At 43.7% G+C, this 144,179-nt stretch overlaps 1 protein-coding gene and 1 non-coding gene across 2 annotated transcripts; one reads left to right on the top strand and one right to left on the bottom strand.

Annotated features, from left to right (window-relative positions):
- Positions 1 to 32,318: 32,318 nt before the first annotated feature.
- On the bottom strand, positions 32,319 to 119,364 carry LOC126284768 (uncharacterized). The gene is made up of 3 exons (XM_049983929.1): positions 119,142 to 119,364; positions 49,553 to 49,792; positions 32,319 to 34,390 (listed from the first exon to the last, which is right to left on the bottom strand). The coding sequence occupies exons 1-3, from the start codon at positions 119,301 to 119,303 to the stop codon at positions 33,698 to 33,700; spliced, it is 1,095 nt and encodes a 364-aa protein (XP_049839886.1). The 5' UTR covers positions 119,304 to 119,364; the 3' UTR covers positions 32,319 to 33,697.
- Trnas-cga (transfer RNA serine (anticodon CGA)) lies at positions 88,239 to 88,313 on the top strand. Its single transcript has one exon. It is a non-coding gene; the product is annotated as a tRNA-Ser (tRNA).
- Positions 119,365 to 144,179: the final 24,815 nt, after the last annotated feature.

Raw genomic sequence — 144,179 nt, forward strand, 5'->3', positions numbered from 1 at the left:
GAACTCCATCACCGACTGTTGTCGCAACCTGACATCCACTTCACGGTCTATTATGGCCCACCTGTAAATAAAAGAAAATACTTTTATGTACCAACATATAGCTAAATGTTCCAAGAATGTTCAAAAAAAATTCGTTCTCCTCCTGCAGAAAATGAAACAATTAGAGAGGACTGTGCAAAACTTTTCGAACGCACTTTGTAGTTGTATGGTAACAAACATGTGGGATTTAAGAAATGTCAGTGTTACTAATATTGTGTTAAACAATCGAACAGACATGTGTGGCAGTAGTGCACATGGAATCGTGTAGAGAAGAAGTTAATTGGCTAATCAGAAAAACAGAGAGAAATAGAAGAGATGAGATGGAAGAGAGTAATCAAAAGCAGAAAAGGACGAAAATAGCAAGGACAGTTTATAGTGTGACACAGATCATGGTTCCTCTTGGGCAGAAGGCAAGAAGTGAATGGAAGCTACGCAGGGTTACTATCTGGAGAAACATAAGGACAAAAATAATAGTATTTTTAGTTAAAAATCACATTGATTTCTTGTCAGGCCTGGGAGTTTTAATCCTGCCCTTGCAGGTTTTACGTCAGCAGAAAAAGTAACTCGGTCATGGGCTAGTTGAAACGAGAGGAAGGAGGAGTCCTACCCTTTGTTCGAAGTTTGCTAAAAAATGTATGGCGAGAAGTTTCTGGCAGATTCTACCGGAAGGCGACGCCGGGAGGGAGAGCTAGAAAGAAGCACTGATCCACCAGTAGTGGAGCTCAAAGCGAAAGAGACTGCAACGTCTTCTCTCTCTCTCTCTCTCTCTCTCTCTCTCTCTACACACACACACACACACACACACACACACGTAGAATAGACAGATAGAGAAAGAGAGAGTGGAGAGAGAAGTATCGTCCTCTACCACTAAGAGAGGGTAGGAAAGACAAAGAAAAAAACCCGGAGAAGAGTGCCGGATTCGAGAAGGCAGTGATTCGAGCCGCGACGGGCGTTTGTTTGTTTATTTACTAGCAATAATGGCAGCCTGCGCTGTGAGAAGTGCGAGACAAGGGGTTCTTTTTTCAACGTGTCCCAAGTTTCCGACTGTGTGAATCTTTGCAGTCTTATAGGACGGCCAGTATGTGACAAGAATTAAATGAAATTATTCTCAGCTACATGAGATCGTGATTGAACGCAGCTTAATTTCGACCGAACGGTGTCCGGCACTTCCAGGGACTTTTTTCGAACTTACTGAACAAGCGGGTGCCAGGGTTTTAAAACTGCAACGTAACTATAATTTGCTTCTGTGATGACGCAGTGCAACTTTTTGCACGTTGCAGCTGGCAGTAGTTGAAAACATGACGTCGTAGTCACGAAGACTATCGACTCCTGCCTATATATACCCAGCATAAGTAGGGAGCAAAGTGACACTGCTATGTGGACAGACGGTAGCACCAGTCTTTACATTAAATCTTGTAGTTTAATTGTTGTGATTGTAAGAAATTTTATTTTAAGAACCTGAATGAAGAATAGCATTTTCTAAAAAATAATTTCCCACTGTAATTTTTACCACAGGCTTTCAAAAATCGGCAAGGGCTGGGGAAGGAGGGTTGTTTGGTTGAAGAGGTGCGTTCCGGAACCTAAAATCAGAAATTAAACATTGCAATTGCGTAAATCCTGTGAAGATTAACACAATGTTGCACCAGTTATATGGAATTCATATATATTCAATACCAGTTTCGACCACCTACCTTCATTGTCAATTGGATGAAAGGCCTAGAAAGTTTTCATGAGAAAGCGATATGGACAGTTTCAGATAAGTAGTATGCATGAAGTTCACCATCAGCAAAACAAATTGTACACTCAACGAAGAAAAATTAGCTCGAATTTCTGTAAAGTAAAAATGCGAAAATGTGTAAGAAAGTTTTATCCTGCACATGTTAGCAGCTGGAATTATAAGTGAAATAATGACTACCTTGTAACACTGCAATAGCACGCACGACAGTCATCTTCAGCGAACACAGTATGACAGTACTGCGTGTTTAGTGCAGTGGGGAGATGTTTTGTTATCATATGTGAAGTGCAGTGCTCTGTTCTGGTTTGTTATTATTTGCTTATTTCGTTATAACCAGCAACACTGTAGATTACATAATCGTAAAACCATATGTATCCAATTACAGTAATTTCATCGTGACCATAAGAATGATTAACCAAATAAGTTGGAAACATTCGTAAAGAATAATTGACAGTTTAAGTAAAATAATAGTATTTTTCATAAGAAAGAAATAACTATAAAATTAATTTTTTGGTTGGGTGGGAGTGGGGGGGGGGGGGGGGGTGGAGGAGGCCACAGTTAATATTTTGTTTGTAGCTCGTCATACACGAGCAGATTTCAGCGACAGGCCACGGATATTTCCGAAAGGTTCTGAAAAACCGACAGGCCCCGCCTGTACGTTACTGGAGACCATTACTTGCAGTTCTCGGAAGCGACGATGCGCTACACTCGGCCGGCCGATATGACCGAGCGGTTGTAGGCGCTACAGTCTGGAACCGCGCGACCGCTACGGTCGCAGGTTCGAATCCTGCCTCGGGCATGGCCGTGTGTGATGTCCTTAAGTTAGTTAGGTTTAAGTAGTTCTAAGTTCTAGGGGACTGGTGACCGCAGAAGTTAAGTCCCATAGTGTTCAGAGCCATTTGAAGCATATTGAACCGGTACACCCGAGCGGACACATCTAGGAAGACAATGAGTTTTTCCATGGTTTTCACATACCAGAAAGCTTTAGTTGTAATTATAGCAAATGAGTGGGTCCATCACCACATCTAAAAAGTTACGAGGGCTATTCGCAAAGTAAGGTCAGATCGGTCACAACATGGAAACGACACTGAAAATCTGATGAAGCTTTGCACAGACATGTTGGGCAGTACCTCCAATATGCCTATCGATTGCGTCACGTTGCTCCTCTCAGTTCTGAGCACATAGTGAGCATATAAAGATACCTAGAACAATAGAGTCTCCCACCAAATATGGGTGCGTGCTGCAAAGTTGCACCTGATTTGATGCAGTCCCACATATCGTTCATGCCATGCATTTCCTTCCACATGACAATTCGCCGCCGAAAACTGCGGAGGCAATCAGGACGCCCCTGCAGCACTTTTTATGGGAAGTATTTCATCGCCTACCATACAACCCGGACTTCACTCCCTCTGATGTTCACATTTGTTCGTATGAACTACTGACTTTGTGTCTATGAGGACAACATTTTCGCACAGACAACGATCATCAGACCAGAGTAGAGAAGTGGTGGAAAAAATGGTTCAAATGGCCCTGAGCACTATGGGACTTAACATCTGAGGTCATCAATCCCCAGAACTACTTAAACCTAACTAACCTAAGGACATCACACACATCCATGCCCAAGGCATGATTCGAACCTGCGACTGTAGCAGTCACGCGGTTCCGGACTGAAGCGCCTTGAACCGCTCTGCCACCGCGGCCGGCTTTTTCTTGGCTTCCGAAGGACAAATACCGGTAGACATCCATCGGAGAATGATGTGTATGGGCGCAGTGATTAAGGCAAAGCGTCCGGAAGAACTGGGCCAAAGGGTGCCGTTGCTTCATGATAACGAACGTTCCTATACAGCAAATATCGTAACGCAGGAGTTACGCTGAGCTGGGAGACACTCGAGCCTCCGTCCAATAGTCCTGATCTCTCCCCAAGTGATTGTCATGCCTTCGGTCCCATAAAAAAAAGCTTTTAGGAGTCGACGATTGGTGTCGGAGGACGACGTGCAGCAGGCAGTTGCGGACTTCTTCACGCTACAGGGCGCGTTGTTTCATCTTCCACCTGGTGCATCGGTGGGCTGGTTGCCTCGATGCTCACGGTAATTTTGCCTGATTGACAGCACGATTCTGGACTGTCCGCCCTTCGATCAGGAACTTTTTGATCGCCCCTTATATAAAACAATACTATAGTGATGGCAATAAAAAGCATTATTGGGTTTTTTTTCTTTCGAGAAGCACACGACTTCATAGCGTACAAAATCCCGGTGACTACCAAACATTTTCTTCCTACAATCGCCCATACGTGTTTCCTCTCGACGATATGAAGGAGTTTCAAAATCCAAAAATGTACTACAATAAAATAACGCCAATAAACAGTCGCGACTAACTGAAATCTTGTCGCCTATAGCCAGTGAGCCTTAGAGCATGTGACGCAGTCCTGGGTCGTAGTAGTACAGCAGGACGGGTTCTAGATTCAAAAGGATGCTATTTAAAGCGACTCGATTTAAAGGGACTGAAACGGTGAAAAATGCAAGGGTCCGCCGTTGGTAAACGAGTGAGTCCAGGCTCAGTAGAAAAACGGACAAATTTACAAAAGGCACACACACTGGTAACCTGGACATGTTTAACCTTTAAGTCAGACACTCATACTACAATTATATAAGATCACAAAACACTCATTAAAAGCACCAGCCAAAATAAGCGAAAGACTATGCACGTCCAAGAAATTGCCTTAAGCCGCTGTAGGAGGTCGTATCAAAAGGCATTTAAAAGCGCCGTCCCAAGTAAGCGAAAAACAATGAACTTCCAAAAATAAAGACGCTAACGAATCCGTTAAAACACACTGAACTTCAAAACAGAAACGGGCCTATAATTAAATTACAAAACACTTCAAAGGCCCCACTGAGCATTAAAGCATGATTTTTTTTTCTTCTGGTGCCAACAATTACTCAGATTAATGTAACATTAAAAATCCATTCAAAAGCCTCAAAGGCCAACTTAATTCCATGAGGCTTCACTGATAATGCTTATACCAAAATCCTCAGACAGTAACTGACGAAACCAAAGCCTCTTACCCGAGAAGCTAGTCTTTCTTTTTAACAGTTAAATTTTAGAGCTCTAAAACAGAAAAACATTAATGTCACAACACGCAGCATTTTAAGATAGTTACTTATCATTTAAGGCAAAGAATAAGTTATGTATCTTTAGCATCACTTAACAGGATGAATAAATTTAGCAGTGAATAATGAGTTAATTGCATGGCTCCTTTGGCCGAAGAGCGCACATTTCAGAGAAAGACAAAGGCCATTTATGGCAAAATACCTCCCAAGCAGTGCAAGAGCTACGGGCACAGTCAAATCCGTCAGAATACACATGAGTTAATGCTTGTTATCCGTTAGTAATTTGAAAAAAGGGAAGACATAAATGATGGAGCAGCCGAACACGCGCTTTAGCATTACTCAGCTATTACGCAATACAACAGAAAGGAGCTCGCCGCTAACTTCCATTATACACTGTAGCGCCAAAGAAACTGGTATAGGCATGAGCATTCAAACACGGAGACATGGAAACACGTAGACAACAAGTGTCTGAAGTAGTTGTCAGATCGTTTACTGTTACTACAATGGCAGATTATCAAGATTTAAGTAAGTTTGAACGTGATGCTACAGCCGGCGCACGAGCGATGGGACACAGTATCTCCGAGGTAGCTATGAAGTTGGGATTTTCCCGTACGACCATTTCACGCGTGCACTGGGAATATCAAGAATCCGGTAAAACATCGAATCTCCGACATCGCTGTAGCCGGAAAAAGATCCTGCAAGAACGGGACCAACGACGACTGAGGAGAATCGTTCAACGTGACAGACGTGCAAACCATCCGCTAACTGCTGCAGATTTCAACGCTGGGTCATCAACAAGTGTCAGCGTGCAAACCAGTCAACAAAACATCATCGATAGGGGTATTTTTAGCCAAAGCCCCACTCGTGTACTCTTGATGGCTGTATGACACGAAGCTTTAGGCCTCGCCTGGGCACGTCAACACCGACGCTTGGCTGTTCATGACTGGAAACACGTTGCCTGCTCGGACGAGTCTCGTTTCAAATTGTATCGACTGGATGAACATGTACGGGTATGGAGACAATCCTGCATCGCACCAGGGGACTGTTCAAGCTGGTGGAGAGCCTGTAATTGTGTGGGGCGTGTGCATTTGGAGTGATAAGCGACCAGTGATACGTCTAGATACGACCCGCATAGGTGACACGTACGTAAGCATCCTGTCTGATCACCTGCAACCATTCATGTCCGTTGTGCATTCCGACAGACTTGGGCAATTCCAGCAAGACAATGCGACACCTCACACGCACAGAATTGCTACAGAGTGCCTCCAGGTACACTCTTCTGAGTTTAAACGCTTACGTTTGCTACCAAACTCCCCAGACATGAACATTATTGAGCATATAAGGGATGCCTTGCAACGCGCTGTTCAGAAGAGATGTCCACGCCCTCGTGCTGTTACTCATTTATGAACAGCCTATCAGGATAAATGGCATCAATTCCAAGGGTTGGCAGGAAAATGAAGATACCCATCCACTGTACCAGTATGAGCGCAGGTAACGATCTAAGACGAGATCCAATCGGAACCGTGCTCCCTTCCCCATCACCTGCCTCTTTAGCATCCACCAGATGATTTTTCAGGTTTATTTAATCTGCTCTGCCACAGCAGGAGTAGCCGTAGAAACTATCACAAGCCACTGAGCCTAACTGACTGAATTACTAAACAATAATGGAGATTTGACATTTACCCTTAACACTCGCACTTCCTTTTGGTAGATGCTATAATTTTACCGATTTTCCCGAAATACTCAAGTCTCCATTCTAAGATCATCACTGTCATATCCAGTTTTGGTTTCGGCATCCTTGCATGTTCCAATTTTAAGTAAAATGCAGCTGGTCTTTCCATCTCTTCTTAGGGCACTAAATATTTCTTTTCCCTATTTGTATATTAATTTAGATAGTCATTCTTCTGACGTCTTTTTAATGTGTCCATGCCATTTCTTACTTTACCCCTCTAGTTTCTGAAGAATTCTTTTACTCCTAGTTCATTCCTTATTTCACTATTTCTTATCCGGCCTATGAATCTGCAACCAGCTAAAAATCTTACCAGTCTCATCTCTGCTGCCTCAGTCCTCCTTCTTTGACTGGTGGTTAGAGACCAAATCTCTGACCTATACATTAGAACTGATACTACCAACAAATCATAAAATTAAAATGCTGTTTCTTTTGTAATTTTTTTAAGAAGGGTGCAATTTGTAGTACGTACCAACACTTGGAATTTTTGCAGTTTTTGTTCTCGATCACTGTGTATAATGTATCCCAAGTAATTAAAGCGGTTTATCATCAATTATTCTTTTTCTTCTCGAATGCTCGTTATCATGGAATGCCATTATCTTAGCTTTGTCTTTAGGTATTGACACATTATAATCATTCACTGCCTTGTACAGTGCTCTATAGTTTATCTTCTGAGTCCTCTAAGATTATTTGATAATAAGCAAACAGGAGTGTATTTATAACTTTATGATTAAGCTTATAATGTTGCACTACCTTGTTCTGCCACATCTTTACATCGTCGTCTCCGTATATATTAAATAATGTGGGCGATGAAGGACACCCTAGCCTCACTCCTTGAGAGATGTTTCTTGCAAATGGACTTTCTTTTTGTACTTTGATTTTGTTGTGTAGGACTTTGAATTACTGTTATGAGGTGCTGAGGTATACCATTCATTTTTAAACTTTCCCATAATATAGCTCTGTTAAGTTTATCAAAAGCTTTCTCGTAGTCAATAAAGGCTATGCATGTGGATGATTGCATTCTCTGTGTTTTTCAATAATTTGGGAGATTGGAAAAACACCATTTCACCCTGTTTTCCTCACTTTGGTCATCATCAAAAGATCATTCCACTTTTCTGTTTAACTGTAAGATATACTTTGAATAAAGATTATATGTTAAAAAAATTATACTGCAGTGCGTTATTTTAGATTAGATTAGATTAGATTAATACTTGTTCCATAGATCATGAATACGACACTTCGTAATGATGTGGAATGTGTCAGGTTAACAAAAGATGTCTTTACAAGATATTACATTACACAAAATATTACATGACACAATGTTTAAGTTTTTTCCCCTTAATTTATATCTAAAAATTCAGCCAATGAGTAGAAGGAGTTGTCATCTAGAAATTCTTTTAATTTATTTTTAAATGTTAGTTGGCTATCTGTCAGGCTTTTGATGCTGTTTGGTAGGTGACCAAAGACTTTAGTGGCAGCATAGTTTACCCCTTTCTGTGCCAAAGTCAGATTTAACCCTGCATAGTGAAGATCATCCTCTCTCCTGATGTTATAGCTATGCACACTGCTATTACTTTTCATCTGGGTTGGATTATTAACAACAAATTTCATAAGTGAATATATACACTGTGAGGTTAATGTGAGGATCCCTAGATCCTTAAATAGATGTCTGCAGGATGACCGTGGGTGGGCTCCAACAATTATTCTGATTACACGTTTTTGAGCAATGAATACTTTTCTACTCAACGCTGAATTACCCCAGAATATGATGCCATACGAAAGCAGTGAATGAAAGTAGGCATAGTAAGCTAATTTACTGAGATTCTTATCACCAAAATTTGCAATAACCCTAATAGCATATGTAGCTGAACTCAGACGTTTCAGCAGACCATCAATGTGTTGCTTCCAGTTTAACCTCTCTTCAATGGACACACCTAAAAATTTTGAAAATTCTACCTTAGCTACAGACTTATGTTCAAAGTCTATATTTATTACTGGAGATGTGCCATTTACTGTATGGAACTGTATATACTGTGTTTTATCAAAATACACCAATAAACTAGTAGCACAGTACGATATTTTAACAAATACGCCAACATCCTGAGTACAACAACTCCACAATGTAACAAAATATGTACCTTGCATTATCATCTTATGACGCTACTATAAGATTGTTCCCAGTAGACTCGTAAATATCCACACACACACACACACACACACACACACACACACACACACACCATTGCAGGTACACTGTTAGTAATTATCGCCACCATAGCAAAGGAATGGTAGAGGAAATGCCACAAGGAGCCGACTGCCAAATTGCCCAACACACCAACAGCCCCTGCTAACCGTTCACAGGCCGCAACTTAACTGGTGAGCTCCACCCTGTCGTGTAGCAGGGCCTCATGCCATGCTGCAGCAGTCAGCCTACCACTGTGGAGCACCCAAGCAATAAGTCGCATTCTTTCCACTATAGTATACAGTAGGAATGGTAGAGGGAACACACTTTATCATGGGAAAAAATGAGTGCGTAGAAGTTCCAGGGTACACACAAGGCCGACTGTGAAGCCAGCTGCAAAGAGACTGGCTCTGAACACCTCCTCCCCCCACCCCATCCCCACATCAGACACAGCCAACCATCCACATGCGAGAAGTGAAGTAGGCGCTAAGGGAGGCAGGATGCTACCTGTTGAAGCATCCAACTTGATGCAAGCTGTATGAAACACTATTTCTCTAGGATAATTCCAGAAAATGGAACTTTATTGACACTCTACCACTACCAACATAGGTCTCCAACACAGTAAATTACCTGAATATCAAAATCATTTATTGAAATGTAATATTCAGATGAAAAACAATTCAGTTATTTATCTGCTGATACTAATTCTAGGGACTTATTACCAGTTGAGTAATGGGATTGGCACACATACTTTTATGTACCCCTATGTTAGAGCAGTAAGGAGCCTAATGTACAGAAGAGGATAGTAGTAGGGCAAAGCCAGTACCAGCACATTTTATTTGTGTGGGTTGCATACATTCAGGGGAAAACTTGATTGATTTGTAACCCCCTCCCCTTAACCTATTATACTGTTAACTCATTGATGACCCCCTGGGAATAATCCTTCGTTCTGGGAAATCAGTACATCCTTTTGTTCTCACACTTCCTCTCTTATGAAAACCTCTACTGGATGGAAAAATACATCGGAGATGAAGTAGGTAGCATCTGTCATGTGCCACACTAACCCCACCTTGTCCTGAACAAAGTACTGGATACCTGATAAACCTCCCCCCTCCCCCTGTTGGGGATGTCTTGGTAACATTTCCTCACTGTATCAGATTGCTTGACTGAGTAATTAATTCGATACCCCTTGTGTGCAGGCAGTTTTCCTTGCATCCTATTGGTGGATAGTAGGACCCATATAGTTGGGGGGATTTGATGCCACAACTGCCTGGTTTTGAACCCCTGCTCTTCCCCCTTATGGAAATTTTCCCCTTGCCTCCTATTGCTGGATACTGACATAGTAAGGTCATTTGGTAGGAAGTCCACTGAATTAGAGGTAGCTGAAAATTTCGGATTTCATCTCAATCGCATTTTATGTACTTAACAATTTGCAGGAGAGGCTGGACAGATGTGTACTCACAGTACCACTATCGGAAATAATAAACTTATCAGTTGGGAATTTGATGTTGTGATTGGGTTTTTAAAGCACTATAGAATTCCTAAATTGCTTCTCTCCACTACGTTTTGAGGGAGCTCCAATGTTAGGCGCTTAATGGGGCCCCTTAGGGATATGGCGGCTAAGGAGGGGAATAAATCCAGTGTGCACTCCGTGTGCATTCCGGGAGGAGTCATTCCTGATGTGGAAAGGGTCCTTCCGGATACCATGAAGAGCACAGGGTGCAGCCAGCTGCAGGTGGTGGCACATGTCGGCACTAATGACGTGTGTCGCTTTGGATCTGAGGAAATTCTCTCTGGATTCCAGCGGCTATCTGATTTGGTGAAGGCTGCCGGTCTTGCTTACGAGATGAAGGCAGAGCTCACCATCTGCAGCATCGTTGACAGAACCGACTGCGGACCTTTGGTGCAGAGCCGGGTGGAGGGTCTGAATCAGAGGCTCAGACGGTTTTGCGACCGTATTGGCTGCAGATTCTTTGACTTGCGCCATAGGGTGGTGGGGTTTCGGGTTCCGCTGAATAGGTCAGGAGTTCACTACACTCAGCTGGCGGCTACACGGGTAGCGGAGGCTGTGTGGCGTGGACTGGGCGGTTTTTTAGGTTAGAAGGCCTCGGGAAAGTGCGGGATGGGCTGCAATGTCAAAGGGTGCTTGGCAATTACAGGACGTGCTTGGATCAAGGAACAGTCGGAATTATGGTTGTAAACTGTTGTAGTTGCGCTGTAAAAGTCCCTGAGCTTCAAGCGCTAATAGAAAGCACAGAAGCTGATATCGTTATAGGTACAGAAAGCTGGCTAAAGCCTGAAATAAGTTCTGCAGAAATTTTTACGAAGTCTCAGACGGTGTTCAGGAAAGATAGATTAGGCAGAATTGGTGGTGGAGTGTTGGTGTCTGACAGTAGTGGTTTATCTTGTAGTGAAGTCGAAGTAGATACTCTGTGCGAATTGGTGTGGGTGGAGGTTATACTTAACAGCCGAATTAAGTTAATAATTGGCTCCTTCTACCGACCCCCAGACTCCGATGATACAGTTGCGGAACAGTTCAGAGAAAGTTTGAGTCTCGTAACAAATAAATACCCCACTCATACGGTTATAGTTGGTGGGGACTTCAACCTACCCTCGGTATGTTGGCAAAAATACTTGTTCAAAACCGGTGGTAGGCACAAAACGTCTTCCGAGATTGTCCTAAATGCATTCTCCGAAAATTATTTACAGCAGTTAGTCCACGAACCCACGCGAATTGTAAATGGTTGCGAAAACACACTTGACCTCTTGGCCACAAACAATCCAGAGCTGATAGAGAGCATCATGACTGATACAGGGATTAGTGATCACAAGGTCATTGTAGCTAGGCTCAATACCATTTCTTCCAAATCCATCAGAAACAAACGCAAAATAATTTTATTTAAAAAAGCGGATAAAGTGCCACTAGAAGCCTTCCTAAAAGACAATTTCCATTCCTTCCGAACTGACTATGCGAATGTAGACGAGATGTGGCTCAAATTCAAAGATATAGTAGCAACAGCAATTGAGATATTCATACCTCATAAATTGGTAAGAGATGGAACGGATCCCCCGTGGTACACAAAAAAGGTCCGAACGCTGTTGCAGAGGCAACGGAAAAAGCATGCGAAGTTCAGAAGTACGCGAAATCCCGAAGATGGGCTAAAATTTACAGACGCGCGAAATTTGGCACGTACTTCGATGCGAGATGCCTTTAATAGGTTCCACAACGAAACATTGTCTCGAAATTTGGTAGAAAATCCGAAGAAATTCTGGTCGTATGTAAAGTACACAAGCGGCAAGACGCAGTAAATACCTTCGCTGCGCAGTGCCGATGGTACTGTTATCGACGACTGCGCCGCTAAAGCGGAGTTATTGAACGCAGTTTTCCGAAATTCCTTCACCAGGGAAGACGAATGGAATATTCCAGAATTTGAAACACGAACATCTGCTAGCATGAGTTTCTTAGAAGTAGATACCTTAGGGGTTGCGAAGCAACTCAAATCGCTTGATACGGGCAAGTCTTCAGGTCCAGATTGTATACCGATTAGGTTCCTTTCAGATTACGCTGATACTATAGCTCCCTACTTAGCACTCATATACAACCGCTCGCTCACCGATAGATCTGTACCTACAGATTGGAAAATTGCGTAGGTCGCACCAGTGTTCAAGAAGGGTAGTAGGAGTAATCCATTTAACTACAGACCTATATCATTGACGTCGGTTTGCAGTAGGGTTTTGGAGCATATACTGTATTCAAACATTATGAATCACCTCGAAGGGAACGATCTATTGACACGTAATCAGCATGGCTTCAGAAAACATCGCTCTTGTGCAACGCAGCTAGCTCTTTATTCGCGCGAAGTAATGGCCGCTATCGACAGGGGATCTCAAGTTGATTCCGTATTTCTAGATTTCAGGAAAGCTTTTGACACCGTTCCTCACAAGCGACTTCTAATCAAGCTGCGGAGCTATGGGGTATCGTCTCAGTTGTGCGACTGGATTCGTGATTTCCTGTCAGGAAGGTCGCAGTTCGTAGTAATAGACGGCAAATCATCGAGTAAAACTGAAGTGATATCAGGTGTTCCCCAGGGAAGCGTCCTGGGACCTCTACTGTTCCTGATCTATATAAATGACCTGGGTGACAATCTGAGCAGTTCTCTTAGGTTGTTCGCAGATGATGCTGTAATTTACCGTCTAGTAAGGTCATACGAAGACCAGTATCAGCTGCAAAGCGATTTAGAAAAGATTGCTGTATGGTGTGTCAGGTGGCAGTTGACGCTAAATAACGAAAAGTGTGAGATGATCCACATGAGTTCCAAAAGAAATCCGTTGGAATTCGATTACTCGATAAATAGTACGAGGGTCAGTCAAAAAGTAATGCCTCCTATTTTTTTTCTACATTTAATTGTCAGGAAATTTAAATGCAATTACATAGGTTGAAAACGACAACATTGAGGATCATTTTGTCATTTTTCAATGTAATCTCCGCCCATCTCTACAGTTTTGGTCCATCTTTGAACAAGGGCATGTATCCCAGCACGGTAAAAATCACAGCTCTGCTTCCTAAGCCATTCACACACGGATGTTTTGACGGCCTCCTCATCTTCAAAATGAATCCCACGATGAGCTTCTTTTAGTGGCCCGAACAGATGGAAGTCTGATGGTGCCAGGTCAGGGCTGTATGGGGGATGAGGCAAAACTTCCCATCCAATTTTGACAATCTCGTCAGAGGTGTGACGACTGGTGTGTGGTCTTGCATTGTCATGCAGAAGAAGAACATTGATTTTGTTGGGCGAACTCGCTGAAGACGTGCTTTAAGTTTTTTGAGGGTTGTGACGTATTGAACAGAATTTATTGTGCATCCCTGCTCCAAAAAATCAACCAGAATCACACCCTCTGTATCCCAGAAAACTGTTGCCATAACTTTCCCTTCCGATCGCACAGTTTTGAATTTTTTCTTCCTCGGCGAGCTTGTGTGACGCCACTCCATTGACTGCCTCTTTGATTCGGGTTCAAAAAAATGCACCCATGTTTCGTCCCCGGTCACAATTTTTTTCAGAAACTCATCTCCCTCCAAACGGAAGCGCTGCAAGTGTTGGGAGGCTATTGTTTTCCTTGCCTCTTTATTCTGATCGGTTAACATTCTTGGAACCCACCGTGCACAAACTTTTGAGTACCCCAATTGTTTAATAATCGTGATCACACTGCCTTTACTAAGAGAAATAATGCGACACACTTCATCTGCAGTCATCCGACGGTCACCACGAATGATGTCATCAACTTGCTGAATGTTGTGTGGAGTCCACTGCACTCACCGGCCTGCCGCTCCGCTTTTCGTCAGTCAACGGTGTTTGCCCTTCAGCTTCCTTACAACGACGAACCCATCGTCTAACAGTGCTGACATCCACTGTCACAACACCATACACCTTCTTCAGTCTTTCATGAATGCGTATGGGCGTTTCACCTTCTGCATTCAAGAATTCAATCACACAACGCTGTCTCAAACGAACATCGATGTCGGCCATCTTACAAACTTCTGCTGTGCTGCCACCTGTTGACACAGAAAGTTACTACTGCAGTGGATTGCAGAAGGTTTGAGGAATGGCGCCAAATTCAAATTTTTCACTTAACTTAATTTTTTAAGTAGAAAAAAAATGGGAGGCGTTACTTTTTGACCGACCCTCGTACAATTCTCAAGGCTGTCAATTCAACTAAGTACCTGGGTGTTAAAATTACAAACAACTTCAGTTGGAAGGACCACATAGATAATATTGTCGGGAAGGCGAGCCAAAGGTTGCGTTTCATTGGCAGGACACTTAGAAGATGCAACAAGTCCACTAAAGAGACAGCTTACACTACACTCGTTCGTCCTCTGTTAGAATATTGCTGCGCGGTGTGGTATCCTTACCAGGTGGGATTGACGGAGGACATCGAAAGGGTGCAAAAAAGGGCAGCTCGTTTTGTATTATCACGTAATAGGGGAGAGAGTGTGGCAGATATCATACGCGAATTGGGATGGAAGTCATTACAGCAAATACGTTTTTCGTCGCGGAGAGATCTTTTTACGAAATTTCAGTCACCAACTTTCTCTTCCGAATGCGAAAATATTTTGTTGAGCCCAACCTACATAGGTATGAATGATCATCAAAATAAAATAAGAGAAATCAGAGCTGGAACAGAAAGGTTTAGGTGTTCGTTTTTCCCGCTCGCTGTTCGGGAGTGGAATAGTAGAGATATAGTATGATTGTGGTTCGATGAACCCTCTGCCAAGCACTTAAATGTGAATTGCAGAGTAGTCATGTAGATGTAGATGAGGGAGGAGGAAGGGCCCACTGTGTGATAGGACACAGACAACAAGAAATACCTTTGCAAGACAGAGTCACGGGGTGTATTCAGAAGCACTAAACATGACACACTTAAACCATGATCCAATCCATATTAGTGGTAGTTGTCATGGTTAGATGTCAGAGAGCACTGAAACACTCTCACATCCCATGATCTTATGTCCCAATGACCACACCCAGTGCCTCAACCAGATGATGTTGCACAACCCTAGCTGCCACTATGGGACGCCAGACTTGCACCAGAGAGGACTGTCCAGTCATGGAGGGTGTTCAGGATGACTCGAGTGGTTGAAATTCAGATGTTACCAGTACACCCAGCGTCAACACTCACCATACTGAATTGTTTCAAATGTCCACATAAAAATCGGAGGATACTCACAAGACATTTGATCGCAAAGACAGCTCAATGCACGCATATTGAATGTTAGGGCACTTTTCAGCCATCCAGACAGCATCACAAGGATTGCTGCTGAAACTTTTCCCCACTGCTGTGGGCGACAACCAGCTAGGCAGCCAGCTGGAACATTTCTTTGTACCTATCCTATACAGCCTTCAGCTGGAACTGTTATTCACTCTGGTCACTGGCTATCTCCACCACACACCAGAACAGCTGACAGAACCATCCTAGAAAACCAGCTACATCTTTATCACTGTGATTACAATTGTATATTATGATTGCAGCCACAATCCGGCGACATTTGACAGTGAGTGAAATATCTGAAATACGTCTACCTGATGGCTGTGGTTCTGGGACGAATGTCATATTGAAATATCAATATCTATATATCCTTCTTATGACTGGACAGAATACACCACATTAAATCTTTCTTCCCCCTTAAGGCTATTGATGCACTAAAATCGTAGTTTTGCACATCAAATCCAGACCTCCCTTACGACAGGACGTAGTCATTTTCTTTGCACAGGTCCTAACACAGACCACAGAAACTTTACATCCTAACACATACTTTATAAGCCTGCTGATCACAGCGAATCTATCACACATGTCCTACTAAGTATAATACTGGGCCAACAACTGAATGCTGGTGACACCAAACAATATTGAGCGAAAATCCGTGATCGATGGATGTGCTCCACTTCCTTTTCTTGCGATTGTTACCATTGTGCCTTACCAAGAGAGAGGTAATTGTCTTATAAGCGAGCAGCTATTAAAAACGACAATGTTTCTGTCACCCTGCACAAAAACCAGTCTCAGTTCCATAGGCACACACAAGTATCGCTAATGATATCCATGATAAACATTATACATGATTTTTAATCAAGTTACGTTATTGCTTCCAAATGAAGTGGTCTTCTACACAAATACTGTGACATTGAATATTGACAGTGATCATGGAGTGCATATTAACAGACCGAAAGTGCAGGTGCCCATCGCCGCTGATGTAAGCTAGTAATAAAATCACCCTTCTCACCAAATTTAGAAAGCGATTTGGATAAGGAAGGTGGTATTAAGCCGATATTTGCAACTCTCTCATGCCACTACTATGTACACAGTGTGACAGAGGTCCTATGACATATCCACAGGGTTATAGCGAGGTAGGATTATGGTCAATTGAGAATGATCACGTACAGTGGATGGTGTACTATGTTAGGAGTCACTTAAAAATGCAACACTAGACTGAAATCACAAAAAATACACAAAATCCTATGACCAAGACACTGACTTTTCAGATCTATGGTGTTACACTTTCTGGTAGAAATGGTGTCTGCCATTTGGAATCACATCTCTTCATTCAACCACATGCTTGGAGATGTCTTTTAATGATTACAGCCACTGATGAATCATATTTGTGACGCTCTCATATCTCGAAATGAGTCACGTTTTTGAAACCTCTCTGCTAAGGACCCCATTCAGCCAAACTCTGGCATGGTTTTAGACAATATCTCTGCATCTTGTAACTGTTGACCAGTCTCTGCATCACCATCCCTGCAGCTTTGTACATGTGACCATTCCAGTTTGAGTCAGAACTGAGTGGAAGTCATATGTACCATCGTCTGCATCCTGTGGGGAAACAGGGTCAGCTGAGTTAGTTGAACAGGACCACGTTTCGACCACTCAGTGGAAAAGGGAACATCTTGTTGTCGCTCTGCCAACCATGTACAATGGGTAAGGCTAGCGTCAAACGAAGCTTTCTCCTGTAACATGAGATAGAAGAAAAGACAGTACAAGCAATTATGGGGCTGTGTCTTATTGCAAAAATTGGGAAGACACCACATCATACAGTAACTGGAAGAAGGACAAGGATTTTGCTACTTCACTTCAGTGCCATTCCAAACTATACATAGGCCACAGTCTAAAAAAGATCCGCATCCCTCAGGATGCTTTCATGTCTGTCATCTGGACATTCTCTCTATCCTCCTTATTTTGTACCATCCAAGAGAGATAAACTACAAACTATAAAAACTTCACTAATGTCACTCAGTAGAGGACTCGATAAGACATTACCAAGTCTCTCTGTTCCGGTATATAGAAAACAAATACCATCTGTGTGCTGACATTGTGCGTATGTGGCGATCCTGTTAAGCATATGAAACATATGGGTATTGGGGCCGCTGGCTTATGTGGTCAGTGATTGCAGTTGCTCGCACAGACTAGCGTAAGGTTTCGTCACCTGTACTGTAGGAGGACCATATCTCACAGCCTATCAATCATAAGAAAGGGTCCCTATGTAGTTGTTTCATATGCAGTTTGATATGTTGTTTTTATGCTGTAACACTTTGAAGCAGCGTATGAGTACAACTATATACACCTCCATACATTTTGTTTTTCCACCATGACCTTGAAGTCTGTCAGGTGATAAACTGACATTAACATGTTTCGATCCAGTGGCTCTCACAGAAAGCTGGACATTGCATGGTGTAAACTATGCTGCTCCCATAACACACAGGATGATTGGAATAGGAGGCAGTGTTTCTTATTGACAAGAAAGTGGAAGACATCGCAATATATGGAAACTGGAAGAGTTTGTGGACTTGTGTAGCGTCTCCAGATAGTAGTCAAAAGGTTATGACCTATACATTTAATCTCATTACTCACAGACGCAGGATAGCAGATGTGTAGGTGTACCATTTCGAAGAGACCAAGAGCATTGATTCCTCATACTGTAGCCGAGTATGGGATCACTATTCAGTCCTGGCCATCCCTAGAATGTGTTGCTCCCATCAAGAGTCTCTCCATCTCATACAAGTGGTGTCAGTCAATCATAATGTGGTAATCAACAGCATACCAGTGGACAGATGGGATGGAAAAGACGCCGTCAATATGAGATGACGTACTGTAATAAGCACCACAGTTGATAGTGCTATAAATTTTAGCAATTTTGCCAGTTTTTCCGTAATTACACCACCGGCCAATGACACAGCAGCATGATTCCTGATTTCTGTAATATCGCTAAACCACTCCTCCACTACATTGTGTGTACCATATATCAGATCGCGAATGTAGGTAGATGACTGTGAACTATGTCCATTCATGGTTAATTCTCGAACATACTCGTACATACGAAAGTATACCAGACAGTGTCTCATTACAGCCAAATCTAGACGACTGGGGAGCGAGGAAAATAGCCTGATGCATGTGTATATTTGTAATCTCACAACCCCGCTGCATGGTATTATTTACTGATTGATTTGGGTGTTCCTACTTTTTAATACATTCTCGTAACCTACAGTATTTCTGTGCAACCAGAATAATTAATATTTTACCCAAAACACTCCAAGAGTGTGAAAAATGACTTTTTTTCTAAATTTATCTCTAAATTAACGTAACAGTACGTAGAACTTTGGCATATGGTGCAGACAGAGCACAATACATCGGAAAAAGTACTTGAAACTGGAAATCATTTCCCGAAACGTATCATTCTGGTGAAAAATAATTCCAGTTTAGGAATTTTACAGCTGCTACCACTTATTCGTATCATCCAAACTGACATTCTACTACTGAGATGGCTGAATGGGCACAGCCTAATAGAAAATAAATTAGAAAAGGAAGATAGAAACACACATGTTTGTATCTGTATGTCGTTAGAGCAGTAAGGCTCTAACATACTGAAAAGGCAGTACGAATCAACCAATCACGAAACTCGATTGTTTCAGTAGACCATATCTACATGACTACTCTCCAATTCATAGCTAAGTGCTAGGTAGATGAGAATAACCGAACCACCAGCAGTTCATATTTCTACATTTCCCGAACAACGCGGAGAAAAATCGAACACTTAAATCTTTCTATTATTGAGTTACAATGATGACTTCTCTCTACGTATGTGGACATCAGCGTACAAGCAGTGAGCTTTTTGACGAGTATTTGGCGGATAATATTTAGGGAATGTGTGTGACATTAATATTGGGAGTGTCATCCAGTCGAAATGGTACGTACGTTTGAGGTAGTACCATTCTGAGTGAGCTGCTGTATTTCATGGTTAACATACCACTAATCATACACGAAATCGCAGCTGCAAATCGGACTCATTTCCTGAAACGTGTCAAGCACGCGACATAATTCTAGTTTAGATCGGCATTCGTAGGTAATCTACGGTGGTTTATTGCCAATAGCAGAGTGGAAACTCCGACACGTACTGTGTGTTAGAGCAAAAATGATTATGATATACTGGTGAAAGCAGAACGTAACATGCGTTACGAAACAAGCAAACGAGTAACGCGATTTCACGAGTAGTCAGCTAGATATGATACTGGTAGGTTCGACCGCTATGTTAGTGATACAGAACAGCTCCCTGAACTCAAACGAGAATGCCTGGAGGAAAGATGACAATCTTTTCGTGAAATACTACTGAGATAAATAAGAGAACCTATATTTGAAGCTGCTTGCGGAATGATTCCACTGGCGCCGACATTTATTTCATGTAACCACCACAAACACAAGATAAAAAATTTGTCTACTACAGAGCGTATAGACAGTCGTTTCCTTTCCCCTCACTCTATTTCCGAGTGGAACAGGAAAGAGAGTCAATAGTAATAGCGGTACACGGTCCTCTCCACCTTACACCATACAATAGTAATAGCGGTACACGGTCCTCTCCACCTTACACCATACAATAGTAATAGCGGTACACGGTCCTCTCCACCTTACACCATACAATAGTAATAGCGGTACACGGTCCTCTCCACCCTACACCATACAATAGTTCGCGGAGTAGCCGTTTAAATGTACAAGCAAATTTAGGAGGAAGGAAGACACCAAAATCATCAGAGACGTAGCATAAACTCGTGTTCTTTCAAGGACGGGGAAAGAAATCATCCACGTCCTTTCAGAGGAATCATACCGGCATTTGTCTGGAGCAATTTAGGGAAACCACGAAAAACCTGAATCTTGATTGCCGCACGCGGATTTCATCGTCTTCGCGAATGTGAGTCCAATGCATTGACCACCGCTCCACCAGTGTATGTGTAGAAATAGTTCTATAGTTTTGAGTCATAGCCACAGCTGACATCATTCTCATACTTAAGCAATTCCCGGTACCTTGATGGTCGTTCTCCATGCAGCCTCTGAAAATGTACGTCTACCCCTTCTTAGCAAAACATGTTCATACCGACCTGCAGACAGGATGAAATCCTGTTGTTATGATTTTCAGTCTGAGGACTGGTTTGGCGTAGCTCTCCATGCTACTCTATCCTGTGCGATCCTCTTCATCTCCGAATAACTACTGCAACCTACATCCTTCTGAATCTGTTTGCTGTATTGATCTCATAGTCTCCCTCTACGATTTTTACCCCCCCCCCCATTCCACATTTCCCTACAATAGTAAACTGGTGCTCACTTGATGTCTCAGAATGTCTTGTATCAGCTGATCCCTTCTTTTAGACAAGTTGTGCCACAAATATCTTGTCTCCCCAGATCCATTCAGTACCTCGTCATTAGTTACGTGACCTACCCATCTAATCTTCAATGTCCTTTCGTAGGGCCGTGTTTCAAAAGCCTCTATTTTCTTTTTGTCTAAACTGTTCATTGTCTATGTTGCACTTACAGGGTGTTTCAAAAATGACCGGTATATTTGAAACGGCAATACAAACTAAACGAGCAGCGATAGAAATATACCGTTTGTTGCAATATGCTTCGGACAACAGTACATTTTCAGGCAGACAAACTTTCGAAATTACAGTAGTTGCAATTGTCAACAACAGATGGCGCTGCGGTCTGGGAAACTCTATAGTACGATATTTTCCACATATCCACCATGCGTAGCAATAATATGGCGTAGTCTCTGAATGAAATTACCCGAAACCTTTGACAACGTGTCTGGCGGAATGGCTTCACATGCAGATGAGATGTACTGCTTCACCTGTTCAATTGTTTCTGGATTCTGGCGGTACACCTGCTCTTTCAAGTGTCCCCACAGAAAGAAGTCACAGGGGTTCATGTCTGGCGAATAGGGAGGCCATATACGCCGCCTCCTGTATGTTTCGGATAGCCCAAAGCAATCACACGTTCATCGAAATATTCATTCAGGAAATTAAAGACGTCGGCCGTGCGATGTGGCCGGGCACCATCTTGCATAAACCACGAGGTGTTCGCAGTGTCGTCTAAGGCAGTTAGTACCGCTACAAATTCACGCAGAATGTCCAGATAGTGTGATGCAGTAATCGTTTCGGGTCTGAAAAATGGGCCAATGATTCCTTTGGAAGAAATGGCGGCCCAGACCAGTACTTTTTGAGGATGCAGGGCTGATGGGACTGCAACACGGGGCTTTTCGGTTCCCCATATGCGCCAGTTCTGTTTATTGACGAAGCCGTCCAGGTAAAAATAAGCTTCGTCAGTAAACCAAATGCTGCCGACATGCATACCGCCGTCATCAATCCTGTGCACTATATCGTTAGCGAATGTCTCTCGTGCAGCAATGGTAGCGGCGCTGAGGGGTTGCCGCGTTTGAATTTTGTATGGATGGAGGTGTAAACTCTGGCGCATATGACGATACGTGGACGTTGGCGTCATTTGGACCGCAGCTGCAACACGGCGAACGGAAACCCGAGGCCGCTGTTGGATCACCTGCTGCACTAGCTGCGCGTTGCCCTCTGTGGTTGCGGTACATGGTTGCCCTACCTTTCCAGCACGTTCATCCGTCACGTTCCCAGTCCGTTGAAATTTTTCAAACAGATACTTTATTGTATTGCTTTTCGGTCCTTTGGTTATATTAAACCTCCGTTGAAAACTTCGTCTTGTTGCAACAACACTGTGTTCTAGGCGGTGGAATTCCAACACCAGAAAAATCCTCTGTCCTAAGGAATAAACTATGCTGTCTACAGCACACTTGCATGTTGTGAACAGCACACGCTTACAGCAGAAAGACGACGTACAGAATGGCGCACCCACAGACTGCGTTGTCTTCTATATCTTTCATGTCACTTGCAGCGCCATCAGTTGTTGAAAATTGTAACTACTGTAATTTCGAAAGTTTGTCCGCCTGAAAATGTACTGTTGTCCCAAGCATATTGCAACAAACGGTGTATTTCTATCGCTGATCGTTTAGTTTTTATTGCCTTTTCAAATATACCGGTCATTTTTGAAACACCCTGTACGTACTTGGTAACACTCCAAACAAATTTGTTCAGAGAAGATTTCCTATTGCTTTAATTTATATTCAGTGTTAACAGATTTATCTTCTTTAGAAATGAATTTCTTCCCATTGGCAGTCTACATTTTATATCCTCTCTATTTTGGACATCCTCTATTATTGGGCTTCCCAGATAGCAAAACTCATCTACTACTTTTAGTGTCTCTTTTGCTTATCTAATTCCCACTATGTCAGCAGATTTAATTCGATTACATTCCATTATTTTTGTTTTGATTATGTTGATGATCATCTTATTTCCTCGTTTCAAGACGCTGTGCATTCCGTTCAATTGTTCTCCCAAGCCTTCTGTTGTCTCTGACAGAATTAGATTGTCATCAGCAAACCTCAAAGTTCTTATTTATTCTCCTTGAACTTTAATTCTTTCTCCAAATTTTTCTCTGGTTTTCCTTACAGGTTTCTTAACATACAGATTGAATGACGTCTGGGATAGGCTACAACATTGTCTCACTCCCTTCTCAATCAATGCTTCCCTTTCATGCCCCCGACTTTTATAACAGTGGTACAGGTTCTGTACAGATTGTAAATAGTCTTTGGTAAATAGTCTTCGGCTTCCTCTGTTTTACCCATGTTACCTTCAGAATTTCAAAGAGAGTATTCCCTTCAACGTTGTCAAAAGTTTTCGCTAAGTCTGAAAATGATCTAAAACGTATTGTTGCCTTTCTTTAACCAATCTTCTAAGAGAAGTCGTAAGGTCGGTATTGCCTCATGTGCTCCCACATTTCTCTGGAATTCAAACTGATCTTCTCCGAGGTCGGCTTCTACCTGTTTTTCCACTCTTCTGTAAGGATTTCGCGTTAGTTTCTTTGCACCTAATAGTTATTAAACCTGTAGTTCGCTAATTTTCACTCCTTTCAGCATCTGATTTCTTCGTAACTGTAATTATTACATTTTTCTGAAAGTCTGAGGATATTTTTCCTGTCTCATACACCTTGCGCACTATATGCAATAGTTTTGTCATTGATGACTCTCCCAAGGCTATCAATAGTTCTGACGGAATGTCGTCAGCTCCAGGGGCCTTGTTTCGACTTAAGTCTTTCAGTGCTCTGTCAAAATCTTCTCGCACCATCATATTTCCCATCCCACTTTTCTACAATAACGCCTTCAAGTTCGCCTCCCTTCTTACCTATATATCCCTGTTCATATCTTGTGTGTGTGTGTGTTTGTGTGTGTGTGTGTGTGTGCGTCTGTGTGTAAGGCGTTAAGTACTCCATTTCTCATATAGCTGGTGGTCGTAAACCTTGAATGTGGTGAATTTCTCTCCTAGTTTGCTTTTCTGCTTTTCTGCAACTTTAAACGATTAAAAAAAAATTACTTGCCCGATCTACCACTCCGTTATCTACTTTCACATGCAGTTCGCGAGTTATAAGCTAGTAATATTGAAGTTCTTTCTCCTGTTGTCATTTAGCCTAAAGGTTATATAATTTATGGACACCAAGTTTCACACCAATCAACAGCGTCCCGAAAGAAATGTCTCAGGGTGACCGAGGACTCGTGATGAGTACCCATACTATTTGGTCCATGTTATAATTTAGTACTCAGTACTCTCCGACACTTAATTCGAACGAGTTAGAACTTCCTTTACTTTAATGATTACAGCGTGGTGGCTGGAGGTGATATGGTTGACGCCATAACCTTGCACATCAATTCCCGTTGTGGTAATAGAGTCTATCAAGCCTTGATGCCGCTACTGCCGAAATATATGCGGAACGCAAAATCAATCAACCACATATTTCAAGCTCACACCTCCTGCCAGCTTTTGCAGTGGACCACAGATGGGAGATGGATTCTGAATCTGTCGTCTCTAAAAGGCAATGTAGGTATTATACGTCTCGATACAGAAATTTGATATCTGTCATATCACCTTAACAGGATCCTGGATTAAGGGAAATAACGTTTCTCTAGATAAAATATAGCACATATATATAATAACCACTCGTCTGTGTCAGCAACCTCCTCGCAGTTTCCAGGTATATGATTAAAACTATTGACAGACAGAGAACTGCACCAGTAGACATTGCAAATGCGTTACATATATTTCCACCAAGAGATCGTCTACAGCTCACCTGGAAGCCCCTTTACTTATTAGAGTATTGCTGCTTTTTTTTTTTCAACCACTCGCCATTGCCGAATGTCCATTAAAGCTACGTTTAAAAGGACTTGACAGCGAACATACAGAGTGATTGTCGGTAACCGTATATATTATCTACAATTTCCCGGATTTTCGCGAGGCGTTTGTGGGAGAAAGTAATATGTTTAAAGTGTGCAGACGATTTACTTCTGGCTACAGTCCATACTCGACCTGCCCATCATGGCTAGACGTCTACATTACACCTGCCAGTCGTCTTATTTTCAGCAGAATATCCTACAAGTTGCGTCATAGGGAATGGTTTAAGTCTGCTCAACACACGAATTCCGTTACGATATACAGCATTGATGCCATTATATCACCTTAAATGTGGAATGAGAAAAAAATATGTTTCCCAAAGGGAATTGGTTGGTCGACTAATGTTCTTAACGTCTATTACATTGAACGATCTAGCCCTGAACCGGTAATGTCTATATTTTTCGGTGTCGTGATGAACAACGTCCTAGATTAAAAAGAAAACGTATTTCTCCAGCTTAAATATGACATTTACGTGTAACACACATGCCTTCTTTGTTGGAGTCTACATTATAATTTACACCGTGAGATGGGGAGGGTGGGGAGGGAGTGTGATGGATGCAGAGTACAGGGAACATGACTTTACAAATAAAAATACTGTTTTTTAGCATTTAATATATTTACACACGCTTCCAAAAGGCCACACACACAGTCCATTCCATAGTCAAAAACTATAGCTTATAGTGTGGTAATACCACAATCATTAGCCAAGGAAGGTGTAACAGTAGTATCATATTTCTGTTTGTTAAAATAGTCAACAATCAGTTCCGCAGAAAAAAATTTATCCCTTTACCGGTTTCAGACGCCTTGTGCCCATCTTTTACAAGGTTATAATATCTCATTATTTGAGAGCACACGACCACAGTATGCTGCGTACATCTACTTACGTTTTACAAACACGAATAATGCGATAGTTGCCACTTTCTGAAGAAGAGCACTAGGAGCCTGAAACCGGCAATGGAACAACTGGTTGCTGATTATTTCAACAAAAAATATTATCACTGCTCACATTGCTGTTTCCCTGGAAGCCTTTCTCTTGCAAACAGAAGTCGTGCTTTGATGTTAGGCAGCCACATAACACAGTTTTTTAAAAAGTGATTAACTAAATCTTGCGTTATATCCCACATCCATGCTCCAGTTGTCGTCTACACAAATCTATTCCAATAGTCCATTTCAACGTCGACCAGCTCCACGTTATATGACATAGCTACAGGTTCTTTTATATTTCCATCAGTTCCTTGCCAGTTTTTCCGAATAAATTCATCTTGATGAAACAGTATTGCCCATGAGTAGGAGAAAATGGCAGTTTCGTCTTGACACCGTGTCTCTAGAATATCGTGTCTTTCCACTGTTAGAGCCCACACATGCGACGTACTCCCACTTCTATATCTAGTGCTTAAATTAAAGTTCTGTTGCTTCTGCTACAAATTCCACTTACTCTCCCTGCATTATGTGATTTCTAAGCACATCTGTAAATCGGTGTATGCAGGAAATTATAATTGGTATTTTATGTAAATTACAAAATAATGAAATATGTAATCACATATGACTCGTAAATGTGCTCGGAATTCTACAATATCCAAGTCAGAGGAAAGATCGCGCTAGATAGAATCCTAAAAGCCTTCAAAGTCCAGTGTCAGGTGAATGCGAGAGCAATGCCAGCTTCGAAAAGGATATGAAAAAACAACATAAAATGATTACGATTACTACTTGAAGGAAACTACTCACTGAGCTCATACGATCTGTAGAATCTGGTATTTCAGGAGCATATTACACTTCCATACTACCTTCGACAGAATCCTTTGTAAGCGACTTTCATATCATAAGGTATGTGTGAAGTGGATACAACTTTCTTCCAGATCTCAGCAGGATAGGAAAAAAACTTTCACTTGATAATATTGATCCAAAGGCAGAGATTTTCAGGTCATCAAACAGTAATGTACAACTGCTATTAAGGGACATTTATGGAGTTTACAGAACTGGCATAAGTTTTTTGCATCACACTTTGCAATAATCAAAGAAAGAACTCACAATTCATAATTTATGTTTTATGTTCAATAAGGAATCAGCAGCAAATAATTTTCCCGCTGTTTGTTGCGCTTTTGCATAAGTTTTGCTCGTTCTAGTCACATCCAGTTATTCTTTAAAATCGTTTCTTATGTTTGGAGGGGATGTATTTCAGGGCATAAATAATTATTGTGAAGTTATGTGCATGTACACAGGGTAGAAGGCAACTTGCAATTCGCGACGCTGCTAGGATTTTATTTTTGGAATCTGCTCATGGGTAATTAACACAGTTACCAAATTCAGTGGAAACGGGAACTTCAATCATTTTACATAAAATTCTATCACGTTTAACGTATGAATAATTTCCATGACACCAGATTTTTTTCTGAATGTCTTCTTATCAATTCTGTGTAAACTATAGAATGGTACAGTGTTGCTTGTTAGTGCAACCTTCGAATTGTGAAGATGCGTTTTATAACAAATCATTATGTCTCTATATGAAAAAGCTGAACTTTACTGTAAAAAAAGTATATGGCCCTTGTACATTTTCAGCTGTCTTTGGAATTTTTGTTCTTCTACTGTTTAAAAACTGGAAAAGCCATGTACAACTGCACAACTCACCATTTTACTTCCTGTTAGAGCTTCCATACATTACGGTTTTGTATTGATTATTGTTATTATAATTATTAATGAAATAATAAGTAAATGCTTAAAATAAGGATTATATTATATTTAAAGTACTGCAGTTACCAACAAGTTCCACTAATCCAGAAAGATTTTATGTATTTTCAGACTGTTAAGCAGTTGGAGGTAAGTGCTTTGGTGATCCAATGATCAAGAGTGTCATCAATGCACTATTTTTTATGCATTTTTATTCCTACAAGTCGAGCCTGCAACCTAATGTTCATTACGAAGTCCAGTTATTACTGTTATTATCACACAAATCGTTTTATTGCATTGAAATTAAACATTAACATAGCCTTATGTCACAATTTTTTTCCATTTTTGTGTAATGACTTCTGTGCCAGATGGTGTCTGAGCACAGCCAATATGGCTGAACTATATCCTTGATTTTATTTTTCAGTTACAGCTTCAGGCAGATTTCCTTACTGAAGACCATAGAATAATTGTATTTCCCCTCTTCATCAATCATCAGCTTGCTGCGTGTTATGGCGTCCATGTTAGAATTGTGAAATAAACTGCTCAGCGAGCTGATATGACGTATAGAATCTGGATAGATTGCACTAGCAAGCTCTCTCGGAACTTATCTTTCGTAAGTACGTTTCAAATCGTACGGTACGTATGATGCGGTTGCAGTTTCTTCATGATCTTTCAGCTTTCACTTGTCAATAGCGACCAAAAGACAGAGCTTTCTAGGTCATCAAATAGTAATGAACAACTGCTATTAAGGGTGTTTGAGAGTATATAGGAATTGCCTCACGTGTTTTACATCATGCTTGTAGTAATGAAATCAGAATCTCACAACCCATGTTTGATATTCAATAAGGCGTCACTATTAATTGATTTTCACCCTGTTTGTTGAGTTTTTCAGTAAGTTGCTCTCCCTGTCTCTATTCTTATCAGAATCTGTTATCTTTTAAAATTGTTTCTTTTATTTGATAGTGCATATCAGGGCATAAATAACTTTTCTAAACCAGTTCACAAGCTATGGGGCAGGTTACAACTGTATTAAAGGAATAGTGTACGTATTCTATGAGCGATATGTAAAATCATATCTCTCTTGACAATATGTAAATACATTTCTCTCTTTGTTACTGTGTGGTTCTGCTTCTGAAGTGTACAGTGGGTTGTCAGCTGTGTAAGTGATATACTGTAAGTTTCTGCACAAGAGAGCAGTGGGAAGTTCATAAATAAAGATTATTGCAAATTATCTATAGAGAAAAATGCAAGAATCAATCCAGAAGCTCCATTGCAGCACATATGCAACCCAGGGTGACTCTGATGCGGGTATATAAGCACCGGCAGGTAGGCAAGGGGTGAGTGCGGCTTTCGAATGGAAACTATAAGACTTGAAAAATGCATGTTGATAACGTGGCATGGAGAAAATAAAGAAAAGTCTTGAACAGTACGAGTAAATGCTATTTTATAATAATCAAAACCGTGAATTAAAGTATGACTACAAAATGCAGATTTCATTAGTTTCGTATGGTGATACTGATGAACCGCTAAAAGACTGTTGATGGTAGGTCGTGATATTCTGTTGGGTATCTTGTCATAGGAGCAGCTGCCATTCCACTGTATGTGGTGTGACTGGGCTAAAATGTACAAATGGCATAGGACTGGTAATGTGGGAAACGCGACATAGTTGAGGACTGACAAGAGTGTTTAAAATGTGCAAATGGCGTAAGCGTGGTAGTATGGCAAGCTAAGTGAAGATGGGACACAGGTGAGCACCTCACGAGATCATATTGTATGGAAAAGATATTATCAGGAGAGCATTACAGGGGTTGTGGCAAAGGAGAAGGGTCTGGGTGTCCTTGTGGTGAGAACTTGACGCAGTACAGTAGGTAGCTCAGAAGAATGCCTGCGAGAGATAAGGTGGACAGCAGGGACAAAGCCCTTCCACTAGCTCATTTCTGCCCGTGGCTGAATATGGTCAGTGGTATTGGCCACCCCAAAGATATTGTCCTACCACTACACTCCATTGTTAGCCTTGTTGTGATGAGATTTATTGAATGACACTAATGATATTATTCAAATGACGTGATTTGTTCATCTGTAGATCCCGTAACAACCTGCAGCTGCATTCCTGCCACTCGCTCTCTTTTCTGCTGTGGAAACTAAGAATATACATTCTGTGTGAAATAAGCTTAATAGGGTATCAAGATAGAAGATTGTGGATTTGGAAGTATTTGGTTGTGGTATTTAAGTGGAATGTGGAACAGGCAAATGATGTGATTCGTTGGAGTCATGGAGTTGCACAAAGAGATGGATATTCAAGTGAGCAGTGATTACAAAACTGATTACATCTTCGTTGATTTGTGTGTGGCTAATGGTACACTGATATGTTGGACTGGGGAGAGACTTGGCGGTCATCAGATCCTGATTGTGATTCAAAGCATCTCGTCAGAGTGGACATCTCTTCATAAGATAAGTCAGTCAATCTCCGAGATTTGCTGCCTCTTTCTTATCACCTTATCCCCCATATCAGATAACATGACGAAACTACAAACGCCAAACTAAACATAAAAAATAATAAACATCAACAATCAACAAAAAGAACTTCGGAGTCTCGGCGTGAGACAGTGTTTAAACGTTTGCACCATGCGAGTGTTTAGTACTGAAAACAAAAGACGACTTCCATCAATGATCAGAAACAGAGGAGGAAATGAACCTCACTTCAGTACCTTGATAAATGCTCTGATTTCCAGCCTCCAGTAGAAACAATTTGTAAGATGTGTGCAGTTTTCAGAAATCTGACTATGTTTCAACACACTGAGACGAAACGCATTAATGACGAAAAAATGGATTTAGTAACTGCATAGAATGTATCGTCAACAATATACTTTTTATACAATATTTATGGATATCATGGCTGCATAAACGAAGAATGTACTATAAAGAAAATAACATCATGGACATCATTATGTTAAATTAATTGATGTTGGAATTAAATATTGTGTTTTACACTTGTTTTTCTTATTTAGGAGGCTCAAACATTTGGCCACGTTTTTATTAGGTCTGCCGATGTGGGAAGCATGGTACACAGTACCTTAACTTAATGTTACACCATTCTTATGTCATTTGGGTTTATAAAATATATCTCTCGAAGCTATGAATGAAACAAAAGAGATTATAATTTTTCGTTACTTCATTGGTTCTTCTACATATTTCATTACAAATCATAACTATAAAACAAAAAACAGTACAAAAACAAACATGAAATAACAAAGAAAATACATCCTCAGCACCTTAATATACAAGCACCTTTCTATTAACAAATAAATAATCCCAATTCACACTAAATGAAAATGCAACAAGTTTCCTTTTAGTATGCCGTGAGCACCATTTACCTATAAAATGTAGGGAACATTTTTTTCACGTAATAGAGGGAGTGGAAGTTTTCTGTGATATATTTTATGAGAAATGTTCATTTTGCAAATTTTGAACTTTAAACTACAAGTTAATTAAAATTTTACTTTAAGAATTCCAAGGCTTTCATAACAGAATGTAATAGATTTCATTTTCGTTGAAAATATGTCCAATCCTATTACCTGCCGTTCACCTTATGAAAATGTGTCTCGAGTAACTAACGCACAGCCATCACTACATAAACAGTCATTGGCTAGTCACTTCAGTATAAAGCGACCATGTTCTGCTCACTGTAAGATCGTAATAACATGCTATACTTGTTTCTAATAGAATCTGTGAATGACTTACTGTTATACATGCAGTCATTCGTGTCATATCTGCTCTTTACTGGTAGGTTTATGCATAGGTTTATGCACAATTTTTAAACAATGTATTTAGAATGATACTGCTGTCGTTGTACTGATCGTTACATTGAACTTTACAATATGTCTCATATTCGTAGACGTGTAGCCACATATTACAATGGAACCCATTTTGTACATACTTGAGGTCATAGAAGTGAAATGAAATGAATCTCAGGCCATGTAATTACAGTTACATTTAGATGCGCGTCAAAGGCGTTCAGTACATTTCACGTATTCATTTTGGCTAAACAAATAAGTGGAGTGTACTGAAATGTCTTTGATGCCTATTTAAATGTAAGTAAAGTTTTAATTACATTGATTAAGATTTGAAGTGATCTATCTTACCACCTAATTTTTTAATGAATAATCTTTTGTTGGCGGCTAATTTAGTTAGAAATACCATTTTCTAGTCGACATAAGAATACATTGTAATAAAAACATAGGATAGGGAAGATCAGACGCGAAACGTCATATCCTAGGTAACACTTGTCTTGGTCAAGAAAATTTAGACCAAAATCTTCTGACTGTTATCATATATTCTCCACACCACATATGAACACAGGTCCGCGGCAGCTAAATGACCTTCGGTAATGCTGTACATTGCACATCCTCACAGGTCTGTAACAACAGTGCGACGTACCTCTCAACAACTCTAACAATAAGGAATACTGGAGGATTTATGGCACTAGCACAGAAGGTGTTGATGTAAATGTTGATGTAAAGGAATACTGGAGGAGTTATGGCACTAGCACAGAAGGTGTTGATGTAAATTTTCTTGATAAGTACAACTGTTAACTTTAAGATGAAGTTTTAAGTGTTAACCTCTTCTACCAAGACGTTTCCTTCTTTCTTCTTCTTGAATAGCCCAACTAAGGACCACTCATCTGTTTCAATTCCTTATTTATTATTATACTGTTCTTTTATTTCAGTACTCCTTCATTTGTTCACTATTTCTTTTCTTCGTGTCTTATGCCCACTTCACACCTGCTTGTTTTGCATTCTTTTGCCTTGGAATCCTTCCGCATTCAGTATTTTTTCCCTAAACACTTCTCTGCCAGTTGTTTCTTCAGCTTTTATGTTATTTTTTCTACATACTTCTTAATCCATGGCTCCAGCTTGCGTTTGTAATTTATGTAAAAAAAATTCTGAAAGAAACCATAAGCTAATTCTACTGGCTATTTCTTCTAAGAGATTAATTTGTGTGACAGCGGATGTCACATTTTCAGAAACTTACCTACAAAATACAAGACAGTTTATTCCAATATTTTGGTTTTCTCTTCCCAACCTTATTCTAGAATTCTTATACTCACTCAGTTCCTTTTTCCAAATTCCCCCTGTTTTTTTTTTCTAGAATACAGTTAAAAAGAATTGGGGATAGCCCATCACTATGTCATACACCTGTGTTTGTTTCGAAGGACTATGATATTTCTGCCATGAATTTTCTCTTTAAATATTATGTCTGTGAGTGTTTTATGAATCAGATTTGCTAATTCAGACTTTACACCTAATTCTTGGACTATTTTAGTTATAGTTTGTGAACGAAATAGAAGGCCTTTCTAAGATCGACAAATATTACTACAATATCTTTTGAGTTCGGTAATCTGTGGTGCGTGACTGACTTCAAATTAAATACTTGTTCGGGATATGATCTTCCCTTCCTACAACCAAATTGATATTCACCTAAATGACTGTCCCAAGTGACTGTCCAGTGTTTTTTGTGCTCTTTTTAGTAAAGTTGTTTTTATTTTAAAATATTTTTACTTTTTCTTTGAAATAGATCTTCCAACCGAAGCCAGACTTCAATAAAGTAGTAGCTCCTAAAAGCTGCTTACGCCGGTAACATGAATTTCTTCAAATATATATTAATGTTTTACCTCACGATTTGTTTCCTCTTACGTATCGAAAATTCTTATGGTTATAACATTTTAACGTACATGACAGTCTGCATCTCAATACAGTCGAGGTCTGCTTCTCATATTTCAGATATCGATCGACAATGGCGCAACAGCCGAAAGATGTCAATAATATATTACAAACCTCTGACGACAGCCCTGGCAGAAAAATGGTTTCAACCTCAGCCAAATTCTTAACGGTAGTGAAACCCATCGTAAGGAAGAATGACGGTTCTGGCCCACGTTTTGAATTGTATTATACAGAAAACAATTATTGGAAGGTACACCTTTTACTTCATGGTAAAGTCGTGTTGGTCTCAACAAATTTATTAAGGTCAAATCATCGTTACTTGTTGCACTGTCCTTCACGGTTAAAGCGAGACACTGCGTGTCTGTTAGTCTAGTTGGCCGTCCGGGCGTTCATTGAGCACAGGCAGCTAGACGGTGAACCAGGTGGTCGCCAGCAGAGCGATGGCTGCTGCGACGCCGACCACGGAGGATGGAGCGTGCTGACAGGCCGCCCCAGAGGGTTTGTTGCCCACCGCGAGCACGGCGCACTGCTCTGCAGACAGCGGGCTGCGTGCAGCGCAGCCGCGCGCCTTGGCCAGCGCCTCCGTCACGCCGGTCCTCTTCCGGTAGCGACACACGTCCTCGGCGTCGCACACTCGCAGGTCGCCGGAGACGGCCAGCTCCCTGCAGCGCTCGTACTCTCCAGCAAGGCACAGCAGCACGTTGTCGGAGATCGACGTCGAGCTCTCGCTGGCTCTCAGTCCGGAGAGCGCGCCAGCCTCCAGCGCCTGGATGGTATTCCTCTGAAACGACAGCTTCGACTTTCCTCCCTGGGACCAGTGGTGCCACCGTATGCTGCCGCTGGCCAGGGCCGCGAAGGTGTTATCCGACACGGTAGCGTCCTCTGACTGCACCGTCAGGGCGCGTGCGCTCAGGCCGCCGAATTTGTTGCTCTTCACCACCGCCTGCTGGCTCTCAATATACAACGAATCGCTGCTGAGGTTCGGAAACCGGCATCCTGCTATTTCCGTATAATTCAGTGTTATCCCATTAAGAAAATGAGATTCCAGCTCTTTAAATGCGACGTCTCGTGTGATTAACGTCTCCATTTTCTCAATTTCCTGCAAAAGAGAAAGTAATTATTACATTGAAGAAACATACAATTTTTTTTAAGGGAGCCTGAACATAAACAAGAAGCTTTATCACCATAAAATTTAAGAACCCACTACTCCTATTCTGTAAATCTTAGAACGTTACATTTACACTAGTGGCCATTAAAATTGCTACACCATGAAGACGACGCGCTACAGAGACGAAATTGAACCGACAGGAAGAAGATACTGTGATATGCAATTGATTAGCTTTTCAGACCATCCACACAAGGGTGGCGCCGGTGGCGACACCTACAACGTGCTGACATGACGAAAGTTTCCAACCGATTTCTCATACACAAACAGCAATTGACGGCCGTTGCCTGATGAAACATGGTTGTGATGCCTCGTGTAAGGAGGAGAAATGCGTACCATCACGTTTCCGACTTTGATAAAGGTCGGATTGTAGCCTATCGCGATTGCGGTTTATCGTATCGCGACATTGCTACTCGCGTTGGTCGTGGTCCAATGACTGTTAGCAGAATATGAATCGGTGGGTTCAGGTGGGTAATACGGAACTCCATGCTGGATACCAACGGCCTTGTATCACTAGCAGTCGAGATGGGTAGCATCTTATCCGCATGTCTGTAACGGATCGTGCAGCCACGTCCCAATCCCTGAGTCAACAGATGGGGACGTTTGCTAAACAACAACCATCTGCACGAACAGTTCGACGACGTTTGCAGCAGCATTGACTACCAGCGGATACCCTTGACGCTGCATCACAGACAGGAGCGCCTGCGATCGTGTACTCAACGACGGACCTGTGTGCACGAATGGCAAAACGTCATTTTTCCGGATGAATCCAGGTTCTGTTTACAGCATCATGATGGTCGCATCCGTGTTTGGCGACATCTCGGTGAACGCACATTGGAAGCGTGTATTTGTCATCGCCATACTGGCGTATCACCCGGCTTGATGGTATGGGGTGCCATTGGTTACACCTCTCGGTCACCTCTTGTTCGCATTGACGGCACTTTGAACAGTCGACGCTACATTTCAGATGTGTTACAACCCGTGGCTCTACCCTTCATTCGATCCTTGCGAAACCCTACATTTCAGCAGGATAAGGCACGATCGCATGTCGGAGGTCCTGTACGGGCCTTTCTGGATACAGAAAATGTTCGACTGCGGCCCTGGCCAGCACATTCTCCAGATCTCTGACCAACTGAAAACTTCTGGTCAATGGTGGCCGAGCAACTGGCTCGTCACAATAAGCCAGTTACTACTCTAAATGAACAGTGGTATCGTGTTGAAGATGCATGGGCAGCTGTACCTGTACACGCCATCCAAGCTCTGTTTGACTCAATGCCCAGATGTATCAAGGCCGTTATTACAGCCAGAGGTGGTTATTCTGAGTACTGATCTCTTAAGATGTATGCACCCAAATTGCATGAAAATGTTATCACATGTCAGTTCTAGTATAATATATTCGTCCAATGAATACCCGTTTATCATCTGAATTTTTTCTTGGTGTAGCAATTTTAACGGCCAGTAGTGTATACAGAGTGTTTCACAGTACATCTTACAAACTTCTAGAAGTTGTATATGGGACTTAGTAGATCAAGTTTTACGTAGTAACTCTTGTCCGAAACGTCATCCAACGACGCTACAGAGCGTCAAAGCTATAGTCCCCGGCGCCTGTAAATGTATGTACAAAGAGGGTTCAGGACGTTTTGCACAGTCATCACTATTTTTTTCTATATTTTGCAGCATGAGAATGAAACTTTTTGTGAATATACTTGGAACATTTAACCATAAGTTGACATCTAAAAGTATTTTCTTTATTTACAGGTGAGCCATAATGGACCGTGAAGTAGATGTCAGCTTGCGACAACGGTCGATGATGGAGTTCCTCTTCAAGACTGGCGATGATTCTGCCCATCGATTCATAGGAAGTTGCTCCCTGTTTATGGGGAGGACACAGTGAATTGCAGCAGTATCCAGCGGTGGGTTCAAAAGTTTAAGGAAGGTGAATACTCTCTCCAGACAATCCACGATGCGGTAGACCATCGACAGCAGGGAGTGATGTGAATAAAGAGACCATTGATCAAATCATGCAAAATGACAGATGCGTGACGACAAGACATCTTGCTGAAATTACTCTTTCGTCATCGGGTAGTGTCGTATCACTGGTACAGTTACTAGGGTACAGAACAAAACTGTGCACGTTGGGAACGTAGATTACTGACAAGAGAAATGAAAACGATGAGGAAGAATGTGTGCGAGTGTTTGATGAAGGCCTTTACTGAAGAGTGGAAACAGTGTTGTGGCGGAGTCATTACCCAGGATGAAACAAGGTTGTCCTTGTCCGAACCTGAGAGCAAAACCCAATCCATGGAGTGGCGCCATTTGGGTTTCCAACCGAAGAAGGAACCAAGACTTTTACGAACAGCAGGCTGAAAGGTGATGGCCTCCTTCTTCTGGAATCAGTGTGGTGTCATTTTCATTGACTTTTTGGAACCTGGCTCCACACTTAACCGGCACCTTTACTGTTTGACATTGGACAAGCTGTGACGTGCCATCAAGATTCACAGACCACAGCTTCAGGGTCAGCTCATCAGACTACACCGTGACAATGCCAAACCCCATACAGCCCTTATGGCGCAGGAGAAAAGCAGGAAAATGGGGTGGGAAATTTTTCCTCGTCCTCCCTATAGTTAGGACTTGGCTCCGCCTGATTTTTACCTCTTTGGTCGTCTGAAGGCGCACCTGCGTGGCAAAACATTTGATGATGAGAAAGACATTATTTCCTGTGTTAAACGACGGTGTAACAGTCACTCCCCAGAATTTTACCAAAGTGGATTTACATCAGGGAAAGAAAGTTGAGCCAGATGCGTCACAGCTGATGGAGGTTACATTGAGTAGGCTCAATGTATAGCTAAATGTTCCAAGTATGTTCACAAAAAATTTCATTCTCTTACTGTAAAAAAACGAGGATAATGGAATGTAGTCTAATTAAATCAGGTGATGCTGAGGGAATTAGATTAGGAAATGAGACACTTAAAGTAGTAAAGGAGTTTTGCTATTTGGGGAGCAAAATAACTGATGACGGTCGAAGTAGAGAGGATATAAAATGTAGTCTGGCAATGGCAAGAAAAGCGTTTCTGAAAAAGAGAAATTTGTTAACATCGAATATAGATTTACGTATCAGGAAGTCGTTTCTGAAAGTATTTGTATGGAGTGTAGCCATGTATGGAAGTGAAACATGGACGATAACTACTTTGGACAAGAAGAGAATAGAAGCTTTCGAAATGTGGTGCTACAGAAGAATGCTGAAGATTAGATGGGTAGATCACATAACTAACGAGGAGGTATTGAATAGGATTGGGGAGAAGAGAAGTTTGTGGCACAACTTGACTAGAACAAGAGATCGGTTGGTGGGACATGTTCAGAGGCACCAAGGGATCACAAATTTAGCATTGGAGGGCAGTGTGGAGGGTAAAAATCGTAGAGGGAGACCAAGAGATGAATACACTAAGCAGATTCAGAAGGATGTAGGTTGCAGTAGGTACTGGGAGATGAAGAGGCTTGCACAGGATAGAGTGGCATGGAGAGCTCCATCAAACCAGTCTCAGGACTGAAGACAACAACAACAACAACAACAACAACCGTAAAAAATAAAAAAATTAGAGACGACTGTGCAAAACTTTTTAAACGCCCTTTGTATGTATATACAAAGCGTGACTCCACGATGATGTTACAGACTTTCTAGCACGATGTAGGAGGATAAGTGTATCACTTTTAGGTCAGGGTCCCTCTATCGAAAACGAATGAGTCGAAAGTTACAAGCGAAAACCGTTATGATATCTCTGACAGTGGAAGACATCTACTGAAACTGTTGTTGCTACGATTGTACGTAAGCAACTTTCAGAGGTGGTAGTATGGACCGGATCAATAAAAAATGTCTAGTAAATATGAGCTCTAAAATGCATACGCTAAGAGCTTTGAGCACTTGTTCAATAGGGGGGTGTTTTTCACACTAGGGAAGGCGAATAAGTGCTCACAGCTCTTAAAGTATGCATTTTAGTACCAATGTTTGCTAGATATTTTTCTTGTCTTGGTCCATAGTACCACCTCTGAAAGCTTCATACACTACATTCTTGGCAACAACAGTACCGGTACAAGTATAACGCTGTCATAGGTATCAGCATGATTTATAACTTTCGATTCTTTCGTTTCCAGAGAGCGACCCTTACCTCCGATTAACACACCTATCCGTCTCCACATCCTTCCAAGTTTGTAACTTCATTACGGAACTACCGATCAGCCAGAACATTATGACCACCGACCTACTATCGATATGGGGAGGAATGACTGTAGTCAGACACACACGCGATATATGTAGTATCAATGACCGTTCTGTCCGTGTGTAGAATGGGGAAGGCACACGATCTATCTGAGTTTGACCGAGGGCAGATTGTGATGACCCAGAGGCTCGGCACGAGCATTTCGCAAACTGCACGACCCGTCGAGTGTTCGAGGAGTGCTGTGGTGAGTGTCTTCAACACGTGGCGAAACCAAGGTGAATCCACGTCCATACGTCGTGAGGTTGGGCGGCCGCCCCTCATTACATTGGTAGGGCAACGTAGGCTTGGCAGACTGGTAAAACGGGTAAGGCGGGGCACTGTGGCGGGACTAACATCAGACTTTCATGCTGGGCAGGGTACAAGTGTGTATGAACACTCAGTCCCCCGGACACTTCTAACGATGGGCCTCCGCAGCCGACGGGCCATGCATGTACCAACGTTAACACCGCAACATCGGCAACTACGACTGAAATGGGCACATGGCCATCGGCACTGGACGTTGGTGCAGTGGCAGAATGTTGCATGGTCGGGTGAATCCCGATACCTTCTTCATCACGTCGATGGGAGGGCGTAAATCCGTCGTCTTGCAGAAGACCAACTCGTTGACACATGCACTGCGGGGCGGAGACAAGGTGGTCGTGGCTCCATTTCACTCTGGGGAATATTCAGGTGGGCATCCATGGGCCATTGGAGCTCGTCCAAGCCACCATAACGACCAAAGAGTATCGTACACTGGTTGCAGACCACGTACTACGCTTCATGACCATCATGTTTTTCGACGGCAGTGACATTTTTCAACAAGATAATGCGACACGTCATCAGACGAGGAGTGTGATGGAGGGTTTAGGAACACAGTGACGAGTTCCAATTAATGTACTAATTCCCCCACCCTCGCACGATCTAACACATCCGGGAAGTGATTGAAAGTAGGATCAGAGCTCATCGCCCCCTTCCCCAGTATTTACGGAAATTATGTGACTTGTGCATGCATATGTGGTGCCAACTGTTCGCAGATGATGCTGTAATTTACCGTCTAGTAAGGTCATCCGAAGACCAGTATCAGTTGCAAAGCGATTTAGAAAAGATTGCTATATGGTGTGTCAGGTGGCAATTGACGCTAAATAACGAAAAGTGTGAGATGATCCACATGAGTTCCTAAAGAAATCCGTTGGAATTCGATTACTCGATAAATAGTACAATTCTCAAGGCTGTCAATTCAACTAAGTACCTGGGTGTTAAAATTACGAACAACTTCAGTTGGAAGGACCACATAGATAATATTGTCGGGAAGGCGAGCCAAAGGTTGCGTTTCATTGGCAGGACACTTAGAAGATGCAACAAGTCCACTAAAGAGACAGCTTACACTACACTCGTTCGTCCTCTGTTAGAATATTGCTGCGCGGTGTGGGATCCTTACCAGGTGGGATTGACGGAGGACATCGAAAGGGTGCAAAAAAGGGCAGCTCGTTTTGTATTATCACGTTATAGGGGAGAGAGTGTGGCAGATATGATACACGAGTTGGGATGGAAGTCATTACAGCATAGACGTTTTTCGTCGCGGCGAGACCTTTTTACGAAATTTCAGTCACCAACTTTCTCTTCCGAATGCGAAAATATTTTGTTGAGCCCAACCTACATAGGTAGGAATGATCATCAGAATAAAATAAGAGAAATCAGAGCTCGAACAGAAAGGTTTAGGTGTTCGTTTTTCCCGCTCGCTGTTCGCGAGTGGAATAGTAGAGAGATAGTATGATTGTGGTTCGATGAACCCTCTGTCAAGCACTTAAATGTGAATTGCAGAGTAGTCATGTAGATGTAGATGTAAACTCCCTGCAGCTAACTTCCTAGACCTCATTGCTTCCATGCCACGACGTGTCCCCGCCGTTATCAGCGACAAAGGTGGACATACTGGCTATTAGGCAGGTGGTTATAATGTTATGGCTGATCAGGTTACACAAATTTATAGGAGCCGGCGCCCTTAACTTGGATGATCTGTAACGTCGTTGGATGACGTTCCTGGACATGTGTTTCTACGTAAAACTGTCCCCGCTACAACCTACAGAAGTGTGAACCATCCTATATATCAGTACTGCCTAACATTGAATAAAGCAGTACTTGATGTTACATTTATTTAGCTATTATAGTTTAATTATCACAACAATTGCTCTATGAGAAAACTTTCGAAAGGACCATTAGTTTTCGATACCGGTTTGTGGGGCATCATGCATGTGGTATCACTCAAACCGTGGCAGAATTCCTTCACTGTCCACAAAAATATCTTATGCCTCACAGCTCCTACATGTACCTGTCGTTTCCTCGGTTACACTCCAAACTAGGAGTTGTGAGGCTTAAGACATTTCTATACATGTGGAGAGGTCTGTCACTGAGTGTTATCACCCAGTTGGTGCCTTAGATAATGGCACCATGGCTGTGATTCCACACAAAGTACGGCAGGTTTCTCTCGACATCCACAGAAATATCGTATGCCTCGCAGCTTCTAGTTTGAAGTACAACTGAGGAAACTACATCATACTGTATTATGTTACCTAATGTAAAAGTAATTTCCTCTGTGATATGTTTGCAATAAAATTGTTTTCCTTTTGTTGTTATTTCAATACTGCTACACTATTTGTTAACTATGAAGGAGAAATAAAATTATTCGCTTGCAATTAATTGATTGCCAGCCGGAGTGGCCGTGCGGTTCTAGGCGCTACAGTCTGGAGCCGAGCGACCGCTACGGTCGCAGGTTCGAATCCTGCCTCGGGCATGGAGGTGTGTGATGTCCTTAGGTTAGTTAGGTTTAATTAGTTCTAAGTTCTAGGCGACTGATGACCTCAGAAGTTAAGTCACGTAGTGCTCAGAGCCATTTGAACCATTTTGAACGAATTAATTGATTGCACAAACTGAAGGACAAAGATGATTAGCGAGCAAATTCAGTTAAAAATTGTATCCTGCTCGTTATACTACTTCAAAAGCCTAAATGTGAGATGCTCTACTGAATATTACTCTAGCAGAATTGGAGTTAATACCAGATATAGAGCAAAAGCTCTTATTGATCAAGTATTCAAATAGAATTAATAATAAAAAAGATACCATGTGCTTACGACCAAATATATGACAGAACGTCTCTTTCTTCGTTCTCATATATTCGTGAAACACCTTTTTTGTTCCAATAACTGACAAGTGTGTGTTTGTGAGGGGGGGCCTTCTTATCGAGGCAAACTTCGCTCATTCACGTGCAGTCGGAGTCGTTTTAATAGTAACGCAGGATTCGTCTTCAACCATGGAAGCGTGACGATATTCATCCCACCAAAAACCGACGGATGAGATCGGACGCACTGCGGGCCATCAGTCGGGCGATATAATGAAATAATAAGCAACCAGTTGGATAAAAGAAATTTAATATCTTGACTGCTTTCGGGTACTTAGTGCCCTTCTTCAGAACGTTATTATGCCTATCGCATTATTTGCGAGTGCCAATATTAAAGTGCGTACACTTTTGAAGAAGGGCACTAGGTGCCCGGAACCGGTCAAGATACTAAATTTCTTTTATGCAACTCTTTTCTTATTAATTCACTATATACTACTATAGTCGTTTATGACATACAAAATACTAAAGAGTCGGGAGATGTTATTGGGCGGCCTCTGTCGATGGCGTCCGGCGACCGTCGTCGGTGGCACTCTGACCTCACCCTAACATGTGATACCATAATTGGTTCTATCTGGCCTGGAGAGTGCAGATGTAGACGCAGATGTAAATGTGGTTGTAGATATAGATGCAGATGTAGATGGTGGTGATGCGTTGTGGACTACTTTCGTTATGAGGTTGATGTAATGGGGGCTTCTTGAAACCGTGAGTATGGACTGCAGTATGGGACAAATTGCAGCGGATGTTATATGGAAAGGAGTGTTTGCAGTCTACGTGGGAAAGGGCTGTTAGATAGGATGTAGACGTTAGAAGATGCGTGGAAAGACAACAGGGCAGGAAAAGGTTGGTTGCAGCCTTCATTCAGGATGAGCAGGGTAGGCTACGGGTGGAAGGAAGCGTACATTTCAGGGTTCAGTCGATGGTCATGAATGGTAGGTATGTTGGTAGAGGCATCGTAGCAGAACAAGATTCTCAAGGATGGAAAGTACTATAGAGTCATGGGAAGTGGAAGTGTTCTAGGAGTTAGAAGTGGTGTTGGAATTGTATAACAGGTAAAGAACAGGATCGGGAGAAGACACACGGCCCAGTCACATCAATGGGACTACCACCTACGTTCGACGTCAACGTGCAATAACCACCCACAGGTGGCAGGTGACATCACTAGCAGTGGAGGTTAAATAAACAGAGTCGGGGACAAGAGAAAAAAACAATGCAGTCATTGACTTAATACAGAAACATAGTTATTATCAGCCGTTCAAGACGGCATGATTAATGACTTTCGGTCCAAGGGTGGAAATATTCCCGAAATGGCTAGTTTTGTGAACTGTTCGCCTGCCGCTTCGGTTAAAGTACGCTACTGGCCAATAAAATTGCTACACCACGAAGATGACGTGCTACAGACGCGAAAGGTTGACGCCGGTGGCGACACCTACAACGTGCCGACATGAGGAAAGTTTCCAATCGACTTCTCATGCACAAACAGCAGTTGATCGGCGTTGCCTGGTGAAACGTTGTTGTGATGCCTCATTCAAGGAGGAGAAATGCGTAACATCACGATTACGACCTTGATAAAGGTCGGATTGTAGCCTATCGCGATTGCGGTTTATCGTATCGCGACATTGATGCTCGCGTTGGTCGAGATCCAATGACTGCTAGCAGAATATGGAATCGGTGGGTTCAGGAGAGTAATACGGAACGCCATGCTGGAACCCAACGGCCTCGTATCACTAGCAGTCGAGATGACAGGCATCTTATCCGCATGGCTGTAACATGTCTCGATCCCTGAGTCAACATATGGGGACGTTTGCAAGACAACAATCATCTGCACGAACATTTCGACGAAGTTTGCAGCAGCATGGACTATCAGCTCAGAGACCATGGCTGCTGTTACCCTTGACGCCGCATCACAGACAGGAGCGCCTGTGATGGTGTACTCAATGACGAACCTGGGTGCACGAATACCAAAACGTCATTTTTTCGGATTAATCCAGGTTCTGTTTACAGCATCATGATGGTCACATCCGTGTTTGGCGACATCGCGGTGAACGCACATTGGATGCGTGTATTCGTCATCGTTATACTGGCGTATCACCTGGCGTGATGGTCTGGTGTGCCATTGGTTACACTTCTCGGTCACCTCTTGTTCGCATTGACGGCACTTTGAACAGTCGACGTTACATTTCAGATGTGTTACGACCCGTGGCTCTACCCTTCATTCGATCCCTGCGAAACCCTACATTTCAGTAGGATAATGCACGACCGCATGTTGCAGGTCCTTTCTGGATACAGAAAATGTTCGACTGTTGCCCTGGCCAGCACTTTCTGCAGATCTCTCACCAATTGAAAACGTCTGGTCAATGGTGGCCGAGCAACTGGCTCGTCACAATACGCCAGTCACTACTCTTGATGAACTGTGGTATCATGTTGAAGCTGCATGGGGAGCTGTACCTGTACACGCCATCCAAGCTCTGTTTGAGTAAATGCCCAGGCGTATCAAGGACTTTATTACGGCCAGAGGTGGTTGTTCTGGGTACTGATTTCTCAGGATCTATGCACCCAAATTGCGTGAAAATGTAACCACATGTCAGTTCTAGTATAATATATTTGTCCAATGAATACCCGTTTATCATTTGCGTTTCTTCTTGGTGTAGCAGTTTTAATGGTCAGTTAGTGTATATTGTAGATGGCAAAATGGCACTATCCAAACCCGTAACCGAGACAACTGCGGTGCCGTATGGACCACAGATGACAGGAGGCAACGACGGGTTTGGAGACGTGTACGGTTGAATAGACGTGCAACTGTTGAAAACTGACCGCCCAGATGAAACAAGCGTTACCAACAATGTTTCCTCAATGACTGTTTAGCGAACGTTGCTGCGTGTGGGCCTCTTCAGCAGGCACCTAGTCCATGCACTCTTGCTGACTGCTGTTCATTGGTGACAAAGGCTGGAATTTGCACGCCAGGACCGCAACTGGGAGCTCACTGAATGGCGACAGGTGGCCTTTTAAGATGAATCGCGTTGTATGCTCCATCGGCCTTGCAGCAACTGTCGGAAGGGTCCACGTCGGAGGAGGGAGCGTTGTGGTCCGGGTAATATTTTCGTGACAGTCCCTGGGTGATCTCGTCATTCTGGAAGGCACAATGGATCAACAAAAGTATTCATCTATCCTTGGAGCCAATGTTCGTCCCTACATGCAGTTTGTTTTCCCTCGGCATCTACCGAGCGAGGTGGAGCAGCGGTTAGCTCACTGGACTCGCATTCGAGAGGACGACGGTTCAATCGCGCGTCCGGCCATCCTGATTTAGGTTTTCCGTGATTTCCCTAAATCACTTCAGTTAAATGCTACGATGGTTCCTTTGACAGGGCGCGGCCGACTTCCTTCCCCATCCTTCCCTAATCCGATGAGAATGATGACCTCGCTGTTTGGTCTCTTTCTCCAAATCAACCCAACTCCTCGGCACGATAGAATCTATTACTAAGACAGTGGCATGTGCCAACCACCTTGCAGTACCAGTGTGCGGATTGAAGAGCACCAGAAGGAGTTGACTCTACTCCCATGTGCACCAAACTCTCAGGACTTAAACCCAGTCGAGAATCTCTGGAACCACCTCGATCGGACTTTTTGTGGCACGAACTGCAACCGAGAATCCTAGCGAAGCTCGCAACTGCACTGGAGTTGGCACGGATCCACAACTCTGTCGGTTCGTTCCAGAACCTCATCGACTCTCTTCCTGTAGGTCTCCCTGCGTAATGGGTTATTCAGGCTTTGACAGGTGGCCACATACATAAGTTGGACAGTGTAGTTGTATGCGGAAATTGAGTTTGAGTGGATACAGTTTCATGATTACACTACCCCCATCGAACTGGATACAGAGCATCAAGAAATATGTATTTATACTTATTGTTTAGTGTATTTATACTTGTTGTTATGGATTGAGCAGGCCTAACACTCCACCAATCCGGCGGTTTGGAGACAGACTCGAAGCGTGTACAACTAGGTGCCAGATATATCAGAACCTGTAGACATACACTCCTGGAAATAGAAAAAAGAACACATTGACACCGGTGTGTCAGACCCACCATACTTGCTCCGGACACTGCGAGAGGGCTTTACAAGCAATGATCACACGCACGGCACAGCGGACACACCAGGAACCGCGGTGTTGGCCGTCGAATGGCGCTAGCTGCGCAGAATTTGTGCACCGCCGCCGTCAGTGTCAGCCAGTTTGCCGTGGCATACGGAGCTCCATCGCAGTCTTTAACACTGGTAGCATGCCGCGACAGCGTGGACGTGAACCGTATGTGCAGTTGACGGACTTTGAGCGAGGGCGTATAGTGGGCATGCGGGAGGCCGGGTGGACGTACCGCCGAATTGCTCAACACGTGGGACGTGAGGTCTCCACAGTGCATCGATGTTGTCGCCAGTGGTCGGCGGAAGGTGCACGTGCCCGTCGACCTGGGACCGGAGCGCAGCGACGCACGGATGCACGCCAAGACCGTAGGATCCTACGCAGTGCCGTAGGGGACCGCACCGCCACTTCCCAGCAAATTAGGGACACTGTTGCTCCTGGGGTATCGGCGAGGACCATTCGCAATCGTCTCCATGAAGCTGGGCTACGGTCCCGCACACCGTTAGGCCGTCTTCCGCTCACGCCCCAACATCGTGCAGCCCGCCTCTAGTGGTGTCGTGACAGGCGTGATTGGAGGGACGAATGGAGACGTGTCGTCTTCAGCGATGAGAGTCGCTTCTGCCTTGGTGCCAATGATGGTCGTATGCGTGTTTGGCGCCGTGCAGGTGAGCGCCACAATCAGGACTGCATACGACCGAGGCACACAGGGCCAACACCCGGCATCATGGTGTGGGGAGCGATCTCCTACACTGGCCGTACACCTCTGGTGATCGTCGAGGGGACACTGAATAGTGCACGGTACATCCAAACCGTCATCGAACCCATCGTTCTACCATTCCTAGACCGACAAGGAAACTTGCTGTTCCAACAGGACAATGCACGTACGCATGTATCCCGTGCCACCCAACGTGCTCTAGAAGGTGTAAGTCAACTACCCTGGCCAGCAAGATCTCCGGATCTGTCCCCCATTGAGCATGTTTGGCACTGGATGAAGCGTCGTCTCACGCGGTCTGCACGTCCAGCACGAACGCTGGTCCAACTGAGGCGCCAGGTGGAAATGGCATGGCAAGCCGTTCCACAGGACTACATCCAGCATCTCTACGATCGGCTCCATGGGAGAATAGCAGCCTGCATTGCTGCGAAAGGTGGATATACACTGCACTATTGCCGACATTGTGCATGCCATGTTGCCTGTGTGTATGTGCCTGTGGTTCTGTCAGTGTGATCATGTGATGTATCTGACCCCAGGAATTTGTCAATAAAGTTTCCCCTTCCTGGGACAATGAATTCACGGTGTTCTTATTTCAATTTCCAGGAGTGTATTATCCGGTCTGTAATGACACATCAAATTAGTTCGTGCTTGCAGGTATGTAACTCAATGAACAGATTTACAAAGCGGACAGTGGCATGCATATTATCCTCATATTGACGTTTGCACTGTCAGAAACAGTGCTCATATTGAGCAAGTATAATGTGAGTTCAAAACTTGGAAAGATGCTATATAGATGATGTTTCAAAGACTTTGCATCAAACATCCATGGGTGATAGATTACGTCATGGGCAAAAATTTATGTTAGAGACAAAGTGTTATCTGACGCTTTCCGGAGTCACTAGGCGTCTCTTTATTCAGAATATGACTGTAGGGCTTAAAAGACACAATAAAATAATTTTTTTTAAAAGTGTATAATATGGTAGTGGACCATAGAATATTAAATGTGTACGAAACAGCTGACGCCAAATGCACATTAGAAGAAAGGGTACGAAACATTTTACGTACATAATTAACTATGAGAAATCTTTATTTAACATTTGTTGAGTGCCAACGATAGGCAAATGAGGAAACGAGTATCCCAGCAACAATTTAAAAACGAATTCAGTTCCTTGTGGAAAGGTCACGGGACCACCACTTTAAACCAAAACCGAAACAACAATAAAATAATGGAGCTCAAACAAAAACTGGGAAGTTCATTTCTTCAGTGAGAAAGATTGTGAGCAGTGTTTCCGGGGGTGAAAATGGGAGTCTTCTTGTTGATCTATCCACATATCAGAGGACATTAATACGTTGTGTGTCCATCCTTCAGCGTTATGGTAGCTTTCAGCCATCTGGGGACTGTTTCACTGAGGTTTCTGAATGTCTGTGGAGGAGTGGTAGCCCATTCTTCCTCAAGAGTCGAAACCAGAGACACTGGTGTCTGGAACAAAGTCGACGTTCTAGCTCATTCCAGTAGTTGTTCCGCTGGATTGCGGTCGCGACTGTGACCAGGCCAGTCATTTCAAAGGTGCTGTTGCCCATAAACCACAGTTGTTGCTTTATGACAGGGTGCATCGTCATGCTGATACAAGCAGTCATCGTCTCCGAACTGTTTCTCTATTTAAACATAATCGATAATCTGTGGGACCACCGCTATCCAACTGTTTGCAGCATGAAACTTCAACCGAAAATCCTAGCAGAGCTTACCACAGCACTGGAACAGCATGGCTCCACAACTCTGTCGGTACCTTCCAGACCCTCATTGATTCTCTTCCTGCGCGTCTCCCTGCAAGAGGGGCTATTCAGGGCTTTTGACAGGTGGTCACATTAATAAGACTGGACAGTGTAGTTGGATGCGGGAAATGAGGTGTAGTTTTCCTTTCAATTGTTGCTCTAAGAGGGTTAGGTAGACTGCTAGCTTGTTGATGTGCAGAATATCTAATAATAAATCAACACTTAAATATAAAGTTCTCAAACCGTCTGTATATTTACAATGTGCAGCGAATCTTTTTATATGTCGGTACGTCGATAATTTTGTGGCGGTACCACATCCGATAGGATGAGAGCCTATAATGAAATCTTTTAAACATCGATATATCGGATTTCGATATTTTTTAAAAACATTAACAGTCCTGCTTTACACCATGTCACGTGTTTCTTAGGAATGGCTTATCAGGAGCTGCTCGACCACTGTATCCGATTATTTTTAACTCCACACGCACAGGTATTGTGGTAGTTTTGCTGCTGGTGGCGCTTTCAAACTCACTGGTGATTTCTTCCACTCATTTCATGCTATTTTGTCAACCGCCGTCCGCAATGCTCAACTGTCGTTGTCCGTCAGTACATGAGGTCAGGCTGGTCCTGATTTATCGGTGACCGTCCCTTTGCGTTTCCACTCCACAATCACGTCACCAACAGTCTACTTTAGAATCTTTAGAAGGGCTGAAATGTTCGCGATGAATTAGTTTACTCGTGTGACAATCGAGTTCTCCTGATAGATGCATTATGCACTGGCTGCACTGTACTCCCCTCCTCCTCTTCTACTGGCGAGTCCGGTTCTCACCATCTGTAGTGGCCAATTCCACATTACATATCGTACGTTCGACTGTACAGTTTCACGTGAAAGAGGGCCAAGTTGATAACGTTGTGTATTTCTTTTACTTTCTATCTTTCACTGGCGGACCAAGAAATTTATACGTAACCTTAGTCGGACACGCCCCAGCGGAAAAACAAACTGGAGCTGACAGAGATCGGCCACATGCAGTAATAGGGTCAACGTCATTGGAGTTACCTGGAATATGGCCACTGGGATGGAGGCGAGCTCGCCGATGCCTGACAGGACGAGCTCCCTGAGCGATTTGGGTAGTATCGACTCCAGCTCCAGGTGTGACACATTCAGCACCCTGAGCTTCTGGAGTCCAGCTGCCTTCTCCAGTGTGTGCGCCCCAAGTTTCACCACGGAACAGTTCTCGATCGTGATCATATATGCACCCGACAGGAAACCCGTGTCGTTAGACACCACATCGATCTCCTGAAAAAGCAAATATACGATGATTTCAGTCCAGAATGTATGTGGTAACATATGGTGGTAACGTGTTACTGAGTACAAGAGGCATTAAAAGCACATAAACGTATTTAATGGAAGCTACATTGTGTTTTAGAAGACTACAGCCGATTTCACAACAGTACGGTGAAGCGGGGAAATAGTGTGCACTTAAGCAAAAGTTATTATTTTGACACATTCATAATAAGTAACGCAAAACAACCAGCATTTCATATTTCTGTAGCTTATATTTACTGTACTAAAACAATTTAAATGTAAAACATAGTACAATGAAGTTCAATTGCAAGTATCACAAAAATGTGATTGTGCATGATCCTTCACATCATAGGATAATTATCTGCAGTGCTTGAGAAGGGAAGTTTACATGATGTTAAATGAATAGTTTACTTTTTTACTTTGTTGATATTATTTTTACAGGCGTTTTCTTATTACAGCCGTTATTATTATTACTATTATTATTATTATTATTATTATTATTATTATTATTACAGACCTACTGGTCTAAACTAGCCAACAACGTAATTTGGAAATTTGTGCTAAGGTCTTATGGGACCAAACTGCTGAGGTCATTGGTCCCTAAGCTTACACACTATTTAATCTAACTTAAACTGACTTACGCTGAGGGCGACATACGCACCCATGCCCGAGGAAGGACTCGAACCTCTGACGGGGAGAGCCGCGCGGACCGTAACAAGACGCCTTAGACCTCGCGGCAATAACGTAATACATAATTAAATAAAGGTAATGTTGTATAAAGTATTTGATATCCTAGGTTGATATTTAAAATGGTTTTTTCAGTCAGGAATGCAGGCATGAAGAAACTAACTAAAGTAATAAAATAAAATAAAAGCCTTCATTCTGAAGCATCCCACCTAAACGGAAATTGACGAATTGATAATGCCCTTATTATTGCGTTTATCATGAACAGACCAGAATAATATTTGTTTATTTATTTACGATGAGATGAAAGTCAATTTCTGATGCAAGGTACCGTGGTGTGCGTGCACTGAGGAGCAGATGGCATAGACACAATAACGGAACTTCTCTGAACAGAACCGATCTAATGTGTGCACGAAGCAGTGATATCTTGCAGATGTAACGCATACAAGCATCCATGGTTAGTTATAACCACCTGGTGTTCTCACTAGTCGACTCGTGTTCCATTACACAGCAATAGTGAAGACTCCGCTGTTATTACAAACGTTTAAGTTTTACTTGCTGAGGAAGTACGTTCCTAAACTTCTTGTTACCATAATTGAGGGGCTGAGAACCATAGGAGTCTAAAGCAAATCATCATCGATTTCGAGATTGTAGAACATATGCAAGCTCCCGACGTCTGTTGATTTTATGGTGAACCAGCTTTATCGGTATCTGTAGCCACACACTGGTATATGGACTTTCGCGAAAAGTTGTCTCGCCGCTTTTTTCGGATATTCATGTCCATAAGGGCCCAAAGCACAAAGCATAAAGCATAATTTTATTTCTGTGCATTACTCAATTGTTGTCTAGAGTTGACGAAATAATTTGCCGGCAACTGTGGCCGACCGGTTCTAGGCGCTTCAGTCCGGAACCGCGGGACCGCTACGGTCGCAGGTTCGAATCCTGCCTCGGGCATGGACGTGTCTGATGTCCTTAGGTTAGTTAGGTTTAAGTAGTTCTAAGTTCTAGGGGACTGATGACCTCAGATGTTAAGTCCCATAGTGCTCAGAGCCATTTGAACCACTTAATTTTGTACTTTGTAGTAATACTTCATAATCAGGGGTGTATCGTAAATTTTACCTGAACCTCAAGCCACAGAATGTGCTTAATGGTAATGATGATAACAGTATGTGTGGTGCATTTAGTATCTATTTATTAGTAATTTTTGAGAATATTTCACGTGTCGAATGTTCTGATTCTAATGTCACAGTAATTATGAACTTTGTAACAGGTAAAAGAGACTATTGTCACTAATATGGAAATTTTATGAATTAACATTAACGATAAATATAATCTAAATTATTCATTAATACTTCATAACAAAGTGGTTAAATTATTTTTCGTATTAAGTATAGGATGTTGAGACTTGGTTAAAAAACAGTTTCGACCTATGAGACTGGTCGTTTTGTCTATAAATCTGATTTTCACAAACGTCTGTTTTTCTCAAAACATTGTTTCTGTTTTGTGGGCCTGCATGGTTCTCAGTGCCTCAATTTAATAATCGAGTACGCTAAAGGATATAATAAACTAATAGTGACATTCCAGTCAATGGTGCTTAATGAATCCCACTTAACAGATCATCATACTATCGCAATTAAGAAACATCTAAAAATCGACAAGGACGAGCCTAATCATGAACAAAGTGCTCAAACTGCGACCAGAACATTAAGAGGCCGTCAAGCTACTTAAATGAGTGTCCTAGGAGCGCGGAAAAACGTCGTGTTGTAGACAGGGTATCCAGAGGACACAACGAATCAGAAGTACTGGTAACTTAGGTATAACCTTGAGAAGCAAACGAACGTTCTCTATTGCTTACGCAGCGACAAATGACTGTACACGTTCCACGGTGTGTGAGTATGGCGGAGGCCCTGGTGCTAGACGGCAGCCGTTGATGTAACATGACAGAAAGCGTTCTTCCTGTGATCCGGCAACTTGTTTCCACTTTTCCGTGATGCAATCGCGATTGCCCACAGCAGACGTAGCAACTGAGGATGTCGTTGCGTCAACAATCACACGCGCAAAGCTCGTCTTCTGCGAAACTCCATTTGCGAAACGTAAAATGCACCACAGATAACAAAAAAATGGCTCTGAGCACTATAGGACTTAACTTCTAAGGTCATCAGTCCCCTAGAACTTAGAACTACTTAAACCTAACTAACCTAAGGACATCACACACATCCATGCCCGAGGCAGGATTCGAACCTGCGACCGTAGCGGTCGCGCGGTTCCCGACTGTAGTGCCTAGAACCGCTTGGCCACCCCGGCCGGCCACAGATAACAACCTATTGCGCTTTATGGAGGGGGAAGACGTTACTTTCTCACAGTTTTGGAAAGTGGTGGACACACAACGCCTTGTCGCCAATTAGTAGCTGCATTGTGGTTAGTCCAATTTCAATATATGCCAATGGCGATAGCACGTTAATAGTAGAAGAACTATTCTATTTTCCTGTCATTCATAGCCAGTCACGGTACTTTCGAAATCAATCCTTTGTCAGATATTTTCCAATCACAAAGTTCCCATCTGAAGTGACAATTGCCTGGGGTCGAACAATTATACCGAACGAGTTGGCGCAGTGGTTAGCACTATGTACTCACATAGTTCAAACCCGCGTCCAGGCATCCTCATTTTGGGTCTCCGTCATTTCCTTAATTCGTTCGTGACAAATACCGGGATGGTTCCTTTGAAACGGCACGGCCGATTTCCTTCTCCATCCCTGAAACAATCCGAGCTCTAACGACCTCGGCCGGCCGGCCACAGATAACAACCTATTGCGCTTTATGGAGGGGGAAGACGTTACTTTCTCACAGTTTTGGAAAGTGGTGGACACACAACGCCTTGTCGCCAATTAGTAGCTGCATTGTGGTTAGTCCAATTTCAATATATGCCAATGGCGATAGCACGTTAATAGTAGAAGAACTATTCTATTTTCCTGTCATTCATAGCCAGTCACGGTACTTTCGAAATCAATCCTTTGTCAGATATTTTCCAATCACAAAGTTCCCATCTGAAGTGACAATTGCCTGGGGTCGAACAATTATACCGAACGAGTTGGCGCAGTGGTTAGCACTATGTACTCACATAGTTCAAACCCGCGTCCAGGCATCCTCATTTTGGGTCTCCGTCATTTCCTTAATTCGTTCGTGACAAATACCGGGATGGTTCCTTTGAAACGGCACGGCCGATTTCCTTCTCCATCCCTGAAACAATCCGAGCTCTAACGACCTCGGTGTAGACGGGACGATAACCCAAATCTTCCTTTTTTTTCTTTCGAACAATTATCTCTTGGTTTTCACGAGTAGCAACCCTACTCACACGCTATTCAAGCAGGCCTCGTGGCCCGAAACAAGTTTTGAGATCGCGATATTCCCCCTATATACTGAACACTTAAACGTTGAGGTTCTCCCATTAGGGTCAGGGTAACAGCATCGCTACAAAGGAACAGAAGTTTTGTCTAATTAACTCTATCATATGATGTTTTTTTTACCGATGGGTTATTTTTAAAAAAGTATGCTGAGTTTTACATCGTGTAGTACTACTGAAAAGTTGAAAAAATGACGTAGAAACATTTGTACGGGTTCAAATTCTTGTTGAGATACGAGCCACTCTACTGCGTCGAGAACGATTACTACCTCTGTTAACGTCTGTTGTCCATTTACTTTTTGGTTTTATTTGCCTCTGTACTTAGTCCTTTCGACATGACGCTGTTTTCAGAAACGCACTTACAATTGTCGCTATAATCAGCTATTTCACAAGTATCGATATCAGTTTGTGCTGACATGAGAAGGAAATTACTGATTCTGAGTAGCATTAACAACTATGACATTAATTCCTGTTATTCAGTGCAGGAAATGGCAGAAACGGAATTCTGCTGTGGTTTAGTGCAAGCTGTCAAAAAAAATGGCTCTAAGCACTCTAAAAATAGTTCAGATGGCTCTGAGCACTATGGGACTTAACATCCGATGCCATCAGTCCCCTAGACTTAGAACTACTTAAACCTCACTAACCTAAGGACATCACACACATCCGTGCCCGAGGCAGGATTCGAACCTGCCACCGTAGCAGCAGCGCGGTTCCGGACTGAAGCGCCTACAACAGCTCGGCCACAGCGACCGGCGCAAGTTGTCAATCGACTGGCAAGTGACATCATCAACGACTCGCTCTTTCTGGAGAATAAAACAGGACAGGGGCGAACAGGACTCGCGCTCCGAGGGTTCCGTACAAATTTAGTTATGTATGTAGATCAGCGAAAAATGCTCCTATCGGAACACAAAAAAGGCGAATATGTTCCTCTTTAAAAGATTTTGAAAAGTGATACGCCAGCTGCCCCATTCTGGCTTTCTCAACATCTTTAAGTAACAGTACTTTTTCAAAAATTATGGTGTAAGAATATATTCCTGCTCTTTTCAACATGCAACTCACCTCTCACTCTCACAAGCTCCTCCAGATGTAACTCGCTCACTTCCACTTATCCATCGCTATAAGTCGCTTATACCCATCGACTCCCACTTGACCATTCTCTCTCACTCATGCAGTACAACCAATTATCTCCCCGTGTGTGTTCCTGTCTCTTGTCTCACAGTCATAGCCTCCTCCGTTCTGTATTACTACTACTGTTTCCTCTCACTGCCACTCTGCCCCTCTTGCTCTCTTTTATTGTTTCTATCTTATTCGTTCATTCCCGCTGTTGCTATCTCTTATCACTGTCACTGTCTCTCTCTTTCTCATTGTAACTGTCATACATTCAGTCTCTCATTACCACTGGCTCTCACCCATTTCCTCTTTCTCCTCGTCTTTTTTTCTTTCTCGCTGGCAATGGCACGTTCAATCTTTTCCTAGCATTGTTCTGTCGCTCTCAGTAATGTTCCACTGCCACTCTCTCTTTCTCTCATGCTGCCTCTGTCTCCTTCGCTCTTTCTATACGAAAACCAGTGTCTGCTGTCGTCCAGTAATTATTCGTTTTACATTTCCATCTCTTTCCCTCTGGCTGTGTCGTCTCCTCCCTCAGCATAAAAAGTCGGGAATATGTTTTAAGGAAATTTTCAGAGGTGTTAAGGAAGGTAAAATGGGGCACCTGTGGCCTTGTGGTTCGATTAGCGATATTCCCGAGGCCGGTATGGATCATCTTCCCAGTGGTGTAATCAGAGCGGGCGGTAGCGCCACCTACCGGGCCGATCGCGGAGTGAGGGGTAAGCTCTAGGAAGTAGGGAGGATTTTGCTTTGGGACGCCTGGCATTTTGGAAGTCTGGCGGACAGTACAGGCGCCATGCGAGGCAGCAGGAAGAGCACATCTAAAAGGGGCTGTTTAGCCGGGTGACGGCGCTGCAGTGAATGTCGCCTGTGTGGAAGCAGTCACGTTACTGGGAAGCGGTTGGTGTATTTATCTCCCTGCATGTCTCCTGGCATCCGGGATCAGTGGCGGCTGGCTTTGTCGAACAAGCAAGAAGGTAAGGGCCTTGCTTGTGCGGTAAATTGTGGCCGGAATCGACTACCAGGTTCAGTGCTGTAGACTCCACTTTCTTGGCCGCCGTTGCTACTCCTACTGAGTCTGTCATCGAATGTGTTTATTTCAATTTGCTTAACGCGCAAGGTTCTAGTGAGAGCTGCATGTGATGTGATGATTAACATTTACTAGGGCCTGGGGTGCTGATACATTCAGTTTGTAGATTGCTACTGTCAATGTTACCCGCCATTGAAAACAGTTTGGCTGGCCCTTGTCTAAGTGCCGCCTGGTTATTGTATTTATATCACACGAAAGAGTTAAGCTGGCCCTTTGCTATAGATATACGTGGATAAAATTTTCCCTGGGTATATTTTGCTGCGAATTGCAGTAACGTTATTGTTACGTTTCTATCTGAAGTGACAGTGTGTCTGAGAGACACGTGTCTCATTCTAAATGAGTAGTTTCACAAATTTTTACAGGTTTCTGAGATGCCAGTTGTTATTGTGTGTTTAAATAGTTTGAAACTGGTTCTATTAGTGAAAGTACAAGAATTCCTTCAATGACAATATGTGGATATAGTAATTAAATCTGATCTGTTGTTGCCTGCACTCTGAATTATTTTGATAATACCAATCACTGCAGTAACGAAAGACTACATTTCCTCTTTAAATTTTAGTAAATTGTTCTTCAGGTTGATCATAGTTTTTGAGTAAATAATTTTAACTCATTTCACTAAGTGTGTAATAGGCCATAAGTGCCGTGGTTTCTGAATGTTTAAATTTGGAAGTAACTTGTTCTCACTTAAATGGTGATTTCAAAACTGTGTTGATAGTTTTATTTGTTATTTGTCTTGTTTAAATGTGCCAAATAAATGACCAGTGCAACTGTCGATGGTGATTGCCTGATGTGTCACTTGGTCCAGTCCTGCCACCTCACAGCCTATTGTGCTGAGCTTGTGTCGTTGTGTAAAAGGTTGAATTCCATGCTATGCTGACATATCATCCTGGTACCCCACCACAATGAAGTCAGCCTTTTAAACATGAGCATATTTACAAAAGGAACATATTTAACTTTTTTGTGTCGCTTGTTCCCTTCTTTTCCCTCCCACAGCAGATGGGAAGATGGCCTTCTAGACAAAAGCCTAGGGAAATATCGTTAAAATTGGAGCAATTTGATGAATTATTTATTATTAAGATTTCGTCACACCGGATTTTACCCGTATATTTTTATTGTATAAGTAGGGTAACTTTGAACCTCTGTATCTAGGAAAACAATAAAGATATCAAGAAAATTTTCAAGTTTATACGAGGTAGGAATCTGAGGAATAGCTCGTAAAAGTTTCAGCCGTTCGCTGCGCATACTCGTCCTGGAAAAACCTTATTTTGGGCTTTCTAAGGAACCGCCCATCAACTAATGGTGCCTCCACAAGCCCCTTAAGGAACACAGTAGACCAAATCAGATGCAAAAAGAATCAATCGATTTGCTCCATTTACTTAAGCAGGAGGAAGTGTGTAATATTCATACTTTGATTCTGTACTGCGAGATAGTGATATTAAGACGATCATTCTATTGATCATTTCTGTTGCCATTAAAATACGAGGTATCTGCCCCGGTTCCCCATCTTTATTCGCGGCGTTTTGGAACATATTACTTAACGCTCGTTGTCGCATGCTTACCGATGGTTTATTCACTCCGGGAATGAAGAATCTGAACGATTTTTACCTGTTCTCAATATCGATACTGGCACGGTATCGATGCTGAGTTCAGACAGTGTCTTGATGTTAAGTTTCAATTTTTTGTTTAATTTCGCCTTCGCTATTGTAATTTTTCGCTTATTTTCTTAATTTTAGAGTTATATTAACATGCTGTGCTAACTGGAAATTTCAGATGCGTTAGTTTCGCCTTCTCTCATCTCTGTTGCAGTTACTAGTATGATCTGACGGAAGGCTCCAAAGAAGAAAATAGTACATCCGGCTATAGGGCTCTTATTGTTACGCAGATGTCGAATTGTTCTGTGGAATGCTTCAGCAGATATTTTATGGACTATCAGAATCTCATCGTAAACAATGGAAATGCACTCCTGCTTTGAAACATTACAAATGTTGTACGTGTCATAGAGATAAACCATCAGGGCAAGTTTGTATGTAGTCTGAGCAATTCGTAAATAACCTGTGGTTTAGCGCCAGCGTGGTACTGTAGTCGGACGGCCTTACGGCGAACTACTCTATATCTACATACACAGTCTGCAAACCACCGTAGATGCATGACAAAGGCATCGTTTTCACAACGGCAGAGGAGTTCAGCTCATAGCAGCTAAGCCAATTAGCACAAAATATTTATAAATACACGCAAACCTTCCTTGCGAATCACTGTACCTATTACTGAAAACCAGATCAAACTTCTTAATTTAGTTCCTGAAATTTTTTTCGGATTGCGAATGCAATCTAAGTTTTTAATGGCAAAAAATATTCTTTCACGTGATATAATAACAAATTAACGATTTTTGGATTTTTTCTTTTACTTTTACTGTTAAACCTTTCTACCTGCCAAATTTCATGATTCTAAGCCAGTGAGAAGTATCCTATAGGATTTGGTAAGTGAGCTTGCGAGTCTCAAAAAATTGGTCAGGAGCGATTAGTACTCGCGCATTGAGGGCTCGGTACAAACTTAATTATGTGTGAAGACACCTCATCCATTCCCGTAATTGAGGAGCTTGACGATTTTTGCCTGACACTGGCAAGTAATCGGTCCCAGGGATACCCATACCATCTAGAACATTTTAGTTTCAAATTTGAAGTTCGATAACAAATGGAAAAAGAATTTTTTCTGGTATAATTAAAAATTATCTTGTAATTTTTTCGTTTGCTTGTAATGTGAAACCTTTCTTCTTGCCAAATTGCATGATTCTACGTCAAGAGGAAGAACCCTAAAGATTTTAATGGGTGAGTTTGCGAATAGTATGTGACGTAAATGGCCGTATCTTTCAACTTAGGAGCTAAAGTCTGTTATTTTACGGTTCATATACATTAGTACCTGACATAAATGACTCGAGAGTGAGAAAGTATGGGGGGCGTTCAATAAGTAATGCAACAATTTTTCCCAGCCAATTTCGTTTGGAAAAAATGCAGAATTTGTTGTGGACATCGTGGAATGTTTCCGCTTCAGCTCCTATACTTTCATGAAATTTCGATAGGTAGCGGCGCTATACATGGGCTTCAAAATTCCGTCTACAGTGATTGTAAGGTGCCTCTTATGTGAGGAAGACATTTTTACCAGTTTTAATAAATTATTGTCTCTTATTGATGTATTCACGATAGTTAGAAAGTGCTGTAGTCCGTAGCCGACCATGAGTCGGAGAGCATTTCCCACGCTGGCTGGCTAGGTGACGAAGCGACCATATGTCGCTCGTAGTGGGGTGGGGTTCGGCGCTGGACCGTAGCAACAAACGTCAGCCTGGTAAATATATTTTGTATATTTATATTTAATAATTAAAGTCATTTATGACAACATGACTACTAGGAGGAGCCTCTGGATGTTTAAAACTATTTATCGTAAGTTTGCCTCGTTAAAATTCACACCTGTTCATTAACAAAAATGGCTCTGAGCACTATGGGACTCAACTGCTGCGGTCATAAGTCCCCTAGAACTTAGAACTACTTAAACCTAACTAACTTAAGGACATCACACACATCCATGCCCGAGGCAGGATTCGAACCTGCGACCGTAGCACTCACACGGTTCCGGATTGCGCGTCTAGAACCGCGAGACCACAGCGGCCGGCGTTCATTAACAAATGCATATCTTAGTAAGTACGAACTTGACCGGAAATCGACGAAACTAGTAAGAGATACGGACTGCGCGCCAAATTCGACACTCGGCTTTAAGAGCTCTTCCTGTCTTGTTCGACGGTAGCCATGCTCACGGTTACGAGTAGTTTGTGACATGAGTGGTTCATTATTGATCTAATAGGAATAAAAGTGATATTACGGCATTCTGAATGTTAATTTCGAGCAAATAGATACCCCAAAGTTGTTCGACAGCAATTTCAGATAATTAGCTTCCACCGACAGAGACATCCAACGCGCCAATGAAGAATCTGCATGGGACGACATTTACGAGAGCTGCACCGCGCACAGGTAGGAGGAAATCCGCCGACGCGACTCACCAAGGCGGATCAAGGAAGGTCCGACTTAACACTCACAAATTCCGGGTGGAAATGCTCACCAGTTATACTGTACGTCACATATACCACCTTCTACAGACTCGCGGCTAAGCTGAGTAATAACAGTATCAGTTTAGAAGCGAGGGGATCTTGCATGATCTATCAGTGAATTTCTTTTGGCCAAAAATTGGAACGTCGCAGATATTCATGGGAGATTTCACAATGTCTGCGGAAACCCCGCTTTGAAGACAATCACGCTGAATCGTTGGGCGAGGCGTCTGTCATCACGACAAGGTCACGCAAACCTGCCCAATACCCTACGTGTAAGCCGCGCTGCAGTGTTGACACTTGCGGACATTCTCATTTGAGGTGACCGACGGATCAACTCAAACACCACGCTGGAGAACTGGAGGTCTCCGTTGGTTGTGCTGGCACATACATACACTAATTGGGATACTCAAAGATGAGTACCGTCTGGGTTCTTTGCCCCGTAACACAAGACCATAAGAACCAAGGAATCTGTGCGGAATTCTCCACAACGCAAGGCTTCACACAGGTCTGCGCATCCGAGAGGAGCTCACAAAATTTCATTGGGCTGTTCTTTCTCATCCACCCAGCAACCCGGATCTCGCTCCTTCCGTCTTCCATCTGTATGGCCCTTTGTAGCAAGCACTACGCGGGAAGCAGTACGTGGATAATGGGGAGGATGGCTCCGACGTTGACCAGTCGGAACCAGGCGGCCATATAGGCGTTCCTAGTAAGGTGTCGCAATAAGCGTGGATTATGTCAAAAAACAAGGCTTTGTAGCCAGCGGAGTGGAGAATAATATGGCGTATTGAAATCCTGAATAAACCAACGCGCTTTCAGAAAAAAATGTGTTGCGATACTTACTGAACGCCCCTCGCAAATTACCACAGTAAACCCACGTGGACAGATGCAGATCATCGAACAATCGAGAAAGCAAGGCATTATAGCGTTTCATCAGAAATTATTAGTGGGAGACCTAATGGCTAAACAGTTTCAGGACAAATTAGCATGTGATGTTAAACAACAATTTCTGTACGAAAAATTATCCGCAGTATTGGACAACGCCCCTCTTGCAAAGAAAGTACGAAGGTGATTGCAGCATGACGGGGCACCACCTTGTTTTCTGCGCCTCCTAAGGCACTGCCTAACACATACGTTTAATAAGCTTTGGATCGGACGACCAGGCCCAATACCGTGGTCTCTCCACTAACCTGTTTAAGTGCTTGATGCCATAGGACATTATATTTCTAGTTTTGACCCGTACGCCCGCCCTTCTTTCTCCGTATCATCTGTTTTTACTTAGTATACATCCACTAGCATACATAAACTAGCAGGCACGGCTAGAGGACAAATTTAAGGATATAGAGGCTTACCTCACTAGGGGTAAGATAGATACTGCCTACAGGAAAGTTAAAGAGACCTTTGGAGAAAAGAGAACCACTTGTATGAATATCAAGGGCTCAGATGGAAGCCCAGTTCTAAGCAAAAAAGCGAAAGCAAAGAGGTGGAAGGAGTATATAGAGGGACTATACACGGGCGATGTTCTTGAGGACAATATTATGGAAATGGAAGAGTATGCAGATGAAGATGAAATGGGAGATATGATACTGCGTGAAGAATTTGATAGAGCACTGAAAGACCTGAGTCTAAACAAGGCCCCGGGAGTAGACAAAATTCCATTAAAACTACTGACGGCCTTGGGAGAGCCAGTCCTGACAAAACTCTACCATCTGGTGAGCAAGATGTATGAGACAGGCGAAATTCCCTCAGACTTCAAGAAGAATATAATAATTCCAATCCCAAAGAAAGCAGGTGTTGACAGATGTGAAAATTATCGAACTATCAGTTTAATAAGTCCCGGCTGCAAAATACTAACGCGAATTCTTTACAGACGAATGGAAAACTGGTAGAAGCCGACCTCGGGGAAGATCAGTTTGGATTCCGTAGAAATATTGGAACACGTGAGGCAATACTGACCCTAAGACTTATCTCAGAAGCTAGATTAAGAAAGGCAAACCTACATTTCTAGCATTTGTAGACTTGGAGAAAGCTTTTGACAATGTTGACTGGAATAATCTCTTTCAAATTCTGAAGGTGGCAGGGGTAAAATACAGGGAGCGAAAGGCTATTTATAATTTGTACAGAAACCAGATGGCAGTTATAAGAGTCGAGGGACATGAAAGGGAAGCAGTGGTTGGGAAGGGAATGAGATCGGGTTGTAACCTATCCCCAATGTTATTCAATCTGTATATTGAGCAACCACTAAACGAAACAAAACAAAAATTCGGAGTAGCTATTAAAATCCATGGAGAAGAAATTAAAACTTTGAGGTTCGCCGATGACATTGTAATTCTGTCAGAGACAGCAAAGGACTTGAAAGAGCAGTTGAACGGAATGGACAGTGTCTTGAGGGGAGGATATAAGATGAACATCAACAAAATCAAAACGAGGATTATGGAATGTAGTCGAATTAAGTCGGGTGATGTTGAGGGAATTAGATTAGGAAATGAGACACTTAAAGTAGTAAAGAAGTTTTGCTACTTGGGGAGCAAAATAACTGATGATGGTCGAAGTAGAGTGGATATAAAATGTAGACTAGCAATGGGAAGGAAAGCGTTTCTGAAGAAGAGAAATTTGTTAACATCGAGTATAGATCTAAGTGTCAGGAAGTCGTTTCTGAAAGTATTTTTATGGAGTGTAGCCATGTATGGAAGTGAAACATGGACAATAAATAGTTTAGACAAGAAGAGAATAGAAGCTTTCGAAATGTGGTGCTACAGAAGAATGCTGAAGATTAGATGATCACATAACTAATGAGGAGGTGTTGAATAGAATTGGGGAGAAGAGACGTTTGTGGCAGAACTTGACTAGAAGAATGGATCGGTTGGTAGGACATGTTCTGAGGCATCAAGGGGTCACCAATTTCGTATTGGAGGGCAGCGTGGAAGGTAAAAATCGTAGAGGGAGATCAAGAGATGAATACACCAAGTAGATTCAGAAGCATGTAGGTTGCAGTAGGTACTGGGAGATGAAGAAGCTTGCACAGGATAGAGTAGCATGGAGAGCTGCATCAAACCAGTCTCAGGACTGAAGACCACAACAACAACAACATCCACCTCACCACAGTGGAATAATAAACCAGCAAAGAAAGTAAAGTCGAATGATATGATTGCCTGGGAGACCACGAGGGACAGGTTCAATTACTTAGTTGGAAAACATTCGTCTGCTGTTGCATCTACAAGGACAAACTGCAAATCACATTTAAGTGCCGGTAGAGGGTACATCGAACCACCTTCACAATTCTCTATTATTCCAATCTCGCATAGCGTGCGGAAAGAATGAACACTTATATCTTTACGTACTAGCTCTGATTTCCCTTATTTTATCATGGTTATCGTTTCTCCCTATGTAGGTCGGCTCAACAAAATATTTTCGCATTCGGAGGAGAAAGCTGGCGATTGAAATTTCGTGAGAAGTTTCGTCCGGAACGAAAAACATCTTTATTTTAATGATGTCCATCCCAAATCCTGTGTCATTTCAGTGACACTCTCTCCCCTATTTCGCGATAGTACAAGACATGCTGCTCTTCTTCGAACTTTTTCGATGTACTCCGTCAATCCTAACTGGTAAGGATCACACACAGTGCAGCAATATTCTAAAAGAGGACAGACAAGCGTAGTGTAGGCACTCTCCTTAGTAGAGGTGTTCCATTTCCTAAAACACAAACTTGGGTTAGGCTTCCCATAATTTTCTATGTGCTCCTAACAATTTAAATTGTTCGTAATTGTAATTCATAGGTATTTAGTTGAATTTACGGCATTTAGATTTGTCTTATTTATCGTGTAACCGACGTTTGACGGATACGTTTTAGCACTCCTGTCGATGACCTCATAATTTTCGTTATTAGAGTCAATTGCCAATTTTTTCACAATACATATATCTTTTCTAAATCGTTTTGCAATTTGTTTTGAGCTTCTTTTATCTAGTCGATAAACGTCAGCGTCATCTGCAAACAACCTAATACGACTGCTCAGATGATCTCCCAAATAGTTTATGTAGATGAGGAACAGCAAAGAGCTTATAACACTACCTTGGGGAACGCCAGAAGTTACTTCTGTTTTACTCGATGACTTTCCGTCATCTACGATGAACTGTGATCTTTCTGACAGGAAATCACGAATCCAATCACATAACTGAGAAGATATTCCATAGGCACGCAATTTCACTACAAGTCACTTGTGTGGTACAGTGTCAAAATCCTTCCGGAAATCCAGAAATACGGACTCAATTTGAAATTCCTTGTCGATAGTACTCAACAATTCGTGCGAGTAAAGAGCTAGTTGTGTTTCACAAGAACGATGTTTTCTAAATCCGTGTTGACTGCGTGTCTATAGACCATTTTCTTCGAGATAATTCATAATGTTCGACACAATATACATTGCAAAATCCTGCTGCATATCGATGTTAATGATATGGGTCTTAACTTAGTTGATTACTCCTACTACCTTTCTTGAATATTGCCGGCCGGAGTGGCCAAGCGGTTCTAGGCGCTAAAGTCTGGAACCGCACGACCGCTACGATCGCAGGTTCGAATCCCGCCTCGGGTATGGATGTGTGTGATGTCCTTAGGTTAGTTAGGTTTAAGTAGTTCTAAGTTCTAGAGGACTGATGACCTCCGAAGTTAAGTCCCATAGTACTCAGAGCCATTTGAACCTTTCTTGAATATTGGCGTGACCTGTGTAACTTTTCAGTCTTTGGATACGGATCTTTCATCGGGCGAATGATTGTATATGTTTGTTAAGTATGGAGCTATTGCATAAGCATACTCTGAAAGGAACCCATTTGGTGTACAGTCTGGACCAAAATACTTGCTTTTATTAAGCGATTTTCCTATCCTTCACGGCACTGGCATCACTGCTTTGCGAAGTGTAGGATTAGTATGTTAAGATTATTTGTTACGTGTAGATGACTGTTATGTGTTTGTGTGTGTGTGTGTTCGAGTGTGTGTGTGTGTGTGTGTGTGTAGTGTGGTGTCGTCTTTGCTTTGTATAGTGATGGTAAACTCGGTGGCGGCACATATTCCTCATACTCATACACCCGCCATGCGGCGTGGCCGCGTGGTTTGAGGCGCTATGTCACGGATTGCGCGGTCCCTCCCGCCGGAGGTTCGAGTCCTCCCTCGAGCATGGGTGTGTGTGTGTGTTGTCCTTAGCATCAGTTAGTTTGAGTAGTGTGTAAGTCGATGGACCGATGACCTAAGCAGTTTAATCCCTTAGAAATTCACACACATTTGAACATTTGAACTTCTACCCCTCGCGAATAGCAACAAGTCCGCTGAGCTGAACGTCCCCGTTCGACAGACAGATCACGATGAGCAATGGTACGTGTCCTCACTACATACTCTGCGGAGAAGTTTGGAATCCTATCGAAGACATTGATGCAAAATCTGGTGATCAAGAACTTAATGCCACCACCCTTCTCCTCTTTAAAGAAAAATTGCCAACAGCACGCTACATATCCGAGCGGTCACCCACCGACAACGCTTAACTTAGATGTTCTGACGGTAACCGCTGTATACACCAGGCAAAGCCGTTGGCTATTAATTGCCGAGATAACGACGTACAGGCAGATGCAAATTCTCGTGATATCAAGGAAGCAAGGCAACAGGTTCGCTTCAGTATCAATTTGTGGCGGATGTATCACTGTCGCTTCCCCTCACCGCTTTCTACTATTCCGGCTCATGCGAATGGTGTACCCAAAGAAAAACTGTTGGTGAGCCTCAATCCGAGCTCGCATATTTCTGATTTTATCTGCATGATCTCTCTGTGACTAGCATACTGCCGGAAAAAAAATAATTGCAACACCCTCAAGGACAAGGTCGATTTATTGGCAAGTGACGTGATAGGCAGTTCAACATTGTAGGAGTATATGACAACAAAGACAGGCCAAATGGAACACTCGTGTCACAGTAAAGAATGCCCCAACAGTCGCGTCAATAAACACATCTGTGACAACGCAGGCATGTTTCCTCACATGCAAACGTCCCTAAAGGAAGCGAAGGGCATCCTGCGATTGATTATCCCACGCTTTTGTTGCAATTCGGCAATGGTTCTCGCAGGTCCTCGAGAGCAAGAAAGTTCCCGCTTCGTCGTGTACCACACGTGTTCAGTTGGCGACAGATCTGGTGACTTTTCTCGCCAGGGCAGTTGCTTTACACCACGAAAAGCACATCGCATGCAGCAACTCTATGTGGATGTGCATTGTCGTGCTGGAAAAGCACATCATCTTCCTGTCGAAGGAACGCCAATAGCTAAGGGATAACAGCCTGTTCAACGTAGCGGACACTGGTGATTTTAGCCTGCAGAAACACCTACTGCAGCCGTGAGCTCTTACTGATGACCGCTGCACCATCAACCCTGGGATGGGACTTGTGTGTCGTGCGCGAATGTACTCTGAAATAGACATCTCATCAGGTCACCGTTGTACATGTGTACGTCCATCACTCGGATACATACACAACCTACTGTCATCACTGAAGACAACAGAGCGCCATCCCAATCTTCAGTCAATTCTTTCAAGACACCAGAGTTGCCACGCTGGCGTTGTCTTGGTGTCACTAGGGGCCTGAACGGAGACACACGTGATCTTACTACTGGTGCAAGCAGACGGTTCTTGATGGTCTCTGGTGACAGAGCAGGTGCAACAGACACCCGGAGCTCTTTCCTGGATGACGTTCGGTCGGCCACCCAATGCGTCGGTCTTGACGTGCGTCGGTACTGCGCGGACGTACAGAACCTGGTCTCCATATGTGTGCCGGCCGCTGGTGGCCGGGCGGTTCTAGGCGCTTCAGTCTGGAACCGCGCGACCGCTGCGGTCGCAGGTTCGAATCCTGCCTCGGACATGGATGTGTGTGATGTCCTTAGGTTAGTTAGGTTTAAGTGGTTGTAAGTTCTAGGGGACTGATGACCTGAGATGTTAAGTCCCATAGTGCTCAGAGCCATTTGAACCATCTACATATGTGTCTATATTGCGCAGACCACTGTCAAAAGCAGCGACTCACCACCCACACTACGCGCCCAACATGTGCAGCAACCCATCGATACGCCCATCTACTTTCCCACAGGCCAACAATGCGACTCCATTCAAATGACTGAAGTTGTTCAACATGACTTGACTCGTTGGTGGGGCATGGTTGTATCCTACAATGAAAGTTGTTAACACTGTTCGCCTCTAAACTCACGCACAGTCACTGCCTACAAGGTCAAAACAGAGAGCGCACAGACAGGCCTACTGAGCGCAGTCTGATCGTCGATGGCCGTGTCAAATGATTCACCAGTACTTTGATCCCTTAGTATTATAGACGCCCTCCGTCGATCTGCTGTCGTCGACTTCTCTGATGTAAGACATTGATGTTGCTATCTACTGTATATGCCCGACTTTTCTTTATATTTACACATCACATGGAGCAGCGACAAACATGTTCACTCTAACGGCGATTAAATATCGGGTTCTGATAAGAATAATTAATGTTGAAAAAAATGTGTCTGAAATCTTATGGGACTTAACTTCTAAGGTCATCAGTCCCTAAACTTACACACTACATAACCTAAATTATGCTAAGGACAAACACACACACCCATGCCCGACGGAGGACTCGAACCTCCGCCAGGACCAGCCTCACAGTCCATGACTGCAGCGCCCCAGACCGCGCGGCAATTAATGTTGACTTTTTGCACAGTTGATCACCCTTCATTCGTTGCTGCGTTACCGAAGACAAGATAGTTAATACCGTCTTTGGCTGTTAGTTATCATTTAAGTCGTTACTGGCTCTGAGCACTATGGGACTCAACTGCTGTGGTCATCAGTCCCCTAGAACTTAGAACTACTTAAACCTAACTAACCTAAGGAGATCACACACATCCATGCCCGAGGCAGGACTCTAACCTGCGACCGTAGCACGGTTCCGGACTGTGCGCCTAGAACCGCGAGACCACCGCGGCCGGTTCCGTCGTTACTGCATATCCACACTACTTCTGATTTTGTATTCTTTCTGTCCGGTTGGAAATGAAACGTTAAACATCTTTTATGTCACAATTTACACGTCATAATATTTCATATTCGAGCCTTCCGTTATCCAGAGATACAGTGTGCAGCTTCCGTATATTATCGTTGCCTGATACACATACTATTGTGGAAATCACTTTAACTTTTTATTAACAACATTTAATAATAATTAAATGTTCATGAATGATTGTGTTTAGTATGTAGAGAAAAAGAGGGTTGATCATACAGTTACTCTCAGCAATTACGGCAAATAAAATGTCCGTGATTTTTATAGTTCGTCACTCAAAGATATTATAGCAAGGACTAGGGTTCATGACTATACTTCGATACATTCATTCAAACTTCGTACGTTTTTACTTACACAAGGCTAAGTGTTCAATTTCGTTCTTATATTCAGTTTAACGTCCCTTCGTATAGTCCACAGATCCTATTATCGGTTATTCGGCATGTCACAGAGTTTAATACTGAGTGCTACTCTCTCTCGCGTACACAGTTCCTCAGATATTTTTCGTCCGTGACCTTACGGCAAAGATCTACCTAGACCTCAGTACAAGTTTCAACGGAAGGTTGTCCCATATAAATTATCTATATTCACTTTCCTTGGAGTTTAACAGAAGTGCCCTGATCCCTTCCGTAGCATATCAACGGAAATACCAGCTACACCGCACGCCGCAGCTACCTAGCCTTATTCAGAGCGCAGGACACCTGAGCATGGTTTATGTAGTAGAATTTAGAAACAAAATTAGCCGCATTCAACCCTCTTTGATTTCCTTTAGGCGCTACTTTGCTGCAGGCGTTGTTGTGATGAGAGAGTATATATCGATAATTTTAATTGAAACTTTTGCAATGTTCTTAACTATTTGCGATATTATCGATCACCTCTTCCCTACAGGAGAATAAGACTGATAATATTGTTCTCAATTAGAAGAGCGGTTATAGTATATACACGTTATACCCTGGCGCCACTGATCACAGTCCTTGGGGATTGCATTCTGTTTCCTACCGTGCATGCATGAAAAAGTATGCTCTCGCAATTTTAACAGTAGATCTGACGTTCGTGCAGCGTCTGCTACCTGGTCGCTAGATATGTTTCCGGTACATCCGAGCAACACGCGAGTGTTACCGAAATACTACGTGAACACAAGTGCGAATCCCTGAAGGGAAGTAGACGTTCTTCCCACGAAACACTGTTGAGGAAGTTTAGAGAACCGCCGTTTCCGACAGACCGGAGGATTCTACTGCCACCAACACACATTCACGTACAGACCGCGAAGTCACTTACTTTCACGTCTGAAACTTTCTCTCCGTTAAGAATAAGTCTCACACAGAATAAGTTAACTTAGTTAATGAACAGAAGGACTTCACAGGTGATTCTAGAAAAGGCTACCACTGACATCGATGCAACGCTGTGTGCGATTTATGAAACTGTGGAACGCACTTATCGTCTTTACCTGAGAGGCGGCGGCTATATGGTTTTCAGCGTTCCGTTGCAGCTCTTCAACGTGTAGAGATTCATTACATTACATTTAATCTTTCAACTTGCTGAACAGTTATGTATCACATTGAGAGAGGTATCGCGATATTGTAGTTATGGAGATTTCTTTACCCTTGTTGACTGTCGTCTTCACACTGAAATCGTCAGGAACGATAGACGCTGTCGCTCCATCTTGATGAAAATATCCATTCTATAGTTTGCCTTGTCAGATGGTCAAAAAATGGAGTAAACAGATTGTACTGTCACGAAGTGGCGACAACAGTTTTCTGCATAATTTAAATATGAGATCAACTTTGTAATTGAACTGAATAGTTTCTACCGAATAGAGCACAAAAAGTCATTCTAAGAAGAGAGAAATTTTCAGACGCAGAAGTACATCCGTGCGAACGACGGCGGAGTGTTGTGTGACAGTCGCTTGTTGCAATGCAGAAAGGTGTAATCTACAACTGTTTGTAGCCGTTTACAACGTACTACAATTGTGTAGGGGAAGTCAAGCGAACAATTTGAAAACAAGACACTTGAGATCTATCAAGTCGGGAAACGTCCTCAAACTAGCCTGTAGAAAGCCACCTAAGCTATAGCGCGTGCCCTCCATGCGAGATTTGGAATGTCCTCTCGCCTTCTTTACACCACCGGGTTGTCGGTGTTAACCGTCTGAAGTTCATTTCTTTTTCTCGTTAAAATTTCAACAGCTTAAAGTTAAGAATTGGGTCGTCGTCCTTTTTTTCTGGACTTCTTGCTAAGAGCGTATTGTGCATTTAAGGGTTAAGTTTAGGTCGAATAGTAAACATGTTTAGTTTTTGAATGACATTTACAAAAGTCTTTTTTCTTTCATTAACCTCATACGAAATTACAAGTTACGAGCTGCGTTCAATAAGTAGTGCAACACTTTTTTTCTCTCCAAATTTTGGTAGAAAAAAAATCAAACCTTGTTGTGAGACCTAGTGGAATATTCCCGCTTCACCTCCTGTTGGTTCATGAAGTTCCATCACGTGGCGTGTTATACGTAGCCTGCAAAATGGCGTCCGTAACGGAGGTGCGTTCCAAGCAGAGAGCTGTCATCGAGTTTCATTTGCCGATAACAAGAGCATCGCAGATATTCATAGACGCTTCAAATGTCTACATGGACCTGGCAGTGGACAAAAGCACGGTAAGTCGTTGTACGAGGCGTTTGTCATCATCGCAACAAGTCCGATCTCCCGCGTGCCTGCAGCCACAGACAGCTGTCACTCCTGGGTTATTGGAACGTGTGGACACTCTCATTCGAGGTGATCAACGTATCTGTTGGTAATGCTGACACAATCGTCCACCAGGTGGGGTGCTCAGAGGTGTATGCCCACTGGTTTCCTCGCTACCTAGCTGAAGACCATAAACAGCAACGAAGGAGGCTGCTAGTGACAATTTTTTGTCGAACGTTGTCACAGGTGACGAACCATTGGCTCATCACTTTGAGCCAGAAATAAAACGACAGTTCATGGAATGGCAAGATACAATCTGTGTTGTCCTCCCTCATGGCGAAACAATCAGCTCTGAAGTGTATTGTGCTACCCTCAGAAAATTGAAGAAACGGCTTCTGCGTGTTCGTTGCCACAAAAATGCAAACAAACTACTTCTTCGCCATGACAACGCAAGACCTCACACAAGTCTGTGCACCCGACAGGAGCTCACAAAACTTCATTGGATTAGTCTTCTCCATTCACCCTTCAATCCGGATCTCGGACCTTCTGACTTTCATCTGTTTGGCCCAATGAAGGATGCACTCCGCGGGAAGCAGTACGTGGACGATGGGGAGATGGGGAGGTAATTGACGCGGCCAGACATTGGATCTGACGTTGACCAGTAGATGATGATGTTTGGTTTGTAGGCGCGGTCATCAACACCCGTACAAAGTCCCAGTTTTTACACAATCCAATTTTTTTTACACAGTCCAATTTAGCCACTGTCACGAATGATGATGATGATAATGAAATGATGAGGACAACACAAACACCCAGTCCCCGAGCAGAGAAAATCCCCAACCCGTCGACCAGTAGAGTTGTACCATACAAGCCCTCCCAGTAAGGCAGCGTAAGGCCGTTGTATGAACGGAGATTATATTGAAAAATAGGGTTTTGTAGCCAAAAGAGTGGTGTATTGGAATCCTGAATATAAGCAACCTCCTCACAGGAAGAAAATGCCTTGCAGTACTAACTGTACGCCCCTCATATATCCGCTCTCAGTTTCTAGACGATTCTTCGCTTCCGCTTTCTAGGGGGATCTAGTAAGATATTGATCTGCAAACAAAGCGATAGAAATGAAAGAGTACCCGATAGGCATGCTATACACGTAACGTACAGGTTATTCTGTTGGGATCTTAACTGACAAAAGCTACAAGGAAAACCTACGCAGTCTACGTTTACTTATCATATCTATCATAGCCTGCGGTAGTTTAACAGCTCTATTGATAGGCCAACTTGAGGTTCTTCCCCGGCCTGGTCGATCAAATGATTCGTCTCGACTTTACACTAGCGTGGTATGTTGTCAACGGTTACCGTTTACACAGTGTATATGACATAGTGGCAACGTCGGAAGCTCCGTGAAGCTTTTTGCGACTAATGAAGTTGTATACAGAGTAAACGCAACGTTAGAAAACTGTAGCGAAATGCAGGAATACCTGTCGAGGATCGACGCTCGGCGCACCGTCTGCCAGTTGACGCACAAACATAAAGAAATGTAATGTATTGATCGTAAACTGGTGGAAAGACATGTTACTGTTTGATTACACGATTGCCGAAAAATTAGCGGAAGCAGTCATCTATTAAATATCAGGTAAGCATGCTTATAGAGCGATATGAAGTGGAACCTCACAAAAAACTAATCACAGGAAGAGCGGGCGCGAGACTGAGGTGCATTAGATGACTTCTCAGTAACGGTAGGCCATGCAGCTTACAAAACACACATCCGACCGATGTCTTAGTATTGGTCCTTAGCCTGGGACCCTTAAAAAGGAAATCTGACAGAGGAAATAAATAAAACCCGAAAAAGGGATAGCTGGTTTCGTGGCCGGTTCGTTTAAATGAGAAGATCGAGGAGGCACTCGTCAAACTATATTTACATCTACATACATTCTTCGCACACCACAACACGGTGGGTGGTGGTGTGTTCCTTATACAACTGCTGGTGATTCACTTTCCTGTTCCGCTTGCAAATGGAGTGAGGGAAAATATCTGTCTATGTACTTCCGTACGAGTCCTGATTTCTCCTATCTCGTCCTCGCGGTCTGTACGTGAATGTGTGTTGGTGGCAGTAGAATCTTTCTCCGGTCTGTCGGAAACGACAGTTCTCTATGCTTCCTCAACAGCTTTTCGTGGAAAGAACGTCTACTTCCCTTCAGGGATTCGCACTTGTGTTCACGTAGTATTTCGGTAACACTCGCGTGTTGGTCGGATGTACCGGAAACATATCTAGCGACCAAGTAGCAGACGCTGCACGAACGTCATATCTACCAGGAATGTCGTAGGACCAGATATATTCATTGACTTGAGTATCATTGGAATAATTGTCAGCAAGTGTATTCCACTGACGAAGGAGGAAACTTACAAAACCTTCATTTGACTGATACTTGAATCATCAGTCTGCGACACGTGCCAGCAACATTTGATAGAGGAAATAGAGAGATCCCAAAGAGCAGCATATTTCGTCCAGCTCTATTTATTAACACGAAAGCGTTATGGATAAGCTCCTCCAACTCAAGTGTCAGACGTCAGAAGAGAGAGGGAAGTCACCGTTTGGTTTACTGTTAAAATTGCGAGAGCGCACGTTGGCAGAAGAGTCAATCAATATGTTGTTTATTCCTACGTACATCTCGTGGAAAGACTATGAAGGTAAAATTACGGTGATTCCAGTTTACACGGCTTCTTACCAGTAATCTTTCTCCCCGCTCACTATTCGCTGTTGGACAGGAAGCAGGGATAATGACAGAGGTATACTAAACACCCTCCGCCACACACCATCAGGGGGTTTGTGGAGTAAAGATCTGGATGTAGATGTTATATAAACATTTTATGGGCCAGTTTTGTTTGGGCTGTTCTGTAGCTCCAGACTCGGAGCTCTCATTCCAAGTTCTGATACCTGCTCAGTGCTCCTAATCATTGTGTTGATTGTTCTCTGTCAGTGCTCCAAGTTAGTGTGGTGACTCTACGTCAAGTCTTTAGAGGTACTCATTTTTTTTTACTATCCTCGCGTACTTGGAGACTACTGTAGTGCAATTCGGATGCCCGATCTCGCAGATACCGCAAGGGAGTGAGACCATCTTGCCCAACAAGGAAGTTTGTCTCAGTTCCTTCCTGTCTTGACGATAAATCCCCGTGCCACTGTCACGTCACAACTGTGTTTCAGAATTCCGCTAATGCGCAACTCACTGACCTTCTGATCTGCAGTGGAAGCCACGCATCCTGGTGTCGTAAAGACACGGTGCATTCGCAAACTTACGCTTACGTTCTGACTCAGTGACGTAGGAACGCTGTTATTGAATACTATTACCCCTAGTTCAGATTAGTATCTGTTATGTGTCTAACATCTCACAAGCACATGTTTCTCCGCTTAGTTACACAAAGAAACGTGCAAGAAGTATACAGTCTTCAATGAAACCGTAGGTGATAAAATTAATGTTGGGGGAGGCGGCATGGCGGGGAGAACCAACTGGGTCGTCCCATAGGGAAACGGCTTCAAAAGGGATATCTCCCATGGATATGCCTAAAATCAATGAAATTAATAACGTTCTAAGATAACCGCACGAGACGTCTCTAACAAAAACAAAGCAAAAATTGTGCTGAATTATTCAAACAATACAGGAAAACGATATCATTTCAGTGATAAGGGACAAATCTCGAATCCAGTTTTCACAGGGCTCAATTTTCGAGAGAAAAGGAAGAAACACTGGTGTTCACCGCCCGGTCACAACGATGTCATTAGAGCTAGAGTAGGCGCCAATAGATGGAAAGAGTACATTAAAGGCGTCTACGAGGGGCGACGACTTGTCTGCTAACGCGTTGGAAGAAATTGGAGTCGATGTGAAAGACATAGGGGATCTAGTATCAAAGACAGCATTTAAAAGAGCTCTGGAAGACTTCAGATCAAATAAAGAAGAAGGGATAAATAACACTCCATCGGAATTCCTGTCCGCCCCCGGTAGCTGAATGGTCAGCGTGATGGATTGTCAATCCTCTATGCCCGGGTTCGATTCCCAGCTGGGTCGGGGAATTTTCTCCGCCCAGGGACTGGGTGTTGTGCTGTCATCATCATCATCATCCTATCATCCTCATGGACTGCTGGTCGCCGAAGTGGCGTCAAATTAAAAGACCGGCACCCGGCGAACGACATACGATTAAATGTTCAAATGTGTGTGAAATCTTGTGGGACTTAACTGCTAAGGTCATCAGTCCCTAAGCTTACACACTACTTAACCTAAATTATCCCAAGGACAAACACACACACCCATGCCCGAGGGAGAACTCGAACCTCCGCCGGGACCAGCCACACAGCAAAAAAATGACTGCAGCGCCTTAGACCGCTCGGCTAATCGCGCGAGGCTACGACCAAATAGTTAAATATATCGGAATTCTTGAAATCATTGCAGGAAGAGGCAACCAAAAGACTATCTAAGTTTGTCTGTAGAATATATGAGACTGGCGACGTATCATCAGATTTTAGGAAAAATGTCGACAAAATTCCGAGGAGAGAAAGAGCAGGTAAGTGCGACAACTATCGCACAATCAGCGTAACAGCTCTTGCATTCAAGCTGCTGACTGCAATAATGCACAGAAGAATGGAAAAAAAACATTGAGGGTTTGTTAGGTGGCGATCAGTTCGGCTTTATGAAAGGTAATGGCACCAGAGAGGCAATTCTGACATTGTGGTTGATAATGGAGGCAAGCATGAAGAAAAAGAAGACACGTTCATATGATCTGTCGACCTGGAAAAACGGTTTGACAATGTGTGGTGCAAGATGTTTGAGATTCTGAGAAAAATAGGATTAAGCAATAGAGAAAGACGGATGATATACAACATGTACAAGAACCAAGAGGGAACAATAAGCGTGGAAGACTAAGAACAAAAAGCTCGGAGTAAAAATGGTGTAAGACAGGGAAGTCCTCTTCCGCCTCTACTGTTCAATCTACACATCGGAGAAGCAATGACGCAAATAAAATAAAGATTCAAGAGCGGGATTAAAATTCAAGGTGAAAGGTTATCAATGATAAGATTGGCTGATGACATTTCTTTTCCTCTGTGAAAGTGAAGAAGAATTACAGTATCTGTTGAATGGATTGAACGGCTTGATTAGACAGAATATGAATTGAGGATAAGTCGGCAAAAGTAATAAGTAACAGAAACGAGAACAGCGAGAAACTTAACATCAAAATTGGTATTAGTGAAGTAGTTGAAGTTAAGGAATTCTGATGCCTTGGAAGCGAAACAACCCATGACGAACGAAGCAAGGACGGCATAAAAAGGAGACTAGCACAGGGAAATAACGTATTCCTTGCCAAGAGATGTCTACTGGTATCAATATAGTAGAACTTAGCCGGCCACGGTACCCGAGCGGTTCTAGGCGCTACACTCGGGAACCACGAGACCGCTACGGTCGCAGGTTCGAATCCTGCCTCGGGCATGGATGTGTGTTATGTCCTTAGGTTAGTTAGGTTTAAGTAGTTCTAAGTTCTAGGGGACTGATGACCTCAGAAGGTAAGTCCCATGGTGCTCAGAGCCAGTAGAACTTAATTTGATGAAGAAATATTTGAGTAAGTGCGTTTCTATCACAGCGCTGTGTAGTCTCGAATCATGGACAGTGGGAAAAAGGATGATACGTCGCGGGGCTGGCGCCGGTACCCCTTTCTTGTAGAATCATCCTTGCCATCGATTTCGCTTTGGCCGGGCGCGAGTCCCTTGTTCATCGCGGGTTCGGCCGTTTAAGTCTGGAGCGTCGAGGCAGCAGAGGTCACAGTGTGGTCTGTCGGTTGTGGTTACAGCACGGTCGGAAGGTAAGCCCTTACTTGGTGCGCACGCTCATTGCCCGTGGTATTACTGGAGTGTTGCGGCCGGAAACGGAGGAAAGGATTTTGGTTTCGGCACATGGCGTGGTATTTGGCTTTTCTCGCCAAGCAGCGCATGTTGAGATGAAGAGCTCGGCGGAGCGTTGCCTGGCATTAATCGTTCGCCTTGTCATATGGTGTGTGTTTGATTTGAACAGGTGAATGTCCAACTAATGTTGTCTTCAGTGACGAGCCTGATATGTCAAGGTTATGTCACACGTGACACGATAACGGGCTTGGGGGTTTTCCATCTTAGTTTCCTACCACTTGAGGAAGAACCTGCAGCTATATGTAAGGAAATCCGGTGAGCTCCTTACTATTGAATGATGGTATATATAAAGTTGTTGTAATCTTGGTCATTAAGTACCAAAATTTGCATCTTAATGAAATACGATATTGTCTCGTAAAACTACATCAGACTCTATGAAAGTGCAGTTCCGGTGGGCTCTTGCCCGTTTAAAGTAATACGCAGCTGTTGCCATTACCTTTCAAGGGACAATCTCATTTAGACGTATATTGCAGTGTTTAAATGAATTCTTAAGTGTTGGGTTAAAAAAAAGTGAGATCATTCCTGTTTTGATGTTATGCTTTATTCTGCTATGTAATTTGAATGAGCAATCGCGAGTGCGCTGTTGTAGCTGATTTATGTTTCAGTTGTGTGGAGTGCAAGGTACTTCGTCCGGTACGGTGGTACGTGGCACTGGGGCTTGGCGACTTGGCCATTGCCAGTGGAACTGTGATTCGTTAGACCGGGCCCCAGGTTCTTGGCCTTCAGCCTCGATCTCGTCCTTAAGCTGATTATTGCTGTTCTCTTTGTTCCTGGCCCTGTCAGGTCGTTGAGCTTTGTAGCTCGTGCCTCCGTCGCCTTAGCGGGTGCTCCTGTCGCTCTAAATATGAATTTAAACCTGTAAAACTGGGTCACACTGTAATTACTGCCCGATCAGATTGCTGGAGGCTCCGCCTTATTAATTCTGTATTGCCTTATTTGTCATTTGTATCATAGACACATCAAAAAAAGTTTTGCATCACCACGGCTCCCAGAACTCCTGAACATAGACGTTGACTGTGGATATTGTATCACAAACACAGTCCCTTTGACTGTTCAGAGATGTCACTAAACCAGCCCAAAGATCTAAACAACTATGCGTGACCAGCATCTAACAGACGGAAGGGGTTCAATGGTTCAAATGGCTCTGAGAATTATGGGACTTAACATCTGAAGTCTTCAGTCCCCTAGAACTTAGAAGTACTTAAACCTAACTAACCTAAGGACATCACACACATCCATGCCCGAGGCAGGATTCGAACCTGCGACTGAAGCGCCTAGAACCGCTCGGCCACACCAGCCGGCGGAAGGGGATCGAAGGCCGATCAGTACCAAACATTCCACCAGGAGGAGGTACACGGCACGTGTTGTCTGTAGTTCAACCAATCCCAGACGGTCAATACCGCGGTTCGATCACGTCCGCATTGTTACCTTGTGCCAGGGAGGGCTCTCAAAAGGGAAGTGTCCAGACGTTTCGGAGTGCACCAATGCGATGTTGTTCGGACATGGAAGAGATACACGGAGACAGGAACTGCCGATGACAAGCCTCACTCAGGCCGCCCGAAGACTACTACTGCAGTGCATGACCGCTACCTACGGATTATGGCTCGAAGGAACCCTGACACCAACGCCACCATATTGAATAATGCTTTTCGTGCAGCTACAGGACGTCGTATTACTATTCAAACTGTGCGCAATAGGCTGCATGATGCGCAACTTCATTCCCGACGTCCATGGCGAGGTCCACCTGTGCAATCGCGACATCTTGCAGCGCGGTACAGATGGGCCCAACAACATGCCGAATGGATCGCTCAGGACTGGCATCACGTTCTCTCCACCGATGAGTGTTGCATGTGCCTTCAACCAGACAATCGTGCCGGCCGGAGTGGCCGTGCGATTCTAGGCGCTCCAGTCTGGAGCCGAGCGACCGCTACGATCGCAGGTTCGAATCCTGCCTCGGGCATGGCTGTGTGTGATGTCCTTAGATTAGTTAGGTTTAATTAGTTTTAAGTTCTAGGCGACTGATGACCTCAGAAGTTAAGTCGCATAGTGCATAGCCAAACAAATGTCGGAGACGTGTTTGGAGGTAACCCGGTCAAGCTGAACGCCTTAGACACACTGTACAGAGAGTGCAGCAAAGCGGGGTTCCTTGCTGTTTTGAGATGGCATTATGTGGGGCCGACGTACGCCGCTGGTGGTGATGAAAGGCGCCGTATCGACTGTACGATACGTGAATGCCATCATCCGACCGATAGTGCAACCATATCGGAAGCAATCGGTGAGGCACTCGTGTTCATGGTCGACAATTCGCGCCCCCATTGTGCACATCTTTTGAGTGACTTCCTTCAGGATGACGACATCGCTCGAATAAACTGACCAGACATGAACCCTATCGAACATGCCTGAGATTGACTGAAAAGGGGTGTTTATGGACGACGTGGCCCACCAACCACTCTGAGTGATCTAAGCCGAGTCGCCGTTGGACCAAGAGTGCCTCGATGAACTTATGGATAGTACGCCACGACGAATACAGGCATGCATCCATGCAAGAGACGTGCTACTGGGTATTAGAGGCACCGGTGTGTACAGCAATCTGGACCACAACCTCTGAAGGTCTCGCTGTATGGTGGTACAACATGCAATGTGTGGATTTCATGAGCAATAAAAATGGCAGAAATGATGTTTATGTTGATCTCTATTCCAATTTTCTGTACAGGTTCCGGAACTCTCGGAACCGAAGTGATGCAAAACTTTTTTTGATGTGTGTATTTTTACCTTGTACTCTCATTTTGAAGTTTAATTTTATAATGGAGGGTTTCATGTGCGCATGTTCTCAGGGAATATTTAGATGCCGAGGTGCTGTTTTTTATTAATTGTTTCTTATTTAATTACTTCCATCAACTGGATTATTCTTTAGTCAGAAGTTCGTGTGCGCGGTGTCTTCACTGCCGAGCGTTGAAGTTTTAGAAGTTGCCTGAATGTTATTTGTATGCCTTATATTATGGCTTAATGTTACACCTTAGTATGAATATATAGTGCAAAAGAGAATTCATTGTACAAGATGGTCTTGCAGGTTCAGAGTTTGGCAAGTTTTGATCGTATTAATTATTTACACCAACAGGAATTTTCTTTATGTTTTGTGCATTTGTTATAGAGATTTCAATAGAGGTTTAAGAAAACATTTTATTGTGCTCCTGTGAGGTTGTGAAATTTATCTGTTTTATTGTATTTAAATTGTGCAAACTAATAAACATTGTTTAACACAAGCTATGTACGTTTGTCCTTGCCGCTTCATGTCGTATTATTGAATCCAAATAGCACGTTCCAACTGGAACAGAAGAGAATCGAAGCGTTTGAGATGTGGTACTGCGTGAGCACGTAAAAAGTTAAGTAGAATGGTAAGATAAGGAATGATGATATTATCCGCTGAATCTGCGAAGAAAGAAACATATAGAAAACACTGACAAGAAGAAGAGACAGGATGATGGTACGTGTGTTAAAGCATCAGGGAACAACTTCCATGGTACTATAGGGAGTTGTAGGAGGTAATTGTACGCAGGTGAGGCGTAAAGCTTTGTGGCATGCAGTCATCAAGGGTACAGGAGTGGGCCTTCGGCTCAGAAAGCCCATATCGATGATCTCTCGTTGAATGATTCGCACGCTGACACCTGTTGATGGCCCACCACTGAAATCTGCAGCAATCTACCGACTGGTTGTACTCATGTCAGGTTGAACGATTGTCTTCAGTCGTCGTTGGTCTCGTTCTTGCAGGATCTTTTTCCGGCTGCAGAGATGTCAGGGTCGGGTTCCTGATATTCACGTTACACTCGTTTAATGGCCGTACGGGAAAATCCTTACTTCATCGCAACTTGGAGATGCTATGTCCCATCGCTCGTGCGCCGACTATAACACCACGTTCAGACTCGCTTACATCTTGATAAACTGCCTCTTTAGCAGAAAAACTGCGCCAGACACTTGTTGCCTTACATAGGCGTTGCCGATCGCAGCGCCGTATTCTGGCTGTTTACATATCTCTGTACTTGAATACGCATGCCTGTACCATTTTCTTTGGCGCTTCACTGTAATTCAGGGATCAGGCACGGCATTTCAATTTGTTACTTCGTTACAAGTCACTCTACTTGCAACATATTTTACAGATACAGCGTGAGTTAGGAGGAAAGGTTCTTGCTTTGAGAAGTGATAGAATTAGTGATTCTGAACAAAAAAAACTTCATGTTGTGATAGGCCCTAATACGAACGGCTTCCGAGAGAGAACAAATTTAATATACATTGTTATTTATTTTCTGTATTATTCAAACATTTTCTTTGTTAACAATAATGTAGAGGAAGTTAAGGCAAACAACTTGATACAGAATACTTGTTGTCTATACAGTCGGGGAGTTACGATACCTCAGACTGGCCTACTAAAGCTACCTAAGCTACAATGCATGCGCGTCGCGAGAGATTTCCAGTATTCTCGCTCTCTCTTCGTGCAAACTATTAGTCCTAGAGAAAAAATCAATAAGCCTTCTTCGTAGGAAATTTAAAGTAGTTTAATTTTGTACTGGGACGGGTCTACGCTGAAAGGTGCGGTTTACGAGTTATTTAAGAGAAACGTACAAAACTGATATTAAATGTGTTATATTAAGGAAAGCATTCGGAATAGGGCATAAGTCCGTAAAAAGTTCTTTGCTCAGAATCATTAATACTTTCAATTATTAAAGCATGGATCCTTCCTCCTGACTTACCATTTACCCCGCCGAATGTAGCTGCAAAATTATGCCACTGTACGACACATATCTCGGGAGACATGGCGTCTTATACACACGAGTTCGATCTTTTAAAGAATCGAGCGGGAGTGTGGAGGAAGGGTTACTGTTCATTCCCTAAACCACTTAGCCATAATCCCTGATGGTTGTTTTGAAAAACACAGGACCACTTTCGTTCAACATCCACGTGGAATCTAAGCTTACACTCTGTCTCCGATGAAATCGCCGTCGACAGGGCGTTAAACTTTAAGCATCCTTTGCTTCCTATCTGTCCAATCAACACTTCTCCCAAATGTGAAACAGTATTCACCTGATTCTATATAATACTTGTAAAGTCGCGCACAAACTACAGAGCACCCTTTAGGAGAAAGAAACGCGTATGGGTGAACAAGGAAATAAAAATAAGAGAACGTCTGGTTTGGAATACTGTGAAAAATAGAGAACTAAGAGAGAATAGACCTACACAGCAGCACGATTGAGCAGCGATGATCATCTTCACGAAACAGAGTGGTTACGTCCGTCAGCGTGTATCAGTGTAAATGCAGCGGGTGATTCTTAAGTTCTGAAGTGGCGGAAAGGAGGTAAATTTAAACTCCAACTGCCCTGTTTGTTGAACAGCCCACAAAGATAGCGTCTAGCGACGCTGTGGCCGCCGCTTCCCTCCGCAAGGCAAAGTGTCGGCGGTCTGCCACTTCCTTCCTCCTTCCTGCTCACGACTGACCTTAGCGGGCGGCTGCAGGAGCGAACAACAGCCCTGTCTCGAACCACTGTTCGTGTTGTCCTCATCATTCCATCATCATTCATGAAAGTGGCGAGTTTGGACTGAGCAAAGGTTGGGAATTTGTACGGGCGCTGATAACCGCGCAGTTGAGCCCACCACAAACCAAACATCATCATCATCATGATCATCATAATCGAACTACTGTGGTTTTGTTTTGAAATGTTCTCCTCAAGGCGGCGCTCTTTTACATCTACATCTACATCTACGTCTATACGGATACGCTGCAAATCACATTTTAGTACCTGGCAGAGGGTTCGTCGAACCACCTTCACAATTCTCTATTTTTCCAGTCTCGTATAGCGCGTGGAAAGAACGAACACCTATATCTTTCCGAGCGAGCTCTGATTTCCCTTATTTTATCATGGTGATCGTTAATCCCTATGTAGGTCGGTCTCAACAAAATATTTTCGCATTCGGAGGAGAAAGTTGGTGATAGGAATTTCGTGAGAAGATTTCGTCGCAACGAAAAACGCCTTTCTTTTAATGATGTCCAGCGGAAATCCTGTATCATTTCTGTGACACTCTCTCCCCCATTTCGCGATAATACAAAACGCGCTGCCTTTCTTTGAACTTTTTCTATGTACTCCGTCAGTCCTACTTGGTAAGGGATCCCACACCGCGCAGCAGTATTCTAATAGAGGACGGACAAGCGTAGTGTAGGCAGTCTCCTTAGTAGGTCTGTTGCATTTTCTGCCAACAAAACGTAGCCTATGGTTAGCCTTCCCCACAACATTTTTTATATGTTCTTTCCAGTTTATGTTGTTCGTAAGTGTAATACCTAGGTATTTAGTTGAATTTACTGCTTTTAGATTAGACTGATTTATCGTGTAACCGAAATTTAACGAGTTCCTTTTCGCACTCATGTGGACGACCTCACACTTTTCGTTATTCAGGGTCAACTGCGACTTTTGACACCATTCAGATATCTTTTCTAAATCGTTTTTCAGTTTGTTTTGATCTTCTGATGGCTTTATTAGTCGATAAACGACAGCGTCATCTGCAAACAACCAAAGACGGCTGCTCAGATCGTCTCCCAAATCGTTTACATAGATAAGGAACAGCAAAGGGCATATAACACTACCTTGCGGACCGCCAGAAATCACTTCTGTTTTATTCAATGACTTTCCCTCAATTACTACGAACTGTGGCCTCTCTGACAGGAAATCGCAAATCCAGTCACATAACTGAGACGATATTCCATAAGTACGCAGTTTTACTACGAGCCGCTCTTGATAAAATATAATGTCTACAGGGCCCAGACACATTAATGTGACCAGGCCTATGTTGAAATCAACATGCAATAAGCACTCGCAGATGGCAGGTGGCAGCCCTAGCATTGGACGGCATGTAAAGCATTTCGGGAGGACGTGGAAAAACACTGCAGTCGTCCGACATCCAAGACGGCACGATCATTGGCTTTCGGTCTAAGGATGGAAGCATTTCCGAAACGGCTAAGTTTGTAAAATGTCCGCATGCTGCCGTGGTTAAAGTATGCCGTGCGTGGCAAAATGGCGCTATCCAAAATAGGCCCCGAGGCAGCTGTGGTGCATGACGAGCCATATATCACGCAGGACAACGACGATTGCAGTTGTTGAACTGACAGCCCAGATGAACCAAGGAGATATCAACAGTGTCTTCTCAACGACCGCTCAGCGAACGTTGCTGAATATGCTAATAGAAAGCACAGAAGCTGATATCGTTATAGGTACAGAAAGCTGGCTAAAGCCTGAAATAAGTTCTGCAGAAATTTTTACGAAGTCTCAGACGGTGTTCAGGAAAGATAGATTAGGCAGAATTGGTGGTGGAGTGTTTGTGTCTGTCAGTAGTGGTTTATCTTGTAGTGAAGTCGAAGTAGATACTCCGTGCGAATTGGTGTGGATGGAGGTTATACTTAACAGCCGAATTAAGTTAATAATTGGCTCCTTCTACCGACCCCCAGACTCCGATGATACAGTTGCGGAACAGTTCAGAGAAAGTTTGAGTCTCGTAACAAATAAATACCCCACTCATACGGTTATAGTTGGTGGGGACTTCAACCTACCCTCGGTATGTTGGCAAAAATACTTGTTCAAAACCGGTGGTAGGCAGAAAACGTCTTCCGAGATTGTCCTAAATGCATTCTCCGAAAATTATTTCGAGCAGTTAGTCCACGAACCCACGCGAATTGTAAATGGTTGCGAAATCACACTTGACCTCTTAGCCACAAACAATCCAGAGCTGATAGAGAGCATCATGACTGATACAGGGATTAGTGATCACAAGGTCATTGTAGCTAGGCTCAATACCATTTCTTCCAAATCCATCAGAAACAAACGCAAAATAATTTTATTTAAAAAATCGGATAAAGTGCCACTAGAAGCCTTCCTAAAAGACAATTTCCATTCCTTCCGAACTGACTATGCGAATGTAGACGAGATGTGGCTCAAATTCAAAGATATAGTAGCAACACCAATTGAGATATTCATATCTCATAAATTGGTAAGAGATGGAACGGATCCCCCGTGGTACACAAAAAAGGTCCGAACGCTGTTGCAGAGGCAACGAAAAAGCATACGAAGTTCAGAAGAACGCGAAATCCTGAAGATGGGCTAAAATTTACAGACGCGCGAAATTTGCCACGTTCTTCGATGCGAGATGCCTTTAATAGGTTCCACAACGAAACATTGTCTCGAAATTTGGTAGAAAATCCGAAGAAATTCTGGTCGTATGTAAAGTACACAAGCGGCAAGACGCAGTCAATACCTTCGCTGCGCAGTGCCGATGGTACTGTTATCGACGACTGTGCCGCTAAAGCGGAGTTATTGAACGCAGTTTTCCGAAATTCCTTCACCAGGGAAGACGAATGGAATATTCCAGAATTTGAAACACGAACATCTGCTGGCATGAGTTTCTTAGAAGTAGATACCTTAGGGGTTGCGAAGCAACTCAAATCGCTTGATACGGGCAAGTCTTCAGGTCCAGATTGTATACCGATTAGGTTCCTTTCAGATTACGCTGATACTATAGCTCCCTACTTACCACTCATATACAACCGCTCGCTCACCGATAGATCTGTACCTACAGATTGGAAAATTGCGCAGGTCGCACCAGTGTTCAAGAAGGGTAGTAGGAGTAATCCATTTAACTACAGACCTATATCATTGACGTCGGTTTGCAGTAGGGTTTTGGAGCATATACTGTATTCAAACATTATGAATCACCTCGAAGGGAACGATCTATTGACGCGTAATCAGCATGGCTTCAGAAAACATCACTCTTGGGCAACGCAGCTAGCTCTTTATTCGCACGAAGTAATGGCCGCTATCGACAGGGGATCTCAAGTTGATTCCGTATTTCTAGATTTCCGGAAAGCTTTTGACACCGTTCCTCACAAGCGACTTCTAATCAAGCTGCGGAGCTATGGGGTATGGTCTCAGTTGTACGACTGGATTCGTGATTTCCTGTCAGGAAGGTCGCAGTTCGTAGTAATAGACGGCAAATCATCGAGTAAAACTGAAGTGATATCAGGTGTTCCCCAGGGAAGCGTCCTGGGACCTCTGCTGTTCCTGATCTATATAAATGACGTGGGTGACAATCTGAGCAGTTCTCTTAGACTGTTCGCAGATGATGCTGTAATTTACCGTCTAGTAAGGTCATCCGAAGACCAGTATCAGCTGCAAAGCGATTTAGAAAAGATTGCTGCATGGTGTGTCAGGTGGCAGCTGACGCTAAATAACGAAAAGTGTGAGATGATCCACATGAGTTCCAAAAGAAATCCGTTGGAATTCGATTACTCGATAAATAGTACAATTCTCAAGGCTGTCAATTCAACTAAGTACCTGGGTGTTAAAATTACTAACAACTTCAGTTGGAAGGACCACATAGATAATATTGTCGGGAAGGCGAGCCAAAGGTTGCGTTTCATTGGCAGGACACTTAGAAGATGCAACAAGTCCACTAAAGAGACAGCTTACACTACACTCGTTCGTCCTCTGTTAGAATATTGCTGCGCGGTGTGGGATCCTTACCAGGTGGGATTGACGGAGGACATCGAAAGGGTGCAAAAAAGGGCAGCTCGTTTTGTATTATCGCGTTATAGGGGAGAGAGTGTGGCAGATATGATACACGAGTTGGGATGGAAGTCATTACAGCGTAGACGTTTTTCGTCGCGGCGAGACCTTTTTACGAAATTTCAGTCACCAACTTTCTCTTCCGAATGCGAAAATATTTTGTTGAGCCCAACCTACATAGGTAGGAATGATCATCAAAATAAAATAAGAGAAATCAGAGCTCGAACAGAAAGGTTTAGATGTTCGTTTTTCCCGCTCGCTGTTGGGGAGTGGAATAGTAGAGAGATAGTATGATTGTGGTTCGATGAACCCTCTGCCAAGCACTTAAATGTGAATTGCAGAGTAGTCATGTAGATGTAGATGCAGATGCGTCTCCGCAGCAGGAGCCTGGTTCGCACACTCGTGCTGACTACATTTTTATCAGCGACGAAGGCCAGAATTTGCACACCAGTTCCACAAATGGACGTCCACTGAGTGACGACAGGTGACCTTTTCAGATAACTCACAGTCATGCTCCATCGGACAGATGACCTTTGTCGACCGGCCAGGTTAGCCGAGGGCGCTAATGCGCTCAGGTAGTCGCCCCGGCCCCAGATCGAATCCGCCCGGCGGATTACCTCCGTCGGTCGGTGTGCCGGCCAGCCTGGATGTGGTTTATAGGCGGTTTTCCACATCCCGCTAGGTGAATACCGGGCTGATCCCCAAGTCCCGCCTCAGTTACACGACTCACAGACATCTGAACACGTTCACACTATTCCATGAATTACACTAGACGCAGACAGCAGGGGTACACTAATTCCGTCCCGGTGGGTATGGGGTGGTGGCAGGAAGGGTATCCGGCCACCCCTTTCCACTAACCTTGCCCAATCCGTTCCTAACAATGCCGACCCTTTGTCAGTGCGGGACATGGTACCAGTGAAAGAAAGAAAAAAAGAAAGGACAGATGACCTTCGTCATGTACGGCCTTGCAGATCATAGGAAGGTTACGGGCCAGAGGAGGGAGAATTATGGTCTGGGGGCAATCTGGAAAACACAGTGGATCTACACAAGTGTGCATCTACTGTTAAGACCATGTCCTCCCCTATATGCAGTTTGTTTTTCCGCGATGGCATCTATCAGCAGGACAATGCAGCGTGTCACGCAACTCGGTATGCGAATGGCGCGAAGTGCACCAGGATGAAACTTCCTGGCAGATTAAAACTGTGTGCCCGACCGAGACTCGAACTCGGGACCTTTGCCTTTCGCGGGCAAGTGGTCTACCAACTGAGCTACCGAAGCACAACTCACGCCCAGTACTCACAGCTTTACTTCTGCCAGTATCTCGTCTCCTACCTTCCAAACTTTACAGAAGCTCTTCTGCGGACCTTGCAGAACTAGCACTCCTGAAAGAAAGGATATAGCGGAGACAGGGCTTAGCCACAGCCTGGGGGATGTTTCCAGAATGAGATTTTCACTCTGCAGTGGAGTCTGCGCTGATATGAAACTTCCTGGCAGATTAAAACTGTGTGCCCGACCGAGACTTCAGATGGTAGAGCACTTGCCCGCGAAAGGCAAAGGTCCCGAGTTCGAGTCTCGGTCGAGCACAGAGTTTTAATCTGCCAGGAAGTTTCATATCAGCGCACACTCCACTGCAGAGTGAAAATCTCATTCTGGAAACATCCCCCAGGTTGTGGCTAAGCCATGTCTCCGCTATACCCTTTCTTTCAGGAGTGCTGGTTCTGCAAGGTCCGCAGAAGAGCTTCTGTAAAGTTTGGAAGTTAGGAGACGAGATACTGGCAGAAGTAAAGCTGTGAGTACTGGGCGTGAGTTGTGCTTCGGTAGCTCAGTTGGTAGAGCATTTGCCCGCGAAAGGCAAAGGTCCCGAGTTCGAGTCTCGGTCGGGCACACAGTTTCAATCTGCCAGGAAGTTTCATATCAGCGCACACTCCGCTGCAGAGTGAAAATCTCATTCTGCACCAGGATGAGTTCACCATATCCCCTGGCCATCAAGCTCCCATAATTTAAACCCAATAGAAAATGTGGTGGATCACCTCCATCGGGCTGTTTGTGGCATGGATCCGCAGCGGTGAAACCTAGCGCATATGGACACAGCACTGGAGTCGGCATGGTTCCACTTCCTTGTCGGTACCTTCCACCACCTCACTGATTCACTTCCTGAACGTCCACGCTGCAAATGGTGATTATTCTGGTTTTTGATAGGTGGCCACATTATGGTGACTGAACAGTGTATGTCAAAAGCTCTTCTCGTAATATTGGAAATACATCCCCTAGAGCCGGCCGGAATGGCCGAGCGGTTCTAGGCGCTGCAGTCTGGAACCGCGCCACCGCTACGGTCGCAGGTTCGAATCCTGCCTCGGGCATGGATGTGTGTGAGGTCCTTAGGTTAGTTAGGTTTAAGTAGTTCTAAGTTCTAGGGGACTGATGCCCTCAGAAGTTAAGACCCATAGTGCTCAGAGCCATTTGAACCATCTACATCTACATCTACATGACTACTCTGCAATTCACATTTAAGTGCTTGGCAGAGGGTTCATCGAACCACAATCATACTATCTCTCTACTATTCCACTCCCCAACAGCGAGCGGGAAAAACGAACACCTAAACCTTTCTGTTCGAGCTCTGATTTCTCTTATTTTATTTTGATGATCATTCCTATCTATGTAGGTTGGGCTCAACAAAATATTTTCGCATTCGGAAGAGAAAGTTGGTGACTGAAATTTCGTAAAAAGGTCTCGCCGCGACGAAAAACGTCTATGCTGTAATGACTTCCATCCCAACTCGTGTATCATATCTGCCACACTCTCTCCCCTATAACGCGATAATACAAAACGAGCTGCCCTTCTTTGCACCCTCTCGATGTCCTCCGTCAATCCCACCTGGTAAGGATCCCACACCGCGCAGCAATATTCTAACAGAGGACGAACGAGTGTAGTGTAAGCTGTCTCTTTAGTGGACTTGTTGCATCTTCTAAGTGTCCTGCCAATGAAACGCAACCTTTGGCTCGCCTTCCCGACAATATTATCTATGTGGTCCTTCCAACTGAAGTTGTTAGTAATTTTAACACCCAGGTACTTAGTTGAATTGACAGCCTTGAGAATTGTACTATTTATCGAGTAATCGAATTCCAACGGATTTCTTTTGGAACTCATGTGGATCATCTCACACTTTTCGTTATTTAGCGTCAACTGCCACCTGACACACCATACAGCAATCTTTTCTAAATAGCTTTGTAGCTGATACTGGTCTTCGGATGACCTTACTAGACGGTAAATTACAGCATCATCTGCGAACAGTCTAAGAGAACTGCTCAGATTGTCACCCACGTCATTTATATAGATCAGGAACAGTAGAGGTCCCAGGACGCTTCCCTGGGGAACACCTGATATCACTTCAGTTTTACTCGATGATTTGCCGTCTATTACTACGAACTGCGACCTTCCTGACAGGAAATCACGAATCCAGTCGCACAACTGAGACGATACCCCATAGCTCCGCAGCTTGATTAGAAGTCTCTTGTGAGGAACGGTGTCAAAAGCTTTCCGGAAATCTAGAAATACGGAATCAACTTGAGATCCCCTGTCGATAGCGGCCATTACTTCGTGCGAATATAGAGCTAGCTGCGTTGCACAAGAGCGATGTTTTCTGAAGCCATGCTGATTACGTGTCAATAGATCGTTCCCTTCGAGGTGATTCATAATGTTTGAATACAGTATATGCTCCAAAACCCTACTGCAAACCGACGTCAATGATATAGGTCTGTAGTTAAATGGATTACTCCTACTACCCTTCTTGGCTGGGAGTGGTGGCGTGCTCCTGTAATCAAGCGACCTGGAGGCCGGGTGTAGTGGATAGTCTGAGGATGGGAGTACTGTTTCACAGCATCCTGTGTTGATCTGGCGTCCGCACTGAGATCGCCATCAATATGGTCGCTCAAGAGGAGTCTTGGGCGACCAGGTTAGCTAAGGAGGGATGCAGCGGGCCAGGCAGGAAACTGAGCAGCCAAAAGAACCATTTGAACATCCCCTAGACCTAGTAATCAGAAAAAATGCAGACAGTATTGATTAAGAGGTGACGATGGTAAATTCACAGAGGTATTATGATAAAAAGCAAACACCAACCAGCAACTCATTGCATGCATAATGCGAAAGTCGCAGGAGTACTTGTTTAAAAGAACAACCGGACGATTCGTCTACGACCTCTTTCCAAATGTTTGGGAAACACATAGATCTCAGTCCACCTATCTGAAGAGAACAGGGCGTCGACTTAACGGTGATTGTGACTGAGGAGACACTGGGACGCCGGACCATATTACTAGGCACTGTATTCAGTTCAGAGACATCGCTCAATCCGAGAAAGAGAGAAAAAATAGATCTGAGCACTATGGCACTTAACATCTGAGGTCATTATTCACCTGGAACTTAGAACTACTGAAACCTTAGTAACCTAAGGACATCACACACATCCATGCCCGAGGCAAGATTCGAACCTGCGACCGTAGCAGTCGTGTGGTTCCAGACTGAAGCGCCTAGAACCGCTCGGCCCAAAAGAGAGAAAAAGTACTTAAAATCATAAGAGACGAATCGAAACGGTTTAAGTTAAACAAAATAGCCCAAAAGGGATCCGGAAGAGAGATGGAGAGTTATCTTTAAAGGCAAGCGAGGAATAACTCATATTCTTCACAGAGAAATAAGATCGTGATGCAGACATCTATTAGCTACATGTGGCAGGTTGGTAAACATTGAGGACTGCCAATGGTCAGTTCTGTCGATCCTAGGGCGGTAGTCCGCGCTATGTTGCAATACAGCGACAAAATGAACACAGAAGACTGGGCACTCGCCGTCGTTGCAGCACAAGTCCTTACTGGAGTCATGGAGATAACTTCAGATCCTATTTTGTTGATATCTTCACGAAGTGGTAACTGTACCAGTGGAAAATTTTAAATAACTGCAAAAGTTATCGGACTTAAGGTGTCACTGCCTTCTGGATCCTAGAAACGATTTTACTCTTACGATCACGCACGTCTTGCTTTAGTTGACAGAAGGCCGAACAAAGTGGGACACATCCAAAACATTATTTAGTTTATTCTTCTGCCTTTCCTACAATTTTAAAAACGGACTGGCGTCATATGTTGATTGACAAAACAGAATATTCCGTAACGGTTAAACCCACATATCAGACCCTCAGGGAAGAAGAGAAGAGCCAGTGGTGAATGAATACACGGAAGAAAAGCTTATTCTCGTTGTATAAGAAACTATCAGCCTCGACTGCGGTATTGAAACCGTCCTTTACCTATGTTTCAGCCCAAGTAATTGAGCCTTCTTCAGAAGATATAGCTGATTCTATAATATGTCTACGAGGGCATGGTCTAGAAATAAAACTAAGTTCAAGCTGTTTTAGTTTTATTTCTAGACCATGCCCTCGTAGACATATTATAGAATCAGGTATATCTTCTGAAGAAGGCTATATTACTTGGGTTGCAACATAGGTAAAGGTTGGTTTATTTACCGCAATCGAGGGTGATAGTTTCTTATACACTAGAGTATCAAGATTGCTGACTGAGCTGCAATGTTGAAAGTACCAAAATTACTGTCGTTTCTTCCATGTGAGAGCCTTCCGACTACCAATTTGGTGAAATCAGGCCCACAGCCACGCACGTGAGTCTGCCAGACTGATATAGCCGCTGCAGATGGCCTAACTAGTGGCCAAAAATGTTTCCACATTCTACATACGAGTAATGAATTTATATGTCCTTCCAGGAAATAGATTAAGATGGAAAGTAGTAAACACCTTCTTTACTGAGCTGCTTCTCAGTTTTGACAGCTTCCTGTTCGCTAGTATCAAAATTCCCTTGAGATTACGGAATATTCCGTGATGGTCAGGACTATGCGTCAGAGCTGGAAGACGAAAGAGCGGTCCTAATGTCAAACTGTCCTGTCTTTCATATATGGAACTTCCGGCCACGCAAGACGAGAGCCCAGGTCCATTAGCACTCATATGAATCATCCCGCTAGAAAAAGCCGCTACTCTTGGCGTAATCACTAGACTAAAGTGTCGCTGCGTGGTAAGTACGAGCAGGAAATGTTCACACACCGAATAATTTAGGCTTACAGACGGAATATGCCACGTTATAACGTAAAAAGTAATGTAGTCTATAAATCAAAATGTTATTATGAGAGCGGCTCCATTATTGGAAAAGCATTATTTATTGCTGTTTTCGTCTTTCTGTTTCACCACAGTCAAAAAACAAATTACTCTATTCCTTAATAATATGTTTCTACACAAAACTATAGCCTACCCCTTGCGGAGTGCTGAATGACAGAAAAATATTTTATTTATCTTACGAACAGTATGCTTTACCAGCTTGTAACTCATCTGACAAATATTTGTCACGGAGCGGCGAAGTTCTATTGTCAGTTGGTCTAGAATCAGCACCACTGCCGACTGACTGAGACTGCAACTAGAGTTAGTTTCAAAACACTGTTGTTAACTGGCTGAAATATAATGGTAGCTCTACATAAGCAAATGGGCAAAAAATTAGGTCCACGCAGGAGACAACACGATCATACCACGTAACACCGCCCTGACGACAACCTCAATTCCGCCAGGAAAAAGACTCCCAATAGTTTGCCGCCGTTCTGGTTTATATGATGAAAGAATAGATTTAACTGACAGAAATGTAGTCCGCAGCTCGTGGTCGTGCGGTAGCGTTCTCGCTTCCCGCGCCCGGGTTCCCGGGTTCGATTCCCGGCGAGGTCAGGGATTTTCTCTGCCTCGTGATGGCTGGGTGTTGTGTGTTGTCGTTATGTTTAAGTAGTTCTAAGTTCTAGGGGACTGGTGACCATAGATGTTAAGTCCCATAGTGCTCAGAGCCATTTGAACCATTTTTTTGACAGAAATGTAGCATTCAGTTCCCGAGTGCTAGTCCCTCTATAATATCAGTTCTGCTAAGTTGGCTCGTATGCAATAGAGGCCTAACGTAAAAAATCCTGACTATCGTAACTTGTTGAGTGCATAAAGTGCTACTAGGGTCTTAAAATTTGCGCTCTGACTGTTAAGCCTAGTTTACACGACGACATTGGGTTGCGCCAGTCGTTGCGGTCAGTTTCGTCGTTTTGTGGGTTCCTGGGTCGTGTCTGAATTGAAAGTTTTGACAGCTGCACGTCACACGAGTCGTAACGGACTTAAACCTTGTTGCGTGGAATCGCTCCATAAGAAAAAAATAAGAAACGTGTTTCGATTCGTGACTGGATGAAGAAAAGACGTTAGCTCTGTTGCTCAGCATCCTTGTTGAAATAATTTGTAATGGAAGATCCAAGAAGTTCTCTTAATTATCTTAGAATGTCACCAGAACTGTTAACGTTTCTTCTAAATAGAGTTAATTATGCGATAAGTAATAAAGATATTGTCATGGATAAAGCACTGTCGCCAGAACTGAAATTACATATCACATTGCATGCACTCGGAATGCTGTAAGATGCGGTTTTAGTTAGTGATTACGCTTTTTCATTAACACCAATAATTACTAACAGTAATAACTATTAACATTAACAGCAGCAATTATTCGAAACAGGCCGCATTAGAAGAGAATGGTTTGCGAACTACTCTCTTGACGATAGATCTGTACAGTGGCAATATTTCAAAATTCAAACAAATGCGGATGGGGAGCACTGCTGTGACGTTTTAAACAGACGAATATTGAATAAACAATGCAGCTTCTTGATTTGTGTAGCCTTCTCTACTGTCAACAATATTCCTTAAAAAAAAAAGTGTCGGTCAACTCGAATGATGGGATTTTAGTCTTGTAGACAAGAGCATTCCTTCAACTAGAATTAAATTTGCTTGTATTTTTCTTAATTCGGTTGTATATGTGGTCCTAATTCAATAAATTTTGCCCTGTAGCACAGACGAAACTATCTATGTTCTGATTGCACATGACGGTCCCAGGAGCAGCAATATGTTGCTTATTTTTGTAACCTGTATCACTAAAATCCCGCAAACACCTATGCAAAGCTTAGATATCCAAAAAGCGAACATTATTCTCCGTTCCCTAACTCATATTTCAGTTTGTCTACATTGTTATGAACACACATAACCTCAAAACTCGTGCAAATAGTGTCGCCAAAATTGGAACACGCTGAAACTGTTTAGTTTCACCGACGAGTAGCGCAAACGCGCGGCGCCCATGCGCAGTGGCCAGTAGCGCAGTTGCCTGCAACCAAGTGTCGCCATGTAAACTAGGCTTTACATCCAACTTCCTCTGACAGTTGGAAGTTCTGCCTCTCCGGGCGCAGGACAATTCCAAAGAGTAATCAGGGTAAATCCAAGGAATAAACAGTTTTGCCAAAAAAAATGTATGAAGCACTTGTAAAACTAAATTCCGTCCAAACAGGCCTCGGAAGGCCCAACGGTAACGACCGACCGCCGCATCATCCTCAGTTGACAAGCGTCTGAGGATGCGGATATGGAGTGGCATGTACTCAACACACTGCTCTCCTGATCGTTGCCAGTTTTCGCGACCCGAGCCGCAACTTCTCAATTGGTCTCACAAGGGCCGAGTGCTCCCCGCTTGCCGACAGCCCTTGGCAGATACGGACGGTCATACATCCTGGTGCTAGCCAAGCCCGGCAGCGTTTCACTTCTGTTTTCTGACGGGAACCGGTGTTAAAAAATGTTCAAATGTGTGAGAAATCTTATGGGACGTAACTACTAAGGTCATCAGTTCCTAAGCTTACACACTACTTAACCTAAATTATCTTAAGGACAAACACACACACGCATGACCGAGGGAGGACTCGAACCTCCGCCGGGACCAGCAGCACAGTCCATGACTGCAGGGCCCTAGACCGCTCGGCTAATCCAGCGCGGCGAATCGGTGTTACCACTGCGATAAGGCCGTAGACGTATTGAGTATTTAATGAAAAGAAAATCTGAAATGCCTTCATTTTAGAATAAACTCATCACACTACCACACAAATCCTCTCATCACGTGAAAGAAAAATACTACAGTACTCTACATGAGCAAATTTTGAATGTTGTTGTTGTTGTTGTTGTTGTTGTGGTCTTCAGTCCTGAGACTGGTTTGATGCAGCTCTCCATGCCACTCTATCCTGTGCAAGCTGCTTCATCTCCCAGTACCTAATGCAACCTACATCCTTCTGCTTAGTGTATTCATCTCTTGGTCTCCCTCAACGATTTTTACCCTCCACGCTGCCCTCCAATACTGAATTGGTGATCCCTTGATGCCTCAGAACATGTCCTACCAACCGATCCCTTCTTCTGGTCAAGTTGTGCCACAAACTTCTCTTCTCCCCAATCCTATTCAATACCTCCTCATTAGTTATGTGATCAACCCATCTAATCTTCAGCATTCTTCTGTAGCACCACATTTCGAAAGCTTCTATTCTCTTCTTGTCCAAACTATTTATCGTCCATGTTTCACTTCCATACATGGCTACACTCCATACAAATACACTCCTGGAAATTGAAATAAGAACACAGTGAATTCATTGTCCCAGGAAGGGGAAACTTTATTGACACATTCCTGGGGTCAGATACATCACATGATCACACTGACTGAACCACAGGCACATAGACACAGGCAACAGAGCATTCATAATGTCGGCACTAGTACAGTGTATATCCACCTTTCGCAGCAATGCAGGCTGCTATTCTCCCATGGAGACGATCGTAGAGATGCTGGATGTAGTCCTGTGGAACGGCTTGCCATGCCATTTCCACCTGGCGCCTCAGTTGGACCAGCGTTCGTGCTGGACGTGCAGACCGCCTGAGACGACGCTTCATCCAGTCCCAAACATGCTCAATGGGGGACAGATCCGGAGATCTTGCTGGCCAGGGTAGTTGACTTACACCTTCTAGAGCACGTTGGGTGGCACGGGATACATGCGGACGTGTATTGTCCTGTTGGAACAGCAAGTTCCCTTGCCGGTCTAGGAATGGTAGAACGATGGGTTCGATGACGGTTTGGATGTACCGTGCACTATTCAGTGTCCCCTCGACGATCGCCAGAGGTGTACGGCCAGTGTAGGAGATCGCTCCCCACACCATGATGCCGGGTGTTGGCCCTTTGTACCTCGGTCGTATGCACTCCTGATTGTGGCGCTCACCTGCACGGCGCCAAACACGCATACGACCATCATTAGCACCAAGGCAGAAGCGACTCTCATCGCTGAAGACGACACGTCTCCATTTGTCCCTCCATTCACGCCTGTCGCGACACCACTGAAGGCGGGCTGCACGATGTTGGGGCGTGAGCAGAAGACGGCCTAACGGTGTGCGGAACCGTAGCCCAGCTTCATGGAGACGCTCCTCGGCGATACCCCAGGAGCAACAGTGTCCCTAATTTGCTGGGAAGTGGCGGTGCGGTCCCCTACGGCACTGCGTAGGATCCTACGGTCTTGGCGTGCATCTGTGCGTCGCTGCGGTCCGGTCCCAGGTCGACGGGCAAGTGCACCTTCCGCCGACCACTGGCGACAACATCGATGTACTGTGGAGACCTCACGCCCCACGTGTTGAGCAATTCGGCGGTACGTCCACCCGGCCTCCCGCGTGCCCACTCTACGCCCTCGCTCAAAGTCCGTCAACTGCACATACGGTTCACGTCCACGCTGTCGCGGCATGCTACCAGTGTTAAAGACTGCGATGGAGCTCCGTATGTCACGGCAAACTGGCTGACACTGACGGCGGCGGTGCACAAATGCTGCGCAGCTAGCGCCATTCGACGGCCAACACCGCGGTTCCTGGTGTGTCCGCTGTGCCGTGCGTGTGATCATTGCTTGTACAGCCCTCTCGCAGTGTCCGGAGCAAGTATGGTGGGTCTAACACACCGGTGTCAATGTGTTCTTTTTTCCATTTCCAGGAGTGTACTTTCAGAAATGTCTTCCTGACACTTACATCTATACTCGATGTTAACAAATTTCTCTTCTTCAGAAACGCTTTCCTTGCCATCGCCAGTCTACATTTTATATCCTCTCTACTTCGACCATCATCAGTTATTTTGCTCCCCAAATAGCAATACTCCTTTACTACTTTAAGTGTCTCATTTCCTAATGTAATACCCTCAACATCACCCGACTTAATTCGACTACATTCCATTATCCTCGTTTTGCTTTTCCTGATGTTCATCTTATATCCTTCTTTCAAGACACTATCCATTACGTTTAACTGCTCTTCCAAGTCCTTTGCTGTCTCTGACAGAATTACAATGTCATCGGCGAACCTCAAAGTTTTAATTTCTTCTCCATGGATTTTAATATATACTCCGAACTTTTTTTTGTTTCCTTCACTGCTTCCCCAATATACAGATTGAATAACATCGGGGAGAGACTACAACCCTACCTCACTCCCTTCCCAACCACTGCTTCCCTTTTATGTCCCTCGACTCTTATAACTGCAATCTGGTTTCTGTACAAATTGTAAATAGCCTTTCGCTCCCTGTATTTTACCCCTGCCACCTTTAGAAATTGAAAGAGAGTATTCCAGTCAACATGGTGAAAAGCTTTCTCCAAGTCTACAAATGCTAGAAACGTAGGTTTGCCTTTCCTTTATCTTTCTTCTAAGATAAGTCGTAAGGTCAGTATTGCTTCACGTGTTCCAGTATTTCTACGGAATCCAAACTGATCTTCCCCGAGGTCGGCTTCTACCAGTTTTTCCATTCGTCTGTAAAGAATTCGGGTTAGTATTTTGCAGCTGTGACTTATTAAACTGAAAGTTCGGTAATTTTTACATCTGTCAACACCTGCTTTCTTTGGGATTGGAATTATTATAGTCTTCTTGAAGTCTGAGGGAATTCCACCTGTCTCATACATCTTGCTCACCAGATGGTAGAGTTTTCTCAGGACTGGCTCTCCCAAGGCCGTCAGTAGTTCTAATGGAATGTTGTCTACTCCTGGGGCCTTGTTTCGACTCAGGTCTTTCACTGGTCTGTCAAACTCTTCACGCAGTATCGTACCTCCCATTTCATCTTCATCTACATCCTCTTACATTTCAATAAAACTGTCCTCAAGTACATCGCCCTTGTATAGACCCTCTATATACTCCTTCCACCTTTGTGCTTTCCCTTCTTTGCTTAGAACTGGGTTTCCATCTGATCTCTTGATGTTCATGCAAGTGGCTCTCTTTTCTCCAAAGGTCTCTTTAATTTTCCTGTAGGCAGTATCTATCTTACCCTAGTGAGATAAGCCTCTACATCCTTACATTTGTCCTCTAGCCATCCGTGCTTATCCATTTTGCACTTCCTGTCGATCTCATTTTTGAGACGTCTGTATTCCTTTTTACCTGCTTCATTTACTGCATTTTTATATTTTCTCCTTTCATCAATTAAATTCAATATTTCTTCTGTTACCAAAGGATTTCTACTAGCCCTCGTCTTTTTATTAACTTGATCCTCTGCTGCCTTCACTACTTCATCCCTCAAAGTTACCCATTCTTCTTCTACTGTATTTCTTTCCCCCATTCCTGTCAATTGCTCCCTTATGCTCTCCCTGAAGCTCTGTACAACCTCTGGTTCTTTTAGTTTATCCAGGTCCCATCTCCTTAAATTCCCACCTTTTTGCAGTTTCTTCAGTTTTAATCTACAGGTCATAACCAATAGATTGTGGTCAGAGTTCACATCTGCCCCTGGCAATGTCTTACAATTTAAAACCTGGTTCCTAAATCTCTGTCTTACCATTATATAATCTATCTGAAACCTTTCAGTATCTCCAGGCTTCTTCCATGTATACAGCCTTCTTTAATGATTCTTGAACCAAGTGTTACCTATGATTAAGTTGTGCTCTGTGCAAAATTCTACCAGGCGGCTTCCTCTTTCATTTCTTTGCCCCAGTCCATATTCACCTACTATGTTTCCTTCTCTCCCTTTTCCTACTACCGAATTCCAGTCACCCATGACTATTTAATTTTCGTCTCCCTTCACTGTCTGAATAATTTCTTTGATTTGATCATACATTTTGAATATGTTCCTAAAACACATACACATTCAAAGTGCCATGTCCCTCTATCTACCGTTCACGAAAACCAAAGTCTAATACAAAAAGTCGTGGAACTCTACAGTTCAAAATAAAAAGGAACCTGTTGTCACCTGAAATGATACTAGAGCTCCAAGAGGCTGATATGTAGTAACAGAAGAATGACATGGAAAACTGAGAACTTGTTATTCTTAATGCTGTAGCACCCATATATCCCAGTCACTAAACATGGAGATGATTCTTCTAATATGAATAGGAAAACGCAATTAAAGTACTACTCTGTCTCCTATTAGTGTCCACATAGGCTACAATTATAAAATCTCAGTGAAATGTAACACCAGGTGATGTGCAGCTTCTCGCAGAGGTCCAGTGTGGGCTGCAATTATTGTATGACAGCGGAACTTCGTAGATATTCCAATGCGCTAATGCAAAGTCGTTTTAAGCTAAAAAAAAAATTAGTTCCAGTTTTAGCCACCAGGTGCAAATATGGTGCTGTGAACACAAGAAAGACGTATAGAAATCTTTGTGTATGTAACGGATTAGGAATAGGACATGGGCAGAAAAGATTAAATCAGTGACAAATGCACAAAGTTGATATTATTAACCGCTGCTTTAACAGTTTGTTCAATATGAGCACCAGAGGTGTCGACAAGATTCTGTGTAGCATTAGACTTGCACCTAGTGAGCAAAATTAGAACTTTTTTTTTCAAATGTAAATCGGTTTCGCGTTAACGGGTTAGAATATCTACTGTACAGTAGGAGACCGTTACTGATTGGGTTTATTAATATAAAAATTTGATTTTTATTTTTTCACTTTATGTTCGTCATTGGCTGCTAGAAGCCTGGCGGTAAGCTTCAGAGTCTCAGTTACGTTGCCCAGAACAGGATAGAACCACCCTGAAACTCACGTGTTGAACCAACAGCAGCTAAACCCACGTGTTGCTGACGAGGAAACGCTACCGAACTACGCGTCTCACGACCTGACGGACCAATGGGGACGCTTGGAGGTGGTCAAGTGGGGATGGAACCGCGGCGACTGCCGGGAGCGGACACGCCGTTCGCTCTCTTCTGCTGGCAGCTTCCAAACCGACCAGACACCCTCCTCACCTGATCTCTTGGGCGGCTGCCAATTCAGTCTCGGTGGCTTCTCCAGCCTGCCTTTCTTTACGGCAATAAAACTTCACAGGTTAAACTATGTTTTATTCTTCACCTCAACGGGTGCCTACCGCTTTCCCCTCCTGGCCAATCCTGACGTATTAACACTACCAAGATTCGCTGCCATACGATACCAACAGCCCACAATGGACCCGTGTGGGTAGCTACACTTTAATGATAACCCCCCTCCCCCACCCCGGTATACATGGCGTTACAAAAAGGTACGGACAAACTTTCAAGAAACATTCCTCACACACAAAGAAAGAAAATATGTTATGTGGACATGTGTCCGGAAACGCTTACTTTCCATGTTAGAGCTCATTTTATTACTCTCTTCAAATCACATTAATCATGGAATGGAAACATACAGCAGCAGAACGTACCAGCGTGACTTCAAACACTTTGTTACAGGAAATGTTCAAAATGTCCTCCGTTAGCGAGGATACATGCATCCACCCTCCGTCGCATGGAATCCCTGATGCGCTGATGCAGCCGTGGAGAATAGCGTATTGTATCACAGCCGTCCACAATACGAGCACGAGGAGTCTCTATATTTGGTACCAGTGTTGCGTAGACAAGAGATTTCAAATGTCCCATAAATGAAAGTCAAGAGGGTTGAGGTCAGGAGAGCGTGGAGACCATGGAATTGGTCCGCCTCTACCAATCCATCGGTCACCGAATCTGTTGTTGAGAAGCGTACGAACACTTCGACTGAAATGTGATGGAGCTCCATCGTGCATGAACCACATGTTGTGTCGTAAAGGCACATGTTCTAGTAGCACAGGTAGAGTATCCCGTATGAAATCATGATAAAGTGCTCCATTGAGCGTAGATGCAAGAACATGGGGCCCAATCAAGACATCACCAACAATGCCTGCCCAAACGTTCACAGAAAATCTGTGTTGATGACGTGATTGCACAATTGCGTGCGGATTCTCGTCAGCCCACAAATGTTGATTGTGAAAATTTACAATGTGATTACATTCGAATGAAGCTTCATCCGTAAAGAGAGCATTTGCACTGAAATGAGGATTGACTCTTTGTTGAATGAACCATTCGCAGAAGTGTACCCGTGGAGGACAATCAGCTGTTGACAGTGCCTGCACACGCTGTACATGGTACGGAAACAACTGGTTCTCCCGTAGCACTCTCCATACAGTGACGTGGTCAACGTTACCTTGTACAGCAGCAACTTCTCTGACGCCGACATTAGGGTTATCGTCAACTGGACGAAGAATTGCCTCGCCCATTGCAGGTGTCCTCGTCGTTCCAGGTCTTCCCCAGTCGCGAGTCATAGGCTGGAATGTTCCGTGCTCCCTAAGACGCCGATCAATTGCTTCGAACGTCTTCCTGTCGGGACACCTTCGTTCTGGAAATCTGTCTCGATACAAACGTACCGCGCCACGACTATTGCCCCGTGCTGATCCATACATCAAATGGGCATCTGCCAACTCCGCATTTATAAACATTGCAGTGACTGCAAAACCACGTTCGTGGTGAACACCAACCTGTTGATGTTACGTACTGATGTGCTTGATGCTAGTACTGTAGAGCAATGAGTCGCATGTCAACACAAGCTCCGAAGTCAACGTTACCTTCCTTCAGTTGTGCCAACTGGCGGTGAATCGAGAAAGTACAGTACATACTGACGAAACTAAAATGAGCTCTAACATGGAAATTAAGCGTTTCCGGACACATGTCCACATAACATATTTTCTTTCTCTGTGTGTGAGGAATATTTCCTGAAAGTTTGGCCGTACCTCTTTGTAACACCCTGTATACGATTCACACTAGCAAAGTCGTAATCGTAAGATTGAAAATCATTTAAAACGATAAATTATTTGTAACTTAATGTGTTTAAGTTCAAAAGGAACTGAGTACAATTATATCCGGGTGCTTGGTACGTAGTTTATGATGTGTTACGCCAATTTCAGTTCGTTTTGCGAGTTTCATGGAGAATATACCCGTTGCAATGGCCAACGTTATTTTGACAGTGTACGTCTTTTGAGAGGTGCTTTCGAACCTCTCTTCATTGCCGTGGGTGACAATGCGTGTCCGCGTCGAACTGCGCAGATGGAAGAACTCTTTAAACGAGATGATATTCGCTGAATGAAGTGGCCTGTCCGCTCCCCCGACTAAAATCCCGTCGAGCACGTGTGGTATACGTTGCGGAGAAGTATTGCGGCACATCCACATGCATCAAAGAACATCCACCAATCGTCAGACGAGCTAGTGCAGGACCGCAGCACCTTGCCACAAGAACACCTAACCTTGTGGCCAGCAAGCTGCTCAGAATTTATTGCCATCCGTTGTGGTAACATACCCCAGCTTCGGTGTAACTATCGTCTTTGAATAAAAGTGTCATTTCTGTTCGTCTCATTGCGTATTCCTTTCACTTACCTTCTGTACTATACTGTAGCAGCTCTTTCTATAAGTGGTCCAAATTTCGATCTATGTGGTCCAAGTTTCGAGCAATGTTACTTGGCAGCGACACATCATGTGGAAACTACTTTCGTCTCTTAGCTTTGCACACCAATGTGTGTATATACTTTTATACTATGTGATCAAAAGTATCCGGGCACCCCAAAAAACATACGTTTTTCATATTGGGTGCATTGTGCTGCCACCTATTCCCAGGTACTCCATATCAGCGACCTCCGTAGTCATTAGACATGGTGAGACAGCAGAATGGGGAACTCCATGGAACTCACGGACTTCGAACGTAGTCAGGTGATTAGGTGCCACTTGTGTCATATGTCTGTAAGCGAGATTTCCACACTCCTAATCATCCCTAGGTCCACTGTTTCTGATGTGATAGTGAAGTAGAAACGTATAACGGCACGTACAGCACAAAAGCGTACAGGCCAACCTCGTCAGTTGACTGACAGAGACCGCCGACAGTTGAAGAGGGTCGTAATGTGTAATAGGCAGACATCTATCCAGACCATCACACAGGAATTCCAAACTGCATTAGGATCCAACGCAAGTACGATCACAGGCGGGAGGTGAGAAAACTTGGATTTCATGGTCGAGCAACTGCTCATAAGCCACACATCGCGTCGGTAAATGCCAAACGACGCCTCGCTTTGTGTAAGGAGCGTAACACTGGACGACTGAACAGTGGAAAAACGTTGCGTGGAGTGACGAATCAAGGTACACAATGTGGCGATCCGATGGCAGGGTGTGGGGATGGCGAATTCCCTGTGGAAGTCATCTACCAGTGTGTGTAGAGTCAATAGTAAAATTCGGAGGCGGTGGTGTTACGGTGCGGTCGTGTTTTCCATGGAGTGAGCTTGCACTCCTTTTTGTTTCTCGTGGCACTATCACAGCACCGGCCTAAATGTTTTAACACCGTCTTGCTTCCCACGGTTGAAGAGCACTTCGGGGATGGCGATTGCGCCTGTTCATAATGCACCGCCTGTGGCGGAGTTGTTGCACGACAATGACATCCTTGTAATAGACTAGCCTGTACAGAATGCTGACCTGAATCCTATAGAACACCTTTGGGATGTTTTTGAACGCTGACTTCGTGCCAGGCCTCACCGACCGACATGGATACCTCTCCTCAGTGCAGCACTCCGTGACGTTATTAACATTCTTCTGCATCCCTATTCTCCATGTCTACCTATTTATTTCTAAACATAGTCACTCTGGTGGTAAACACATTTCTTCCAACGACAGAGTAGTTTGTTTATAACGTCACTGTAGAATGTTTGACTTCGTTGACGGAGCTACACCCTCATCTCTGCGTGCACAACCCCATCACTAGTCCTAGACCGCGTTTTTTTATATCTTGTAGACAGAAGGAAATCGAATGGGGCCATGTCGTGACTGTATTGGCGATCATCGACGACATTGAACGCAAGGGATCAGATTATTACACACGTCTCCAGCGCTGGCACGTGGTATGGCGTTGCAGTGTTGAAGGAGAGGGTGCTCCATGTGTGTACGAGCTTCCCAATTCGTGCTTTCAGTTTTCTGATGGTCTTGCAGTACCTTGCAGAGCTTAAGGTGGTGCTTGAATTTCAAATGCACCACACCTTCAACATCCAGAACTCTGCGAGTGTGCCCTTGCCTGCTGATGGCAATGTCCTGATTTTTTTTTTTTTTTTTTTTTTTTTTTTTTTGGCGTAGATGGTCCTTTGTGGCGGAATGTCACTGATGATCTCATGTTTTCGCCGTCAAATGGTGAACCCAACTTTATCAAAAAAAATGGCTCCGAGTACTATGGGACTTAACTTCTGAGGTCAACAGTCCCCTATAACTTATAACTACCTAAACCTGGCTAACCTTAGGACTTCTCACACATCCATGCCCTAGGCAGGATTCGAACATGCGACCGTAGCGGTCACGCGGTTAGCGCCTAGAACTGCTCGGCCACCACCGGCCGGCCCAGCTTTATCACCTGACACAGTGTTGTTAAGGAACCTGTCATCCTCAAGCACAAAACGCAAAGGAAAATTTCGACACATGTCCAGTCTCGTTTGATTTATGTCAGAAGTAAGCATTCGAGGCACCCACAGTGGACACTGTTTCCTGTGCCGCATTTCTGCAGTGATGGCCTGTACACGCTCTCGGGATATGCATCACGTATCTGAGAGCTGTTATGCGACGATTTTCTCTAATAAGTTGATCAGTCCGATTTCGATGAGCCTTGTCGGTAGCCGTGTGTGATCGTCCACTCAGAGCTCAGTCACACGCGTTGAGGTTAGCAACACCGTTTCCTCCATCACGAGCACGAAAAACCCAACTTCGCACATTACTGACGTCGATACAATCATCGCCGTACATAGCTTTCATTCTTCTGTGGATTTCAACATTGGATTCACATTTTCTGCGGTTAGGAACTCTATTGCAGCACGCTGTTCCTCACGCACCGATATAGTTACGTTACAGACCGCCACGTTACCCGCTACAATCGGGAGCCCTCTAGCGACAAAGCGTTGTAACTTGCGTCAGGGAAGAGGGAAAGTCGATCGAGTAAGATGCATGACATGTAACACTTTACGATATTGAGAACAGAATAAGAAATTGAGAGGCACTACTTTTCAGCACACCCTCGTACATGCAGGGTGAGAGGTGCGAAAACTGTCACCACTTTTGTTACGTTGTCCAGCAGTGGATGTATGAGGGTTGGAACTTAAATGGTGGCAACTATTTATTCACAACCAGTACCAAAGAGTTACATGTTTCCGCCCGTTACTGTCCTTCAATGTAGTCACCAGAGTTGTATAGAACCCGTTGCCAGCGCTGTGGAAGGCGTAGTATACCGTTAGCAGAGCCAGTTCTGTTGATGGTGTGAATGGAGCTGTCTGAAGTTATGGTGATCCTCGTGTAAGACTGTGATGGTGTTATCCTAATGCATTACGTTCCTCCACGGCAGACCGTCAATGCACAGTATTACTGTTCGTTTTTGGAGCATCACCTGCGACCAGCTTTGCGAAAGAAGTGGCGGCACTTTCAGCGCAACCCACCCATCATTTTGCACGACAATGCGCGGACGCATACAGCGCAAGCTGTAGCTGCTCTGTTTGGTCGATGGGACTGGGAAGTACTGTGCCATCCACCATACACTCCGGACTTCAGTCCTTGTGACTGATTTGATTTCGAAGATGAAGGAACCACTTCGTGGCATTCGCTTCAGAACTGTTCCAGAGATTCGACAGGCAGGAGACCGCCCCATCCGCACCATCAACAGAACAGTCTCTGCTAACGGTATACTACGCCTTCCACATCGCTGGCAACGGGTTATACACAACGCAGGCGAGAACTTCAAAAGACAGTAACAGCTGCAAACATATGACTCTTTTTTATCGGTTGTGAATAAATAGTTGGCATTATTTAAGTTCCAACCCTAGTATACGGAAACGTCGCTTGCAGAAAGTGCACTTGATTTGCAAAAGAAAACTCTTCTTCTATTTTTTTTGGTGTAGCCAACGGTTTAGTCAATAATTAATGTCAATATTCTTAGTTATATGAGGTGTTTCGAAATTCTAGAGGTTATAAATCAAATTTTACGTAGGAGGTTATATAAATCAAATTTTACGTAGGAGGTTATAAATCAAATTTTTGCGTAGGAACCCATGTCCGGAAACGTCATCCAACGATGATGGAGAAGGATAAACGTATCAGTTTTACGTAAGGGATACTAACGAGTGGAAAGTTATAGGTGAAAGCCGTTATGATACGTCTGGTCCAGACTACATACCAGTTAGGCTCCTTTCAGAGTAAGCTGATGCAATAGCTCCATACTTAACAATCATATACAACCGTTCACTCGACGAAAGATCCGTATCCAAAGGTTGGAAAGTTGCACAGGTCGCGCCAATATTCAAGAAAGATGGTAGGAGTAATCCACTAAATTACAGGCCCCTACCATTAACGTCAATATGCAGCAGCATTTTGAAACATATATTGTGTTCGAACATTATGAGCTACCTCGAAGAAAACGGTCTATTGACACACAGTCAACATGGGTTTAGAAAACATCGTTCCTGTGGAACCCAGCTAGCTCTGTATTCGCATAAAGCATTAAGTGCTATTGACAAGGGATTTCAGATCGATTCCGTATTTCTGGATTTCCGGAAGGTTTTTGACACGGTAGCATCCAAGCGGCTTGTATTGAAATTGCGTGCCTGTGGAATATCGACTCAGTTATGTGACTGGATTTGTGATTTCCCGTCAGAAAGGTCACAGTTCGTAGTAATTGACGGAAAGTCATCGACTGAAACAGAAATGATTTCTGGCGTTCTCCAACGTAGTGTTACAAGTCCTTTGCTGTTCCTTATCTATATATACGATTTGGGAGACAATCTGAGCAGCCGTCTTCGGATGTTTGCAGGTGACGCTGTCGTTTATCGACTAATAAGGCCATCAGCAGACCGAAGCAAATTGCAAAACGATTTGGAAAAGATATCTGAATGGTGCGAAAATTGGTGTGAGGTGTGAGGTGTGAGGTGTGAGGTCATCCACGTGAGTGCTAAAAGGAATCCGTTAAACCTTGGTTACACGATAAATCAGTCACACCTAAAGGCCGTAAATTCAACTAAATACCTAGCAACTACAATTACGAAAAAATTAAATTGGATGGAACCCATATCAAATGTTGTGGGGAAGTCTAGCCAAAGACTGCGTTTTATTAGCAGGACACTTAGAAATGTAACAGATCTACTAAGGAGACTGCCTACACTACGCTTGTCCGTCCTCTTTTAGAATACCGTTGCGCGGCATGGGATCCTTACCAGATAGGATTAACGGGGTACATTGAAAAAGTTCAAAGAAGGGCAGCACGTTTTGTATTATCGCGAAATATGGGAGAGAGTGTAACAGAAATGATACAAGATTTGAGCTGGACAACATTAAAATAAAGGCGCTTTCACGGAACCTTCTCAAGAAACTCCAATCAACAACTTTCTCCTCCGAATGCGAAAATACACTCCTGGAAATTGAAATAAGAACACCGTGAATTCATTGTCCCAGGAAGGGGAAACTTTATTGACACATTCCTGGGGTCAGATACATCACATGATCACACTGACAGAACCACAGGCACATACACACAGGCAACAGAGCATGCACAATGTCGACACTAGTACAGTGTATATCCACCTTTCGCAGCAATGCAGACTCCTATTCTCCCATGGAGACGATCTTAGAGATGCTGGATGTAGTCCTGTGGAACGGCTTACCATGCCATTTCCACCTGGCGCCTCAGTTGGACCAGCGTTCGTGCTGGACGTACAGACCGCGTGAGACGACGCTTCATCCAGTCCCAAACATGCTCAATGGGGGACAGATCCGGAGATCTTGCTGGCCAGGGTAGTTGACTTACACCTTCTAGAGCACGTTGGGTGGCACGGGATACATGCGGACGTGCAATGTCCTGTTGGAACAGCAAGTTCCCTTGCCGGTCTAGGAATGGTAGAACGATGGGTTCGATGACGGTTTGGATGTACCGTGCACTATTCAGTGTCCCCTCGACGATCACCAGAGGTGTACGGCCATTGTAGGAGATCGCTCCCCACACCATGATGCCGGGTGTTGGCCCTGTGTGCCTCGGTCGTATGCAGTCCTGATTGTGGCGCTCACCTGCACGGCGCCAAACACGCATACGACCATCATTGGCACCAAGGCAGAAGCGACTCTCATCGCTGAAGACGACACGTCTCCATTCGTCCCTCCATTCACGACTGTCGCGACACCACTGGAGGCGGGCTGCACGATGTTGGGGCGTGAGCGGAAGACGGCCTAACGGTGTACTGGACCGTAGCCCAGCTTCATGGAGACGGTTGCGAATGGTCCTCGGCGATACCCCAGGAGCAACAGTGTCCCTAATTTGCTGGGAAGTGGCGGTGCGGTCCCGTACGGCACTGCGTAGGATCCTACGGTCTTGGCGTGCATCCGTGCGTCGCTGCGGTCCGGTCCCAGGTCGACGGGCACGTGCACCTTCCGCCGACCACTGGCGACAACATCGATGTACTGTGGAGACCTCACGCCCCACGTGTTGAGCAATTCGGCGGTACGTCCACCTGGCCTCCCGCATGCCCACTATACGCCCTCGCTCAAAGTCCGTCAACTGCACATACGGTTCACGTCCACGCTGTCGCGGCATGCTACCAGTGTTAAAGACTGCGATGGAGCTCCGTATGCCACGGCAAACTGGCTGACACTGACGGCGGCGGTGCACAAATGCTGCGCAGCTAGCGCTATTCGACGGCCAACACCGCGGTTCCTGGTGTGTCCGCTGTGCCGTGCGTGTGATCATTGCTTGTACAGCCCTCTCGCAGTGTCCGGAGTAAGTATGGTGGGTCTGACACACCGGTGTCAATGTGTTCTTTTTTCCATTTCCAGGAGTGTATTTTGTTGACACCGACCTACAAAGAAAGAAACGATCACTACTATAAAATAAGTGAAATCAGAGCTCGTACGGAAAGATATAGGTGTTCGTTCTTTCCGCGCGTTATACGTGAGTGAAATAATAGAGTATTGTGAAGGTGGTTTGATGATCGCTCTGCCAGGCTGATGAATGTGATTTGCATAATATCCATGTAGACGTAGATGACAGTGGAGTACATGTACCGGTACCGTTGTTGCTAAAATTCCAGGGTGGGCAACTTTCAGTGGTGGTAGCACGGACCAAAACAAGAATAAATGTCTACTACACATTTGCTCTAAAATGCTTGCCTTAAGAGCTATGAGCACTTGTTCAATAGAAGATATGTGTTTCGTAGTAGAGAAGATGACTAAGTGCCCATAGCTCCTCATGCATGCATCTTAGAGGAAGCGTTTATTTGATATTTCTTGTTCTCTTGGTCCATACTACAACCCTAAAAGTTGCACACTCAAAATTCATGGCAACAAAAGTACGGCACATGCATTCCACTGAATGATTTCCACTTATATCTTTCGACTAGTTCGTTTCCTAGCCAGGGATCCGTAACTCAGATTGATCCACTGATCCATTCATCCGTCTCCACATTCTCTGAATATTTGTACTATCATCACGGAAGCCTTGTAACATCATCACGGAAGATGTTTACAACATATAGGCACCGATGCCTATGACTTTGATGCTTTTCAGTGTCGTTGAATGACGTTTCCGCAGATGGGTTCCTAAGAAAAAATTGGCCGGCTAAGTTTGCTCTAAAGCTTCTAGATGTGTGTAGCATGAATTGTGAAACACTCTGTAGAAACGACTCTTTGGAAGCAACTGTGGGTGGAACAGATAGCCGAACGCAGGCACGTGTGAGATTTCCTGGTTGTGCTGACTATGTGTAGCGGATACAAACAAGGAAGAGTATGGCTCTGAGCATTACGGGACTTAACATCTCAGGTCATCAGTCCCCTAGAACTTAGAACTGCTCAAACCTAACCAACCTAAGGACATCACACACATCCATGCCCGAGGCAGGATTCGAACCTGCGACCGTAGCGGTCACGCGGTTCCAGACTGGAAGAGTATGCTACCTTCAGTTGACGAGTAGCTGCATTTCCCAGAGTTATAATCATTTTCCTTTTAGTCTACAAAGAAACGTCTCGAGCATGTTGCGACTAATGCTCATCATATAGACCAGTGAATCCCAAAGGGGGAGGGGGGGGGGGGGGGTCGAGTAATTTTCTAAGAGATAAAAGTATATTGTCCGACTCCGTTTGAGTTACGAAATTAAATTGGTAAAAAATATCGTTACTGTTAACATTATTTCGTAAGAATATAATACGTATTACGTAAGTTACCTATAATTACTTTTTTAAAAAGCTTCTAGCAGTAGTGAGCACGCATGTGGTGGAGGATACAGCCTGTGAAATGAATAAAGTATCATCTTCTTCTTCAGCTAGTCCACCCATTTGGCATACACCTTTTACAATGAAGGTATAATTGAGAGGTGTACGTCACTTATGCTTAAATCTCTCACGAAAATGGTTCTCCGAATTGCAGATAGCTCCCGCAGTGGACCAGAAATTTAGCGAGTGCACGCATTTATCTACAAGGGAACCGGGATCGTTAGAATTTAAAACTGTAGAGCCGTCATAAGTCTCCCTTTACTTTTTATTTATTTTACATGTTTGTCTCAACCAAAACGAGCATCTTCAGAACTGTGTAAAGACAGTGTGTTACACCACGATACAATAACATAAATTAACAGATTCAACTTACAAAACAATAATTTACATTATGTGGCCGAGGGCCACTCGTTACAAATAACGGGCTCTGTATAGCGCCGCCGTCGTACATAAAATAGAGCAAGTTAGTGGCCTGCAGTTAACGTAAACTCTTTGGTCAGGTGCATTCTAAGATTAAACAGCAAGAGATACCATTTCTTGCTGAGCGAGTCAAAGCTCTGTCGATACACGCTTTCCTTGAAACTACGTCATGAAGCCTTATGTAAAGTTATGTAATACAAAAAGAGCTAATATCACTAAATTATGTCAAATATCCGTTCTCGGGCGCTCAGGCATACAAGTCTAAAAAACTTGCCCGGTTATTAAGATAATTTTAAAGCAACATAGTAAAATTATAAATTGAAATTATACTTCCCACTTTACAGGCATTAACACAAATTTCATGTATACAGGGTGTTCGTAAATTCCCGTTACACACCTCTACGACTTCTACAGGGAATGAGTACCTAATATTTTCAATAGGAACCCATGTCCAGAAGCGTATCGTTGCCGTGCTGCAGTCGTTCGAAAACGTTTGTTAGGTAGGTATGCAACAGAATAGCCGAGCTGAGTGGCCGCGAGGTTTGAGGCGTCATGTCTGTCTCTCTGACTTGGTTCGAGCCTTATTCACGTGTTAGAGCAACATGGTTATGTACATTTTTGCAGAATACACCTACATGTTCCTTCTGAACGGTGGATCTCACGGTAGTGAGCTTTTATCGAGGTCGTTGTACACGACGCCCTATTCCATCGCTTACCCTTTCCGCCACAATTACTCAACGACTTTGAGAATGTGTACCTTCATCGCCAGCAGGCATCAAGGAGACACCGGGCACCCGAACTGTAAGATATCGTACAGCACCACGTTGAAGAGAATCCGTCAACGAGTGTATGAGCAATTTCTTTGGGTATTAATGAGTGGAACTGTAAAACAGTTGATGTACTGAGTCAAGCCTAATCAATTACTTGTTAAAGCATTAGAGTTACCAACATGTTTTCAAATGGTTGTAGGATGGAAACGGTACGTTTCCGGACGTGGGTTCCAATTCAAAATACTATCCACTCACTCCCCTCTACAAGTCTCAGAAGCTTGTAACGAGAATTCCCGAACACCCTGTATAACAGGTTATTAATTGCGTTAGAAATGACATGTGCCAACGTAGATTAAACATACGTTTCATACTTGTACATGGCGGCACGACTCCTCTTCCATCCACAACTATTAAAATGCAGTATACGAAGAGGAAGGCGTTTACAACATACATATTTGTTACACATAACTATTTGCTTAAACCAATGAAGGATCAGAAATTGCTTGCTTATTCACTTAACAACAGATGAACGAAGTAATTGGCAGCACAAACTAATAATTATGTAGTTAACATGACATTAGTGTGAGGCCTACACTACGACTACTACTATTATTGTTGTTGTTTATTATCATTATTATTAGTGGCAGCTGTAAGACACAAGCAGTGGCAGCGTCGAGTCTCCTAATTTCTGTCAGTTCAAAAGGAAGGAGTCCGACAAGCAAGCGATTTACGATCAATCAGAATAGTGCACTGACGATTCACTGACAGTTACTTCGTAATCCTATAAATAACAACGATTATTAATAATAAGCAGTGCCAGTTATCTCATCGACATATTAGTTAGTGTTTTAATTAAGTTAAACTCCATGTCGCGAGCCCAAGACCTGGTTATCGGCCTTACAGCAGGTAGAGTACAACCTTTACCGGCCGCGGCAGTAGGAGGGGGCGAGTAGCCAGCCCAGTGCTCTTTACTCGCAGGGAAAATACCAGTAGTCGCTGTTACAGTAGGCTGAGTCGATCTGGGGCCATCCTGGAGATACTGGAACGAGGAAAATTCTCTGTCCCTAACTGGGATTGAACCTGGGACCTCTAGGGTCAGAGTCAAGTGCTCCACCAGCTCCACCACCACGACCAGAGATTGATAACCCACCAACAAAAATTAAATATCATTTGAAACTTTCTGGCAGATTAAAACTGTGTGCCGGACGGAGACTCGAACTCGGCCCCGAGTTCGAGTCTCGGTCGGGCACATAGTTTTAATCTGGCAGGAAGTTTCATATCAGCGCACACTCCGCTGCAGAGTGAAATTCTCATCTTTCACCTTTTCAAAAACGAAAATGTTCAATGGAGAAAATTGGTTTCCATGCTAAAGTTTAGATTGTTAAATGCTGATGACGATTCTTTAAATAGTAGGAAAAGGTAGAGGGAGTAGTTAAACACTAATCTTCATAAAAAGAAACGGCAATGCAAAAGCGTCCGTCTCAACGGGCACAACATATATATACATAAAAAGCAAGGAGTATTAAGTAGTTAAATTTTAATTACGCTGCATAACAGATTACAAGTTAAGTTCATCACAGTTCCGAAAACCAATGATGATACATGACGAAATAATTATTCCGTCATGAAAAACGCCTTGAGAAATTGAAGAATCACAATGATGATACAGTTTCACCTGCCATCTGGAATCGTGGTCGGAACTTGAGAGACAACGAAGTAGTAAGCTCAATAACGGCATACACATCTTACATCATTTGGGCGTACATCTACGTAGTGACTCTTCAGTTCACAATTACGTGCTTGTGTGTCAGCAGGTTAATGAATTCTAACATATCGCGCAAGATGTATATTGTTTACAATCACAACTATAATGTAAAATGTGTTAGCCTTTTTTTTCTTGACAAGACCAGAAACTGTCAAACTTGTCCTCGAACCATAAAAGGTAATAATATCACGTTCATCATGCCGAACAGATGCTACAGAAGCCCTCTTTCGAGACTGTAAAGATAAAACGAAAACAGTTATTGAAATTTCAGACGCCGAAGAGAAGCAGAGGAAATGTGTTATTCATCTGAATTTTCGCAACAAAATGTTAAATATAGAAGCCTAGTTTTGCAAACGAAATTGCGATTATATTTTAGGAAAAGTAAACAAAACTACTGAGAATATACAGTACCCTGAACTGAATGTGTATATAACTACATCAGCACTGACGTTCCTAACAAGCTGCCTAGGAACCAAAAGAAACATATGACGAAAATGAATTAAAATCTATTTTCAGAATTTGGTGCCCCGTAGTAAGTAAATATTTGAAAAACGTCATGATTACCACTTCGAGATGCTAATACTCTATTTAACAACCTGTTGCCCCGACTGACAATCATAAAAGCATTTACAGCACCATGTTAGGCAGTTATGAAATCACTGACGTCAGATAATGAAGCCATGAATTTGTAATCTAAATTACGTAGTCAATATATAAATTGTGCTAGGTAATGCACCCTTCCATGCTACATCAGCAATCGGCCTTGTCCAGGTATTTCTTTACTTCCTCTTCCACATGCCTCTTCACACCTGTCTTCGTTACAATTCTTGATCACACACTCTCCGTCTTCCATCTCACACCCCCTCTCTTTCCATCTACTTTCTCACACGCTTTACCATTTTCACCTACCGACTCCCGCTCTCTGTCTTTCACATGCAGTCTGGACCTCGCTTCATCTCACTTCTCTTTGTACATCTATTCCTCCCCCCCTTCTCTATCTATCTTCTCCTCTTCCCATCTCTCTGCCCACCTCCATCACTCCTTTCTGTCCATCTCCTCCCCCTCTTTTTCCAGCTCCTTCTCCCTCTCTCTATCCACCTATTCTCCCACCTCTTCTTTGTCCCTCTACTCGTCTTACCCCCTCTCTCTGCCCACCGCCTCTTACCACTCTTTCAGTAGATCTACCCATTCTCTCTCCTCTCTGTCCATCTCCTCCTCCTGCTCCCTCTCTTTGTCCTTGTGTTCCCCTCTCTCCTCATCCCCAGTATTTGACCACCACCTCTTGCACCTCTTTCTGTCCATCTACTCCTCCTCTATCTCTGTTCCTCTTCTCTTCACCATTCGCCCTGTCTATCTCCTCCTCCTCCCACTCTCTCATTGTCCACACCCTCCTCCCTATTCCCTCCTTCTCTCTCTCTCTCTCTCTCTCTCTCTCTATATATATATATATATATATATATATATATATATATATATATATATATATATATATCTGTCTGTCCACCTTCTCCTGCCCCCATGCCATCATCCAGCCCATATCCTCCTACCTCTTCTTCTTCTTCTTCTTCTTCTTCTTCTCCTTCTTATTCACTTCATGTATTAGGCAGACTGTTTGTTACAGTACCCATCTCTTGCATGGTCTTCCTACATTTGTCCTTCCATTGCAGTTATTATTTAGAGCCTTTATTTTCTCGTTTAAGTTATATATTCGTAAATCTTTCCTTATATCTTTGTTTTTCCCTATCTTCACTTGTACATCCTTACACTCTTCTTAGAAACCTAAGATGTCTTGAGCCTTTATTCTACTTTCTTGTTATCTTGTTGTTGCCCACGTTTCACTTCCATAAGTAAGGGTTGATACCACTATTGTTTTATAAAACTTCAGCTGTGTTTTTTCCTGGCTTTATTCTGCAAACTTTTTATGGGGGTTCTTACTCGTTGTCTGCCCTGAAATGCCAACTCTTTCGTATCCCTGTTCCTATTGGAGCCACAAAGTTATAACCCCACCATTCTGATACTAGTAATGCATGCTGTTTCTTTGCCAAATTTGATTGAAATCGATACAGGTATTTACGAGGAGATCCCAGATACACAAAAATACACATATACTCTCGTTTTTTTATATATATAACAGATACAGATATAGGTTTAATGCACTTCCACATTCAATGTTCGGTTTTGTTGTGGGAGAATACCTTTCGATGTGGCATGTGATCCAAGTGGCCTCAGCCTGCTTGTTTCATCTGCACTGTAATGCATTTTTAAACTATTATGTATGTATTTTATTTATCTAACTCTTTAAGCTAATCACTTCTCTATTGTATAAATTCTGCATTTTTATCGTATGATCCTTATGGTTTGATGAGGCATTACCGTGATATCTCTTTTTGAATGCAAATATCGTAATTAAATAAGAAGGAACCAGTTTTGTTTCATTGCATTTGGCTACAAACTAAACGTATTCACACCATATAATTTGGCAGAGTTATATGATTGCCTACTGTCTAATGTTTGATTACATAATCTACGCATATTCTTCTTATTCGTTGCTCCGATTTTTGTAAAAGTGTGTACTGTGGTAAACCCATTTATTTACTTATAATCAGATTATGTTTTCAAATTAAATATTAGCTCATGAACATTAAAAAGATAGAACATAGTTTCACAGATCAGTGCTTTTCTTCACTACTGATGACATTAGAACAGTTCTTACTATAGACACACACAGCTTACAATTTATAAAACTTAAGTATAGTTTTTTGTTTGGATACGAATCCCAGATGCTTTTTCATTACAAACAAATATAGTTGTTCATAATTATGTTGATAAATCGTAGTAAATGCCTTAATGATTTTAATTCTTTTCATTTTAAACCCCATCAATTTATAAAATAATATTTGAAGAAATACTTCAGAGCCACATCGCTTTTAAATATTTAATCTGAATTAATGATCAGTTTCAACAGTACTTCGCTGTCGTCTTCGAATCTGACATATGACATGGACACACATTACATTTTTAAACATATTTTCTATGTCAGCAACAATGAAATCCGTAAGTATAATATTTTACATATCTGTAACATACTTCATCTTTCTCAAATTTGTGGTGTATCGTAAGTTTAACTCTATTTCTGAACTAAAGAAAACACTTCATATCATTCGCTTCAGAACTGCTACAAATTCGTCGGGCAATAGACTGAGCCGCTCGAACTATCAACACAAATGGCACTGCTAAGAGTATCCTACGAATTCCACGTCGCTGTCAACGGGTTATACACAATGCTGGTGACTACTTTGAAGGTCAGTAAAACTTTGTGAAATCTTATGGGACTTAACTGCTAAGGTCATCAGTCCCTAAGCTTACACACTACTTAACCTAAATTATCCTAATGACAAACACACTGTAAGTAGGCTGTTTAGATTTTTTTATTGGTAACGCCACATAGCGCTCTGTATGAAAATCACTGGCTGTGCTGTGTGCAATCAGTGGCTGGTTGGCATTGTTGTAATACTCGCCATTGTAGTGTTGGGCAGCTGGATGTTAACAGCATGTAGCGTTGAGCAGTTGGAGGTGAGCCGCCAGCAGTGGTGGATGTGGGGAGGAGATGGCGGAGTTTTGAAATTTGTAAGATTTGATGTCATGAACTGATATATATATATATATATATATTATGACTATTAAGTTAAATATATTGTTTATTCTCTATTAAAATCTTTCATTTGCTAACTATCCCTATCAGTAGTTAGTGCCTTCTGTAGTTTGAATCTTTAATTTATCTGGCAGTAGTGGTGTTCGCTGTATTGCAGTAGTTCGAGTAACCAAAATTTTTGTGAGGTAAGTGATATGTGAAACGTATAGGTTAATGTTAGTCAGGGCCATTCTTTTGTAGGGATTTTTGAAAGTCAGATTGCGTTGCGCTAAAAATATTGTGTGTCAGTTTAAGCACAGTCGTGTATAATTTTTCTAAAGGGACGTTTCATAACACACACACCCATGCCCGAGGGAGGACTCGAATCTCCTCCGGGACCAGCCGCAGTCCATGACTGCAGCGACTTAAACTGCTCGGCTAATCCCGCGCGACTAAAACGTTGAAACACATATCTATTTTGTACGGGCTGTAAATAAATAGTTGTCACTATTAAAGTTCCAACCCTCGTAATTATAGACCTACGTCGTTGACGTCAATCTATTGTAGAATTACGGAACATGTTTTATATTCAAGAATTATGACGTTTTTCGAGAACAAAAATCTCCTCTCTAAAAATAATCATGGATTCCAAAAACAGAAATCTCGCGAAACACAGCTTCCTCTGCTCTTTCATGATATCCATAGCAATGTAGACGACGGCACTGAGGTTGACGCCGTGTTCCTTGACTTCAGGAAGACATTTGACTCCGTCCCGTACTGCTGTCTATTGAAAAAATTACAATCTTACCGATTATCGGACCAGATTTTCAACTGGATTCAGAACTTCCCGGTAGACAGAACTTAACATATCCCTCTTAACGGAATAAAATCGACAGGTGTAAAGGTAGTTTGGTGTGGCTGAGCGGTTCTAGGCGCTTCAGTCTGGAACCGCGCGACCGCTACGGTTGCAGATTCGAATCCTGCCCAGGGCATGGATGTGTGTGATGTCCTTAGGTTAGTTAGATTTAAGTAGTTCTAAGTTCTAGGGGACTGAAGACCTCAGATGTTAAGTCCCATAGTGCTAAGAGGCACTTGAACCATTTTTGTAAAGGTAGTTTCCGGAGTACCCCATGGAAGTGTGGTAGGACCGCTATTGTTTACAATCTATGTAAATAAGCTAGAAGAAAGCGTCGGAAGCTAGTTAAGGCTGTTCGCAGATGATGCAGTTGTCTATAAGAAGGCTGCATCACAGGAAGACGGTATCGATTCGAAAAATGACCTGCAGAAGATTGATGAATGGTGCAATCTCTGGTAGTTGACCCTGAACGTAAATAAATATAACATATTCGCCAAAGCGTGCGAGAGTAATGAGTGGGTGGGCAAATGTCTATAAGGCATACAATACATATGTAGAATTGTGGACAGTTGGGAATGTGTGTCTCACGGGAAGCGTGCAAGGGATAAGTCTCTGCAGTCGCGCTATTCATCTGTGTCCTCGGTGGCTCAGACGGACAGAGCGTCTGTCATGTAAGCAAGAGATCCCAGGTTCGAGTCCCGGTCGAGGCACACATTTTCAGCCGTCCACATCGAGGTATATCAACAACACCTCTCGGCAGCTGAGGTTTTCAGTTAGTCATCATTTACAACGACTGTAATTCGTATGAAATGGTGCTTGGTGAAATGAGAGCAGAGAAATGCATCGGTACGTACCGGGTGCTGCTGGGAGCAGGTGCAGCTGACGTTGCCCTGCTCGCGGGAGCAGACATCCTGCAGCCTGGGCGGCTCAGCGGCGACCAGGGCGACGCAGCCAGCGGCCGCCAGGAGCACGGCCAGCGGCGCGGTCCCCGGCACCTGCTGCTGCGGGCGGCGCATCCTCGACGCGACTGACGCAGCAGGCACCAGCTCGGCCAGATAGCCGCTCCACTGCCGCCCGCCGCTTCCTGCGCGCCAGCTCCGGCCCCCTTTCGTCACCACTCCCAGGGAACCACACGGCGCGCGCCAGCCTACCGCGTCTACGTCCGCTCTGTGAAGCCCCTTTTCCAAGGGCGACTGTCTCGTCTCAGTCGACTACCTGTGGTTGATGAGCACAAAGGCAGAGGATTTTCTCGTCACTCTGGGAACACGCAGGGCGCTGACAACGCAGGGCGACATCTTGCCACAATATTCGCTAATCAGCCAGAACATTAAGACCGCCTAGCCGGTATGTCCACCTTTGGCACAGATAACAGCTGCGACGCGTCGTGGCACGGAAGCAATTAGCCCTTCGCAGGTTACTGGAAGGAGTTAGCACCATACCTGCACACACAAGTCTACTAACTCCCGTAAGTTCGGGGGAGTGAGGCGATGAGCGCTGGCGCCAAATTCAATCACAGCCTAAATGTGTTCGAGCGGGTTCAGATCTGGAGATTGGGAGGCCAGCACATCAACTGGAACTCGCTGCTGCGTACCTCGAACCACTCCATTACACTCCTGGCATTGTGCGATGCTGTTCTATCTTGTTTGAAAATGGCACTGCCGTTGCGAAACTTGATCCTCATGAAGCGGTGTACATGGACTGCAGCCTATGTGCGATACTCTTTGGCTGTCATGGTGCCTTGCACGAGCTCCGCTAAACCCACAGGTAGCAACAGAATGTTTCCCAGGGCTTATTGGAGCCGCTGCGAGTTTGTCTCTGTCCTGCAGTAAGGATGTCAAGGAGCCATTACCTTAGAAGACGAAGCATTCGCGCCCTCCCATTGGCATGATGAAGAAGGTACTGGGATTCATCAGACCGTGCAACACTCAGCCACTGTGCTAACGTCCAGTGCCGATGGTCACCATGAGGGGTTCCATGCCCTCTTTTGCATATCGCCACTCATTTTCATCAATTTTATTAATGTTCTATGTCATTGCACGGTGGTAACAGACCGAATAAGGTTATTGTAATGAGAGTATTTGTACTGATAGCTCAAAAATACTTTTCACTCGATTTCTATGCATGTTGGGTTACTTCCGTGTGTGGCCTGTGCGAGGTGAGCATCGGAGGACGCGGCAGACTGCATTTCCGGTTGAGGGCTGCACTGCCCCAAATTCTCAGGGGTTCGTAGAATGGGCTTAAGCGCCTGGCGGAATGACTGACGTCGCTCGAGTTTCGCCTATTGTATGCAGCGCGAAACGAGCTGCGAGACGTCTGAGGGTCGCCACAGTTTATGTGCTTACCGTTCCGGCGCGTCGGGAACGAAGACTCCTGGCACCGACTGGATGCATTCTCCTCTTGATTCTGAGAATACTTGTGGACCGTGCCCTGCTGTGTGCGACTGTCTGGCGCCAGATGGCCGGTGGTCTAGGCAGGTTGTTTTCATAGCCGGTCAAACGGCAGGTTCAGTGCCCTCAGCTGAATAGCAGAGGCATGACTGGTCAACTTAAACTGAGGCTAGTTCACGTCATAATGCCCTGCTCGAAATTGGAGGGAACGGTCGCTAATGGCGCGAATGATGTTCTGATTCAAAGTGGGGGAATTTTGGAATCAGCACTGAATGCTGATTCGCCGTTTTCGAGGATAGTAGGGAGTTGAGCAATGTTGGCTTCGCTCTTGCGTTTCGCGGGCGCAGAGGATTCGCGATCTGATCGTCAGAGTCGGACAGTCTTGTGACTTGTTCGCTCTTTTTCGGAACAACTTAGAATTCTCGGACAGCCATCGAGGCCAAGGGTTGACACAGAGTTGCTGCACGGCAGAAGTCGACACCTACATCATCAGGACACTGCCTACCGACGACGTGCTATAGATTGCACTATTGGTACAATATTTTGCGGCTCCGGCATTGTAGGACTTACCAGTTCTACACTGAATCCCTCAGCAGCACACACACTTGCTTTGCTACAGGTCCCCTTTGCTTGTATCTCCATGTGATCCCATTTGAGTTCTCACTACTAATCGCGATACTGCTATATAGTCGGGAGATTAATATTTGATTCATCAGGACCTCCATTCATTATCGTCAATCTATTGCATCACAGAAAGTACGAACCCCTTGTTCTCGAGCTCTTATTCTCATAATACACTCCTGGAAATTGAAATAAGAACACCGTGAATTCATTGTCCCAGGAAGGGGAAACTTTATTGACACATTCCTGGGGTCAGATACATCACATGATCACACTGACAGAAGCACAGGCACATACACACAGGCAACAGAGCATGCACAATGTCGGCACTAGTACAGTGTATATCCACCTTTCGCAGCAATGCAGGCTGCTATTCTCCCATGGAGACGAACGTAGAGATGCTGGATGTAGTCCTGTGGAACGGCTTGCCATGCCATTTCCACCTGGCGCCTCAGTTGGACCAGCGTTCGTGCTGGACGTGCAGACCGCGTGAGATGACGCTTCATCCAGTCCCAAACATGCTCAATGGGGGACAGATCCGGAGATCTTGCTGGCCAGGGTAGTTGACTTACACCTTCTAGAGCACGTTGGGTGGCATGGGATACATGCGGACGTGCATTGTCCTGTTGGAACAGCAAGTTCCCTTGCCGGTCTAGGAATGGTAGAACGATGGGTTCGATGACGGTTTGGATGTACCGTGCACTATTCAGTGTCCCCTCGAAGATCACCAGAGGTGAACGGCCATTGTAGGAGATCGCTCCCCACAACATGATGCCGGTTGTTGGCCCTGTGTGCCTCGGTCGTATGCAGTCCTGATTGTGGCGCTCACCTGCACGGCGCCAAACACGCATACGACCATCATTGGCACCAAGGCAGAAGCGACTCTCATCGCTGAAGATGACACGTCTCCATTCGTCCCTCCATTCACGCCTGTCGCGACACCACTGGAGGCGGGCTGCACGATGTTGGGGCGTGAGCGGAAGACGGCCTAACGGTGTACTGGACCGTAGCCCAGCTTCATGGAGACGGTTGCGAATGGTCCTCGCCGATACCCCAGGAGCGACAGTGTCCCTAATTTGCTGGGAAGTGGCGGTGCGGTCCCCTACGGCACTGCGTAGGATCCTACGGTCCAGGCGTGCATCCGTGCGTCGCTGCGGTCCGGTCCCAGGTCGACGGGCACGTGCACCTTCCGCCGACCACTGCCGGCAACATCGATGTACTGTGGAGACCTCACGCCCCACGTGTTGAGCAATTCGGTGGTACGTCCACCTGGCCTCCCGCATGCCCACTATACGCCCTCGCTCAAAGTCCGTCAAATGCACATACGGTTCACGTCCACGCTGTCGCAGCATGCTACCAGTGTTAAAGACTGCGATGGAGCTCCGTATGCCACGGCAAACTGGCTGACACTGACGGCGGCGGTGCACAAATGCTGCGCAGCTAGCGCTATGCGACGGCCAACACCGCGGTTCCTGGTGTGTCCGCTGTGCCGTGCGCGTGATCATTGCTTGTACAGCCCTCTCGCAGTGTCCGGAGCAAGTATGGTGGGTCTGACACAGCGGTGTCAATGTGTTCTTTTTTCCATTTCCTGGAGTGTAGTTCAGTGTACCCTATCCTTTAACCTAGTGTTTGTGTCGATAATCACGTGCATTTACGCTCTGATGTATTATAAATCTCATTGTAATATTTAATCCGCATATCATTTCGTAGATATCTGCAGAGTCCCATTTGCTGTTGTTTATGATGATAAAGTTCTCTTTTTTCTGAGTAGACTACGATTCTTATTAAAACATTGTCAGTGTGCACTTCTTATTTTACTAATTAGCAAGGTCTAACATCATTTCCTTCCGTTACCTTAGTGTGCATAATTATTAGGTGGTAGACAAGGATGAGGTCGAGTGCATGTCTCGTTCTCATGCAAAATTAGTCTGAATTAAAAAGGTACAAACTCTTCTCCACCCCAGCAACTCGCAACCTGCCCTTTTCAGTCGTAGTTACCGGTGTACTATTAACACTGGCGCATCCTTGGGTCACAGGCTGCGAAGGCCCATCTTTAGGAGTGTTCGGTGCACTGTGTATTTAGACAAGCTTGTACTCTGCCAAGCATTAAAGTCTGATGTCAACTTCGCCATCTCTCCTGTTTTACCAGTCTGAATAGCCTACGGCGCCCGACATCTACACTCCTGGAAATGGAAAAAAGAACACATTAACACCGGTGTGTCAGACCCACCATACTTGCTCCGGACACTGCGAGAGGGCTGTACAAGCAATGATCACACGCACGGCACAGCGGACACACCAGGAACCGCGGTGTTGGCCGTCGAATGGCGCTAGCTGCGCAGCATTTGTGCACCGCCGCAGTCAGTGTCAGCCAGTTTGCCGTGGCATACGGAGCTCCATCGCAGTCTTTAACACTGGTAGCATGCCGCGACAGCGTGGACGTGAACCGTATGTGCAGTTGATGGACTTTGAGCGAGGGCGTATAGTGGGCATGCGGGAGGCCGGGTGGACGTACCGCCGAATTGCTCAACACGTGGGGCGTGAGGTCTCCACAGTACATCGATGTTGTCGCCAGTGGTTGGCGGAAGGTGCACGTGCCCGTCGACCTGGGACCGGACCGCAGCGACGCACGGATGCAAGCCAAGACCGTAGGATCCTACGCAGTGCCGTAGGGGACCGCACCGCTACTTCCCAGCAAATTAGGGACACTGTTGCTCCTGGGGTATCGGCGAGGACCATTCGCAACCGTCTCCATGAAGCTGGGCTACGGTCCCGCACACCGTTAGGCCGTCTTCCGCTCACGCCCCAACATCGTGCAGCCCGCCTCCAGTGGTGTCGCGAGAGCGTGAATGGACGTGTCGTCTTCAGCGATGAGAGTCGCTTCTGCCTTGGTGCCAATGCTGGTCGTATGCGTGTTTGGCGCCGTGCAGGTGAGCACCACAATCAGGACTGCATACGACCGAGGCACACAGGGCCAACAACCGGCATCATGGTGCGGGGAGCGATCTCCTACACTGGCCGTACACCTCTGGTGATCGTCGAGGAGACACTGAATAGTGCACGGTACATCCAAACCGTCATCGAACCCATCGTTCTACCATTCCTAGACCGGCAAGGGAACTTGCTGTTCCAACAGGACAATGCACGACCGCATGTATCCCGTGCCACCCAACGTGCTCTAGAAGGTGTAAGTCAACTACCCTGGCCAGCAAGATCTCCGGATCTGTCCCCCATTGAGCATGTTTGGGACTGGATGAAGCGTCGTCTCACGTGGTCTGCACGTCCAGCACGAACTCTGGTCCAACTGAGGCGCCAGGTGGAAATGGCATGGCAAGCCGTTCCACAGGACTACATCCAGCATCTCTACTATCGTCTCCATGGGAGAATAGCAGCCTGCATTGCTGCGAAAGGTGGATATACACTGTACTAATGCCAACATTGTGCATGCTCTGTTGCCTGTGTATATGTGCCTGTGGTTCTGTCAGTGTGATCATGTGATGTATCTGACCCCAGGAATGTGTCAATAAAGTTTCCCCTTCCTGGGACAATGAATTCACGGTGTTCTTATTTCAATTTCCAGGAGTGTATAATTGGTGGTGGCCGCCCAACCGCACGACGTCTGTATGTGGTTTCACCTTGGTTTCGCCACGTGTTGAAGACACTCACCACAGCACTTCTCGAACCCCCGACAAGACGTGAAGTTTCCGAAATGCTCGTGCCGAGCCTCTGGTTATCATAATTTGTCCTTGGTCAAACTCAAATAGATAGCGCCCCTTCCCTATTCATCACACGGACATCACGATCCCTGTGTGTGTGTGTGTCTGAGAAGCAGTCATTCCTCGCCAGCTGAGCCTGCTATCGCATGGACGGGTATCGATAGTTGTCGGTGTTCTGGCCGATCAGTGTATCAGCTGCGGCCAGATAACTTGTGTGCAAAACGTAAGGACGAAAGTAACTTTCGCATTTTGTGGCGCTGCCAGATACCATAGCACTGTGAATCTTGGACCTTATACAGGGTGGCTCATTGATAGGGATCGGGCCAAATATCTCACGAAATAAGGGACAAACAAAAAAATTACTAAGAACGGAACTTGTCTAGATTGAAGGGGGAAACCAGATGGCGCTGTAGTTGGCCAGCTAGATGGCGCTGCCATGGGTCAAACGAATATCAACTGCGTTTTTTAAAAAAAAAAAAATAGGACCCCCACTTTTTATTACATATTCGTGTAGTATGTAAAGAAATATGAATGTTTTAGCTGGACTACTTTTTTCGCTTTGTGATAGATGGCGCTGTGATAGTCACAGACATATGGCTCACAATTTTATAAGAACAGTTGGTAACAGGTAGGTTTTTTTAAATTAAAAATACAGAACGTACGTACGTTTGAACATTTTCAAATGGTTCAAATGGCTCTGAGCACTATGGGACTCAACTGCTGTGGTCATTAGTCCCCTAGAACTTAGAACTACTTAAACCTAACTAACCTAAGGACATCACACACATCCATGCCCGAGGCAGGATTCGAACGTGCGACCGTAGCAGTCGCAGGGTTCCAGACTGCGCGCCTAGAACCGCGAGACCACCGCGGCCGGCTGAACATTTTATTTCGGTTGTTCCAATGTGATAAATGTATCTTTGTGAACTTATCATTTCTGAGAATACATGTTGTTACAGCGTGATTACCTGTAAATGCCACATTAATGCAATAAATGCTCAAAATTATGTCTGGCAACCTCAATGGATTTGGCAATACGTGTAACGACATTCCTCTCAACAGCGAGTAATTCGCCTTTCGTAATGTTCGCACATGCATTGACAATGCGCTGACGCATGTTGTCAGGCGTTGTCGTTGGATCACGATAGGAAATATCTTTCAACTTTCCCCACAGAAAGAAATCCGGAGACGTCAGATCCGGTGAACGGGCAGGCCATGGTATGGTGCTTCGACGACCAATCCACCTGTCTTGAAATATGCTATTCAATATCGCTTCTACCGCACGCGAGCTATGTGTCGGACATCCAGCATGTTGGAAGTACATCGCCATTCTGTCATGCACTGAAACATCTTGCAGTAAAATCGGTACTACATTACGTAGGAAATCAGCATACATTACAGCATTTAGATTGCCATCGATAAAATGGGGGCCAATTATCCTTCTGATGTTCCACTTGTCGCGGCAATTGTGGATTTTCCGTTGCCCAATAGTGCATATTATGCCGGTTTACGTTACCGCTGTTGGTGAATGACGCTTCGTCGCTAAATAGAACGCGTGAAACTAATCTGTCATCGTCCCGTAATTTCTCTTGTGCCCAGTGGCAGAACTGTACACGACGTTCAAAGTCGTCGCCGTGTAATTCCAGGTGCATAGAAATATGGTACGGGTGCAATCGATGTTTATGTAGCATTTTCAACACCGACGTTTTTGAGATTCCCGATTCTCGCGCAATTTGTCTGCTACTGATGTGCGGAATAGACGCGACAGCAGCTAAAATACCTACTTGGGCATCATAATTTGTTGCAGGTCGTGGTTGACGTATTACATTTGGCTGAACACTTCCTGTTTCCTTAAATAACGTAGCTATCCGATTAACGGTCCGGACACTTGGATGATGTCGTCCAGGATACCGAGTAGCATGCATAGCACACGCCCGTTGAGCATTTTGATCACAGTAGCCATAAATAAACACGATATCGACCTTTTCCATTTTGATCATAATAGCCATACATACGGTATTCACCTTTTCCGCAATTGGTTCAAATGGCTCTGAGCTCTATGGAACTTAACATCTATGGTCATCAGTCCCCTAGAACTTAGAACTACTTAAACCTAACTAACCTAAGGACATCACACAACACCTAGTCATCACGAGGCAGAGAAAATCCCTGACCCCGCCAGGAATCGAACCCGGGAACCGGGCGTGGGAAGCGAGAACCCTACCGCACGACCACGAGCTGCGGACCGCAATTGGTATGTTGTTGTTGTTGTCTTCAGTCCTGAGACTGGTTTGATGCAGCTCTCCATGCCCCTCTATCCTGTGCAAGCTGCTTCATCTCCCAGTACCTACTGCAACCTACATCCTTCTGCTTAGTGTATTCATCTCTCGGTCTCCCTCTACGATTTTTACCCTCCACGCTGCCCTCCAATACTAAATTGGTGATCCCTTGATGCCTCAGAACATGTCCTACCAACCGATCCCTTCTTCTGGTCAACTTGTGATACAAACTTCTCTTCTCCCCAATCCTATTCAATGCCTCCTCATTAGTTATGTGATCTACCCATCTAATCTTCAGCATTCTTCTGTAGCACCACATTTCGAAAGCTTCTATTTTCTTCTTGTCCAAAGTATTTATCGTCCATGTTTCACTTCCATACATGGCTACACGCCATACAAATACTTTCAGAAATGACTTCCTGACACTTAAATCTATACTCGATGTTAACAATTTTCTCTTCTTCAGAAATGCTTTCCTTGCCATTGCCAGTCAATATTTTATATCCTCTCTACTTCGACCATCATCAGTTACTTTGCTAACCAAATAGCAAAGCTCTTTTACTGCTTTAAGTGTCTCATTTCCTAATCCAATTCCCTCAGCATCACCGGACTTAATTCGACTACATTCCATTATCCTCGTTTTGCTTTTGTTGATGTTCATCTTATATCCTCCTTTCAAGACACTATCCATTACGTTCAAACTGCTCTTCCAAGTCCTTTGCTGTCTCTGACAGAATTACAATGTCATCGGCGAACCTGAAAGTTTTTATTTCTTCTCCATGGATTTTAATACCTACTCCGAATTTTTCTTTTGTTTCCTGTACTGCTTGCTCAATATACAGATTGAATAACATCGGGGAGAGGCTGCAACCCTCTCTTACTCCCTTCCCAAGCACTGCTTCCCTTTTATGTCCCTCGACTCTTATAACTGCCATCTGGTTTCTGTACAAATTGTAAATAGTCTTTCGCTCCCTGTATTTTACCCCTGACATCTTTAGAATTTGAAAGAGAGTATTCCAGTCAACATTGTCAAAAGCTTTATCTAAGTCTACAAATGCTAGAAACTTAGGTTTGCCTTTAATTAATCTTTCTTCTAAGGTAAGTCGTAAGGTCAGTATTGCCTCACGTATTCCAGTATTTCTACGGAATCCAAACTGATCTTCCCCGAGGTCGGCTTCTACTAGTTTTTCCATTCGTCTGTAAAGAATTCGAGTTATTATTTTCCAGCTGTGACTTATTAAACTGATTGTTCGGTAAATTTCACATCTGTCAACACCTGTTTTCTTTGGGGTTGGAATTATTATATTCTTCTTGAAGTCTGAGTGTATTTCGCCTGTTTCATACATCTTGCTCACCAGATGGTAGAGTTTTGTCAGGACTGTCTCTCCCAAGGCCGTCAGTAGTTCCAATGGAATGTTGTCAACTTCTGGGGCCTTGTTTCGACTCAGGTCTTTCAGTGCTCTGTCAAACTCTTCACGCAGTATCGTATCTCCCATTTCATCTTCATCTACATCCTCTTCCATAATATTGTCCTCAAGTACATTGCCCTTGTATAGACCCTCTATATACTCCTTCCACCTTTCTGCTTTCCCTTCTTTGCTTAGAACTTGGTTTCCATCTGAGCTCTTGATATTCATGCAAGTCGTTCTCTTTTCTCCAAAGGTCTCTTTAATTTTCCTGTAGGCAGCATATATCTTACCCCTAGTGAGATAATCCTCTACATCCTTACATTTGTCCTCTAGCCATCCCTGCTTAGCCATTTTGCACTTCCTGTCGATCTCATTTTTGAGACGTTTGTATTCCTTTTTGACTGCTTCATTTACTGCATTTTTATATTTTCTCCTTTCATCAATTAAATTCCATATTTCTTCTGTTACCAAAGGATTTCTACTAGCCCTCGTCTTTTTACCTACTTGCTCTGCTGCCTTCACTACTTCATCCCTCAAAGCTACCCATTCTTCTTCTACTGTATTTCTTTCCCCCATTTCTGTCAATTGTTCCCTTATGCTTTCCCTGAAAGTCTGTACAACCTCTGGTTCTTTCAGTTTATCCAGGTCCCATCTCCTTAAATTCCCACCTTTTTGCAGTTTCTTCAGTTTTAATCTATAGTTCATAACCAATAGATTGTGGTCAGAGTCCACATCTGCCCCTGGAAATGTCTTACAATTTAAAACCTGGTTCCTAAATCTCTGTCTTACCATTATATAATCTATGTGAAACCTTTCAGTATCTCCAGGGTTCTTCCATGTATACAACCTCCTTTCATGATTCTGAAACCAAGTGTTAGCTATGATTAAGTTGTGCTCTGTGCAAAATTCTACCAGGCGGCTTCCTCTTTCATTTCTTAGCCCCAATTCATATTCACCTACTACGTTTCCTTCTCTCCCTTTTCCTACACTCGAATTCCAGTCACCCATGACTATTAAATTTTCGTCTCCCTTCACTATCTGAATAATTTCCTTGATTTCATCATACATTTCTTCAATTTCTTCGTCATCTGCAGAGCTAGTTGGAATATAAACTTGTACTACTGTAGTAGGTGTGGGCTTCGTTTCTATCTTGGCCACAATAATGCGTTCACTATGCTGTTTGTAGTAGCTTACCCGCACTCCTATTTTCCTATTCATTATTAAACCTTCTCCTGCATTACCCCTATTTGATTTTGTGGTTATAACCCTGTAGTCACCTGACCAGAAGTCTTGTTCCTCCTGCCACCGAATTTCACTAATTCCCACTATATCTAACTTTAACCAATCCATTTCGCTTTTTAAATTTTCTAACCTACCGGCGCGATTAAGGGATCTGACATTCCACGCTCCGATCCGTAGAACGCCAGTTTTCTTTCTCCGGATAACGACGTCCTCTTGAGTAGTCCCCGCCCGGAGATCGGAATGGGGGACTATTTTACCTCCGGAATATTTTACCCAAGAGGACGCCATCATCATTTAACCATACAGTAAAGCTGCATTCCCTCGGGAAAAATTACGGCTGTAGTTTCCCCTTGCTTTCAGCCGTTCGCAGCACCAGCACAGCAAGGCCGTTTGGGTTAGTGTTACAAGGCCAGATCAGTCAATCATCCAGACTGTTGCCCTTGCAACTACTGAAAAGGCTGCTGCCCCTCTTCAGGAACCACACGTTTGTCTGGCCTCTCAACAGATACCCCTCCGTTATGGTTGTACCTACGGTACGGCTATCTGTATCGCTGAGGCACGCAAGCCTCCCCACCAACGACAAGGTCCATGGTTCATTGGTAAACGGTCCATTTTAACGCGGCTAATGTATCACAAAGAAAATACCGTCCGCACTGACGGAATGCTACGTGATACCACGTACTTATACGTTTGTGACTATTACAGCGAGCGCTATCTATCACAAAGCGAAAAAAGTGGTCCAACTAAAACATTCATATTTCTTTACGTATTACACGAATATGTAATAGAAAACGGGGGTTCCTTTATTTAAAAACGCAGTTGATATCCGTTTCACCTATAGCAGCACCAAGTAGTGGGCCAGCCATAGCGCCATCTGGTTTCCCCTTTCAAGCTAGACTAGTTTCGTTCTTTGTAGTTTTTTCGTTTGATGCTTATTTCGTGAGATATTTGGCCCGGTCTCCATCGATGGACCACCCAGTATACGCCATCGGAAAAATGCTCCTGCCGGAGCACAAAAAAGACGAAAATGCTCCAGTTTTAAAAGACTCTGACTGAAAAGTGGGCTACCAGCTGCTCATTTGCCTTTCTCATTACCTTTAAACTTTTTCCCAAAAATTTTGCCATACGAACGTGTTTTTTATGCTGACACACAAGGAGTGGTGGAAAAGTAATAAATACTGGAAAATAGTAGACATTGGCTGCGATATACACTGAATTGCCAAAGAAACTGGTATAAGCATGCGTATTAAAATACAGAGAATCGTAAACAAGAGAATACGGCGATGCGATCAGCAACGCCTATATAAAATAATTGTGTGGCACAGTTGTTAGATCGGTTGCTGCAGCTACAATGGCACGTTACAAGAATTAAAGTGAATTTGTACGTGGTGTTATGGTCGGTGCACAAACTATGGGACACAGTGGCTCCGAGGTAGCGATGAAGTGGGGAATTTCCCGTACGACCATTTCACGAGTGTACCGTGAATCTCAGGAATCCGGTAAAACGTCAAATCTCCGACATCGCTGCGGCCGGAAAAACATCCTACAAGAACGAGACCACCGGAGACTGAAGAGAATCGTTCAACGTGACAGAAGTGTAACCCTTCCGCAAATTTCTGCAGAGTTCAATGATGGGCCATCAACAAATGTCAGCAAGCGAACCATTCAACGAAACATCATCGATATGGGCTTTTGGAGCCGAAGGCTCACTCGTGTGCCCTTGATGACAGCACGACACAAAGCTCTACGTCTCGTCTGGGACTGTCACCACCGACATTGGACTGTTGATCACTGGAAACATAATTCCTGGTCGGACGAGTCTCGCTGCAAATTGAAGCAAGCGGATGGTCATGTATGGGTATAGAGACACCCTCATGAATTTATGGACGCTGCATGTCAGGAGGGGACTGTTGAAGCTGGTGGAGGCTGGTGTGAGGCGTGTATAGTTGACCCCTCATGCGTCTAGATACGACTCTGACGGATGACACGTACGTAATCATCCTGTCTGATCACCTGCATCCATTCATGTTCATTGTGTATTCCGACGGACTTGGGCAATTCCAACAGGGCAATGCATTGCTACAAAACTGGCTCCAGGAACACTCATCTGAGTTTAAACACTTCCGCTGGCCACCAAATTCCCCAGACATGAACATTATTTAGTATGTCTGGGATGCCTTGCAACGTGCTGTTCAAAAGAGATCTCCATCCCCTCGTAATCTTACGGATTTACAGACAGCCCTGCAGGATTCATGGTGTTAATTCGCTTCAGCAGTATTTCAGACATTAGTCGAGTCCATGCAACGTCGTGTTGCGGCACTTCTGCATGCTCGTGGGAGCCCTACAAGATACTAGGCAGGTGTACCAGTTTCTTGGGCTCTTTAGTGTAGAAAGAGAAGGGGACGATAGCAGACTGAGAGGAAGAAAAAGTGCACAGTGGCAGTGGAAAATAGTTGAGAGAGACAGAGGAGAGCTAGGAAAAAATGAAGAAGAAGGTGGAAGTGGGAGAGCAATAAGGAGAAGGTGAAAGTAAAAGTGGGTGAGGACCACTAATGGTAGACAGAGTCTATGACAAAGTGGAAGAGAGTGATATTTACAATGAGAAGCGACAGAAGCAGTGGGAAGGGATGGATGAAATAGTAGCAGTAAGAGAGAGCAAGTAGTAGACAGCGATAGTGAGGGGAGACAGTAGTAGTAGTACTACAGAACGAAGGAGACCGTGGCTGTGTGACAGGAACAGTCACAATTAAATCTACATCTACATCTACGCCTACATGTTTACGCTGCAAGTGACAACTAAGTAGGTGACAGAGGGTTCATCGAACCACCTTTAAGCTACTTCTCCACCGTTTTACACTCGAACATGGCGCAGAAAAAACGAACGCTTCAGTCTTTCCGTACGAGCTCTGATTTCTCTTATTTTATTATGATGATCATTTCTCCCTATGTAGATTGCCGCCAAAAAAATATTTTCATAATCTGAGGATAAAATTGATGATTAAAATTTCATGGAAAGCTCCTGCTACAACGAAAAATGCCTTTGTTTTAATAATTGCCACCAAAATTCGTGTTATCATATCCGTGGTACTCACTCCCTTACTTCGCGATAATATAAAACGAGCTGCCCCTCTCTTAACATTTTCGATGTCTTCCTGCAATCCTATTTGAAGTGGATCTCACCCGCACAGCGATAATACTCCAGAAAAAAATGTAAATGCCGTGTGACTAGGGCCCCCGTCGGGTAGATCGTTCACCGGGAGCAAGTCTTTCGATTTGACGCCACTTCGGCGACTTGCGCGTCGATGGCAATGAAATGATGATTAGGACAACACAACAACCAGTCTCTGAGCGGAGAAAATCTCCGACCCACACGGCAATCGAACCCAGGCCCTTAGGATTGACATTTTGTCACGCTAACCACTCATACCGGGGGCGGAATACTCCAGATGAGTGTAGTGGAAGCAGACTCCTTAGTAAACATATTACATTTTATAAGTATTCTGCCAATAAATGGCAGTCTTTGGTTTGTCTTCCCCACAGTATTATCTATGTGATCGTTCCAGTATAAGATAGTCGTAATTGTAATTGTTTATGGTACACGAACTGGGGTGGGAGTCACTAAAACAAAGGCGTTTTTCGCTGTCGCAAGACCTTTTCGAGAAATTACTATCACGAACTTTTTCCTCAGAGTGTGACAATATTTTATTGGCGCCCACCTACACAGGAAGAAATGATCATCACAATAAAATAAGAGAAATCAGAGCTTCAAGGTGGTTCGATGAACTTTCTGCCAGGCACTTATTGTGAGTTGCAGGAGAGTCATGTAGATGTAGATGTAACTGTCACTACTGCCTCCTGTCTCACAGTCAGTCTCCTTCGTTCTGTCCTACTGCTGCTACTACTACTACTGTCTCCTCTCACTGTTACTGTCTCCATCTTACTCTCTCTTACTACTATTATCTCTTTTATTCCTTCCCACTGCTTCTGTCTCTTCTCATTGTCACTATTTCTCTCTTCCACCTTGTCATTGTCATAGATTCTGTCCCTCGCTATTGCTGGCTCTCACCCATTTCTACTTCCTCCGTCTCCTTCTCCTTATTCCCGTACCACTTCCACTGTCTCCTTCATTTTTTTTCCGAACACTGTTCCGCCTCTGCCAACCATTTTCGACTGCCATTGTGTCACTGTCTTTCTCTCAATATGCTATCGTCCCCTTCCCTTTCTTTACCCCAGCCAGCGCCTACTATTTTCCAATATTTATTACTTTTCCGTCTCTTTCTCACTGCCACTGTATCCTTCTGTCTCCGTATAAAAAAGAGCGAATATGTTCGCATGGCAATTTTTTTGGGAACGTTTTTGAAGGTTCTTAGAGGGGCATATGAGGCAGTTGGTACCCCACTTTTCAACCTGTCTTTTAAACAGGAACATATTCGGCTTTTTTGTCCTCCGATAGAAGCACTTCTCCGCTGATTCCTGTCTTTTCCATAACAGGGCGTATTATTCATATGAAAAGAAATTTATGGGTCAGTAAAATTTTGATACTTTTCTTATGTCAAATTGAAATAACGTAAAACTAATTTTAAGCCTCAGATCGGGTTTCACAAGCACAAAAATTTTGCACGTGCTTTAGTACTACAATACTTTACAGCATATTTCTCCGTGCTACGTCAGTTTATCAACAACGTTTCGCCCCACACTGGATATTAGGTACTTATCTTACGTGTGAAGCAGGGTTACTGTGTACCTCTGTCTGTCGGAAACGGATAAAGATTTTTTCAACTTCGTTCGAGATCGGGATCTTAGAAATGTATCATAAAAATTATAGTCATTTTCTGTGCATAGCCCTTTTGGAAACTTCGGTTGAGTTTTGGTAATGAAAAACTATGTTTTCCGTGTTTACTCAGGAATCACCCATGAACTAAAAGATGCCTCACTTAGTCCCTTAAGGCGCAGCACAGACCGCATATAAGGCAGAAAGAACCACTCGATTTGCTCCATTTGCTTAAGCTGCACGAAGTGTGTAATTTTTCATAGTTTTAGTCTCTGCTGTGGGATGGTTACAATAAGAAGATCCTTCTACATGTACATATATACTCCGCAAGCCACCTCACGGTGTGTGGCGGAGGGTACCTTGAGTACCTCTATCGATTCTCCCTTCTTTTCCAGTCTCGTGTTGTTCGTGCAGAGAAAGATTGTCGGTATTCCTCTGTGTGGGTTCTAATCTCTCTGATTTTATCCCCATGGTCTCTTCGCGTGATATACGTAGGAGGGGGCAATGAACTGCTTCACTCCTCGTGAAGTGTACCGTGTTCAAAGATTTGGAGGTCAACGCGCCCATGCAAAATTATGCCTCCACACACCATAACACCTGACCCACCGAGACCATCATGTTCGATGATGCTGGACGTGCCCTCATACGGCGAGAGGTGGGAACAGGTACACTGTCTAACATGATCGTTTTGATGTCCAGATATTACGGTGTGCGGAAGCGTAATGTTACATAGGCGTATTGATCTCCATATTTTTGAAGACGGTACGCTCACTGGCCAACGTTATTGGGACACTGTACCCAATCCCCATGTGCGTCTTTGCAGGGCTGCATTCCTCTCCGACTCCATTTTTATGGGTCACAATGCGCGACGGTATCGAACACCACAGCTGCAGGAGCTCCTAGAAGATATTCGATGAGTAGTTTGGCATGTCCATTCCTTCAACTTAAAACCCATCGAGCATCTGTAGGATGCATAGGGGAAATGTTACCAATCTTGTAGCCAGCATGGGAGCACATTACAGACCATGGATTGCCATCCTTGGTGATCACACAACCTGTTATAAAGCATAAAGAAGCATACGACATTTTGGTACCTTGTTATTCAAAAGTACTAAGTAATGTTAATTTCGGACATGCGTTTGTGTCGGAAGGCAAGGCACTGCGGCGACTACAGCCGTCATGAAATACGTGAAATGTATTCGTAGTTGCAAATACAGACAGGGTGAGTCACTAACTACTGCCACCTAGAATAACTCTTGAATGTACCGGGTGATCAAAAAGTCAGTATAAATTTGAAAACTTAATAAACCACGGAATAATGTAGTATGAGAGGTACAAATTGACACTCGTGCTTGGAATGACATGGGGGTTTAGTAGAACCAAGTAAAAACACCCCACATTGCTAGACGCGTGAAAGATCTCTTGCGAACGTCGTTTGGTGACGATCGTGTGCTCAGCCGCCACTTTCATCATGCTTGGCCTCCCAGGTCCCCAGACCTCAGTCCGTACGATTATTGGCTTTGGAGTTACCTGAAGTCGCAAGTGTATCGTGATCGACCGACATCTCTAGGGATGCTGAAAGACAACATCCGACGCCAGTGCCTCACCATAACTCTAGACATGCTTTACAGTGCTGTTCACAACATTATTCCTCGACTACAGCTATTGTTAACGAATGATGGTGGACATATTGAGCATTTCCTGTAAAGAACGTCATCTTTGCTTTGTCTTACTTTGTTATGCTAATAATTGCTGTTCTGATCAGACCAAGCGCCATCTGTCGGACATTTTTTGAACTTTGGTAGTTTTTTGGTTCTAATAAAACCCCATGTCATTACAAGCATGTGTGTCAATTTGTACCTCTCTATCTACATTATTCCGTGATTTATTCAGTTTTCAAATTTATACTAACTTTTTGATCACCCGGTATGATAGGAAGTGAAAAGTTTGTGGGACAAAAGTTGCATGGGACAACGGGGGCCATAATATGACGTTCGTTTTATGTTGTTAGGTGAGGTCGGTTCAGAGATATGAAGGTCAACTTCGGTTATTTTTCTTTTTTTATGGGATGCTATAGTTTGGTACTTACTTCCTGATAGCGGCTATCGAGACGAATTCAATGATGTGTAACAGTAAGGTCTTTGAAGGTCCACGAAGGTCACAAAAGTGGCATGAACGTCCATTTACAGAAGGTGTTCAAAGTGATGACCATTAGTATCAATGCAGTGCTGCAATTTTCTTATCATGGATTGAGTGATATTCCTTATCACTTCGGCACTTATCGAAGCACATGTTCTGACAATTCTCTCTCGCATATCTTCACATGTAGTTGGAACGTCTTTATAAACAATGTCATTTACGAATCCCCACAAAAAAATCCAGAGGCTTCAAGTCTGGCGAACGAGCCGGCCATGACACATCTCCTTCGCGTCCAATCCAATGATTTGGGAATTCTCTGTGCAGCCCATTTCTAGCCATCAGCGAAAAATGTGCCGGACACCCATCGTGTTAATACCACATTCTGTTCGTTGTTCCTAAAGGTATTTCTTCCTATAACAGACAAAATGTTTCTTTGCAGGAATGTGGTGTACTTCCTACTAATAAGATTTCCTTCGATAAAATTGGGGTCTATTATTCCGTCCTCCAGAATCTCACACCATACATTCACCGAGCACGACTTTTGGTGTGTGACCTGCCGCAGCCGACATGGACTTTCAGTTGCCCAGTAATGCATGTTATGCAAATTAACATTTCCATGGTTCGTGAACGTAGCCTCGTCAGTAAATAAAATCAAATTAACTAATGTGTCATCCCTCTGAATCTGAAGTTGAGTCCATCTTCAAATTCAATGCGACGCATACAATCCGTACCAGTTAATTCTCGGTGGCGACTGATATGGTAAGGATGATATTTATGGCGATGCAGAACACGAACAAAACTACTCTCTCTCATGGCAGATTTCCTCGCGATTTGACGCACACCAGTGGCAAGAGTACCAACTTCCGTTTCCTCGTTAGTAACTTTCCTTTGCCGGATATCTTTCTGATGCGTTAAAGATCCAGTTGTTCTCAATTTATGATACATATATCTAAATGTACGACGTTTAGAGCGAGTACTTTGAGGATATCTTCCAACGTACAAGCCTCTAGCTCTCACTGAATTTCGTTGGCATTCTCCGTAAATGAGGAGCATATCGACTTCTTCTCCGAAGGAATACATCATTCACATTCGTTTGATTCGACGATACTAGTGTAATCGTACCTAGTAGTGTTGTTTTGCGAAACCGTCGAATGTTGTTTACATGTCAGTGGCACGTTAGATGGATATGCCGTATTCGGCGAATACTTACTATTTGCACGATTAGAGAGAAAATTGTCAGAGCATGTGCTTCGATAAGTGCCGAAGTGTGCGCCCCCCGGTAGCTGAGTGTAGCCGGCACGGTAGATCAGCGTGTTCGGTCAGAGGGTTAGTTGCCTTCTTTTATAAAAAAACTGAGTTAATCGATCAACAACGAACTTAAACGGATGTCTTACGACATTCGCCCCGAGCAGATGCAACGAACAAAAGTGAACAAAAAAAAAAAAAAAAATGGTCAGCGCGACAGAATGTCAATCCTAACGGCCCGGGTTCGATACCCGGCTGGGTCGGAGATTTTCTCCGCTCAGGGACTGGGTGTTTTGTTGTCCTAATCATCATCATTTCATCCCCATCGACGCGCATGTCGCCGACGTGGCGTCAAATCGAAAGACTTGCACCAGGCGAACGGTCTACCCGACGGGAGGCCCTAGTCACACGACATTAAATTATTAGTGCCGAAGTGACAAGGAATGCTACTCAGTCCATAAGAAGATTGGAGCACTGCATTGAAACCAATGGTCATCTCTTCGAACACCTTCTATAAATGGACTTCATGCCACCTTTGTGACCTTCGTTGACCTTCAGAGACCTTACTGTTACACATCATTGGATTCGTCTCGGTAGTCGCTATCAGAAAATAACTACCAAACTATTTCATCCCATTAAAAACAAAAGTGACCCCACCTAGCAACAGAAAACCAACGTCATACTATGGGCCCCGTTGTCCCATGCAACATTATCCCAGCTCCTATCATACTTTCTGAGTTATTCTTGGTGGCAATAGTTAGTGACTCACTCTGTATAAAGGAAAGACGCTCATCATGAGCGGTCGCCATACCATTAAGATATCCAAGTACGCTTCACGGCCAGACCCAAACTTCCATATCGAAAGGTGGATATACGCATGTGGATTGTACGTTTATTTGCAGATAGTTTAGAATGAGTAGAAATTTCGTATTACGAGAGCGAAGCAATTACGTGTGATATCTGTGGAATAGCCGACTTACGGCAGTGACAGTAGTACCTCTGAACTTGCGGGCTTTGGCTCCGTTTTAGAGCGGAGAGTAGTCGAGTGTTGGGCATGGAGTAGGGTGGTTGAGCTGTTAGCGTAGCGCATACTGGAGGAGGATATTGCTGAAGAAAATTGTTGGGAATTATTAATCTCATGGAAGGACTTACAGACGCATCATTTATGTAACAGAGAGAATGGATTAGGATTATGGATATATTTTTAAGGTAACAATTGTTGGCGAGTATTGATAATGTTAGTCATTCTTGCAACATAACAGTCCACCTCCCCACCTCGATTTAGGTTTTTTCACCTTAATTCATTTCAATTTACATAATCGGAAAAGCACTGACTTTTATAAATACAGTAAAGTTTTTGGTTTTCTGTGAGTTTTATGTAATTGTGAAATAAGAGTTTAAAATACAGCGTTACATTGAACGGATCAGTATTTTCATTTCAGGTAAGAAGTTCTCTCAGTTATGAGAAAATCATTCCACTCTTTCTCTGAGTAATTTAGTTTTCTTTAGCATATTTTAGTTGCCTCGATTTCTTCTTGAGGTGCTGTTGCTGCTGATTATGCTGTAATTTTTCGGGTGAGATTCTTTTCATATTTAGTTGGTTCTTTCGTTTCTCATCCCACGTTTCCATTGGGCAAATTTTAAGCATTTTCTTTGTAATTAAGATTTTCAATGGGCAACTGAACAGTGTGGGTTTCAAAGGGTTGCTACGTAATTTCAGTGCTTCAATATTTTTTTTTTTTTTGGGCAGTCCAGAGTTTGATTTAGGTCGTGGGGTTTGGAGTGACAGTTTTGATTTAATTTCTTGCATAGTGAATGCCAGTTAGTTTTGTCTTTATGCAAATGTAAGCACTGAGACACGCTGTTTCGCTGTTTGCAATAGATAATTTCATTTCATTCATTTTATAACAGAGGACAGTACATTCAGTTTTGAGTAAAAAGCAGACAAACATTTTTATGGCCATGAACGAACGAACGAACGATCGATCGAGTCAGAACAAGTAACTTTCATTTGTCTACCACTGTTTCGGGCTGTCTGCTGGCACTTTTGAAAAGCAGTCAAATAATTTTTTCCTTTGCCACAGCACAATACACCACATGTTTTATATACTAATAATTTCATGTTTCTTTCGTTAAAGCTATTTTTTGTGTAATCGTTAAGTGTGAAATTTTCTGTTTTTATGTACTTGGTATGTGACAAATATTCAGCGAAGTTTCATTACGTGTAAAAGTTTGACTACTGGACTTTGCTGTTAGGCAACCGTTACGTTATATTTTCAGTTATTTCATTTTTTAGAAATTTCTTTTGTGCGAGAGATCATATTAGAACTTTAGAATTTTTGGTAACAGTCGTCAATCTCACTTTGTTACAACAGTGAATGCCAGACACGTCCAGCGCAGTGACGTATAGCAACAAAACTTGACGCAACTCAGCGAAAGCATGTCATTTAACTCATTTTATAATGAACAGTTACCGTTCAGCATCAATACAGCAACCGACACGGAACGTAATCTAATTACGCAAGTGCGGGGAGATGTGACTACACCTGAAACAGAACAAAATTCCAAAACGAGTGATAGCTCGCAAACTGAACAAGAATCCCTAGGCGATAAGTCACCAATCTGTAATATGCAAACCAGACCGCAAACTATGAATAACACTGATACGAATATGCAGTTTTAAAAAGGCAGATTCACGTTTTGCATCGTTTGTTCCCCAGAGATCCGTCTCTGGTCACTTTGTCGAACAATACAAATTCAGATCAAAACGTAACACCTATGCTTCAAACGCTACTTGAACAGCTTGAGCATTTGCAACTGCGGCAAGAACGAACATGTGGACAGATCAAACAGACACAAGAACATAATACTGCACAGTTTTAACAGTTGAGGGAAGAAGGTTAACAGACACATGAAAAGATACAAAGCTTATCAGGCTAACTCTAGGAAGAAATAAAGATTTTTCAGCCAATGTTTGACGGTATTACTAAACGATTGCAAGTTTCAGAAATCGACATTGTACAAATGAAAAACGCACAAAAAAAACGACCGTGCAGAAATATTGGCGAAAAGAAGCGAGATCGTCTCAACGAAATAGTTAGAGGTAAAAGAGCAGACTGCATTATTACAAGAAAATGTCACCAAAGAAAATTTCTAAACCTTACAGTTACGATCAGAAGAATAGAAATAACAACTAAGTAAGATCTCTGAACAGGTAGATGAACTATCCACAAAAATGACAAATTTGTGCACCAACAATGATCGAGATTCTAATGACACACTGCACTTCGCAGACACAGCCAAATACCAATGCTTGAAACATTTCAAGAAAAAATGGTTCAAATGGCTCTGAGCACTATGGGACTCAACTGCTGTGGTCATTAGTCCCCTAGAACTTAGAACTACTTAAACCTAACTAACCTAAGGACATCACACACATCCATGCCCGAGGCAGGATACGAACCTGCGACCGTAGCAGTCGCACGGTTCCGGACTGCGCGCCTAGAAGCGCGAGACCACCGCGGCCGGCAGCATTTCAAGAAAAATCAGTTAAAAATCAATAAGCAGCACAAGAACGAGATTGCAACCGTACATTCACAAATTTTGCGTGTTGAAGAAAAATGACGATCATGTGGCAATGATGGTCAGGTGTTCCCATCCGGGGAAGTTCAGGTGCCGAGTTGCAAGTCTTATTACAGGTGACGCCACGTTGGGTGACTTTGTGTGTCAGTGACGATGAACTGATGATGAGGTCAATACAACACTCAGTCCTCGAGCGGAGAAAATCTCCGACCTGGTCGGGAATCGTACCCGGATCCGCTGCATGATAAGCAAACACATTACCGCGCCGCTAAGGAGGCGGACGTATCAAAGAAAAACTGAACAATAATTTCCGTAGACAAGAGTTTATACCTAGTAATACAAGTTCACTCTATGAAAACCTGCACGACACCAGTAACTTATGGCGTCTGGGGGATTTCCAACGAGAACCATTTCACATATCAATACATGACAGCGAATAGAACACTTGGCGCGGTGCTAAAAAGCTTCGTCAAGGCGCAAAGACACATTTGGTTGTAAACACTTCTTCCCTGTGGGAAAGTTCAAAGTTTTCCGAAATTTCACTAACGAAAATCATCCTACGGCGTGGTTTGATCAATTTACCTAACTAAGCGTTACCATCAAATTGGCCTCTTGGACACAAGCTAGAATTCATGTGTGGATACATGGAAAATAACCGGCAGTCAGAATGCGATCGATTATACGAGACTGTCAATCAAAAGAGGACTTTTAATAGGCATTTTTAACTGCATACTGCTCTACATCAAAGTAGGACAGAATCAAATGGTTCAAATGGCTCTGAGCACTATGGGACTTAACATCGGAGGTCATCAGTCCCCTAGACTTAGGACTACGTAAATCTAACTAACCTAAAGACATCACACACATCCATGCCCGAGAAAGGATTCGAACCTGCGACCGTAGCAGTCGCGCGGTTCCGGACTGAAGCGCCTAGAACCGCTCGGCCACCGCGGCCGGCCAGGACAGAATCAGACATAGTATAATCATATTGAACAACTTTAAACAGTGGGAATTTTGAAGTATTCGAGGCATAATATTTCGAGGGCATAATACGGCGAAACCAATACCTGTACCATCTGCTAAGCCTACCTGAGTTAAATAGAATTTCCCTCACGAAATTACCTACCCATTTACGTCGAATGTTGTTGGCGAGAAGATGTAAGGACGATTTAGAAGAATTTTTGGGCCTTTTGCCAGAGTTGGAGTTAGACAGTGATCATGTTCCAGCAATAAAATCATCTGATCACAAGTTTGATAATTACGTTTATTCTCATACTTATGACATGACGACAAGAACAACGGTAAATCATGTAATAACTTTCGTGGTAAAAAAAAATCAAATATACGATGATAGACACCATCCTTACGACACACAATTCTGGCACCACAACTACAACAAACACAGGAGTAATTTCAGAAGCCAGGATTCGAACTCTTATTCCGGAAATAAAAATCGTTTTGGAAGGAGTCGCAAGTATAACAACAACCACAATAACCATCATGAACATTCATGTAATCAGCAATATAATCAGTCCGATCAAATCAACACCTGGCATGAATGTGGAAATTCGGGCAACAACAGACATCAGAATAACAGTCAGCGAAACAAGTCTGTACAACAGATCTCTGGTTGATCGTCACCATAATTGCAGACAGAGATAGTTGAAACCAGACCAACAACACGTAATGACAGTCAGATACAAGGTAAAAAAACAATGACTTCAGGTCCCAGCAGCTGAAGAGAAAAGGCAGCAAACAATAACTCTGCTGCCGTAACTATTAACTTTATGCAGTTCGAAGATTTTAAGGACATCCTGCTCCAGGAAAACGAAGTAGAACCAAACCAAATTGCATACACCAATCAATACCTGCGTTGCTAATAATAATTTTACCGCTGTTGTGGACTCAGATAGCGCAATATCAGTTATCAACGAGTCAAAAAACAAAAAAGGTGTAAAAAAAATACTTTGCGCAACCCCGTCTCTGACAGAAATTAAAATACAATACAATATTGTTGAATTTGTCAGGGGCATAGCTCTGCTATGGACTTTCTCATTGTGCCGTTGCTCACTATTCAAATAATTTTACGTATGAAATGAAATAATAGTTTGGCATCTATTGGTATTTTCGTTAATACCTGTAGAGCAGTAGTGAACATCAAAGATGCAGAAATTAATCTAACACTTTTGGATCTACATATTGTTTTAAACTTTGAAGTCCGTAAGGAGTGAAGAAGCCAAGTCCATGGACGGTTACCAACAACAAATTTTATGTACTACGCTTCGAAACAATCAACGCTGGCAATAGCACTGAAACACAATGATATCAACTTAATTGTTCAAATAATACATATTTCAAAAATTCAGAAATATCTTGCAAATCAATAAGCACAACTTTTAAGAATATATACCTTAATTTAAGACAACTGGCACTGATTTCCTTCAATAAAAGATATTTTTTTTAACTTGGAACTTACGCTTTAGTTTGTGACAAAACTTAGT

This window comes from Schistocerca gregaria, chromosome 8 (genome assembly GCF_023897955.1).
Source record: "Schistocerca gregaria isolate iqSchGreg1 chromosome 8, iqSchGreg1.2, whole genome shotgun sequence".
NCBI lineage: Eukaryota > Metazoa > Arthropoda > Insecta > Orthoptera > Acrididae > Schistocerca > Schistocerca gregaria.

Bases quoted from the DNA above. Each gene is read 5' to 3' on its own strand.
- LOC126284768 (XM_049983929.1), bottom strand. From the start codon at position 119,303: ATGCGCCGCCCGCAGCAGCAGGTGCCGGGGACCGCGCCGCTGGCCGTG. The intron at 49,793-119,141 runs GTACGTACCGAT...TTGCTTTTTCAG, and splicing joins CCTGCTCCCAGCAGCACCCG to GAGATCGATGTGGTGTCTAA. The intron at 34,391-49,552 runs GTAACTCCAATG...TCTCTTTTGCAG, and splicing joins TCCCAGTGGCCATATTCCAG to GAAATTGAGAAAATGGAGAC.